Raw genomic sequence first — 119,354 nt, forward strand, 5'->3', positions numbered from 1 at the left:
TGACAGACACACACACAGTCATACACATCATCACCCCAATATCACATTACATCATGCACACACACACACACACACACACACACACACACACACACACACACACACACACACACACACACACACACACACACACACACACACACACACAGGCAGAATAACCAGGCAAAAACAGTAGCCCATGCAATCATTGTATGGGACCCCTGATATAAATTTATAAATACATATATATATGATTATATAGCATCATTTTTACTCAGTGTGCTGTAAATATATCCCCCCCCCCCCCCTCTCTCTCTCTCTCTCTCTCTCTCTCTCTCTCTCTCTCTCTCTCTCTCTCTCTCTCTCTCTCTCTCTCTCTCTCACCCCACTGTCTGATATTGCAGTATATACTCTCTGAGCCTGCCTGGTTTTCTTACATGCGTGGAAATGCAGAGTTGATAAAAAAATATCTGGACTATAGAAAAAAAAAAACATGGTGTTATGAAACTTCAGTAATATTTGTATGAATTACGTTCTCTTCAAGTTTGATTTCTGGTGTTTACTGTTGGTGCAACAGTCTAGTGTCATTTCATCAACCTGGGAAGATTATTATTCTTATTCTTATTATTATTATTATTATGAGGTCCTCAATCTAAATGCATTACATTGATTTGTGCACTGATGTGTCATTGAATGATTCAGGCCCAGTGATTAGCTCACTCACGCCACCTTCAGGAATCAATCTCCTCTGTTCTTCAGAAAAAGCAGGGTAACAAACTACTGCTCTCTTTCTCTATCTCTTTCTCTCTGAATGATCACATTCCCACTCTCTTCCTATCCACAACCCTTTTTTTTTTTTTTGTCTGTTCTGGCCTTTGTCTTCCCCTCCATTTACAGTCATAGAGCTAGATTATTTACAGACTCATTCCATCATTGTCAACCACAAACTAAGGGTGACTTTTGGAGGGAGTTTGGGGTTTTAGTCAGTTACATCATGCAATAAACAGGCAATTCTATTTAATAATAATTAAAAAAAAACTATTGTTTAATTAGAATCTGGCTAATTATAGGTGATGTGTGAAATTTTTAGCATGTTAAATCCTTAATTCTATCTAATCTTAATGTGAATAGACTGTATAAGCCAATCATAGGTTGATTCCCTGTGATGCTATCAAAACATTGCTCTGTTTGTTTGAGCATCCCGATCGGAGACATATATAACTTTGGCTCAACCAATGGCGTGTAGTCTGATTCAGTTTGGTGGCGCAGAAATTACACACTTTACTTTTAAATGTATTGTGCTTAAATTTGTGAATGACTTCTGCTTCGCTATGTATCCAGTTAATTTTTCCCAAATCGGTGCTGATCTGGTAACAGTTTTGATTACAGAAAGTGGCAAGTTGTCATTTCTGTGTCAGCTAGGCCTATTTCTTTTCAATAGATATTTAACTGTGACTTGGGAGTTGAGCATTTTTCAATTCCGTTCCCCTGGACTCTTCCCAATATTTCTTGTCCTAAACATGGCAAATGGTCGAAAATAAAAAAAATTTTAGGCTGAGAACTCAAATTTCTCTCTAAACCTGAGAGAAAAACATCACAATTCAGAATAAAACATGCTTGTTTCAATTCACTTTTATTTGCATAGTACTTTTCAGATCATTTGAATGAAGCTTTACGGAAAATGCACGTTTTAATGATACAATGTAATTTGGCCCCAATGAACAGGGAATCTTGCATTAAATCACTCTAATCTGCCACATATATGAAAGTTCTGAAGTTTATGCATGTTTTTGTTTGTGTGGGATGACAGGGTCATTTGTTAACACACATGTAGGTCACAACTAAGTGGCAACTGACCAATTACAAGCAAAACCCATGCTACACCTTCATACTCCCTCACATACCTCATTAATGACCGCAGACAATGAATTTCTGAGATGAGCAGTTACAATCGACCGCCGCAAGATGGCGATAATGCATTTCGTTCCCCCACACGTCTCTCTCTCTCTCTCTCTCTCTCTCTCTCTCTCTCTCTCTCTCTCTCTCTCTCTCTCTCTCTCTCTCTCTCTCTCTCTGTCCTGTACAAGCAGTAGAACTTCCAGTTAGTGATCAATCAGCTCAGTGCTTAATTTTAAATTAAGTTGTTTACTTTTATTCTGCTGTAGATGTGCATATTGTTGTTTGTAATTTTATGTTCCATTTTTTATCATTTTTTATGACAACTAAATGTCTTAGACTGGAAGGTGTAGGTAGTTTTCCATGACTTTTGTTTTGTTTGATAATCTGCCATTTTTTTATGATTTCATGTGATTAGTGTTGCCTTGAACAGTCTACACACACTCAAGTGAGCACAGATGTCTGTGTTTATGTGCGTGGAAGATTTTCACACTGGACCACCAAACAGATGCAGGAAACACTAAAAGTATTATTACAGTACATTCTGTTAGATTTTTTTTTTAATGATAAGTCTTCCTTTTGAATAAATATTCATATCATGTGGAGCTATTCTGTCATGTATGTTGATTTGTATTATGGCCGATGATGTCATCTGAACGGGACTAAACTCTGAGGTCATCATCATTGTGGGTTCCATTTGTTTGATGTCTGTTTAGACAGTATTTGCTTTTTGTTACAAAAAGAGATCCCTTGTTAACTTCAAAATAAATATACATTTGGGTTAACCTATTTCAGTGCTTATTATTATTATTGAAATGTATTTTAACACTCAAGAATGATAAAAAAAAATGCTATTAGTTAATACTATTTACATGAAAAGTGAAAATGTGCAACTGTTAGGGTTTCTATATCAGAAAACATGCTACATTTATACTTTTATGTAAAAAAAAAAGTATTTTTTTCCCTACAATGTAAGTTAATGGGGTCTATCAACTGTCTGGTTACTGACATTCTTCAAAATATCTTATTTTGTGTTTAATAGAAGAAAGAAATTCATAAAGGTTTGAAACAACTTGAGGGTGAGTAAATGATGACAGAATTTTCATTTTTAAGTGAACTATTCCTTTAAGGGACAACTTTACCTTATTTTATTTTAAAGTCAATTTTTGTATCAGCATATAATTGGTAGCCTATATTTAAAAGTCTTAGCTCTAAAAAAAGAACATTTTCACTTTTACTATATTTTTGTCATACCATGGGGTATGTTGTCACAAAGGCAACCTGCTGTTTAATGACAATAATTTGATGGCTGAAATATTAAATCTATTCAAAAAAAAAACTGTATTTAAAATGAAAACTTACAGTGCAACAATTATGAAAAACAATTCACAAAACAACAACAAAATAGCAAATGTGATACAAAAATCATAGGTGTGGCCATAACACAGGCTAAAACAGATGTGACAACTTGCCCCATCCCGCCACTGTGAAACAAATTATTTGATGTTTTGAGAGCACAGTTCACCTTTTTAGTAAAATGTAATTTCATAATATGGTAATGTTCCTTTGTTAACCCAATTGCTTTAAAAAATATATATAGTATGAAAATTGTCATTTTAATTTGGAGAAGAGAATTCACAAAAATGTCCGAATTAATGAAATCTGTGAATCATGTGTTTGAAATCTACTAGAGAAATCAAATACTTTTGCAACTGGACGACAGTAGTCATTGTGACAACTTGCCCCTGTGACAACAAGCCCCGGTCTCCCCTATACTGTATATTTACGATGACTGGGGCTGTTCATTCTCATCCTGAGACAAATTGCTCCTCCTTAGTGAATAATCTTGGTCGTCTGAATATGAAATTTTATGTCTGCATGGTTGTATATGATCTGCCGAGCTGTGACATTGAGCAGCGTGTAAGGACGACAAACGCAATGAGAGAGAGAGAGAGAGAGAGAGAGAGAGGAGAGAGAGAGAGAGAGAGAGAGAGAGAGAGAGAGAGAGAGAGAGAGAGAGAGAGAGAGAGAGAGAGAGAGAGAGAGAGAGCAGTACCGAGCGAGTCCTCCGGTGATCTCAGAGCGCTGCGTCTCTCCTCCTCAACAATCAAAAACTGAGATTTGCTGAAAGAAAGAGATTTTCCAGCGCACTCCTCCACACATCTCCCTCGCTTCTGCTGAGCTGAGGAGAAGAGAGACGCGCGCTGAATGAACGCAGACCGTCTGCACGCGAATGACATTGTCAGCAGCGGGATTCCAGAGTCCAGTGTGAAGATGAATTGATGGTGTGTTTTCTGAGTGACAGAGGCGCAGATGGGCTTCAGCATGACTTGCCTCTGGATTTTAACTTTGGCCATCAGTGTTCACAGAGGTAAGACACGAGTATCTTCACAAGGGACCAAATGACTCTGTGCAATTCAATTCAATTCAGTGTGTCCGTCTCTCTTGCTCTGTCACACGCTCGCGCGCTTCTGAAGGTGTTTTAACTTTGTTACTATGGTAACGCTATAGGTTAAAAAGCGCTTTGTTGTATGGTCTCGTCTGAAGGTTTTTAAATAGTGGATTTTAAACGGTATCACCCACTGGTGACCTTCTGTGTGTGTAAATTCTAATAATTTTGAATGAGCAAAATTATGTTTTTTAGAGAAATCTAAATTGTATTGACTCAGTAGCTATATTTCCTTTTTTTATTAGCCTACTTACTAATTGCAGGATCATGTTTGTAACACCTCCGATCCGCCGCCGTGCATCTCGCGCTACAGTAGCCTATGTAGTGCAGGGTCTCGTGCCTCCCGTCTTGCTCGCGTGCGCGTGACTGTGCAGTAGAAAACCTTGGGACTCATCACCGGTGACGGGATATTTGACTGGGAAGAAAACACGGCGTGTGCGCGAATTTCAGTGGCTATAGATGAGGTCCGCGGACGAACGTGACTGTAGTGTAAAGTGTAGCAGTGACTGTGAAGTAAAGTCAATGAGAATGAAAAATTGGTCTTCGCTTTGCCGCCAAGAATGCATGGGAATAAATAAATAAATATATAAATACATTAGGCTAACTGAAAATAATGCGATGTATTATACATGCATCTAAATATGTAAGACATGTACACGTTACATAGGCCTAATGTAAGATATGCATGTAATTTTAACAAAATATTTAAACAACGTGTTATTACTAGAAATAAAACATTATTATGAACTAGGCTACCTTAAAATATTTCAATAGTAAACTCTTATTCAATGATATTTATAATATTTGTTATTAGTAGGCTAAATAAATAAAACCAATTATATATATATATGAATTGTTATATAGTTTATGGAGAAAGGGACATTCCCAGAATTCCCTGAATGAACACTTTTGTTTGGATTTTATTTAAAAAGTAATAGTAGCCTAATAAAAACTAATTTGTATATAATTATAAGTTATTTAGGTAACACTTTACAGTAGGGTCCCATTAGTTAATGTTAGTTAATGCATTATTAATTAACAGTGAGCAATGCATTTGTTACATCCATGTTATAAGGGTTACAACTTTTCATTGATAGTTCAGTTTAGCTGAGGTCCATTAAATAATATTACCAGATACAACTTTTGATTTTGATATGGTATTAGTAAATGTTAGAATATGGTAAGATTAATAAACTCGGTTACACTTTATTTTAAGGTTACGCAGTTACATTGTACTTAAGTGAGTACTGAGTAAAATTATGTACTTACTATAGAGTTAGGGTTTGGTTTATGCATAATTAACTGTTATTACATAGTAACGTGTAACTACGTCACCTTAAAATAAAGACACCATAAATTCTTCAGAAGTATTTTTCATTAATAGTTCACATTCACTAATGGAGTTGATGTTAACAAATGAAACCTTATTGTAAAGTGTTACTATTATTTATTACTATTTAAAATTTATTTTATTTTGTTATACATAAATGTTTTTTGCTAATGTTTATAGCATAATTTCAGTGTCGTTTGTTATCCTGTTGTCGTTGTGTGAGTAACACTGTGCTTTCTATGTATTTATCGCCAATTTGCCAATTGATGCCAATTTTGAGAGGCCTTCTATTTCTTTATTATCAGAAGAATAAAAGAACATGTATAATTTGAAGGGAAACTGCTGTTAGACTCATATCATTGGGGTCCCATGAGCTCCAAATGTAAAGACAGCAGATTCAACCTCAACAGAACATTAGAGATAATAACACAGCCATTCTGTGCTTCTTCTTTCAACCGGTGTGTCTGCAAATATCTTTAGGTGTGTAGGTGAAGATCAGAGAGTGTGTTCTCTCAGATCTCATACTTGTTAGCAGATTTTCATGTGAAGATGGTGGTATAGAGAGAGACAGAGAGGTGATGAAAGAAAGAGATTGAGGGAGGTGAGACCTGTTTGCAGGAAGTGTCAGCAACTTTCTCTGATGGAGGGATTCGGAGGAGAGAAAGAGAGAGAGAGTGATGGATTGATTTCGAGTGAGAGCACCAAGTGACACAGACATGTTGTGATGGAGGGATAGCGTGATGGAGAGATAAGGAGACAGGCCCGACTCAATCTGTCAAGGGAAGGAATGCAAAGGGAGGGAAAGAAAAGACGGAGGGAGGACAGAAGAGGAAAATGATGTTATTTTTTAATTAGTCTGCAGTATTATCGTTTAACATTCCTGGTGTGCTCTCAAGAGCCCTTGTGTAAACGCACCGTGACCATGTGACCAGACTGTACAGAAGAAAAATGCTGACCTTTTTAGATCTTTTACATTATTTGTTGGTTTTGATGTTCTTTCCAGTTTGCCTTATTGTCAAAACATTCAAGAAATAAGAGCAGAATGAATTCGTGGCAATAAGTCGCTTGCGAATACATTTTTACATACACTGTCTCTTTGAATTGAATTCAGTAAATTCCATAAGAATGACCATGCTGGGTTTTTATGTTTTATGAAAACTTTCCATAGACATAATGGTTTTTATACAAACGGTATTCTATCCATTACCCCTAAGCCTACCCATCGCAGAAAACTTTCCACATTTTCAGAAAATGACCAATAATTGAGGACTAATAATTTCCCACAAGGACACGGATTTTGGATATTGGCATCTTTGTGGGGAGCCAATAATCCTCATAATTTAGGGTTTATCAGGCCACACGCACACACACACACACGCACGCACGCACGCACACACACACACACACACACACACACACACACACACACACACACACACACACACAACCCTTTTTGTATTCTTTCACTAGGGCAGAATCAGAGTTTATTTGGGCCTATTTATGATTTATATAAATTAATTTGAAATAATTTAGCTTCAGTTTTTTACATTTTATTTTTAGAAGCAGCTGTTTGCATTCCAAGAAACCTCTATATTCCTGTTCATCTACATATATTGAACTCCCTTCAGTTCATCAACACCAGCATTACTTTCATTCACAGATGATTCAAAAAGCATTATAGTTTTATAAACAAACATTGGGACAAACATTTATTTTGCCTATACGTCACATTAGGTAAACTCGGCAATTCTGTGTGCAAAATGAGTTTGAAGGTTTGTTTATAGTTGAGTGCACTGGAATTTGCTGTTATCTGAGTGCAACAGTTCTGAAAGTAAAAAAGCCATTCTAATTTCTCCATAGTGAAATAGATTTTTAACGATAACTTATAAACCTTTAAAGGCAGCCTTACAGTGAGCTACGAAGTTGTTCATTGATATATTTGCTTCTGTTGAAGCCATAGCCCGCATTATTTGAACTTAGTTTTAAAATAATCGTGTTTAACAGCGGAATTTGTGATGAAAAACTACATTACCCATGATGCTGTACAGAAAATTACACCAGAGACTAGCAAAAGATCTTATTAGCTCCACCCACTCCCATGAAGCACTGCAAATAATGTAATCAAACTACTTAAGTATTTGAATATATATGCATATTTTGCAATAAAAAATTAAAATATATTGTTTTTAGGCTATATATAATCAATATTTTTAAACGAGTAGTTTATATTTCTCCATTTTTAATTCGATCATGCTGTTTGCAGTGCTTCATGGGATTCTAGTTCTTTCCCTCACTAAAGCCGTTGAGTACACAGTCTTGTACCTTTCTGTTTTTGTCCAATTTTCGAATACTTTTTTGCTTCAAATTAAAATTTGTGATTCAAAACAAAAATGGCCGGGGCTTATAATGCTTTCACAAATACTTTTTTAAAATCACTGGGGGAAATTAATGGAAAAAATACTTAAGGAAACAACGCCGCTAAAAAAGCGGGCGGGCACCATTCTGGAAATTTAATTTAAAAAAATTAATAAGTGAGGAGTGGAAATGTAGAACTCTAATACCTTTTAATATTAAAATTTCTCCAGAACCGTATACACTTGTGATCGGATTAGCAAAAACGCATCTAATACCAGGTGGAAACAGCAGGACCAATGTTAACTTGCTCTTGTATGCACTGTGCGATTTGTGTTGAGACATAAATGTTTAATGTGACTGATGTAAAATTTCAAAGAATATCAAAAAGGTTCATTAACATTTACTGTAGAAGTTGTGTGAAGTTATCTAGTCAGACTGGCTACTGGTTATTTCAGTCATAACTTTGTACACGTACATTTTTTTCATTCATGCACCAGTGGCATTCCAGTGTGTGAATGTTTTCCTGCAATTTTTTAATAAAGCCATAGATGAACATTTATTTTAGATGACACTTACACCAATGTGAGACAGTAAGAGAAACATTGATGCATTGCAGTTGATATTTTTAGCTATGCAAGTCTGTTTAATTACTTGCGAAACTAGTGAGCATTACATTTATTTGGCAGATGGACCAAGCAGTGTTTACTTATAACAACTACAGTGATGGAATGCCGGCTCCAAATGCCTGGATTTCTATTTATAAAGAGCTGATTGCTTTGCATAGTATATTATTATTAGTGTGCACCATGTTGCTTGACACACTTGCAATAGTTGTTTTATATATAGTCATTTGTGCATGGACTGGTATATACATATACATGTCTAATACAAGACCAGACAGTCGTTAATTTCAGTGCAGAGATGATCATCAGGAAACATCTCATTTAAATGCTTGTGTAGAAGAAATATCAGTCCCAGATCTGTCTGGGCTGGAGATCTCTCCAGTGGGTTACTGGTAGGCAGCAGTAATTTTGTTAGATGAATAACTGGGGCACAGGTGTGAAGACATACGTGCACGTTTGGACAAGAATGAGATTTTGTGGATACAGGAGGAGACTGCGAATACAGGTGTACATGCACACATACTCAAAGGCACACATGAACACACATTTGTCCAGCTATTTTTAAACTGTAACCATGTGAACACCTAGTAGTGGTATTATTCTAAGGGGTTTTGTGATACACAATGATAGCTTCAAAGAATTGTATTTATAAAGACCGGGGCGAATTGTCACAAGTAACTAGGTTTTGTGTCAAACACATACTTTAAAGCTTGTCTGTTGCTGTTTTACAATTTCAGTAAGATTTTTTTTGTTATAGTTAAAGGTATAGTTCACCCAAAAATCAATATTCTGTCAGTAATTACTCACCCGCGTGTTTACATAATTTTCCACTTAATTTACAAAATATTAATCTTTGACGTATTCACGCGTTGACACGTCACACATACGTTGTAGTGCTTTCGTTCATTAAAAAGACCTTCATTTCTGTTACAAAGATGAATGAAAGTCTTACGGGTTTGGAACAAAATGAGGGTGAGTATATGACAGATGTTTCATTTTTAGGTGAACTAACCCTTTAACCTTAAAAAATAAAAACACTGGACTTGAATTTTTATTTTTCAGTTAATGTGTATTTTATTTCAAGTCTTGAAATAAAATACACATTAACTGAAAAATAAAACTTGATAAAAAAACCTTAAACTCATTTTATTTTATTTAGATTTATTTATTTATTTTACTCTTGATGTACTAAAATAACAAAAATTAATAAAATTACAAAAACTTGAACTGAAATTAAAATTAAAATAAAAAACAGAACATACCAAATTAAAACTAATTAAATTAAATTAAATTAAATTAATTATTTTTAAAACTAATATAATATAATATAATATAATATAAACTACATAATATTGTATAAACAATACTAAAATTTATAATTTTGGTAGTACAAAATAATGTGTAAGACAGTACAGTATATTGATCAATATTGATATTCTATTCATGCAGTTTCATGAATATAATTTTTGTGATTCATAATTGTTTAATGGCTTACATTAGGCTACTGCTGTAAAGCCATTAGGTATTTTAAATACAAATATATATTTGGTGACTTTTTGAACTAATATTTACATATTTATTTGTAAGTTAGTGTTAATAACAAGTAGGTTCCCATTGTGACAACATGGGTCACAAAAGGTAAATGTTTTTTTTTTTTTTTAATGAGACTTTCAAAACCAAATTTATTCAAGAAATATTCACCGGAGTAAAAAGTTTTTTATAAAAAATTGTATACAGATTTGTATAAAAAATTACCTCAATAAAAGCGAAAGATACTGTAACTTTGATTTTGATTTTGAGAGCATGTGCTCTCAGTGTGTGCCTTCATGATCCAGAATCCCAACAGTGGCCTCTAAAGCCCGGGACACACCAACACCAAGCCAATGTCAAAGAACTAGGGGCAACGAAAGCAGACTGTTCCCAGCAAACATAGTCAGGTCCCAAAATAGATAAATAGCCCTGGATAAGATGCAGTAGGCATTTTTGAGGAAAAGTACTTCAAGTGTTGTTTCTATATGATTTTTAGGTGCTGAATCCATTTCTGCCGTATAACAAGTTGTAAACATCACTGTTTTGGCATAAACAATAAAAACAAAATGGCTGCCAAAAAAAAAAAAGTTTTAATGCATTTATTGCAGTTTAAACATTAAACATTAGAACTAAAACTATGCATTCTCAGAATATTTAAACATGTAAACAATGAAAAAACAACATTAACATGAAAGGGATAGTTTTTAATGGCTGCTGGAATTATGCCAAGGTACACTGGGAAGCATATATCAGTGGAAATATGCAATTATGCCCAGCCCGAAGGGGGGGACTTGGAATACACATGACCCCAGGGGGCTGCATATTGAGAATCACTGGGGTGTCCAGCTGCAGGTGGAATATTTCAAACCCAGGGGTGGCAAGGTAGCTTGCCGAGGGAAAGACACATGCTCAGAGAGGCTTACAGTGGACTACACACGTGGGGGTTGCCCAGAGGCCGTGTTAGGTGTCGCCCAGCCTGCAGATCTACATATGTCTGTTGGCGAGGCGCCATGCGCTAGAGCCCAAGAGGATGCCACACTCCGGGTGGAGCAGGCCGTCACATCAAGGGGGCATGGTCGACCTTGCTGCTGGTAAGCCAAAGCAATGGTGTCCACTATCCAGTGAGACAACCTTTGCTTGGAGAGAGCCTTTCCCTTCAGCTTCCCACCATGACAGACAAAGAGCTGGTCTGAAGTCCTGAAACAATGCATCCTGTCTATGTAAGTATGGAGGGTGCGTACTGGACAGAGCAGTGCCAAGGCTGGGTATGCGTCCTCCAAGGGCAGCGCTTGCAGGTTCACCACCTGGTCTCGAAAGGGTGTGGTGGGAACCTTGGGCACATATCCAGGCCGGGGTCTCAGGATCACGTAAGAGTTAGCCGGTCCAAATTCCAGGCACGCTTCGTCACCCGAAAATGCCTGCAGGTCCCCTACCCTCTTGATGGAGGCCAATGCAACCAGGAGCACTGTTTTCATTGACAGGAACTTAAGCTCCACTGATTGCAAAGGCTCAAAGGGAGCACTCTGCAGGGCAGTTAAAACCACAGAGAGGTCCAAAGAGGGAACGAGAGGAGGGCGAGGAGGATTCAGTCTCCTCGCTCCTCTCAGGAAACTGATGATCAGGTCGTGCTTTCCAATGCACTTACCATCAACTGCATCATGATGTGTGGCAATGGCGGCACCATACACTTTCAGGGTGGAGGGAGACAACCTTCGCTCCAACCCTTCTTGCAAGAAGGAAAGCACGACACTGATCGGGCCTTTCGTGGGTTCTTTAAGTTTAGAAGAACACCAGTTGACAAAGAGGTTCCACTTCAACGCATAGGCATGTCTCGTGGACGATGCTCTAGTCTAGCGGAAGTGATGGTAGCCACCACCGCTGGTGGTAGGGTACTCAAACCTGCCTCGTCCCATCCAGGAACCACACATGGAGGTTTCAAAGATCGGGACGAGGGTGCCATAGGGTGCCCCGTCCCTGAGAAAGCAGGTTCTTTCTCAGAGGAATTGGCCAGGGAGGTGCTGTCGCGAAGAGTACTAGTTCTTGGAACCAGGTGCGGTTGAGCCAATACGGGGCAACCAAAATTACCTGCTCCTCGTCCTCCCTGATCTTGCGCAAAGTCTACGTAAGAAGGCTCACTGGGGGAAAACGCATACTTGCAGAGGCCCCGCGGCCAGCTGTGCGCCAGTGCATCCGTGCCGAGCGTGCCCTCGGTCAGGGAATAAAACAGGTCGCAGTGGCAAGAGTCGTGGGAGGCAAACAGATCTACCTGTGCGTCCCCGAACTGATCCCAAATCAGATGAACCGACTGGGGATGGAGTCCCCATTCTCCAGCGAGAGGCCGAAACCGAGACATATCAGCTGCACGGTTCAGGTCCTGCAGAAGCAGTGCAGGGTGAGACGTCCAGCCAGCAACTCGAGGCAATTGACATGCCAAAGGCGCTGGGGTCTTGTCCAGGAGCCTGCGGCAGCATGTCCATTGCACATGGCGCCCTAGCCCATTATGGAGGCATCTGTTGATACAACAACATGCCAGGAAACTCGTTCTATGGGCACTCCAGCCCATAGAAAACTGAGGTTCGTCCACGGGGTGAAGGTCTGAAGGCAGTCACTGGGACTCGGAGCGTGCCTTGTTGCCATGCCCACCTCGGGACTTGATCGCGAAGCCAAAGCTGAAGCGGTCTCATATGAAGCAAGACGAGCGACGTTACTGCGGCTGCGGATGCCATATGCCCCAGGAGCCTCTGAAATAGTTTCAGTGGAAACGCACTCTTGCCCTCGAACTGACGAAGGCAAATTAGCAGTGACTGCGCGCGCACGCACATGGCGACCGAGTCGATTTCCATACCGAGAAAAGAGATCCTCTGCACGGAGCAGAGTTTGCTCTTCTCCCAGTTGACCCGAAGGCCCAGACAAGCTAGGTGCCGCAGCACTAGGTCCCTGTGTTCGCAAACCTTGTCTCGAGAGTGAGCTAGGATCAGCCAGTCGTCGAGAGGAACAAGGGCTGCCTCGACAACCTTTGTGAAGACGCGAAGAGACAGGGCTAGCCCGAAAGGGGGAACCGCGCACTGGTATGCCTGCCCCTCGAATTATATATATATATATATATATATATATATATATATATATATATACTGGTATGCCTCATTTGCATATGTAAACATGACATTTCAGAAAACTTGTAATACAAAAAATGTCTGTCTCTATGTAAGTGAAAAACTGGAAAGGTTTTATGGTGATATCTATAACTTAAAATTTTTACCCTATCCACCTGTAGTGTTTTGGCTTTGAATAATGCACCTATTGTTTCAATGACAATTACAAGAAAATGGGACCCTTATTTCAATGTTATACGGTGGATCCTTATTCAGGAGACATTGAACTTTCTAAAAATGTGGTATAACAACTTTTCCTCAAAAATGCCTACAGGGTTACACAATCTTGAAGATTCGGACCTGACTAACATTGGTCCGACGGCAACGTCGTGTCCCTGGCCAAAAATAGTCGCGGTATGACGGCATAAATCGGTAAAAATATGTAACACAGAACATTTCCTAAAAATGCATTCAGATACATGTGTGCATGTCTACAGTTATCTGAGGTTGCATGTATAATTGTTATTTTGACTTTTAGCTACGTGTAGTTCAATATATACCATGTTGTGTTTCGGGTGAGAGAGGACGTCACCATGGCGACGTCTTTTACACGTGCATTTATAGTCCATCATGACCCTCTATGAAATCAATTGTGATAAAGCTGTGCTTAATCCTTGCGTGGTTAATACTGCAATAATTAATTACATTTTTTATTAAATTAAAGTTTTAATAAGTTTTGTGAATACGTCCACTGACGTCCTTTACACGTCTATAGTATCGGGTGAGAGGACGTCACCTGGCGACGTCTTTTACACGTGCATTTATAGTCCATCATGACCCTCCATCATGGAATCCTTGTGAAATATGCAAAAGCTGTGCTTAATCCTTGCATGGTTAATACTGCAAAAATTAATTTAATTGCCCAAGTAGTTTTTAAGAGGTGTGAAGACGTCCACTGACGTCCTTTACACGTCAAGGCTGTGAATACACGTCCACTGACGTCCTTTACACATCTAGTCAAGCAAGACAGAAAAAAAAACCCCCAGGAATTATCTTTATGAAATACACGAATTGTATACAAAGTAAATATATTTACTTTATCTTGTTTAAATAAATTATAATCTCACAGTTCCCAGTGTGGTTAAGTGAATGCAAAGCCTCTGCATTTTAGTCATTATTTCAACCTGATACGTTGTGTTTTTTTTTTTTGTTTTTTTTTTTATGGAATGTATGCATGTAAAACAGAAATATATCTGGTCACCATTTATGTCTGAGTTGGATGTAATTGCCAAAACTGTGCTGCCAAGATGTAACAAAAGATCTCCCGACATTACCAAATCCCGCGATAGGTTAGATTATCTCACGAGATGTTAACGCGTTTTCCCCATAGACTCAGTCACTCCGGAACACTGAAGTTTGAACAACCACGAAGAGAGGAGGAATTGAGGCCCATATTATTAAAAATCTACTGTTGGGTACGTACATTTTGTATTATTAGATTCACGTGCTAGAGTTTTACTTGTTTGACATGAATGAACCGAAAGAAATGATGCCCACATTGTCAACTGAAATTGGCTAACGTTAACTGAGTTTGGCTAAAATTAGCTAGTAGGCTAAAAGTTGCTTTGAACTTATACAACGGTACCATAGTATAAAGTATGTTTAATGATACAGTCAAAGTTATTACTGTAAATTATTAATGTAGCCTTTTGAGAGTTTCTTTCAGAAAGTAAATTATCTGAAGTAGAATGAAATGTTTAGCTGGATTTGAACATGTATGTTTTCAGTAACTGCTTTAAAAATATTTTGTAATTTTAGAATTGCTAAACATGTCTATTCAGGGGACATCACAGCCCACCTGTCTTTATCAGAAATGTCCTGTTCACTTTCTCACTGTTACACACCTAGTTAAGGGTCTTTCTCAAGGGCACCACAGTGGTATTGAAGAGGCAGGGGAGAAATGCTGTTTTGAATTTAGCTGAAGACCATACAAATATTTTGAAAATAAGTGCATGTCATTTACCTCAAATTTTTAATTTTCATTTATTTTAAAAAGAAATATATTCTCTTCCCTTAGATGCTGTGAAGAGGTGGAGCCCACATGCTACAGACACTGAAATTGATGCAGCAATGGCAGAACACCTGAAACACACTCCAGGAAGAGCTGGGGGTGGTGGATACAAAAATGAGCCAAACAATGTGTTTAAGGGATAGTTCACCCAAAAATGAAAATTGTCATCATTTACTCAACCTCATGTTTCAAACCTGTATACCTTTCTATGCTAAACACAAAGATGTTTAGAAGAATGTTTGTAACCAAGCAGATGTCGCTTCCCATTAATAATCATTTTTTCTCCAACAATGGTAGTCAGTGGATGCTCTATTTGCTTGGTTACAAACATTCTTCAAAATATCTTCTTTTGTGTTCAGCAGAAGAAAGAAACTCATACAGGTTTGGAATTTGGTGAGTAAATTACATAACTTTCATTTTTGGGTGAACTATCTTTATATAATAATTCAGTATTTTGCAATTGGTATTTTAGTTTGGTTAACAAATCGAGAGCTTAGAATTATAAGGTTCTATCTCCGTTTATTGTAGTTTATTGAGCATCAAAGTTTTTAAACTCGGTTTATGTTTTGTGAGATGGAACCTTTTATTTTATTAATAACTACTAACAATTTTTTTTTTTTTTTTTTTTACAAAAATAACACCACACAGGCATTAATAAACACCTAATGGATCAGATTGTCAAAAACTCAATTTCAACCAAAAGTGGAGATAGAACCTTATAATTCTAAGCTCACGAAATGTTAAACATTGAAAAAAAATAAAGAGAAATTTTGGCTGTTCAATATCAATAAAATGTTGTGCTTAATCAGAACATGCTTCTTTTTTGCTTATGTTTACAAATAGAGTGTTATTGTTTTTGATGTCCACGTGATTAAAACATTTATTGACGTTCAGGTCTGACTGGACCAATTTTGGACCTTTTTAGAACCTTTGTCAAGATGTGTAGGCTAAACCTCAAGACTTGATTGTCTTTCACGATGTTACACAATAGGTGTGTGATTATTTTATATGCAGGCTTATATATACACTTAAATTATGCAGCAACACATTTAAACACATATGACGACGCATTTAGACGTCCAGGGACGCGCAGAAGAGACGTGGAATTCACGGCCAGAAGAGACGTGGAATTCACGGCCAGAAATGACGTCGGTTCAACTTCCATTTTGGAACTATTTTTCAACCATGACGGGACGTCTCGGACGGACGTCTTTTCAACGGTCATTAAACGTCCAAATGTTTGCTGGGTTGCCTCGCGTCGGCTGCGTCTCGGCCAAAAAGCTGCGCTTGAACACACCAAAGGGACTACAGGCGGCTGTCAACTAGCATGTGCGTTCTGTGCCAGTGTGTATGTAAATAACTGTCTATATCAGCAGTATCAATAGTCTGTTTTCGTCATTCAAAAAGGGAAACTGAAACTAGGACTGCAGACATACAAACAATACAGCGCTTGCTTATCATTTTTTAAATCAATCACGCCGATCCAGTCGGCTCACATTGTTATGAAAATATTAGATAGGCTCAGATAAGATGATGTAAAATTATAACAGCCTGCTGTCTGTGCCGTCCTGACTTCTTTGCTCGCTTTCTTCAGTTTCGCTTTTTTTCTCGTGCACTGACTTGTTCACTAAACTGAACAGCCAATCAGAGTTATCTCTCTCACTGAAGGCCCGATGCCGATTCAACATACTAAATCGGCTCAAAAAAACATGATGGCGTCCGACTAGAGCCAAAAACTAAGCCGACCGACGTCAAAAATGGCTCGACATTGCCCGACTGCCAACCGTCAGCTTGGTGTGTCAAGTCAAGTCAACTTTATTTATATAGCGCCTTTCACAATACAGATTGTATCAAAGGTGTGTCTCGGCCTTAACAGCTAATTGGTCTTAATTGATATTATAGATATGCATGAACTTAACTGAATGAGAATGGAAACAATGTTAGTGCTAGATCTGAGAGAGATGGACTCAGTATTCATTGGTTTCTATAAATATTCATTGTATTATTTTGTCTATGGTGTGCTATATTGATGATGTCATTACTAATGCATTGTTGTTAGTATGTGAATGTACGTGCGAGAGCACTGCAGTTATCAGCAAGGAAGAGCGGGAGGCATGAAGGGGGAATTTTTTTCTTTTTTGCGCTGTCTCTTTTTTAAGTAAATCTGTTACTATAGCAACCCTAGAAGCAGAGGCAGAGAGGGAGGGAGAAGGGGTGAACTGGGGGAGTGCGAGAGACCTGGTAACCATAGCAACTCACAAAGGGAATGGCAGAAACTTACAGAAATATATGATATGTTATAGGTTGGGAGGGAGAGGAAGGGAAAAAAGAGAGCAAACGAGGTGAGAACGATCTCAGAGAGGGACAAGAGCTAAGTGGACGGAACAAAGTACCTCAGCCAATCAGACACTCACCCTCGTCACCATTGCCCAATCAGAGAGCCGCAGGAACACAAAGCACCTTTCATGCACAAGACTGCGGACTGTAGTAAAACATGACACACGGAGAATGAATGTACATAGGATTTTGCAGAAACAGCAATACTCACCAAAAATGAATGAAGTAGTAATACAGAAGCGGTATAAATGTGCTCACTTCACATGCACATGCTTTAACATAATACAAATATTAAATTATTAGACATAAGGCAATAAGAGAAGAAATATACGAAAGATATTTTGATGCTCAGGTAAAACTTATATTTACATAGGAATTTCACATGTTTATAAAACAACAGTTTTTAGGTTTTGCTTCCAGTAGGTTTACTGCTCGCCTTAAGGTGATCTTTGACATGGTTTCATGCATTTGACATTTGCCATTGACATGTTTAAATGGATCCTGGCAATCCAGTTCTACATGAAATAGCAAGCCAATATATATGTGCTTCCTTTGTTCTAGTTCTGCTCATTGTTCTTTTAAATGTATGATAACAATCATATCAATCTCCCCCAGTGGAACCATGTTGAGGCCAAATGTAGGCCTTTGTAAAATGACATTTTTACATCATTATCATCATCATTATGAGTACCATAATGAAATTAATGAGAAAACAATTGAAAAAACAACCTAATACTGTTTCTCAATACCAAGTATTCTGATGAGCCAAATTTCATAGAAAAAGGATTTTTAGCAGTAGCATCATTCTTTATTTTCACTAATTCAGTTTTATACTGTTATCTAGAGTTGCACGATTAAACATAAACATTTGCGATCTCTATTCAAACACCCATGCAATCTCATTCCTAAATGACAACGATTCGACTGTGTCTATTAAACCTTTGACAAAATCACATCGCCATTGAGAGCAGTTATCAAGTATAGATATGAAACAGCTTCACGAACAGTCTTTTCAGTCTTCCAAATATTCATATTGTCACAGTAGTACTGGGATAAAAGTTTATAGTTTGGATTGTTAAAAACTTTTGGGATTTTTTCTAAATGTCGACAAAAAACTATTGCAAAATGACAGCGTTTCAATTAACCAATGTTATGCGACTAAAAGGTAATTTTTTCTTCTCGCGATAAGTAAAGTCATTCCAAAAATCATGGCGACAGATGGTGGTAGGTTTATGTACTATATCTCAGCCACCGCACTGGCCATTATTATTAATCGAAGGAGGCGTATGTGTGTTATCCAATCATTAATGGTAATGAAAGACCCTTATACTTGGAGCGGCTGGTGTTTCTGGGCGTTTCTCACTCATATCTGCTTCGAGGTCTTGATTATGGCATTATGGTCTTTTATGAATTTAATAAAGAACTCTGTCTTGTATTCTGTCCAACAAAATGCGTCATCTACGTCAGGTGACCTGTAAATGCGCAAAAACTGTTTCCATTGCAGTTTTGCAAAATATTTATTTTTCGAATTGCCTGAAAAACCACCTCATCCCGAGCAGTTCTCAGAGAATCTCCCCCAAGAAGAAGCAAGGCCGGAGGATCTCAGACAAATTCCATTGAGAATCCCACTAACTAAAAGAATACAACAGTTTTTATAGAATAAGGAGGTATGGCAAAAATGTCATACTGGATTACATAATTTCCCCACAATTTACCTGTTACCAGGTAAAGCAAACTTTGTTTTAATGATTACTTCATTGTTAATCACAAGGTTCAAATTTAGTCATCTGTCTAGTTTCAATTCCCAAACTTGTTATTTTTACACTCACACAACCAAAGTCAAAGGGGTATGGCAAAAATACAACATCCAAAAGCACAGGACAGAACGTTTTAGTACATTGTGTTTCAAAGTGTTATCATGTTAGGCCTAAAAAGAGAAGTAACGTTAGATGTTAGAAACATGGTTAGTTTAAAGGGGTCATATAATGGTACATGCACTTTTACTAGTTGATTGTACTGAAATGTGTGTTGGCAGTGCCTGTACACAATCATCATAAAATGATAAAAATCCATCCAGTGTTTTTTTTTTTAATCTTCTTATATGTTTCCCCCCATCTCAAATCAAGCCGTTCGATTTTGTGACGTCACAAAATCGACGCCCCTCCCACGATTGTTGATTGACAGCAGTGTTTCAACACAGACCCGCCCTCGCTCGTGAGCGAGCTGTCAATCATAGTCCGCGCGGACCAGCGTGGTCATTTTGATGTTCCTAAATCCGTACAGCTGAAGACACAGTGACTGAGTTTGTTTTCGAAGGGAATATTCCCCACGATCAACAGCAATGCTTTCATGTTTGCACAAATCATTTCACACACCAGACTGCTTTACAAACGAGGGTTAGTATAACGCTGGTTTTGCTAAGAAGCTGCTCCTGAAAAAAGGATCAGTACCAACTATTCGTGTTCCTGTTACACCTCCAGAAGAAGAAGTGAGTGTAACGTTTTATTAACCTTTATATTAATATTTATATTAATCTTTGCAAATCGCTAGCACGCTTCACGACGAATGCATCTAAGGTTTACACTCAGGGTACATTACGGCATGTTTTCTATGTACGACGTTCTCAATATAATTCATAATCCCACGTTTATAATGAACAACGCGTTATGGTTATTGTGTTACAAACGGTGTACGCACAGAACAGAGGGGCGGGGTGAGCAAAGCTCATTATCATTTAAAGACACATGCACTAAACCGGCGTGCTGAAAACAGAGCTGTTTTTGACCACGTAAAATGAGTGTTTTCTTACAATACTAATGAGAATTTTTAATTAAAGTGTATTACAAACTTTTAATTTAGACCCTAAAGAATTATATTAGCTTATACAAAAATGGCATTATATGACCCCTTTAATATACAGTTACTATTTTACTATTTTATACTATTTTATCTAACCTATTAAAAATCTACCACAGTTTCCCCTCTCTGGTCGTAATCCACGACCAATTCCGGGATTTTTAATTCTTCTAATGAATTTGTCTTTATAGTTTAAATGTAACATGTTTGGGTCTTGGTCTAAAATTGTTCTTGGTCTAGGTTTTAACTTTGTACCCCCTGCATAATTTGTTTTAATTCATGCTCTGGGCTTCATTAAAACATTAATATCTTAATAAGTTGGAAAGTTGGTTATACTATAAAGCTCTTCAACTTAATAATAATCCAGAAATTAAATATGTTTCCCAAAATCAATCTCCTTTTGAAAGTTTTTCTTTTGCTATTTTAGCAAATGGAAACACCTAAAATATATTTAATTTAGTCATTCATTCATCGCTATAGAAGTTTACCCAATTATCTATTCGGACCTAGTCCGGCAAAGTAATTTATCATCCATACTCTTATTAGAGAACAACTATTGCCACTATAAATTTTTTTTTTTAGGATCTATGATGTCTGCATTAGGATTTTAAAACCCTCCAGTTTCTTCAAAAATAGTCCCTATATTATTTATTATTTTTACAGTAATGTACCTAGTCAGTGTCCCTATACTCTACAGAATTAAGAGATTTTCCTCTTCTCAATTTACGTGTACCTGAAACATTTTCAAATGATGCAGTATTTGTTCAAATCGGTATAGTTTGATTGAAGCAAATAAAACATCAATAAACATCACACAGAATTAATTATTATGCTAAGCTTAAACCATTAGTTCGCCCACATCTTCCTCCAGGTGTGTTGATCATCTCGTTGCCCCATGGACGTTCCATCTTCACCAGGGTGACTCTTTGCGAACCGTCGCAATGGGCTTTCCCTCGCTGGCAAGGAAGGTACGTTACTAGCACATCCTTAATCCCCCACTTTATACTTCGCATTGGCGTTGGCGTTGGTGTGTTGTGTGTAGTTTAAGGTGAGATGCTTGGATGGCGGAGTCACACTCTTGCTGATAGTTGCAAGATTTTTCCTCAGAACACAACCGCACTCCACTAGACCTTGTTTGTGGAGTGAACCACAAGAACAACCTGTGAATGGAGACCTTAAGTATTTTTGTTAGTGACACATCATTTAACTCATCTGCTTGTCTGGCCGGTCATCCTTTTTTGATGAGACCTGTGAAATTTCATGTTAAACAGTAACAAGACAATATTTTATACATTTGGAACAGAATCAGTTCTGTTCGATGAAATCCATCATGACATCCGGCAAAAGGAAAAAGTTAAATATGGAGTGGACAGGGCAAGCTTGCTTGCTCTCTGCCTTCCCAAAGTTATACGCTGCGCAGGTGTGGCACTGTTTCTTTCTGCCACAACAATAACCCAGCTCAGGATAGTTAGCCAAAATCATCCATGGCCGTTATTTTATTGGGTATATTTTACCCTCTGGGATATTTTACCCTGTGGGCCCACTTAATAAATTTAGATACAGCTGTTTTGATTGACATAATTTATTTGTCTTAGAACACCATTTTTTACACACTCACTTTCACACACCAGAGATTCAGAGGTTCATACATTCTTGTCTGCCTTAGCAGTTTATGAACTGAATGGGGAATATATATATTAGGTGTGGAATACCACCAAATCTGAACGGTAACAACTTTTACGACGACAGAAACTACTGAACGTAGACACACTGTGGCATTCCCCTTGCGACAGTGTCTAAACGTTAGGACATCAATTTTCAATTGTCCGTTCAATTGAAGTTCAAGTTGAACTTCAGGCTGATACATTAGATCGTCAGGCTGTGATGGCACTCTCCTCGGTCTGGCTTTTGATCCGTCCTGCCACAAAATGTCATAATGCATGGCAAAATTGTCTTTAGTAAAAGTCTCAAGTGAATTGTCACCTTTGCACTGTCTCAGTCTCCCCATGCTGACCCCTCTCAGAAGTGTTAACTTCCTCTTTCAGGAGGGCGGCTGCAGGCCCCACTTCCTCTTTTGTTTTTCTGCAGTCATCCCACATTGTCAAGGTAGCTGTCTGAAATCTTGAACACTCAGAGAACCGCAAAAATCAAATTAAACAGCTTCATTTCCAAAAGTCTCTTCTGGTTATCAACACAGCAGTTCTTCATTTTATTAAAAAGCTTTCTCCTTCATTGTGGAAAAAAGCAAGCTTTCTTCATTGCAAAGACGCAGGAAAAAGGAGGAAAATTCCTTATAATACAGTATAATGTAAATGAAAATAATTATTTGTCTTTTCTTTTTTACAAGAAACCTAAATAAAATGACTCTAAGATGCCTGTTATGTACTTGTTCAAATCACAACTTCTATTTTAAAATCGGTCACCCAATCTCATTCTCATACTATGCACAATGCACAAAAATTAACATAAACCATTGACTCTTAGAATCTCTACAATGGATCAGTTTTTCACACTGTCTCCCACAAGGGAAAACGGGATACAAATTCTAGACACCTTCAGATAGAAAGTATAATATTTAAACACGTGCAGTTAATATCTTATTATTTATTCATCACTTACTATTTATTCATCACTTTAAGAGCACCTATTGCTCGGTTTTATATATCTCTTATAAGCATCAGTAGCCACGAGTTGCATTGGTGTGACGTCATCTCCCCTCTTCGATTGATTGGCTAGAGGAGTAGCTGTCAATCTAGAATAGTGGACCAATGGTGACACTTAAGCACGCCCCCATTTACATGAAACTCGAACTGCAACATTTGGGAAAGCAAGCGCAGAACATAAAAAGAAGAACGAAGAGAAAAACAGCACAAGTGTACAAAAGAGTAAAATATGAGCAGAAAATGCAAGAGAGCACAAAGTACAGAGTAATAAAACCAAGGAAAACACTTTTTAAGAAAGCATGACCATAAGTTTAAGTTTTGTGCAAAATAACTTTTAATGAGTTTAAAGTTTTTATTCATGCTTGTTATTTCTTGATTTACGCTTATTATATTTTGATCCGTGACCACGTTGTTTGCTATTCTGATCATTTTGGATTATTTTTTTCAGTTTGTGCAATATATTTTTACATGTGTTTTTAAATTTTTGATTCACGCTTATTATTTTTTGATCCGTCGCTGCAATACTTTAGGCGGGATATTGATCCCATAGATTTGTTCAAAAAACACTGATTCATCCAGTAATTAAATGAGTGAGTCATTGAATCATTCATTTAAATAAATTAAAAATCAAATTAAGCATTTTAAATAGCCTGCAGCAATTAACATTTTGTCAGAACCTCTAGTAAATTACGTTATTTTATTTAGTTGTCTGTTCAGAATCGTGGGAGAATTGTGATCTCTGTTTGAAAGAAAAAAGTGATGCTCCCTTTATCCAGAAATGTTATCTAAATTAATATTATTATTATTATTATTATTATATTTTATTATCTAGCTGCTAAGTGACCTTTACGTGTGACATTGGCATTCCAGAGTCTGAAAAAAATATCCATTGTATTAAACCTTTCACACAATGCTTGATGTATAAAGCCGATGCATAAATTCTTTCAATTTCATTACTCAATCTGAGCTGAACGAGTTCTCAAGAATACAGAGGTTTGCTTGAATAAGTTTAATATCTGTTTACATATTTATAATATAAAGGTGTTGTCTTTTAATTGTGTAACTGTGTAATAAGCAATGTTGTTTTATTCTGTTTATTCCCAAATTATTTCATTAATTATATCCAATTGGTTTGAGATGTCAGCATTGAAGGGTATTTGTTTTTGCTTCTAGAAGACAGTCTATTGGTTAGTTAGTCATCTAAAGTGATTTGCAGAAAATGTATTGCAGGGACAGTTCCTCCCACAGCAGCTCGGGGTTAAGTTTGTATCTCAAGGGCAGAATAGATAGAGCAGGATTAATCACTGTAATCGTGTCTCAGTGTTTGGATCATCTCTATTTGTAACTGAACTTGCAACCTTTAGGGCAGAGGTCCAGATCCATTGGCATTAGGCTGAAGGATTCCCAGAATTCTTCAAATGACAGAGAAGGAATACACAGCCCAAACTTATAAAATCAGTACATTGTTCTCACAACAGCCTCGCAATCATAGGAAGCCGAGGGGTTTTGTGCTTATGAAGTCAGCAATTGGTTTTGGGAGTGATTTCTGATGGTGCTGCAATCTCCTCCTCTGTTCTTTTTCTAACTGGCATTGTTAGTAAACTTACATTTGTTTGGCAGACTCTTTTATCACTTTTATCCAAATATATATATAGTAGTGGCCAAAAGTGATATCCAGTCTCGGACAATTTACATCTTCACCCTTAATTTAAATATTATTAAAAATGTGTTATAGATTTTGTAAGCATATTCACTCTTAAAAATAAAGGTTCCAAAAGGGGGATTTCAGCAGTGCCATAGAAGAACTATTTTTGGTTCCCCAAAGAACCTTTCAATGAATGGTTCTTAAAAGTGCCATTTCTTTCTTAGTGTGAAGAACATAAAAAATCTAAAGAACCTTTTTCCACTATAAAGATCCTTTTGTGGAATGGAAAGGTTCCATGCATGCTAAATGTTCTTAAAGGGGTCATTCGATACAAAATTCACTTTTATATGGTGTTTGCATATAAATGTGTCTTTGCAGTGTGTGGACACAACCACCATACAATGAGAAAAATCCATTAACTCCTTTTTTTTTTATCCTCAAAAAGCCTAAACACTCTCAATAATCAAGCCGTTTGGATTTTCTGAGCATTTTCTGCTCATGCTCCGCCCACTGACGGACTGTCCCATATTAGCATATTTCTGTCCTTAGCCATTTGTATAGACCTTATGCGCCAGAGAAACAAGCGTGCAGCCATCTTTAGAATATTGTTTTTGAACTTCCGGTTTTGCAGTCGTTCTTTATATTTCTATTGCATCATTGTCGAAGAATAATTAGCTAGTGAAATGGATTTACTTATTGTAGAGTTAACGAAAGTTATCACGAGCATTGTAATGTTTAAAGCAGATGTCTTAACAAATGTCAGTAGACCGGGAAGATTTTAAAATGGGCAGTTAATTCATAAATAAGTAAGATCGCTGTGGAAATACAAACCAGAAGACAAAAGACAACAAGCGTAGCGCTGAAAAGGGGTGGGGCTACATAAGGTCTGTACTGCCCACCAAGGCAGGTTGCCACGGCAGCACTTTATGTGTCTTGTGTCAACATGCCCCATGGAAGAGAGGGGTGCGGGTGAGCAGTTGCTCATTATCATTTAAAGAGACATGCACCAAAACAGGTAGCTGTGAACAGAGCTGTTTTTGAGGAGGTAAAAAGGGTGTTGTTTTACACAACCATTGAGAAATTTTAACCAAAGTATGTTAAAAACTTTACATGAAGACCCTAAAGAATCATACCAACTTGTGGAAAATGGGCATCCGATGACCCCTATAATGGAATCATCAATGCCAATAAATATTCTTCAGAGTGTTGTGTAGTTGTGCTTTGTGTCAATTGTTTTATAATGCAATGAAACATTAGACTGGGTAAACCCAGCCTGATCTGCCGGCGATTTGATTTCACCCTGCAGCTCAGGCTGGAAACCTGTACATTCTACTATCCTGCTTCCGTTACAAATTTGCGGGGACCAATCACAAACTGGCTTATCCACCTGGCGCGCTATTGGCGGGTTTAATCCAATCCAATTCCTTTAACCTCTCGACGATTCTCAATGGCTTCTTTAGTTTAGCAAACAAATCACTCGAGTGAGTGGTAAATAAAAAAAATAAAAAAATCGCTCTATGCCATTGCTGCTTCTTCAAACCGCTGATCAATGCTCCAAACCAACACGTTTGTTGACACGTTTCCTGGCTGGAGTTTTTGCTGCAAAGTACGTCACCTGGATCATTGGTCTGATTGGTTGAAGGACTATCCAATTGCGTACAGAGTCATGTGAACTATGCCCGTTGATCATGCCTCTTGTGCAGTAGAAAATACAGAGCAATACAGACTCCCCAGACTAATGTTCAATCTTAAAAGATTGAGCTTGGTCTGGTGATAGCCAGACTAATGAAACATGCCAAATTGTGGGGACGTAATTTTTGGCCAGGCTGTCAACAAAGAAATTATGAAGAACCAACAAAATATTAATAACTGATTATATTTTAGTCAATGTATGCTTTTTCCTTATTTATTTTTTTGTCAGATAAATACCTTTACCGAGTTTTTTATTCCCTCAAATTTTAAATATTTATAAAATATTTCCCTCATATTTTGATGATTTCTCTACTGTATATATATATATATATATATATATATATATATATATATATATATATATATATATTATATTCATTCAGATCACTCGTTCTTGTGACAACAAAATATATTTTTATTATAAATTAAAACCTATACTAACATTTATACATTTATTTCATACTAAATATAGTACAAATCTATTAACATATTTAGTGACATATTGCTTTAGACTTTATTTGTAGTACTTCTTTATGCACATTTCTTAATATTAAAGTGCCCCTATTATGGATTTTTGAAAATGACCTTTCATGAGTAACATAGCTCTAAAAGAATGAAAACATCCTGCAAAGTTTTAAATCTGAAAGTACACCGTATATAAAAGTTATTGTCTTTCAAAAGAAAGAGTCAACTCTTGAGTCAATGAAATGAATCGTTTTTCAAACGAGTCATAAGCCGCTTCGTTGTGACGTCAAGACAAAAAATTAGCATAATGACCGCCCACTTATTGCGCGGGAAAACTTGAACTTCAAACCGGCAGCCGATTCCTGTGGATACTGGATAGCATCATTTCGAGAAGATGCTGAGCTCTATAATGTGAAGATAAAGCCAGTTTTTTTCACTGCCTAAGGACGAGCATGTGAAGAATCAGTGGTTAAAATTCATCTTTACCACGATACCACAGCAGTATAATCCTAAACTTTTGCTGTGTTCCCTTTATTTTACTGACGACTGCTTCTCTAATCTCAGAGTTCAGTAAAGGATTCGCAAACCGCTCATGAAAGATGGTGTTCAAAATACTTAGTTTTGAGTTTTATATTGTGTAGGTCTCCTGCTAACTGTTTAACTCACAATTATTACTGTCTTACTGAAATACTTCTGCTGATTAGTTGTGGGCTACTATTACCTAAAACTGTGTCTATTAATGAAGATTTTCTGTCGTTCTCACTACTTTGAGGAAAGATTAAGCATGGAGTAAGATTTGTTTTACCAACGTTTATCTAACATCAGTCATTCACGCTAGAGCTCGGTTAATGTATGCACTGTTATTGATACAGTTTCCACATGTTCACCGCAATAAATTAGAAAAATACTCAGTAAATAAGTAAAGTACAAGTAAAATAATCGGTTTGTTTGATGGACCTGCACTTGTTAATGCTGATGCAGTTGCAACATCTCATAATGTACCTCAAACTGAGTAGTGTATAACTGAGAAACTTCCTGCTCTAGTCGTCCTTGCGATGGAGGTTTGGATGGAATAACTATTTCTTCCAGTGTTTCTTCATCGGACTCGCGCTCAGATTGATATGGTAAAATCAACATCATTGTTCGTTACTGTGTTTAGTTTACGGTGTAAGCACGGAAGTGAATTAAAATGCAATTCATCGACTGGCCGGTTGAGGCTGGATGCATAAGTGAGTCAAATCTGTATCTCCCTCCATGTTAATATGCCCAACTTTACAGCAGAAAAAAATATGTTTACAGCCTGGTGCAAAAAGTGGTTTTGGTCTATATAGCTAATTTTGACCTTCATGACAACTGTGAGGGTGGTAAATTTTTTTCAAACTCAGTTTAAATTATATTAAGCCTTAAAATTCTGCATAATTAAGGGCCTGGCCACTTGAGTGACAGGTGGATTACCGCTGATGTCACTACTAGCCGTTCGTCTGCTGTCTGTTAGCCGTCGCGTCACCTCAGCTAATTCCAGCTGCTGAACTTGCCATTTCTGCTGTGTTTATACTTTTTATTATTTGATACAATTTAATGCCGTTGGATTCCGTCGTTGTTGAGTATCGAGAGAACAACCAGTGCTGCTTTTCCGTTGTTTTCCTCTGTGAACATGCACTCATGGATGTCTGACAATTTCATTGCTTTTTGGAGTTTTCAGATTTAAAAACATCTATAGATATAGAGGCTACACTCGTTCTGCGGTACCGTTGCGTTACAGATAGACTATATATGCTTTATTTAACTTTTTAGTGTTAAATAAAAAGTACCGTCAAATGAAATCCTGCAGGTGTCACACACCCTTGAATGGGCGCGGATTTCTAGTGCATTTACTTGAACTTCTTATAACTTTAACTATTGGCTTTACTTCTTCAAGTCAGCTGTCATTTTAGCGCGATGCCAGTAGCATATAGCATTAGCTCCTTAGCTTGAGCAAACTCGATCATGTCAAGATCAACTCCACCCACGTCCCGCCTCTTTGCCCAATTTCGTTTATCCGGGAGTGACGCACGGAGACGCACTGCCAAGATGGCGACGACCGACTCCGCCCACTTTAGGCTTCAAAAACATTCTTCAGAAACCTTCGGGTGACGTCAAGGACACTACGTCCATATTTTTTTTACAGCCCATGCTCATGACATTCAGAGCTGACATTGTTATAGCAATGGGCGGTTTTGTTTTCGACACACGCGCTGCACGCGGTAGACCAATCACAACAGACTGAGCTGTCTGGCCAATCAGAGCAGAGCTGCTCGCGGAAAGGAGCGATTTAGAGAGAGTGATTCATCTGACGAGTCATTTGAGAATAATTGAAAATGTGGTGATGTACAAATGTATATTATGAGAAAATGAAACAGTTTTTTTACCTTTAATGCATGTAAACCTGTTGTAGGAGACAACATTAGGATTTTTTTTAAATAGCATAATAGGGGCACTTTAAGCCTAAAATGTGTTTTAATATCACTATTAGTAAGGATAGTGAACACTGTTTAATATCAGTCTTTTAATGCTAAATATTTAAAGTGTACCAGAAGTATTCTTGCAATAGTTCCACTTTAGCACAATCAAATATATGTAAATATATATTTTAGTTGGACCTCAGAATCACTTCCGGATAACTAAAGTGCTTTAAAGCAGTAGTTCACCTAAAAAATGAAAATTCTGTCATTAATAACTCACCCTCATGGCGTTCCAAACCTGTAAGACTTTCCTTCTTCTTTGGAACAAAAATTAAGATATTTTTTATGAAATCTGAGATATTTATGTCCCTCCATTGACAGTCTAAGCAACTACCACTTTGATGCTTTAAAAAGTTCCTAAAGAGATCATAAAACGAATCCATATGAATTGAGCGGTTTAGTCCAAATTTTCTGAAGAGACATGATCGCTTTATATGATGAACAGATTGAATTTAGGCTTTTATTCAAATATAAACATTGATCAGCGAACATAATCAGAAGTTCTACTGTGCGTGCTTGACGCATGAGAATGAACCTCATTTCTTGCAGAAGCTCAAACGTGGTGAGTAATTTATGACAGAATTTTCATTTTTGGGTGAATATCCCTTTAAGTACAAAATTTAGCAGACTTTAAGTATATCAATTTAGTCTACCAAAAGTACAATTGCAGGGTATATTTATGTTAAGTACATATGTAAATGTATTTGTAGTATACTTAGATTTCAAATACATTTTGGGTATATTTATTTTTCACTGGGGATGATATTTGATTTTATCTAATCAGCAGAAATAGATTGTTGATAAATTCCTTTTTGTTCAGATACACACACACATGTTCTGTCCCTCTGCAGTTCTACAAGTTCACATGCAGCGCACACACATGCACATGCACTCAATCACTGCTCTTTTTTATGCGCACACATACACATACACACATTAGATTTGCAAATGGAAGCAGCTCTGCTTGAATGAGTGGGTGCAGTGGAGAACCGAGAGGAAGGGAACGAGAGAAAGGGAGAGAAGATAACGAGAGATGTGATTTCCCTCTTCCTTAATGTGTCTTTTGTGTTTTTTAGCCTGTCTGTCTCTCTCAGGATACCCTCTTCTTTAGTTACCATGGTGACGGCATGCTTCCCCCCCCCCCTTCTGTCTGTCTACCTCCTTACCCCGCTTTCACGCTCACTCGTTTCTCTGTTACCATGGCGATGGCTCTCCCCATCATGATACCTGTTCATTCTTTCTTTGCTTTCAGAATCTCTTTGTATTTTCTGCTTGATTCTGAGAGGATGCATCCATCCATCCATCTGTGTGTTGCTATACTTTTAATGGTTTGTCGTTTGTGTTTCTCTTTGAATTAATTTGCTGATTCTCAATATCGCTGATTCTCCCTAAACACCATCACTGGAGACAGTCTGCAGAGGGTGGGCTGCAACCAGCACGCATATAAAGAGAGCATTTTTGGGGGTAATTTTCGCAGACGACAGTTGTTGCTATGGCGACAGAACTTTAGGATTTGGATGGAAGCGGTAGAGGGAAGAATGTGGGAGAATGGATGGAAACAGTGTAAGAGATAACTGGATGTATGGAGAGAGAGAGAGAGAGAGAGAGAAAGAGGAGGGCGTGCTGGATTTTCGGGAGACGACCCTCTGCATGTTCTAGTTTTTCGGTGGTGCGCTGGCGAGCCGAATATGTCACACTGCAGATGCTCTCTTTGTCATTCGAATATGTCCATTTGAATTTAAATTTGTAGGGGGAGGGGGAAAAGAATCTTGAATAGGACTGTGTCCAAAAAAGCCCACCCAAAAAATAGAATTAACAAAAATTCTAAACATTAGTGGTCATTGCCTGTACTGGATTGGCCGCCGTGGTGCTAGGGTGGTTGCCAGGGTATTGCTATCTGGTTGCTAAGGTGTTCTGAGTGTTTTTTTGGATGTGTGAATAAAAGCCTAAATTCAATCTGTTCATCATAAAAAGCGACTGTGTCTCTTTAGAAAATTTGGACTAAACTGCTGAAATCATATGGATTAGTTTTATGATCACTTTATGATTTTGAAGCGTCAAGCGTATTAGTAGTAATCTGGACGTACTACATCCGCCATTTTGTCATTATCATGTGACTTACCAGCGTCAATTACATCGCTTCACTGTCATTCATAAAACCTCTCCCGTGGCCTCATGGGATAGAAAAGTGTCCATTCTCACCAGAAGAAGTAGGTCATCCGGGTACTTTTTGTCTACTCTTTTACTTTGAATTCAGACATACTTCTTTTGTCACATTCAGTTTTTTGCCAACTATATACTGTAGTAGGGAAGTGTGCCATTTCGGATGCAGTCAGAGTGTCCAAACCTTAAGGTGACACAGCAAAGATTCCCTTTCAACTTGATAAAATCTGAGAATGTGAGGCAGAAAAAATGAGTGAGATACGTCTAAATGAGAAATGACATGACAGTACAGTGCATAAATTAATCCCTTTCTGTGTTTTCGTTGCACCGAGGTGACTGATGCTGAAAGCAAACATTTTCTCAAATTTTTAATTAGGAGACCAAAAGAGAGGTACTGTAGGGAGGAGAATGAGTTGAGAGGCATGAGGTGAGATGGAAACTGAGCAAGAGAAGGAAAGAGAGGGGGAGGTAAAGGAAATGCTTCACATTCTTTCAGTGCCGAGAAAGAGAAAGTGTGTGTGTGAGTGAGATGATCGAATGGAAAAAGGAAACGGACAGTTGGGATGAGCTGGAAAACGAGAGGAGAGATGAATAAAGGAAAAAAGTTCACATACCAGAAAGAAAGATGCCTGTGGAAAATAGGAGCAGAGGAACCATACAGGGAAGGAAAGTAAATATGATAGACGGGGTGCCTCATGTGTCCTGCAACCTATGGAGATGACCTTTGACCTTTCTAACAGCCTGTTGACACAAAGAGGTCAGTATGTCGAGGCCTCAAGAAACTAAACAAACATCAAGCGTAGCGTCAGTTCTGGCAGGTCACGTTAGTCAAGCTCGCATCAGCTGACTCTCAGCTGATCCACATCTACCTATAGGAATACAACGTCCATCACTGTATAAATATATAAGCTCCTTCAGTATTATCAGCAGCTATCACATTTCTCAGAAGCGAATTACCCTCCTCCATCCCCAGCTCCTCCTCTCGTCAGTCAGGATTTGGGCATTCTGATCCCCCTTGAATCAGAATAAATTCTCGAATTATGCTGTACTTTAAAACCTTGAATTAATGATATCTGCAATACATTCATGTTGGTTCTGTTCTGTTTACCCTAAGGGGGGTTATCGCTGCTCTCCCTGCTCTTATCCATGCTCTTATCCATGCTAGGCTGCATGGATGCGCAGGGAGTTCTTGTCCAGAACAGAACCATACCGCCAATCCAAACTTTATGCTAATTGTCAATCGTATTTGACGATAGTGTTCCTGACAGAAATGCATTATGACGTTCACAGAACACTCTCTTACTTCTCTCTTGCCTCTCTTGCAGCGCTCATTATACTCCTCACACTCACTCTTCTGCACTGCAACAGCTCAAAGTGGAGTAACAGCATCATTTCATCATAATTTTAGTTTTTTAAATGTCTGACTTCATTAGTGGTATGTACACACATATCTGAGAGGAGATGTTGATGTTTCAGCCGCATTTCTCTGGGGTTAAATCTCTCTCTCATCCGCTCCTCTGAGCATCAGTTTACTTGAGATTCCTGGGACGGGAGGGATGTGTGAAATGAAATATTAATGAAATGAAGGGCGTTTGGCGAATCTTTTACGCCGTCCTGTTTCTGTGCCACTGCTAATGTCGAGGGTCACCAGATCCCCCTGAGGCCCCGTAGTACACTGAGTGACATTTGAGTGGTTTTGCTGAATGTCCCGAAGCATGTTACCCCTGTACCCAACATGCTGCTGTTTACAGAAGAACATTTTGTGGTGTGTGTTTGTGTACTGGGGATGGTTGTTTTTGGTTGGATTTCAGTTTGGATTTTTTATGATTTGGTATAGCGCAAAGAGCACTACCTTTATAATTAATATCACACTTAATCACACTAATTCTATTTTCTAATAATCTACTATTTAGGATGGATGTTGGTACGCAGCAAGTCTCTTTCATTCCTGAATGAATCGTTGGAGCAAATGACTCATTCATAAACACAGTCAGTTGTCGCCATCTACTGGCAAAACGAACCAGCAGAAATCTGCGAAATCTCTCAAGTACAAATGAATTAGCCAAATATTTAATAAGAATGCAATGGTTGATCGGGATGTGTAGAACTATTTTAAGTAGGCCTACATTAAAATTATTCTTCCACTTCGAGAACAGATAATGCTGCATATGGTGGAAAAATAGAGATAGGGGAAGACAGAAAAAATGTAGTCTGGGATTTAGAAGGAAAAGCATATGAATGGACAGAGTGAATGATGGAGATAGAGGAGGAGTAATCCAAATAAATGCAAAACAAGAAAATGAAGGACGAGCAAAAGAGGAGTAAGGTGAAAAAAAAATATGATATTTGAAGAGTGGGATGAAATCAGAAGGGGAGAAGGATTGAAAATAGGCTTTCTGTGAAAAACAAAAATTGAAATTTCATCTGTTTGCTTCTCTCCTTTGTTCCACTTAAATTTCCCTCAGGAAATTGGATAGAGAGAAATTGGGATAGAGAGAAATTGGAGATCTTTATTCACTTGTTTCCTAAAGAGATAAAAAAAAAACAGAATTCCAGGAAATTAAATATGCCTACACATGTAGGCTACCCACCTACTGAGATATAAAATGAAAAAAATAAATAAATAAAAAATAAATTGATTTTATTGAATATTTAATTTTCATATATTGAGCAAATTATGGTTTTAATTAATTTTAGACAAATACTATTGCTTGTGCTTATGAGGTGTTACTGTGTTACTGTAGTGTTACTATAGGCTATTACTGCCAAGGAAGACAGTAACACCACAGACAAATTAGCACAAATCCACACTTTTCTAAAATGCCATATTGATAGTTTCAAGATCACGGGACAAATAAACCTTTTTTATTTTCTTTTTCTTTTATAATATATATATAGTTATATATAGTATATATACTGTATATATACTGTATATATATATATATATATATATATATATATATATATATATATATGTGTCCATTCATATGCTTTTATATATATTGTAATTAATAAATAAAGTGTGCACATTAAATAACAAAACATTTTTTGGTAAAGATAAATAAATAAAGTGTGTATGTTAAATAACATATACCATCACAATATAACCACTTTATTTGTTATATTGTGTTGTATTGTTGCAATTACATCCCAGGATATTATATTGTCAATACCTAGGATACATGTATGGTGGGAACATTCAGATTTTGTTAAAAAAAATGGTCAATTAAAGATGTATTTTAAACAAAGGTTTAACTTTTAACAGTTTACAGTTTGTTTTCATCATACAAATGCAAACACTTTATGATTTATTAGTATTTAAAGTTTATTTTTGTTGGTTGCAAAGCAGGGACACCACGTCATCGAGAATGACCCTATAAAAACACTGAACTTCTGGCAGCAAACAAGGGCAGGCTGTTTTTATCTGTGGGGAAGAGAGTAAAGAAACTGATTGTGGAAAAATTAAAGTGGGAGTCGATTTAAATATATATACAGTGCAATGCATAAGTGAATACACCCATGCTAAAGTTGACTATAAAGAGGAATAAAAAATCATATTTTGGAAATTGAACTTAATTCCTTAATTAAAAAAATTAGGAAAAATCCAACCTTTAAGGACAACAATTTTCTTTGTGAATGAATAATGTATCGTAAATAAATAAATGTTCTTCCTTAAAATACAGGGTGCATAAGTGAGTACACCCCTATGTTAAATTCCCATAGAGGCAGGCAGATTTTTATTTTTAAGTATTTTTTTTATTTTTTTTTTAGGATACTATGCATCCTGATAAAGTTCCCTTGGCCTTTGGAATTAAAATAGCCCCACATCATCACATAGCCTTCACCATACCTAGAGATTGGCATGGTTTTATTTCAGTTAGCCTAAAAGCTAGTTTGATTTGCATTGAGAGATGATCTTATGGAAAGTACTCCATGCCAATCTAGGTATGGTGAAGGCTATGTGATGATGTGGGGCTATTTTAATTCCAAAGGCCAAGGGAACTTTATCAGGATGCATAGTATCCTAAAATTAAAAAAAAAAATAATAATAATTAAAAATAAAAATCTGCCTGCCTCTATGGGAATTTAACATAGGGGTGTACTCACTTATGCACCATGTATTTTAAGGAAGAACATTTATTTATTTACGATACATTATTCATTCACAAAGAAAATTGTTGTCCTTAAAGGTTGGATTTTTCCTAATTTTTTTAATTAAGGCATTAAGTTCAATTTCCAAAATATGATTTTTTATTCCTCTTTTTAGTCAACTTTAGCATGGGTGTATTCACTTATGCATTGCACTGTATATATTTATATTTCGATTAATTGGAAGAGTCGACTCCAAAACTTTACTCCAAAATGTTGATTCCACTCACAGAAGAGCCTGCCCTCGTCTACTAGTTGTGAGGATTTCAATTCATCCCAGTGATTCAAATCTTGTGATAACTCTTTCTGTAAGTCACATAATTACACCTGCAGGTGGCGACAAGTGAATCTTTGAATCATTCACTCAGTAGCACAGGTTGTTGAAATAAAAAAAGTCCTTTAAGACCACAACAACACAACAGCACTAGTAGCTAGCTAGCTAAGCGATCACAATAATATGGCTAGTCTTGACTGAAAGCATCTTGTGTCTTTGACAGAAGAGCACCATTAAAGGCAATGAATGAGGTAAATACAGTTTATTATTCATAAAAAAAAACATCTCCATCTCAGTTGTCAGTGGCTACACAGTCACTTCGAAGATAAGTGGTGTGTGTGTGTGTAAAGTACAATTAATATTTACTTTTATTTATTAAAGAAAACAGGAAAGGTTATATTGTCAATAAAAATAGTGTAATTTATAATTTACTGTTTATAAGATCTTGTGGTATGCTGACTTAAAATTGAGAAAATGAGTTTGGAATCCAGTTTTAGAATAGACTCCGAAGCTTGAATCAAAGTCAAAGTCGACAGTGACTTAAAGAATAGTTTATTTCAGAATGAAAATCTGTCATCATTTACTCACCCTCAAGTTGTTTCAAACCTAGGGTTGCCAACCGTTCCGTATAATACGGAATCGTTCCGTATTTGACACATAAAAGTCTTGTTCCGTATTGAACTGATACGGAACGCACTTTTTTTTTTTTTTTTTTTTTGAATAGAGAATGCCCTTTTAATTGGTCGTTTCAGTCATTGTGAGTCACGTATCGTAGCAACGATGACGTCAAGTGACAACAGCGGGAAATGTAAAAAATGACTTCCTCCGAGCAGCCGGCGAAAAAGAAAAGAGCACAAAAATATAAAATTGAATGGGAAAATGACTACCCGTGGCTGGAATGCGTGAGGGACAATGAATACACGGCCGAGCGATGTCACGGTTCCTTGTCCGTCAGACGTCTCCAGCTGATATAGTAGGCTATGTAATTTTAAAACTCAAATTAGTTCATGAGAAAGTGATTATATTAAAAAGAGATAGTACAGGTTTAGCCTAACATTGTAAAGAAATAAAAAAAAGTACACATGGAAAAAATAGCTGCACAATGTGCTTAGTCTGGAGGTTTATTTATTTCTGTGAGATTTTCCATGTGCATACATACAGGTGTTGTATTGCTTGAATGCAGTATTTGAGTGCAATATTTTAGATTTTCTTTATTAGCTTTTTTATTTATGTTTTTATATTATTGTTTTGCACTGGAAAGAAAGTTAACTATAATGGAAGTATAATTATTTAAATATATTTGCACTACACCTCCTTAAAATGTTGTCTAATTAAATTAAAAATATATTTTTTTGCACTGGAAAGAACATTCTAGAAGTCTAATTCTATTGAATAAGTTTGCACAAGGCTACAGAAGTTTTGAATGTTAGATGTTGTATTTGTTTAAGTTAAAAATAAAATGTATTATAAACTAAACAAATCCATGGTTCATTGTTGGCAAAATGATCATGATAGGCTTTATATTTCACATCTAACTTATGTGGTTCAGTCTTGTATATTGATTAGGCCTACTTTGCTATTCTATAGGCCTATAAGTTGTATTATAATATGCTACAATGTATTAAATATATTTATCTAAATATATCAATTAGTTTCCACAATATTCACCAGAAGTCATCACTTCAGGAGTTTTTTTTTTTTTTATTCCTTGGGGGGCGTGTCCGGGGGCGTGTCACGGGGGCGTGTCCCCCCTTCCTTATTTTCATTTCAGAGAGTTGGCAACCCTATTCAAACCTGTATGAATTTCTTTTTTTGCTGAACACAGAGTAAGATATTTTGAAGAATGTCATTAACCAGACAGTTGACTTCCATACAGTCTGCTTCCATAGTAGTAAAAAAAGTCAATGGGGTCTATCAACTGTCTGGTTATCGACATTCTTCAAACTATTTTCTTTTGTGTTCAGCAGAAGAAAGAAATTCATACAGGTTTGAAACAACTTGAGGGTGAGTAAATGACAGAATTTTCATTTTGAAGTGAACTATTCCTTTAAATTAAGAGTGATGTAAATGTTGTGGTACCTGAGTCCGACCTAGACATATTAGTACTCACACACAAATGCTCATGGACATCACACTATACACACACCCACACAAAATACAGTTTTTATTTGTCTGTAAAATTAGAGCAAGACTTGCCCCGAGGAAAGATGTGGACAGATGAATGTTCCGTCTGAGACCATTTGACTAAAAGTCATGTATTCTTGCTTACCTCTCTCGGCACATAATTAAAAGGCTGTTTCTGTGCGAGTGCTACAGGGTACATTATTGTCATTCTCAGTTTATCTCTCTCTCTCCATGACGTTTTGCATTTGGCTCTGCTGCTTTTGTAAGTGCTTAAAATTTGGCAGCACCACTTCAGGGATTTTGTTCTTATACTGTAGCATCTGGAAATACTTCAGAGTTTTCAAAGAAACACACACACACAGAGACGAATCAGTCTATGAATCAGAGATCAGATGTTGTGTCTTTGTTCTGAGGACACTTTTGCATCACTAATGACTAGTTAACCCAGTGAAGCTGCTTTCAGAGTTCTGATACACAGGCCAGTGTCATTAAGCGATGTCATAAGCAGCTGTGCCGCAAAGACATGACGTCATGTCTCCTGCTGTCCAATCGCAATGCACAGACAGTTACAAAAAGGGAAGGCTGGCTTTATGACAGAAACTCGACGTCCAGAGACCTTGACTTTTCGTATGACTTTCTTTCACCAAATTCAACTGAATTAAAAAAAGAGCAGCCACTACATTCTTCATTACCCAGACAGCAACATAGTGTCGGCCCAGATCCGGCCCACATCTGGTACACGTGGATTCCACACGTACCACCAGATGTGGGCCGGATCTGGCCCGACATTATGTCTGGGTATTTGTCCTATTGTGTTCCACAGAAAAAAGTCAGTCAGGTTTGGAGCAAATCAGGATGAGTAAATGACTATCCATTTTGGTGTGACCTATTCCTTTATGTGTGATGAAGAGTTTTGTTTTACGGCTTTAAATGTAATCCTCTGGAGGTACACCCTTTCTTTTCCCCCCTCCCTTTATTAACGAGGTTTGCCTTAATTAGCAAATTGGACTGTTACCAATAATCCTGGAGGAGTGTCGTGCGCCTGAGGAGAAAAAGAGGCAGGAAGAGAGAGAGAGGGCGACTGAATTTTTCAGAATTATCTTTTTGCGATGATGTAATGGTGAAATATTACAGAAAGACATTCATTAACGCAATTTTTCAGAGTCAGAAATTAATTAGGGTTTGGGGCAAAAATGTCCCTGATATTTAAAATGCATGGGGAAATGCTCTTGTGATGAACTCCTCAAATTTGTTTAATCTGTCATGTATCATTTTAATGTACACTACTTTTCAAAAGTTTGGGGTCAGTAAATTTGTTTGTTTGTTTTGTTGCAAGAAAGATTAATTTTGTTTAAAAGAGACAGCAAATATTTCTATTTTAAATAAATGCTGTTCTTTTGAATTTTCTATTCACCAAAGAATCCTAAAAAAATGTATCAAGGTTTCCACCAAAATATTAAGCCGCACAACTGTTGATAATAAATGTTTCTTGAGCACCAAATCATCATTTTAGAATGATTTCTGAAGGATCATGTGACATTGAAGTAATTCATCTTTACCACAACAGGAATAAATTACATTTGAAAATATATTACAATAGAAAACATATTTCACAATATTGTTGTTTTGAAAAGTAGTGTATTTTTGCCTAATGTTTATGTATGCCAAATGCAAAGTTGTCTAAATGTCTAGGCTTGTCTGGTTTAGTATGGGTTATTCAACAATGTATGGCATTCCAAGAATATATATATACAGTGCCATTTTTTTTACTTTCTGACAATGCAATATATGCACATAGAACCTAATTTCTGTGTCTCTCTTTGTCTGTCAGTATTTAGCGGCCCGCGGTTTTCTCAGGAGCCGGCGGATCAGTCTGTGGTGGTCGGGGAGAGAGTGGTTCTGTCCTGCGTGGTGTTTAACTACACTGGCATTGTACAGTGGACAAAAGACGGGCTCGCTCTTGGCATCGGAGAAGATCTGAGGGGTGAGAACACACGCACTCACACACACCAGATCATGCGTCATGCACCTTTTTTGAGGGGGAATGATTAACAATATGAGCTCTAGGTGAAATATCATGAGACCGAAGAGTGGGAAAATTTTACTTTTAGTGTCAGACGGGATAGTTTAGTGATACAGTTTTGGTTGAGCACGGGGAAATGGGTTCAAATTAATAAACCAAGCTATCTGACAGCTATTGATCACTATTCATTTTAGTTGTATGTAAAAGAGGTTCCACAAAAGAAGGGTCATACTAGTTTGGAGCGACACAAGGGTGGGTACGATGACTAGATTTTTAATATAAAGCAAATGACTGATCAAATTTAGACATGTGGATTTTAAAATAGAGGAGGCACACTAATTGTATAGCAGTCTTTTTACTGCTTAAAGAAAATTTTGGAGTCACTTTTAAACATAATATATATATATAAAAAAAGAGAATGACACATTACAAAAATCCATCCTTCTGTCCGAGCATGTTTGGCCATTTAGTCAAGCTGATACCTATATGTCCAACTTCTGTGTGGGGGTCTTTCTTAATTTTAAATTTGTAGCTGCTGCTTTCAAATGGTACCTTGGTAAATTTGTTGAAGATCAAATATTCAATATATCTACTATCCATTATAGTAGATCCACTAGATTATCAGTGGGAGCGGTTCAAACTTATATCACGTATAAGTTACATCTCTGCGATGATTGATTGATGAAAGTCACATACTCGATGGTGATTGGCTAATTTTTTTACCAACGGATGACAAAAGTCTCTGGCTATGGATTTGCCTCCCCCTCCCCTTCTCGATCCCCTCAGACTCGCCTTAGCACAGTTTTCCGACAGATTCGAGGAAGAGCAGCGGTTGTTCCGACTTCAGTGATATTTTATGGTGTTACAATGATGAAATTACAAACAAGAATAAATTCACATTATCAGACATGAAATAAATAACTGAGAATTTTATTAACATTAAATCGTCCTTCTCCCATTTTCCACCTCATAATTTTAGGTAGGCTGTGCCTCCCCTGACAAGCCGCCACATTTCGGCTGCAGTGTTTTAGACAAACACCCTTTTTACCCTACATGAATTGTGCAACCCTAATCTTCAAAGATACAATGTTTTTTATTTTTGGAAATTGCACTTAAAATCCACTTGACAGCGGCAAGGCATGTGCCCCGCTCTCAGTTTGAATGGACATGCTACAGTTCTGACACTAACCCCTGTACATACAACATATATGTAACATACAGAACCACACAAGTATTGCATAAAAGCAAGATACATATTTTTTTCTTTTATTGTCCAGACATTGCCATTTTGTTTCTTTGTCCTCTGTCTCGCCTTGCTCTCTTTCCCTTTTTTTGGACATGTTGATCTTTTGTCCGCGCTCTAATCACAGACACATACACATATAGATGTGCAAACACGCGCACAGGTTAAGTGTCTGCTTGCTGATTGGTTGAGCTAAAGGATGATGTAATCGTTGCCAATACTTTTGTCCTCCTGGTATCCAGATCGATGATGTCATAATGTGTGTGCCAGAGAGAGTGTGCAGTTAGAATGCCAATGTGTTGGAGTGCTGCCCTCTGGTGACAAACACATGTCCTACAAGCCAACACATAATCACACTGATTGGCTAAACTGGCTGTATAATATTTGTTTTAAAATTCAAAGATCGCTGGAGCTTTCAATGCATTTACAAAGAATATGTATAGTCGTTTGAGATTAATTATTTCTATGGGGGGGAAATACATGAAATAGAGACATTCATGCTTTCAAGACAAAATAAATATACCCTATATTGGACTGTATATTCAAGCTATGCTGGGACATTTGCAGCACAGTCTTATCTGCATCTAAAACGATAAATGCATAAAACAAATATATGGCAGTTTATTGTGTTAAAGTGTATAGTTGTGTGTTTCAGCATGGCCACGGTATCGTGTTTTACGTATCCTGGATGTTGGGCAGTATAATCTGGAGATCACGTCAGCAGACCTGACCGATGACTCGCTGTACGAGTGTCAGGCCACTGAAGCCGCTCTGAGGTCCAGAAGAGCTAAACTCACTGTTCTGAGTGAGTACACGGAATATGTTGAGAATAGGATACTACCATTTTTTTAATTTATTTTTTACAATGTACAATATGATAAGTATGCACCTTTTTTTGCTTGAAATTCCTATGCATTTCAGTATACACCTGCATACTGTGTGGAATACTGTATCCCACAATGCAATGCACTCAACATGACTTTCCATTTTCAGTGTGATGAATGAACCTAAATCTCTTTTGTCAAGCATTATTTGGTCGAACTGCACTTTTATACAAAACTCGATACAAAAGTCAGTCATTATTATTTTTGAGATTTCTGCTGAATTTTTAATGAGGTCATGTGACAACGTGTTAATACCGTTTACTGTTCTACTGTTTAAATTATTCATTGTTACATATACTTAATTTTTTATTTAAAAAAAGTATGCAGTATACAGTATGCACAGTGCCTTATACACTAGTTTCCAGTCCGAGCCACCGATACACAGGAAGTCTCTTTCTAAAGAATACATTCTGTTTTCTTTATTTAGCTTTTGTAGGGACACTAATAGCAGCTCAAGAGATGCTGATCTACTGCCTCGGAGCAATTTAATTATCTACATTCTCTCTCTCTCTCTCTCTCTTTTTATTTATGTGAAGCTTTTCTGCCATGATATACAATAGGTGTACATTGCCATTACACAGACATTATTGAAAAATCAAACCACTTTAGTTACATTACTACAAACACAAGTGAAACAATGCAGTAATAAACGTTCCATACATACATTACCATTCAAAGGTTTGGGGTCGGTAAGATTTTTTAAATGTTGTTGAAGGAATATTATAATATGCTGCTTAATATATATATTTTTTAAATTGTGATAATAATTTTTTTTAGGATTCTTTGTTGAATAGAAAGTTCAAAAGAACAGCATTTATTTAGACTAGACTATAACTTTTTTTCAATTTAATGCATCTTTTCTGAATGAAAGTTTTTTTTTGTTTATATACAATACTTATTGACCCCAAACTTTTGGACAGCAGTGTATAAAACACAATATTAATAGAGAATAAATATATATTTTATCCAATTGGAATATCATATACATCATTATTTATAAATGTTATCTGTGTGCACAGTGTAAGTCACTTTCAGTGTATTATCTGTGTGTCTGTGTAGTCCCCCCTGAAGGTCCTGTTATCGAAGGCTCTCCAGAGATCCTGTTGACGGCAGGAAGCTCATATAACCTCACCTGTGTGTCTCGAGGAGCAAAGCCACTGTCAACAATAGAATGGTACAAAGAAGGGATCATAGTGGAGGGAGCCCATACCAGCACTGTGAGTGAAGACACAAACAAATATGGCACGATGATCAGATACATATGAGAACATACAGTCATTTATCTATCTATCTATCTATCTATCTATCTATCTATCTATCTATCTATCTATCTATCTATCTATCTATCTATCTATCTATCTATCTATCTATCTATCTATCTATCTATCTATCTATCTATCTATCCATCTATCTATCAGGAGGTGTTAGCTGACAGGAAGCGGGTGACCACAAAGAGTTTTCTAGAGATCCAGCCAGTGGACACAGACACAGGGCGAAATTTCACCTGTGTGGCCTCAAACCTTGCCGCCCCTCTGGGGAAGAGAGCCACTATCACTCTCAACGTCCATCGTAAGTGTTTGTGCTTGCATACATCTATTTTGCTGTACTAGCATATTGTATATCCACAAAAAGAGCCGTGATGACCTCTCACTCTCTCTCCAGATCCTCCTACAGTCATTCTGTCAATAGAGCCTCGATCGGTTCTAGAAGGAGAGCGAGTTACATTTACCTGCCAGGCCACTGCCAACCCTCCTATTATGGGCTATAGGTTAGTGTGTGTAGTGTGGGTGTGTATGCTGATCTCAGTGATGTGCTCTACTTGTTTTATATGTGTGATGGAGTCAGGGCCTAAAATTGACACTCGCCAAGCTCCAAATGCTAAAATCTGTGTCGGTGAGTATATAAAGCGGTGTTAATCGCCAGTTGGCCGGTAATATTTTTATGACATCTGGTAATGCAATGTTGTGAGAAGATGAACGTGAACAAACGTGAACAAACGTGAACGACGCTCTGGATAGTTGAAATATTCAAGCGTAAGAAGACGTGAAAGGAAACTCAGTTTGTTACTCGCTGTGTGGGAAGTTTTATGTGCGCATATACTGAATTGAACTCTCTTTCACATCTTCTTGCGCTTGAAAATGCGCTTATTGACTCGTAAACGTAGTCAGTTATGTCTTAAGTAAACATAAACAGTTGAGAAAGAAAATGCATGTGTATCAGTATATTGGATCCGTGTAGCTCTTAAAGTGACAGCAGCCTAATATAAACTATTATAATATATAATATACATTATAATATATAATATTTTATATAGTCCTTAATCTTAATCAAACAACAAAAGAAAGAAAAATCACTCACTGCTCTTGACTGAATACATGTTTTTTATGTTTAATTTATACAGTGAATACTATGCAATGCTATTTTACATTTGATTACTTTGTTATTGTGAATTTTCACTGGTATCTATAACTTGGTGTCATAACTACCTGTTTTTGCATAAACAGCTTCATGACTGATAAAAAAAATAATGTATATAAATATAATAAGTCACGTGGCAAAAAGTTAAGTTTAGGCCCTGGTTGGAGTGTTATTTTAGTTTCATTGAGATACTATAGTTTTTAATAATGTTTTTTTAATATATATATTTTCAAGTTTAGTTTAATTGTAGTTAATGTTTTAGTAATTTTGTTGTGTGTTTGTTATTTTTATTAGTATATAGGCAATATTTTAATATTTTGTATTTCTTTTAAATATTTAATTTATTTCAAATAATTCAAATGTTTTAATTTTAGTTTTAGTTAACTATAATAACCCTGGTGTGTTGTAGGTGGGCTAAAGGGGGTGTGATTTTGGACGGAGCAAGAGAAAGTGTGTTTGAGACGACAGCAGATCACTCATTCTTCACTGAGCCTGTGTCCTGCCTGGTCTTTAATGCAGTGGGCAGCACTAACGTCAGTATATTGGTGGACGTTCACTGTGAGTATCTATCTACCACGTCTATTTATGGGTTTATACTAGACTGTGTGTGTTTGCCAGTGCTTAACTGTGCAAATTATGTTTTTATTTCAGGCACTTAGTTGTATTTTTCAGTGTGCTCTGATTTGGCATATCCATATAGAAAACACAACTTCCATATCCACACATTGGGAAATGTGTTTCTTAAAAGCAGAATGAACTTATTCTGATGCCATTGTGCATAATTTCAATTAGGGGTATTATATTTAAGGACATTTTAGTAACTTTTATTTCATGGTTTTGTTTTTCAGTTCAAGTTAGATTTTTTGTTTGCTTTAGTGGTCCATACATATATAATTATTGTAACTTTATGTTTTTTTTATTTTTTATTTATTGTTGTAGTTAATAACTTCATTTTCTCTCTTGTAGTTGGTCCAATTTTGGTGGTGGAGCCGAGGCCTGTAACAGTGGACGTCGACTCTGATGTTTCACTCAACTGTAAATGGTCAGGAAATCCTCCACTCACCCTCACATGGACCAAGAAGGGCTCCAGTATGGTGAGTGCACACAGGATCCTACAGGGTGCACTCACCTTTTACATTTATTTTGTATTTTTTTGGCTAATAAAATGTCTGTACCATAAGCCATCACTTGTAAATAGGCACAAACAACAAAAGTGTTGTATAGATAATTCTTAACATTGTCTATCTTTCTTTATTCCACTTTTTGTTGTTTAGGTTCTCAGCAATAGTAATCAGTTATTTCTGAAGTCTGTGAGTCAGGCGGATGCAGGACAGTATGTGTGTAAAGCCATCGTCCCCAGAATCGGCGTCGGCGAGACAGAGGTCACTCTTACAGTCAATGGTCAGTAACACACAAAATTACTTCATTGCAAATATTCACATGAGTGAACCTGCCATTCAAAAATATTTCCACAGTTGTTCGATGGACTTTATATTATACTAGATAACATAATTTTTTAAAACTATGCTTGCACAAGACTGCTAAAATCATTAGATGACTCTCCTGTGTTGTGATGTGGTTGGCTGTCCAGGTCCTCCAATCATCTCGAGTGAGCCAGTCCAGTATGCCGTGAGAGGAGAGAAGGGGGAAATAAAGTGCTACATAGCCAGCACCCCTCCGCCGGACAAAATCGTGAGTTGAAGGAACAATGCATTATGATATTTTATATCAGGTAAAAGGAGAAACATTATGAATGAAACTTATTTGACACTTGAACAGTTGCTATATCAACATCCTAATGAAGAGAATATGCTTAAATAATGTATAGTTGTCAGTACACTAGTAGACTAGTCGATTGCAAAATTTCCATTTAAACGGTAAGGAAATTAGTTGTTGCGCACATCCCTAGCATACAGACTTACATTTTGAGGTAATCATTCCTCATAGTCACACAGCCTGTTTTATCAAGTTTATTAAAGTGTGAGATTTTAACCTGTGCTAGCACACATATCCAACAAACCAGTGATTATCCCTCCACATGCCATAAAACTGACCGCTGTATTATAGGTTATTCCTGACTGTCTAAAGACAGCATGTGTGGCATGCTCTGATTTACAGCAACAATTTCACCCTCAGACAGTGTGCAAAATGCATGTGAAATCAAATTATAAAGAAGTTTTCCATAAATAAGCTTTAAAGGAGCTTTAAAGTTGAGGTGGGTCTAATTCTTCCTTTCTTAGGTGTAGGAAATTCTGGTTATGCGTCACTAACATAATTTCTCTGGGCTTTCAATGTTGTTTCTTGGCACTAATGGCACAGAAATGACATACAGCAGTTTTAAGTATATATACTGCCCCTCTTAATGTGTCTCTTACTGTACTTGTTTTATTCATCCTTCTTTTATCGTCTTTACACTATACTTGATTGAATACTGAGAGAGAAAGAGAGAGCAATAACAAAGGAAGCGTGAAAAATAGAGGTCAAGAAGATATCAACTGAGACATGAAAGATGAGGTGGGCTGACGGGGAGGGGGGAGAAAAAGAGTGACGGCGCTGAACAAAGTCCTGTACCTTTCAGTGTCGATTATCACCGGAAGACGACGCGACATGACAGACAAATGAGTGAGCTTTTAACAATCTCAGCACTTTACTCAACGCTCTGCCTCTTTTCCTCTTTCCTTCTCTCTCTCTCTCCCTCGCTCTCTCGCTCTTTGCCTTCCACCTGTCCTCTAGTCACCCTCCTCCTCTTTTTAATTTCCTTCATCCACCTTTCGAGTCACTCTTTTTCCTTTCTCTATTTTAACAGGCTTCGGTGGCACAATAAATACTGCTGTGCCAAATAAGTAAAATAAGTTATATAAGAATAGTGTAAATGCAGTAAACAAGTAGAATTAGCAAATAAAAAAAGGAGCATGGTGTATAAAAAATAATTAAAATAAAGATAAGAAAAAAATGTTATAGTATTAAAATAATAAACGAATAAAGCAAATATTAACAAATAATACAAGTTAAATATTTTATTTTGCAAATGATAAAATAAATCATAACAGCAAAATAGGGGGAACAAATTCTAGTATTAAAAAAAACAATGAATAACAAATAAAATAAAACAAAAGTCAAGCAAGCTATTAAAGGGGATAACAATGAAATGAAAAATATATTTGCCCATAATAGTGCTGCTGTGCATAAGTTTAGTGACTTCATTCTGAAGTCATCTACCGCTCTCTCTCTCTCTCTCTCTCTCTCTCTCTCGCTCTCTCTCTCTCTCTCTCTCTCTCTCTCTCTCTCTCTCTCTCTCTCTCTCTCTCTGGATAATGTGACATGACACACCAGGACTGGCCTTAATGTGAAGACGGTACTTATGAAATAATGAATAATGGAATGAATGAGGAAAGAAGGTGGAGGAGAGGAAAGGCGAGCAGGCCATATGCTTTTGTTCCTCATCTTCTCGTCCTTCCTGTTGCCCCCCCGCTCTCGCTCCCTCTGCTGTCGTTTTGAGAGGGACATTAGCGCTGTGAATATTTGATGGAGTGTTGTTCATTTTGTATGAACTATCTGCTCTCCCACAGTTCAGAGCAAAATAGTAAAAGATCTGAACCCCTGCCTGTGTGTGCATGTTTTTTTATGCATTTTTAAAAATTGTATGACATTCTCATGTCACTGTTTACTCATGTGTATGTGTGTGTGTGAATGCATGAATGTTTTTTCTGCAGGTTTGGGCCTGGAAGGAGAATGTGTGGGAAAAAGAGAGAGGGACGCTGTTGGAGAGGTACACAGTGGAGCAGAGCAGACCTGCATCACAAGGGGGCGCCGTTCTGTCCACGCTCACCATCAATAATGTCATGGAGTCAGACTTCCAGTCCACTTACAACTGCACGGCATGGAACGCCTTTGGACCTGGAACCATGATCATCACCCTAGAGGAGACAGGTCAGAAAAAACACTTTGACCTGTTATTGACCTGTCTCAATCTCTCTCTCTGTCAGATATAGTGTCTGTAGGTACTGTATAATGTCTACCTCTCTTTCTCTCTCTCTCTCAGATGTAGCATCCATAGGTATAATACCTCTCTTTCTGTCTCTCTCTCTCTGTCTCTTTCTCTCTCTCTCTCTCACACACACACACACACACACGCACGCACGCGCAAAGAGATATATATTGTCTGTTGGTATCTTTCTTTCAGTTATATAAGTTATGTAGATATACTATCTGTCACTTTCTCAGATATAGTGTCTGTAGGTGTCCTTCTCTCAAATACATAATGGCTGTGCTGTAGATATAATACCTGTTTCTGTCAGATAAAGTGACTGTAGGTGTCTATCTCTCAGATATAGAGTATATGGCCTATAGACATATTACCTGTCTCTAAAATATAGTGTCTGTAGGTGTATTTTTTTCAGATATATAAGGCCTGTAAGCATAATTACCATCTCTCTCTTTAATATAGTGTATTTAGGTGTCTTTCTCTCAGTTATAATGCCTATACATATAATTTACATTTACATTGAATCATTTAGCAGAAACTTTTATCCAAAGCGACTTACAAATGAAGAGAGCAATAGAAGCAATCAAACTAACAATCGGGCAACAATATGCAAATGTCATGACCAGCCTCAGCTAGACCAGCGCAGCACACGTAGCAAGGATTTTTTTAAGTTAAGTGTTAGTATTAATGAGTCAAATGTTGGCGAAAGAGATGCGTCTTTAGTAGATTCTTGAATATGGCTACGGACTCAGCAGCTCGGGTTGAGTTAGGTAGATCATTCCACCAGCAGGGACCAGTCGAGGTGAAGGTCTGTGAAAGTGATTTTGTGCCTCTTTGAGATGGCACCACAAGGCACCGTTCACTTGCAGAACGCAAGCTTCTGGGATGGCTCGTAAGTCTGAAGTAATGAGTTTAGGTGTAGGGGTGCAGAGACAGTGGTTGTTCTGAAGGCAAGCGTCAGTGCCTTGAATTTGATGCGAGCGGCAATTGGCAATCAGTGCAATTTTATGAGGAGAGGTGTGACGTGCGCTCTCTTCGGCTTGTTAAAGATCATTCTTGCTGCAGCATTCTGGATCAGTTGCAGAGGTTTGACAGTGCATACTGGAAGGCCTGCCAAGAAAGCATTACAATAGTCCACTAAGTCCAGTCTGGATAGAACAAGCGCTTGAACAAGAAGTTGAGTAGCATGCTCCGATAGGAAGGGCCTGATCCTCCTAATGCTGAAAAAGGCAAATCTCCAGAACCGGCAGTTCAAGCAATGTAGTCTGTGAAGTTCAACTGATCATCAATCACAACTCTAAGGTTCCTGGCTGTCCTGAATGGAGTAATGGTTGATGAACCCAGCTGAATGGAGAAGTTGTGATGGAGTTCTGGGCTGGCCGGAACCACAAACAGCTCTATCTTTGTAAGATTGAGTTGGTGGTCCTTCATTCAGCAAGAAATGTCTGTCAGGCATGCTGAGATGTGAGCATCTACCTTCAGATCCTGAAATGGATGGAATGAGAGGTAGAGTTGTGTGTCATCAGCGTAGCAGTGATAGTAAAAGACATGTCTCTGAATGACAGATCCTAGTGGTGACATGTAGATGGAGAAGAGAAGTGGTCCAAGCACCGAGCCTTGATGCACCCCAGTAGTTAGACATTATAATACCTGTATATAAATAATAATATTAAAATATAATACCTGTCAGATATATCATCTGTAGATATTATGACTGTTTCTTTCTCATATAGAATCTGTAGCTATTTTCCTGTCTCTCTCTCAGAAATAGTGGCAGTAGATATTATATCTGTCTTTGCTTCTCTGTATAGCATCTGTAGGTTATAGAAGTGTCCGTGTTTAAAACATGTCTCACTCTCTCTCTCAGGTATACTGTCTGTATGTTTTATACCTGTCTCTCTCTCTCAGATATAGTGCCTGTAGGTGTGATAGCAGGTGGATCTGTTGGATCTTCCATTTTGCTTCTGCTCCTCCTGTTTGCTCTGATATTCTATCTGTATCGACAACGCAAAGGCAGTGAGTACACTGTGTATATGTATGTTGCTCTGTGTGTGTGCATCTGTGTTTCACGTTCATTTATTTGTGATGAAGTTGTCCAATTTATCATTGGGCTTCAGATTCCAAGAAAAAAAAAAATCTGCTTCTGCATAAAAAGGCAGTGCTCTGGAAATCAAATTAGTGGATGATGCTTGATTGTAGTTTGGAGCCCCCGTGTGGCTAGAAGACAGAAAAGAAAAAAGCCTGTGAAAAACATGTCTGGGTCATATTTCACTCTGAAATCGAGAGGAAAATATGATAAATTATATTTTTAAATAACAATAAGTTATATTTATTTATTGTTTTCAAAAATAAGTCTATTTTTAGGACCATACATTTTTTTATTGAGGCATTTTCTTTGCATTATAAATTATTGTCATGACAATTAAATAATGCACACACTTCCCTCACCAGTTGTGTGAAATGAAAAAGTTATATATTTGAATTGGGAAGTATTTATATTCATATGCATTTATGTTTACGAACATAGTTTATAAACTTCTTTGTCCAACAAACTTTTAAGTTTGCAATTCTCATTGATGACGATTCTCGTTATCTCGTTAATCTATTCTCATAGATTAAACTATGCTGATTTTAAACAAATAAATTATTTTGCCCAAAAACGAGAATCATCATCAATGAGAATTGCAAACTCAAAAGTCAAACATCTAGAAACATTTCAGTATTGACCATTTGACAAAAGTGAACATTTTCAACAGGCTTTAATAGATTCACCATTTACTTAAAAATGTTTTATGTATTTTGTTTTTTAATTGAAACTTTTACATCAGCTACTATCAAATACAAAATATCTTTTTTAATGAGATGTGATAAAGATTTATGTGCCCTACCTTTTATAGAACAGACTGCTAACACAAAGGTTGTAGGTTCAGTCTGAGGTAACAATAAAATGACTGAGACATTGATATGGTGTGAGGCATTGTGTCAGTGATCTGTTATGTTTCCAGGTCGTCGTGGAGTCACGCTGAAGCCAGACATTAAGGTGGAAACGGTCAACAAGGAAACGCACAGTCTTGAGGAAGAGGCCGCCAGCGCTACCACAGCCACTCGAATGGTAAAGGCTATGTATTCTGTGAGTATCTATAGCATAAACTAGACTGTCAGGCTGTCTAATTTAACATCGTTTAGACTAAGTCTGACCTACTATTTTGTTACTATAAAGTATAATCAAATAAAGACTTCTAAAATGTTTCTAAAAAAGAAAAGTAATTGAGGGCAATAGGTTTGGTTAGTTCACATCGATGTTGCAAACGTAACATCGTTATGTTTTATCCTAACAATAGAGAAGCATGACGAGACATTTTGTCAGGCAATTGTGCTGGTTAGCCCCGCCCATAGTTAAATCTCATTGGCCGGAAATCCTGCTTCACATACACAACTGTTCAAAAGTTTGGGATTGGTAGTATCTTCAGTCTCTTCAGGCTGCATTTATTTGATAAAAATTAAGTAAAAACAGTGATATTGTGATTTTCTATCTTTTTTTTTACAATTTAAAATAACCGTTTTCTATTTTAATATATTTTAGAATGTAATGTATTCCTGCGATGGCAAAGCTGAATTTTCAGCATCATTACTCCAGTCTTCAGTGTCACATGATCCTTCAGAAATCATTCTAATATGATGACTCAAAATGTATTATTATTATCAATGTTGAAAATGGTTGTGCTGCTTAATATTCTTCTGGAAACTGATACATTTAGTCAGGATTCTTTGATTAATATAAAGTTCAAAAGAACAGCATTTATCTGAAATAGAAATCTTTTGTAACATTATAAGTGTTTTATTATAAATTGATCAATTTAATGCATTTTTGCTGAATGAAAGTATTCATTTCTATTTAAAAAAAATCGTACTGACCTCAAACTTTTGAATGGTAGCAGCATATGAAATATCAAATATGTTGCAATTGTTTTTTCAGACGACCTTTCAGTCTGTTCAAATCCAACTATTAAAGTGCATGTAAACGTACTGGTGAGTTTAGGAGGCGCTATAGGAAGATCTCTATAGAGTAACGACAGCCTCTTTTAGAGCTTTGTAAAGTGTCAGGTCTGTTGGGCCATTTCTGCTTAATTTTATCCACAACTGTAAAAGAGAAAATGACTGATGGTGAAAGACTTTCTTGCCATCACAAACTAAAGAACATCTGTTCTTCACCAACTCTGATAAAGCTGATATCCTGTTTTCCTCCCTCTCTCTCTCCTTCTCTTCCTCCCTCTCTCCGTGTGTGTGTTTTGTCGTTTGATGGTTTAGTTTCTTCCCTCTGTCTCCCTCTCTCCCTCCACCCAGCCCTTCAAAGATGACATGGACCTGAAGCAAGACCTCCAGAGCGACACGCAGGAACCCAAGGTGGAGGAGTATGAGCCCAAGGTAAGAAACAGAGCAGGTGCTACAGCTACACTTAAAGGTGAAGTGTGCAATATTTTTTTAATTCCAGTTTACTGTTTATTGTGCCAGTTTAATATGCAAAGACAATGTGAAGTAGGTTGATTGGCACTATCAAAGCTCTCAAATATCACTGTTTAAGCAGCCCAACACAGCAATATTGGCTCAACCAATACTGTGAGATTAGGGCAGGGCTATCTTTTTTCCTGACCAATAGCAAATGAGGTGAGTTTTCTTGAAAGGTGTCGTTATTTTTCCAATTCCGTTTACTGATGGTAGTGGTGCAGAATTAACACACTTTACCTTTACTGTTAAACACACACAGAGGAAGTATTTTAGCTTCTGTCCAACATTTTTTACCGGACAAGAAACTATTTTTGTATTATATTCCAATGGATACACTACAGCTCAAAGGTTGGGTGTTAATACAATTTTTTTAGTAATGGTAGTGTCTAGATATATAGAGGTTTCCACACACCTATACAGTGTATATAAACCAGACACATACCCTAACTAGTGCATCACAGTGAAATATTATATGTTTGTCATTTCAGGATCCCACTAATGGCTATTACAATGTTCGAGCTACTACGACACATGATGAGGTCCGTTCCTCTACCCGTTCCCTGCTGTACCAGGAATTCCGGCCACCGAATCCCGCTTCGGTTTCGGCAGCAGCCGCCGGCCCAGTGGCCAACATTCACCCCGCGCCCCCGGGCCGCTACGAGCCCCGCCCCACTTCCCGAATGGCTCACAACACATACGCCCATTTTAACACCATAGCCAGGGCGTCACAAATCCAAGCCCCACCCAACCCAGTCTCCAAAACTACAGACTATTCTGGAGACCGTGGCCTGCTGGAATCAACCAATCCGTTGGCTTTTGACAGCTACGCTTATTCAACGACACCTCAATACAGGTTAGGCTTTGCTCCGCCTTTGGAGGCAGGACCAGCCTATGAAATGTATCCTACAGGACAGGGGGCGGGGACGAGCCAAGACGCTAACGTGGGAAAATACCCCAGCTCCGCCCAATTTCCATATTCAACCCCGCCCACAGAATACTCTCAGAGACACACGCAAAGAATGCAGACTCATGTGTGAAACAAACACGCTTTTCCCCACAAAAAAGCACTTCCTTTGACGCAAATACATGGTACACACTCTCATTTTTACACAGTCTTACAGTCCAAAACTCTCTCTCCAAGATAACTATATGCAAACACACACACACACACTGCGTTTTCTACCTTTACAACAACATGATTGAGAAAAAAGTGCCAAATTACTGAATGACTGCAGCATAAGAGGAAAACACAAGAGGTCACAGTATTGAGCGGAGAGAAAGCATGTCAACTGTATCATCTTTCCCTCTTCTTTCCAAAATGTCTTTGAAGAGGGGTTGATGCGGCCAAAGCAATCCTCTAAAATCTCAACTGATGTCCACACCATAACGAGACACTGCAAAGCAGCCATTGGACGTTTTTTTCCATGTGAATCAGTATTGGCTGTTTTTTTTTGTTTTTTAAAGAATAGCCAATAAAAGGCTGGAGGGCCCCAGACGCCATCAGCTATTGGGTGGAAAGCCCAGTGAAAGCCTGATCGCTATGCATTGTAGTTGACAATGGACTCATTTAGATCTGTCCCACCACTCAACCTAATAAAATATAATGTGTAATAAATTATGGGAGTTGTGGGTATGCTCACACTGATTGTAAAATCTGCAATGTGATATCGCAGAACAAGTCACTAAGTTGAAGAATACCGCAGGTGTCATCAATCGCTTGTGTAATAACTCACCACTGCTCACACTGCCCGAGCTCCTCGTAGGAATAGCTGTCCGCTGCCAGTTTGAACTCTTCTGATAGGACGGAGACGTGAGTATCTGGGTAAACGCCACCAGTGCTTTTAACTCTGAAAGCTCGAGTTTATGTAACATTTTAGGATTTTTTAAACAAATGGATGCTACTCACAGAGTGTCAAAGTGAGCTTACAGACTCTTCTCTGAACACACGCTCTGCCTCCTTCCAAGAAAACCTCACGAGTATTTGAAGCTTTGTGTTTCTATATGTGTGTGTGAGAGAGTGTGTTTGCTCGTGTGATGTGAAGGAAAAAACTGAATGTGATGAATCTCTTTCTCTGAAGTGTCCGTGTATTTGTCCTTCACACTTTCAAAGTAGAGTAGAGTGCTTTTTCATATTTGTATCTGAACTAAATTGCATTTGAAAGCGCTTTTATAGTATTTTTCTAAGATGGTGGCAAGGGGTCAGAGATTGAATGGCTTTTGGTATAAGCAATGTAAAGGAGAATTTTTTTTTTTTTTTTTTTTTTACGTTTATGATCATGATTTGTACATTTTTCTAAATTCTGGAAAGGGATATTGAATCAGATCATCAGAGCAAAGTTTAAAATAATATTAAAATTGAAGAAATTTTGTCATTCAAATCCTGAGTTTCTGTAAAATCTTTTTTTATGCAAAATAAAGGGCTTTTATTATGTGAGCTCAAAAACCATGGCAACTTTTGCTCTGCAGAAAGGCTCAGTTTGAGCAGAATGTTTAAATCTGGCTTGATTTAGGCTAAATTTACAAGACTTGACCCTTGGACTATATTAAACATTTTTGAACGTTCAAAATATGCAATGATCAATACAGTTCAGTCCAACCAATTAGAAACTCTAATCAGTTTTGTCAGAAATAAAGTATATATTTTACAGTGAGCTGGTCTGTAAGTTTGCAGGTGCACAGTTATGAAATGGATTTACATTAACCATGTTAGGTCTCTTGGTAATTTTGAGGCTTATTTGGCACCTTTATGTATGAGAAGAAGATGAATTTGATGATCAAATTCACATAGCGATGGAAAGGGAATGAATGTGCAATATTGTGTTTAAAGCGTGTGAATATGAGAGCATGTTTCAGTGTGACTCTTGAGATCCATTTCCTCATGCTCCTGTTAAAAAAAAAACTGTACTTCATATTGTTTATTATTAACTCTATTTTTCATTTGTATGTTTTATTCATCTTTTGAAAATGTAAAAGAAAAAAGAAAAATGACCCATATGTTTTCCCACAGCAACTTTTTGACTTTTTTTTTTTTTTAATTGTATGTGGTTATTTTTCCACAGTAATATCAAATAAAAACATTTCGTAGTAACTCATGTTGTCATAGTAACAGCATCATACATGTTAAAACAAGTGTATTACATCAACAGGCAAAAATACAGTGGGGACAAAAAAAAGGAGATTACGATGTAATTTAAATCTGGATATACAGTTAAAAATTTGGAAAACAGAAACTTATAACATGTACATCTATAAAAATGTACAGTATAATAAGAGCGGAGCTGCTCTTTACGCCTCAAACTCACTCAGCATTACTGTGGTGAAGGTCCACTGGGTCCAGACTCCAGATCCTCTACTAGATAAGGCTCGTTCTTCTTCAGCAGTTTGTAGAATTCTGCTTTTACAGAATCTCCTCCAGAGTCGAGAGCATCCAACAATAGTCTCATTTTCTCCACTGGTTCTGCAGTTTTAATCTTTTTCCACGTTTCACCAGTAATCATCTTTTTGCTCTCCAAACTGTCAGCAATCGCCATCACCGATGAAACTCTCTGAATGAGTTCATCTTTGTGTGTGTTCACAAATTCAGTTTCTGATTAAAACAAAATATGATTTAAGTTAGTCTTCAGAAGAGTGTACAATATGTGTGAGACTAATACAGGAATAAACATGTAATTGAAATGTTCAGTATTAAAATCAGACCTGGGATCCTTCTGTGTTCAGGAGGTTCTACACCTTTACTTGGTTCTGATAATAATAATAAAAAAAAAAAGACATTTAAGATCACTGAGAAATCTGTTATCACAATCTTTTGAGGTCTCATTCCTTGCAGGGAATGAACCACTATCCTGAGGACCAGCCTTAAAGGGATATAGCTCACCCAAATATGAAAATTACACATCCTCATGTCGTTCCAAACCTGTAAGACTTTCGATATTCTTGCTGAAATCTGACAGATTTCTGTCCCTCCATAGAGAGCAACGCAACGACCACTGAGTCGGACTGTCATCACAAACTAGATCAGATTGCAATTTTTCAAAGATCAGTTCTCATCAGCAGCATTGTAATGTAACATTTTAAACAACACTGGTTCTGTGTTCTCGTTTTTAACTTAATTCACCATTTACCAATGGTCTTGTATAATTATTAATTAAGTACTATTATGGTTTTGAAGATGGAATTTCAATTTTGTTGAGGACACCCCAAACGTAGTCCAATCTCAGTGAAATTTGTTTTTTATTTCTCATGAAGGGGAGATAACTGGGTGGGTGAGAGCAGACAATTTCAAAAATAAGGACCATGCTAATTTTAATGCTTCAAAAAGTTCGGGAAAAAATTGCTATTGAAAAACTAATCCATATGAATTGAGCGGTTTATTCAAAATTTTCTGATGAGACACAATTGGTTTATGAACATATTTAATTTAGGGTAAAATATCTTCATTTGTGTTCTGAAGAGGAACAAATGTTACGGGTTTGGAACGACATGAGGGTGAGCGATAACATATTTTCTATTTTTGGGGTGAACTAACCCTTTAAAGGTGGGGTAAGCGGTATTTCAAAAACATTGAGAATGTTAATATTTGAAATCAACCCAAACAAACACACCCCTCTCTTCAATGCTCTGCCTCCAAATCTCAGCTTCCAATCCTAACCGCCCTGCTCCGAGTCGGTCTCTAACCCAGATTCCTGGCATGAGAAGCGCGTGCACTAACAATGACGTTAAACACCGCATTCACTAACAACAGTCGTCACAAGCTGGCCTCCGTTACGCATGCAATCCAAGAGTGGATGTCTGTTTATCATAGCAGATGCTTCACGAAAAATAAAGCGCAGATGATGAACGAGTGACAAGGAAGCGCAAAAAATGTAACGACAGTACACAATAGTAATTACAAAGAATTTGTTGTTAGTTGCCAACAGCACAGCAGCTCCAGACAAACAATGAGCTGAATCAAAGCCTCCGTGTCTGTTTTCAGGCCTTTTCCGCTTAGCTCTCTCCAGCACTGGAAAGCTTTTTTAATTTTAACGCGGGTCCTAAAGTTCTTGCCCAGTCATAACCCTTCCTCTCATTGTTTTCTTCTGAGCTTTTCTCTTTTATATTGTGTCAAATCTCTATTTCTGCAGTCTTACTTCAAATCTCCCTCTTGCTCATTTTCTCTCCTCAACTCCTCACTCCCTAATGCTGATTGGCTACACATGTTTGTTTTTATTTGTTCATGTGTCAGTCCAACTAACTTTCAAACAGCGTTTTTCAAATACAGCTTATCCCACTTTAAGCTTTATCTACTAGGCCACAAAACGTCTCCGGTTACTATCGTAACCTCGGTTCCCTGAGAGGCGGGAACGAGACATTACGTCAGCGTGACGTATATGGGAACTCCTCCCTTCTCCACTTTTGCTGAAGTCTTATGGGCTAACGCCAGCTGGGGCATGCAAATACTGACAGGTTCGCGGGCAGTATGAAATGCATGGGCGCGGCAATTACGTCAGAATATCTATCTATATAAAATAAATATCTTTATATATTATATTTATAACTTATGATATTTTTGCCATATCGCCCACCCCTACCTCAGGTGCAACTTCAACGATGACAGCGTGAAGAAAGATATTCTGACGTAATTGCCGCGCCCATGCATTTTATTCTGCCCGCGAACCTGTCAGTATTTGCATGCTTCACGTCAATTGGCCAGCTGCCCCCAGCTGGCGTTAGCCCATAAGACTTCAGCAAAAGTGGAGAAAAGAGGAGTTTCCATATACGTCACGCTGACGTAATGTTGAAGTTACCACCTCGAAAGGGAACACAAAGATGAACAAAGTCTATTGTTCGGACTGTTCATGCAAATGAACCTGTTAAAAACTATTCACCAACAGTTCTTCAAAATAGAAATGGTTATTCTAGTTTTAATAGTTGTATTTATTTTAAATGTTCAAGTGTAATGCTGTCACTCTTAATTATACTTCTTTTTTTTCACCTGATAAATGCTGCTGATCACAAAATAAACTAGGCTATACGTTTAGAGATATATTTGTTCCCTTAAAAAGCTTGAGGACATACTGTAGAAATGACATTTCTCACAGAGGAGTGTCTATCGATCAACTTAAAATCTCTCCCAAACTATATCAAATCACTTACTCCTACACAAGCTTTTAACAACAGAATTGCATGACTTCTGTACCTGTAAGAAAGATTCGCCGTCTGTTCCATACTTCCTTCCCACCTTCTAAAATACCCAGTCTAACCTCCTTAATGTTGACATCCAGAAAAACTTCAAATGTGGGATGATAGTTTGGGCCAAAATTACACTCGAATATTTCAGTCTGAAAACAAGAACACCAATATGAAGACAACATTATAAGGTGGTTAGTTCTCACTCTCACTTCTGTAATTTAAAGGCCTTAAAATAAAATTGTCAAAAGGTGTTTGTTTTGCATTTAATATTAATGGTCCACATTGCTAGAGTTTAATAATCCACAATTAGGATAATGAACTATATGGAATAATTGCTTATTCTGATCCTTATAATTAACATATTTAACTTTTTATTAAATATTGATGCAAGGGTATCTTTAAAGGAGAGAAGATAAAAAGTTGATTAACAATTTTGAAAAACTGTGGTGACCAGTCTGAGAACTATCTACATATGTATTTCACTTATTTATATAAAGGAATTCATATAATAAATTTTGATTAAAAAAAGTAATTGGACATGTTATACATCAACTACCCCAAAACATTATTACACGCTGAAATTCAGTTGGAATTCAAATGTTATTCAATAAATATTGTTACCATTGGCTGCACTTCACATTCCTCTGGCTGACAACACAGACTGTATTTTTGGTAAGGAATCAGGTGACATCTTGAACTTGTCTCAATGTATTTTTTATCCCAGTGCCTGCTCTGGACCTTGAGGAAAGAGGGCGAGGAGAGAGAGAGACAAAACACAAAAAGGGGTGAATTTACTTTAACATTTCTGCTACTTTTACACAATATTTTCAGTACAAACCTGCATCATATTCAAATCACCAAATGCACTATAGTTCAACAAGGAACTAACTAAATATATACAATGAATTGACATCACCACGGAAAGCAATAATAATAATAATGTCAATATTCAAAAGCAGTAATTATGCATATACACAAATATGTTCAATGTGTGTTTTATTTCATAATACTCTTTTAAATGGAAAGTGCATAAAAAAACAAGGCAACAATACGTTCAAATACCTCTGATACTGGAACATCCTCTGGAAGCAAGTGGATATTGAGTTTTTTCCTTTCAAGAGTTAGATTTCGAAGGAAGAGCAAAACCTGGCCTCTAATTGGGATGCCAAATATACTTTTTATCCAGAGAAGGCCAAAATTGCTGAGTTCTCTGATGTCAATCATCAAATGAGTTTCTGTCACTTTGAGTGGCTGTATTATTTCTACATTACCACCAACGAAATGTGCCACAGCCAAACCATCCTTATTTTCCTCTGCAAAATACATTTAAAAATGTTGTTATTTGGTAAAATAAAGGTATTGTTTCCTAATTATACAGTAAAAGCACTTTGTGTAGAATGTTGGTCAATGCAATCATCAAGATCTCTCATCTCACTCCTTGCTAAATATTTACATACATATCCTCAATAGATGCAGTTTCAAGTTATCTGATGTGTAAATTATCAGTTACTGTTACATAAATTCTTAACAGTCAACAACTGTGAAACATTAATATTTAGTATGTAGAAATACACATACCAGAAAATATTTCACAGTGTGGAAAGCGCAGTTGTGAGATTGAACCGTGAAAACAGTCAATGTTGTACAAGGGTCCGGCTGGCTGCATCTGACCCAAACCATCTAACACACGAGGATCCCATGAGACAGTTTTATACCGCACCTCTCCTTCACCCTCCATCACAAAAACAAGGCTGGTCAGACTGCAACGAAACTGACCAGCATGTGGACACACAAACCTGGAGGACATAATATTAATTTTATTTTTAAACTTTATAAAGTCAAAACAGTATGCTTACATTCTAACAATGTCCAAAAATAAGATGAGTGTTCAATACCTGTATGTATTCTTGTGTTTGTCCTCATCATCTCCCTGAAGTAGTTCAGGTGTGAACACTTCTGCATCTTCTGAGGACTGAAATAAAGAAAAGTATAAAGAGTATATTTATCCTCTAAAATGTCATGTTACAGTATGTAAAATATTAAATGTAAACATTCTGAATAATGGGATTATAAAATAGTGTAATTAAATGAAATACCGTACCATTGTTTTAGTAGAATGTTTTAGAGCTTCAAAATATCACATATCACATAAATATCACATAAATATCACATAAATATCACAAACAAAAAATAATAACTGTTATAACAAGAAAAACTCTTCAGCTTCTACTCACTAATAGTGCAAAAGATGGTTCAGCTTCAAATGACCCAGAATCTGAACTCTCTCCTGAACTCTCTCCTGAACTCTCTCCTGAACTCTCTCCTTCTGTCAGACAAAACACAATTCAAACACTTTAACACCATTAAGATAAAATAAAAACAATCAAGCATTTGTCTGAAATAACTGGGGTTATTCAAAAACTTTTTGCACACAATACAGATTTTTTTTCCAGATACAGCCATTTATAAGTAGACTCATATGTTAGCCTACATAAAACATTTATAAGCAAAGAAAATCAGATCAGATTTTATGAAATTACTGTTAGGAACATTACTGTGTAACTCAAAACTACATATTACTTTGAGATTATATTGTGTTTTCTGACTCCTAAAATTAACATATCCCAAAGCACCAAGTAAGAGTAAAAGAGGGATTTGTTAAATAAAACAAATTAATTAAATCAAGATAAATAAAACTGAGTTACTCGCAACTTGGCCAATAACTTTAATAAGAACTAAAATATGAATTGCTTATAGCAGAGCAGACTCAGTCAGACTCAAATAAAATCAACTAAAGAAAGCATCCGTCATCATTTGTGGGTTTTCTAATCATGTATACAACAGTGAACGCTTTACTATCAGATGTATTGACTGTTGTCAGTTCTCTAGATTATTTGGTTTATTCTCAGGAATATGAGTTATAATGAGGTACATAATGAAGGCACAGATCAAGCTCTCTGGCAGGAGTCTTGATTATTAAAAAAACAACGATTTGCTTACTTCTGCTCTCACTCTTTTCTTTCTTCATCTTCAGCTTCTCCACTGTCAATCTCTTCTCATCTGGCTTGATCAACACTGAATTTCCCCAGCTAAGGAGAATAACATTAAACACACATGATGGCTGCAAAATTATATTTTTCTGTATGTCTTCAGAACATAACCTCCATAATGAACTGAAAGAAAACGCTAAAAAAGTCTAATATTTAACTCTTACACAGTCAGTGTCCAATCAATCTGCTTCAATGATTCCTTCAGGGACTTCTCTAAAATGAATCCAGCTTTGGGATTTATCCTGAAAAAGATTTTAAAAATGAACAACATTAATTCTTCAACTATAAATGCTTCTGGATTATTGTGCTCAATGGCTGCTGGGGAAAACCTAGTTATTATGATAATTAGTATGAGTAATCAAATTGAAAACAAACTATTAAGATATTTTTGTAATTTTCACAATAGTAATAAGAAAACGACATAAAACCTTTGTGAATGCTCAGATACTGCAGTTACCTGAGTTCAGTCAGGCTGGGATAGGCCTGGATGATGGACGGGATTTCAGGGGCAAATGTGCGACTCAGACGTGAACCATCCAGACAGAGTTTCTTCAAATCAGAAAGTGATTTCAGGAAAACAAACAGTTCCTTATACGTAAAACCCCTAAACAACACAAAACCCAGATGAAGTAGTAAATGTGACATGCTGGTTCTCAGGCTCAAAGCTTAGATATACATGCTTTTATTTTTTAAGAATCAAAATAAAAAATAAGTTAATCTAATAAACAGCTAATAATCTACCAACTGATAATGATGTAAGATCTTTAACAGGAAAGTTTACTCAAAAATGAATGAGATTTACTCTCATCATTTACTCACCCTCATTTCACTGCAAACCCATAAGACTTTCATTTACCTCTGAAACAAATATGTCGAACAAAGTCTTATAGCTTTGCAACAAGACAAGGGTGAGTAAATAATAATTTCTGGGTGCACTAATAATTTAAATATATTTTTTATATTAAATGGCAGCCATTCTTAAGAGGGTTTATCTGAAAAAGAAAGAATGAAGCTTCCACTCACAAATGTCGATAACTGTACAACTGTACAACAGAGTTGATGGTGGAAACCACTGAGCTTGGACAGGTTAGAGTCAATGATGTGATCACTGATCTGCTAAAAGACAACCTAAAGCATTCACAGATATAAACATCAGTATAGGTTTATAATAATCATCAGATGGTAGGATGAGACTGCAATTTTGTGTGTGAAAAGTGATGAGTGTCATACGTGATGTCTTCATCTCTGACTGACACAGTGATCTCTGGGAAAAATCCACTTTCATGGGTTTCAGGCTTTTTTATACTGGCAAAATTGAATGAGTGTATTTCATTATTAGACATGACATAAACTTTATTACTGAACAACTGAATATGGCAAGGAGTACAATTGTAATCTAAAAAGAATTATACATTACTTGAGTTTATGCAGATTCTTCCCTTTACCAGCAGCTGAGATCAAACCATCAACATCGTCTGAAATGTGATCCATCATCAACCTTTGAAAGTAAAAAAAAGACAGTATATCAGATTTGATCTGGCTTGTGTGTGTTTGCAGTGTTTCAGACAAAAGTATGGGAGCATTTTTAGACAGCGACAACAAATTTGCCTAGAATTATTTTTTTACATTTTAGAATTTTTAGACTCAGCATTTTCTCTCACTCTGGTCTGCTTCAGAAAAGTGATTCTCAGTGACTGTGGAGTAAGAAGTGTGTGGTAAAAATCAAAACAATATCACACAATAATGACTGCTGTAATACTGAATATCAGATTACACTCGAGGCTGAATCACAGCTGTGCTCATATTCAGCACTACAGCACTCTTGCTTGTGTGATATTGCATAAGTATTGAAACATACAATTTACATTTAGAGCTCCAAGAGAAGTGAATGTATTGAAATTGCTGTAAATAAAATGTAAATGCTGTAAAATGTCATGTGTTGATGACGTGTCAGAAAAGGCACAAAGTTTCGCTCACCACAGCTCTTTACAGCGGTACAGTTCAGGCTGAAGCATCTTCAGATCATCAGATGTTACATGGAGTTTCAGGTTTCTGATGTGTTCACAGCACTGTAAACAGTTCTTCAACACCCAACAGTCTGTCCTTTTCAGTGGAATATTTGACAGATCTATCACAATTAAACCTTCCAAAACTTTCCCAACGAAGCTTTTCTCATGGAGCTCATAGAGACAATGGAGAATGAACAGCATGTGTTCATTTTGAAATCTCTGTGAGCACTGATTGATCCATTCCTTAATCTGGGATTCTGTGTTGATAGAGACGGCCATGTTGTGCTTTTCAAAGAATGAAGGGATCCACTCTTTCTTACAGAGACCACAGAGGAACAGAATCACAGGCTGCAGCCACTCTGAATGTCTAACTTCTACATCTGTCATTGAAAAGTCTCTATCAGACCAACAGGACAGAGCCCATCCTCTCTCTACAGTGTGAAGCAGCTCTCTCACTTTCCTCTGGGACTCTTCTTCATCCAGAAGGACATAGTACAGAGCGGTGAAAAACTCCTGAAAGCTGAGATGCATAAATTTGAACATCGTCTCCTGGCGGATTCTTCTCTTAATGAGGAACTTGCACAGGAATGGATTGCCATCAGAGTCTGAAACCGTTTCATTCACACTTTTCTCATCAAACAAGACCTGATGTTCCAGCATCCCTCTCTCTGCCAGCTGACCCAGGCTCCTCAGCAGGGTCGGGCCGGACTGACTCAAACCCTGGCAGTGATGCTCCAGTAGAGTGGACACAAAGTCAGTGTAGATGGAGGTGGTGGTTTCCAGTCCACTTGTTACATTTGCACCAACTCTGAACATCTCACTGATGATCCAGCAGATCACAGGTGTGGAACAGGCAGTGAGGAGGGTTTCATTCGCTCTCACACAGTCAAACTCTTTCCTGAAGAACTTCTGGAAGTACCCGTCCACCTGACTTGCAGAAAAACCCATGATCTCAGAGAAACGCTGTTGTCCTTTCAGCATCTTGTTCACAGTGTTCTTAGACCTGGTGGTGACCAGCAGTGCGGATTCAGGGATGAGGTACCTTCTCATTAGGCCACAAAGAATGACCTCAGGTGGGGCTTTCTGAAGCGGATCAGTGTTTGCTGGCATGTCATAAATGTCCTGTGTGAGTTTCAGCTCATCAATTCCATCAATGATGAAAAGCACCTTCATTGGTGACTGTAACATCTGTGAGATCTGATCTGATGTTAAACTGCAGCTGTAGCTCAAGAGCTCAATTAAGTTCATCTCCTCAGAAATACACATCAGCTCTTCACACCTCAGATAGAAAACTAGATCAAAACGTCTAGAGTATAACCCTTCAGATGCCCAGTCCAACATGATCTTCTGTGCTACGAAGGATTTGCCACTGTCAGAGTCGCCTTGGAGAATGACATTCACTGGATAATGGAACTGGAAACTACCACCCATAACCCGCAAACAACCCAAAATATCATCCACACTGATGATCTTAAAGATGTCATTTTCATTTTTCTGAATGATCACGGGTTCACTATAGAGGGCAGGAAATGATTCTTTTTGACCAGATAGGAATCTCCACTCATTCTCATACTTCTGTATGAGTGACAGCTTATACTGATGTACAGTCTCCTGAGATCCTGAAGGAAAACCTGTTGATTAACAAACAAAATGTAAGAGCAAATACAGTAACACTCAAACCACTTACTATTGCATTCTAACTACTGTTTTTCAAAAAAAAATTGTAAAATCATTAAAATACAATTATTAAAGGAGCCGTATGTAAGATTGTGGCCAAAACTGGTACTGCAATCACTGTATCCCCTCCCCCTCCCCCCTGACTCGAGGTTGCCAGATAGGCTGCAGGATCCAGCAGGAATGTAGGCTACAGTTTGTAGCTGCAGCTGTGGTAACTAGAGCAGAGCTGGCAATCCGGATGCTGAAACACAACTAACTTCGTGATTGGTAGATAGGTGGAGGGTGGAGCATCAGGCCAAAACACAAGATGACAACATCAACATCAGTTGAGGGCTGCAACTTCACTTTTTAAATGACAATATCCTGGCCGTACTACTGTTGTCAGTGATATAAGTATTTGAAATGAACATGATTTCTTAATGTCTAGTGACATATCAGGGCCATTTTTATGATTAATTGAAATTAATTTCTTACATACAGCTCCTTTAATAATAAACCAAAAACTATAAAATTGTGTGTTTTAGTGAGATTCTCTAATTTCTAAAGAATGCTGTCAGTAACGTAGATCACCAAGCTCTATATGCTATATGGGTTCAGTGTCACTGTATAAACTGACAACTCATAATCCAAATTATACCATTAACTGAAGACATACTGGAGCATATTTTCTCATATTCTCAGAATATTTTTTGGATGAATATCTGAACATGCAATATTTCAAAAGAAGGAACAGAGCCTCTGCTTTTAAAAAACAAAAAACATAAAACATTTTATTCTACCTTGAATGTAGGTATGTTTTATAAAAAATAAAAATAAAAACATTTTAAAATGTGTTACTCAAAACACATTATATATAGCTTATATTCTGTTTTCTGGCTCCTAAAATTATCATACCCCCCAAAAAATCCAATAAAAGAGTGAAAATGTGATTTGTTAAATAAAATAAATAAATTCAAAGGAAAAAAATGAATCAAAGTAAATAAAACTGAGTTACTCGCCACTTGGCCAATAACGTTATTAAGAACTAAAATATGAATTGCTTATAGCAGAGCAGACTCAGTCAGGCTCAAATAAAATCAACTAAAGAAAGCATCCGTCATCATTTGTGGCTCTTCTAATCATGTATACAACAGTGAACGCTTTACTATCAGATGTTTGACTGTTGTCAGTTCTCTAGATTATTTGGTTTATTCTCAGGAATATGAGTTATAATGAGGTACATAATGAAGGCACAGATCAAGCTCTATGGCAGGAGTCTTGATTATAAAAATATATATATTTGCTTACTTCTGCTCTCACTCTTTTCTTTCTTCATGTTCAGCTTCTCCACTGTGAATCTCTTCTCATCTGGCTTGATCAACACTGATTTTCCCCAGCTAATGAGAATAACAGTGTAGATGACACTCATGATGACTGCACAATTATTGTATGTCTAACATAACCTACATAATGAACTGAAAGAAATGGCTAAATAAAGTCTAATATTTAACTCTTACACAGTCAGGGTCCAATCAATCTTCTTCAATGATTCCTTCAGGGACTTCTCTAAAGTGAATCCAGCTTTGGGATTTATCCTGAAAAAGATTTTAAAAATGAACTACATTAATTCTTCAACTATAAATGCTTCTGGATTATTGTGCTCAATGGCTGCTGGGGAAAACCTAGTTATTATGATAATTAGTATGAATAATCGAATGGAAAACAAACTATTAAGACATTTTTGTAATTTTCACAATAGTAATAAGAAAACATCATAAAACCTTTATGAATGCTCAGATACTGCAGTTACCTGAGTTCAGTCAGGCTGGGACAGGCCTGGATGATGGACGGGATTTCAGGGGCAAACTTTTCAATCAGACGTGAACCATCCAGACAGAGTTTCTTCAAACCAGAAAGTGATTTCAGGAACGCCAACAGTTCCTCAAACTTAAAAAACCTAAACAACACAAAACCCAGATGAAGTAGTAAATGTGACATGCTGGTTCTCAGGCTCAAAGCTTAGATATACATGCTTTTATTTTTTATGAATCAAAATAAAAAATAAATTAATCTAATAAACAGCTAATAAATCTACCAACTGATCATGATGTAAGATCTTTAACAGGATAGTTTACTCAAAAATGAATGAGATTTACTCTCATCATTTACTCACCCTCATTTCACTGCAAACCCATAAGACTTTCATTTACCTCTGAAACACAAATTTGTCGAACAAAGTCTTATAGCTTTGCAACAACACAAGGGTGAGTAAATAATAATTTCTGGGTGCACTAATAATTTAAATATATTTTTTGTAAGTAAATGGCAGCCATTCTTAAGGGGGTTTATCTGAAAAAGAAAGAATGAAGCTTCCACTCACAAATGTCGATAACTGTACAACTGTACAACAGAGTTGATGGTGGAAACCACTGAGCTTGGACAGGTTAGAGTCAATGATGTGATCACTGATCTGCTAAAAGAAAACCTGAAGCATTCACAGATATAAACATCAGCATAGGTTTATAATAATCATCAGGTGGTAGGATGAGACTGCAATTTTGTGTGTGAAAAGTGATAAGAGTTTCATACGTGATGTCTTCATCTCTGACTGACACAGGGATCTGTGTCTCTGGGAAAAATCTACTTTCATGGGTTTCAGGCTTCTGTATACTGGCAATATTTAATGAGTGTATTTCATTATTAGTTATTATATAAACTTGATTAAATATACAGAATAAATGAATATGGCAATGAGTAAAATTTTATTCTAATTTAAATAATACAGTACTTGAGTTTATGCAGAATCTTCCCTTTACCAGCAGCTGAGATCAAACCAACAACATCGTCTGAAATGTGATCCATCATCAACCTTTGAAAGTTAAAAGAAGACAGATCAGATTTGATCTGACAATATATCAGATTTTGATCTGGCTTGTGTGTGTTTGCAGTGTTTCAGACAAATGTAGGGGAGCATTTTTAGACAGCGACAACAAATTTGCCTAGAATTATTTTTTTACATTTTAGAATTTTTAGACTCAGCATTTTCTCTCACTCTGGTCTGCTTCAGAAAAGTGATTCTCAGTGACTGTGGAGTAAGCAGTGTGTGGTAAAAATCAAAACAATATCACACAATAATGACTGCTGTAATACTGAATATCAGATTACACTCGAGGCTGAATCACAGCTGTGCTCATATTCAGCACTACAGCACTCTTGCTTGTGTGATATTGCATATGTATTGAAACAGATCAAATTTACATTTAGAGCTCCAAGAGAAGTGAATGTTTTGAAATTGCTGTAAATAAAATGCAAATGCTGTAAAATGTCATGTGTTGATGACGTGTCAGAAAAGGCACAAAGTTTCGCTCACCACAGCTCTTTACAGCGGTACAGTTCAGGCTGAAGCATCTTCAGATCATCAGATGTTACATGGAGTTTCAGGTTTCTGATGTGTTCACAGCACTGTAAACAATACTTCAACACCCAACAGTCTGTCCTTTTCAGTGGAATATTTGACAGATTTATCAAAATCAAACCTTCCAAAACTTTCCCAATGAAGCTTTTCTCATGGAGCTCATAGAGACAATGGAGAATGTACAACATGTGTTCATTTTGATATCTCTGTGAGCATTGATTGATCCATTCCTTAATCTGGGATTCTGTGTTGATAGAGACGGCCATGTTGTGCTTTTCAAAGAATGAAGGGATCCATTCTTTCTTACAGAGACCACAGAGGAACAGAATCACAGGCTGCAGCCACTCTGAATGTCTAACTTCTGCATCTGTCATTGAAAAGTCTCTATCAGACCAACAGGACAGAGCCCATCCTCTCTCTACAGTGTGAAGCAGCTCTCTCACTTTCCTCTGGGACTCTTCTTCATCCAGAAGGACATAGTACAGAGCGGTGAAAAACTCCTGAAAGCTGAGATGCATAAATTTGACCATCGTCTCCTGATGGATTCTTCTCTTAATGAGGAACTTGCACAGGAATGGATTGCCATCAGGGTCTGAAACCGTTTCATTCACACTTTTCTCATCAAACAAGACCTGATGTTCCAGCATCCCTCTCTCTGCCAGCTGACCCAGACTCCTCAGCAGGGTCGGGCCGGACTGACTCAAACCCTGGCAGTGATGCTCCAGTAGAGTGGACACAAAGTCAGCGTAGATGGAGGTGGTGGTTTCCAGTCCACTTGTTACATTTGCACCAACTCTGAACATCTCACTGATGATCCGGCAGATAACTGGTTTGGAACAGGCAGTGAGGAGGGTTTCATTTGCTCTCACACAGTCAAACTCTTTCCTGAAGAACTTCTGGAAGTACCCGTCCACCTGACTTGCAGAAAACCCCATGATCTCAGAGAAACACCATTGTCCTTTCAGCATCTTGTTCACAGTGTTCTTAGACCTGGTGGTGACCAGCAGTGTGGACTCAGAGATGAGGTACCTTCTCATTAGGTCACAAAGAATGACCTCAGGTGGGGCTTTCTGAAGCGGATCAGTGTTTGCTGGCATGTCATAAATGTCCTGTGTGAGTCTCAGCTCATCAAATCCATCAATGATGAAAAGCACCTTCTCTGATGACTGCTGTAACATCTGTGAGATCTGATCTGATGTTAAACTGCAGCTGTAGCTCAAGAGCTCAATTAAGTTCATCTCCTCAGAAATACACATCAGCTCTTCACACCTCAGATAGAAAACTAGACCAAAATGTCTAGAGTAAAACCTTTCAGATGCCCAGTCCAACATGATCTTCTGTGCCATTAAGGATTTGCCACTGCCAGAGTCGCCTTGGAGAATAACGGTCATTAAACCGCCAGACTGAAATAACTTATCCACGCTGATGTTTTCAAAGCTGCCTTTTTTCTTCTTCTGAATGGTCAGTGGCAATGACTCTTCTTTACCAGACAGGAAGCTCCATTCACTCTCATACTTCTGTATGATTGACAGCTTATATTGATGTAAAGTCCTTTGAGATTCTAAAAGAAAACCAGTTGATTAAATAACAAAATGTAATATCATACAGTAATCAACTTTCAATCAACAGAGAACAACTTACTATTGCACTATACCTACTGTTTAAACAAAATATTGTAAAATCATTAAAATATTATTATTAAAACAAACCAATAAATGTGTTTTGATGAGTTTCTCTAAACTCTAAAGAGTGCTGTCAATGATAATAAGCTGTACCACTTACTGAAAACATACATCTCTCCCAATACACAACAGTCACTAATGTGAACAAAGCCTTTTGGGTGTTCAGTGTTCTTCAATTGGTCATCCAAAAGTACTATTTTTTTTTTTCCCAATCGGAGCAGTGTTCTAATTTGTAAATTGAAATATAGGCCTACCTTCGGACTCAAACAGGCTGCTTGGAGTTGGACAGTAGGGACTATCCTGCAGGAAAACCAGTTCATTAAATGAGCTTGAGATTGATTAAAAGCTTGTCACATGTAATCAACAGAAAATAACAAAAGATTACATTATACTTACTAATAAAATATTGTAAATTTATTAAATTAGATTTCCATTTATAGAATATGAACTCAAAGGTGTTATTTTTAAATATACAGTGCCCTCCACAATTAATGGCACCCCTGGTAAATATGATCAAAACTGGCTGTAAAAAATAAATCTGCACGTTTATCCTTTTGATCTTTCATTCAAAAAATTTGCAAAATTCTAAACTTTCATTGAAGTAAAAGAATTGAAAGTGGGGGGAAATCACATTATGAAATAAATGTTTTTCTCCAAATCACGTTGGCCACAATTATTGGCACCCCTAGAAATATTTACAAGTAAAATATCTCTGAAGTATATTCCCATTAATATTTACCTTTTTTAGCACACCAGGGTGACTAGGAACATGAAACTGTTCAGCTATGACTTCGTGTTTCACAGGAGTTTAAATATGAGGAAACACAAAGGCCAAATCCCCTTAATCATCCATCACAATGAGTAAAACCACAGAATATAGTTCTGATGCGCAGCAAAAGATTATTGAGCTTCACAAAATAGAAAGTGGCTGTAAGACAATAGCTAAAGAATTGAAAATCCCCATTTTGACCATCAGGGCAATAATTAAGAAGTTCCAATCAACTAAAGATCTTACGAATCTGCCAGGAAGAGGATGTGTGTCTACTATGAAGGTAAAACAGTAGCAAAACTCGAGAGCTTGCTAATTTGAATGTGAGAACTTGTAAAATTAATATTTGTATTTGTAAGTTGAAATTTATACTTGCAGCTCTGATGTGAAAAGCTGCATCTATCGATTTGCACACACAGACAATACTCAGAACACCTGTGTTTTGAATTCGAAGTTGCAGATTAATAGTTACAAATGTGTAAAGTGTCATTTACATAAACAAAATGACAGGCACAATTGTGTACTACACATTTATCTTTGTGCTTTAGTTCAGTTTCGTTGTACAACCACAAGTCGGCACTCACAACCTCTCATATCTGGCAGTACAACTTCAAATCCTAGCGCTTTGACTTTTGCTACTCTTTTTGCGATATGCCTGTAGCAAAACTCACTCGTGCACTTGTAAATGCAGACTTGCGAGAGCAGAGTCGGGGGCGGGGCTGGGGTCGGAATGAAGTCATTTTATTGGTCGATGCCTCACCAATGAACAGAATATGAACGCAACGCGTTTAATTGAGACAGTGGTATTAAAAGACCAAACAGGAAACACCATAAAGCATAGCCTATACAGAAAAAAATTGAGCACAGAATATGAACGCAACGCGTTTAATTGTACGTTTTCCTCGAAACCCAAGAAAACGCTTAATGAGGCTTAATGGACCAACAGTTATAAAATAAAAATTAAAAACAATAAAAAAAACACATAATTTGTTACTTTATTAATAAAACACTAGGCAGCAAGTTTATTTGCACTGAACACACATTTGCTTATATATATATATATATATATATATATATATATATATATATATATATATATATATATATATATATATATATAAATAAATGAAGAGTTCAGATGCTCATATATTTAAATTCAATAATTTCACTTAAATGGCAGTGAAGATTACCTATTAATTATCATTTAAGTGAAATTACTGAACTTAAATATACAAGCTTGATAAAAATGATCATTCTATAAGAAAATTTCAAATGGCATTTAGAGGCTTTTGCATCTGAACTCTTCATATATATATATATATATATATATATATATATATATATATATATATAGCCTATATATATATATATATATACATATATATATATGTGTGTGTGTGTGTGTGTGTGTGTGTGTGCCAATTCCATTGCAATATGAAAATGCACCTAAATTATCTGATAAGAATGTAAAATGTATACCTTAATATGCAATGTAAGTCGCTTTGGAAAAATGTAAATGTTTTAAATATTCACCCTAGCCTAACTGTTGGACACACAAAACTCTTTTACAGTCTATATGGTATATATACCATATATAGGGCATATATATATATGGCATACGTCATATGTTTTACGACATATTCTGTGCTCATCTGCTTTTCTGTAGTATGCATTAGTATTGTGTCTACTGAGTTTGATAATTTCGTTTATTTATTTTAATATCAGTCTAATGCATTAAGCCATGTTAGTGTTTCAGTGCACGCGGGTTTCGTGACATCATCGAACTCCCATTTCATTGGCTAGGTGCCAACCAATAAAACGGCTCCTTTGACCCCCCCTTCTCCCGCCCCCCTTTCCCTCTCACCGCCTCTGAGTTTTAAGTGCACAAGTTAGTTTTGCACCTGATATGTCGCGAAAAGAGTAGCAAAAGTCAAGGCGCGAAATTTGAAATTGCAGTGACAGATTTGAGAAGCTGCAAGTGCTTAATTGAGGAAGTACCGCGAATGTGAACGTAAGATTAAACGCAAAATATATATTACAAGTTTGTGTCTGTCGTTGTATTTCTGTGAATGGCATTTTACACATTTGTGTCTACTTGTCTGCAGCTTCAGATTCAGAATACAGGTTTGTGACTATTGTTTGCGAGTGCAAATTTCAACATTCAACTTCAGATTTTTATTTTACAGGTTTTCACATTGGAGCTGTGAGTGTAAATGTTCATGTACAAGTACGAATATTTATTGTACAAGTTCTCAAATTCACATTTACATGCTCTCGAGTTTTGCTACTGTTTTACCTTCATAGTCTACACTGTCTTAATGCACGGCGAGGAGGAAAGTTTGAGTGGCCAAAGACTCTTCAAGGATCACAGATGGAGAATTGCAGAGATTAGTTGAGTCTTGGGGTCAGAAAGCCAAAAAAATAAAATAAAAAAAACCCTACATCCCCACACGTTGTTTGGGAGGGTTTCAAGAAAAATCCTCCTCGCTCATCCAAAAACAAACTCCAGCTAATTTAATTGTCAGACATGACTGGATCTTCAAACGGCACAGGGTTCTGTGGTCAGATGAGACTAAAAAAATAGCTTTTTGCCAGCAAACACGCTAGATGGGTTTGGTGCACACAAGGATAAAAAGTACCCCATGTGTACAATTTAATATAGCATTGGATCTTTAATGTTGTGGGCATATTTTTCTGCTGGAGGTCCTGGACTTCTTATTCAGATACATGGCATCGTGGATTCTATCAAATATCAACAGATAAAAAATCAAAACCTGACGCCTTCTGCTAGAAATCTTATAATGGGCCGTGGTTGGATCTTCTATCAGGACAACGATCCAAAACAAACATCAAAATCAACACAAAAAATTGTTGCGGAGCACAAAATGAAGCTTCTGCCATGTCCATCCCAGTCCCCTGACCTGATGAGTGGGCTGAACTGAAGAGAAGAAGCACAAACATGGATCTGGGAATCTGAAGGATCTGGAGAGATTCTGTATGGATGAATGGTCTCTGATCTCTTGTCAGGTGTTCTCCAAACTCATCAGGCATTATAGGAGAAGACTCAGAGCTGGTATCTTGTCAAAAGGAGATTGCAAAAAGTATTTAATAAAAGGGTGCCAATAATTGTGGCCAACGTGTTTTGGAGAAAAACATTTATTTCATAATGTGATTTCCCCCCCACATTCAATTCTTTTACTTAAAGCTCCAATATGTAGGGATTTTGTAATAAAATTTCCAAAAATAACTTGCACAGTGTGATATATTTCCTCCAGTTATGTACTTACAATATCTCAAAAGTCTCCAAAGATTTTTTATTTCAGAGAAATTCCGATTTTAAATAACTGGCCGTCCCGGAAAAGAAATGTCGCGCCTCAGTGACGCAATGTCCGCTCTCTCTATCCTTCTTTCCGGTGTGGACCATGTGATAGGATATTCCACCACACCGGATTTTTTTTTTTTTTTTTTTTTTTACAACTTTATTGAGGTTTTTTTCTTATCACAATAAACAATAAAGACATCTGACAAAGAATAAAAAAAGGAATAAAATAAAAAATATGACCCACATCACCGGAATATCGCATGGTAAAATGCGGAAGTGGTGGTTAAAGCGTTATAGCCATAGACTGTATGGTTATAGCTGTTATGGATCACGAACTCTTTGGCGAGTATTGAAGTGCCAACAAAACGAAAGCGTCCATATTCGGATACACGCGGAGTCACGGACTGTGTGACAAACGGAGGAATAAAACCCGGATAAATATCGGCAGGCGTTTTCGAGATGGAGAGAGCTGCGCGTCTGGACTTGTCAGAGACTCTCTCGCGAGTGTATTGAGACAGGTAAGACATGCAACTGTCAATAATAGCACTTATAAACAAAGTTATATTGCTCTTTGTACTTTGGTAAGGCTTTTTATCACGTGTGGTGACCGAGATTATGGCAGTACAATTACAATCGGAGATGATGTTAAAAAAAATATTTAGTCATTACTTGCAAATGTTCGTTCAAATTTACTTTTAGATATTGGTTTGAACACGTTAAACAACACGGCATTAACCATAAAAAACGTAAAACTGCACAACATTAACCAAACAAATCATTTGACAAATAGCTGTATGTTGTAACGGGATAGCCTAATATAGCATAACATTTCACGTCCCTTGCAGTTCATTAATTATGATGACATAAAATAATACGATAAGACATACAGGTAATACAAAAACGAATAAATTACCTCATCCGTGATCATGATTCATTAATTCCATTTAGATATATCGCTAGATGGTGAAAACGCATTATAAACCACATCTCCCATCGTCACCTCCTTCATAGCGTCATCAAGCTTCGCCTTTGTTATTGTTGGAAACTGCGCCCTCTTGTGGTCAAATACCAAAGTCACATACTGGAGCTTTAAATGAAAGGTTAGAATTTTGCACATTTTTTTGAATGAAAGATCAAAAGGATAAACAATGCAGATTTATTTTTTACAGCCGGTTTTGATCATATTTACCAGGGGTGTCATTAATTGTGGAGGGCACTGTATATTAAATAAACTATATCACTTTTTGTTTAGTCAACTCAAGATTTAAACTATAAACTCTAAAACATGTTGTCAATAGATCACAGGCTCCTCTGGTATATATGAGTTCGGTGTCACTGTATAAACTCACATTTCAAATTTATACAACTACTTGAAAAATCACTTGGAAAATTCTCTTCCCATACTATTTATTAGTACATTTTTGCTTTTAAATTATTATTCTAAAATCTTTTTGCAGACTGGTAGGTGAATTATGGAATTAAAACACATGAAATCAGATTTTATGAACATGTTAAGCAGATAAAGTACAAGAACTGTACAGTGTTAAATGACCTTTCTTCCATTTCCAAACTGTAGTGATGAAAACACATGATGTGAAATCGGAAGTACAGTGATGTGAAATACAAACATATTAGGTCATAGAGATGAAGTGGCATTTCACAGATATTAACAGATAGAATGCCTTATAATGAAATAATTTAACTGTAATAATTTAATAATAACTGAAGTGCCTAAAATTTTATTTGGGATTACCAGTTAACAAAATCATGTAATTGGTCTAAATGGAACCTAAGCAATTAAGGATGAAGCCAACATCTGAAAAAATATTCCACATGAGGAACATGACCTCTGAAACAATGAGCATGCAGAAAAGAGGGGGCCAAGCATAACACACAACACAACACAAAACATAAAAAGTCATTTTTTTGTTGCGCCTTTCGACACAGATTATCCACATGCACCTCACATGAAAGTTTATCATCAATAAGCAACCCTAAGTATTTGTATGAAGCAACCTATCTAATCGGCTCGTTGTTAATCATGATTGATGAATGGTTCCCTAAAAATCATTTCCTCTGTTTTTCTAACATTATTTACAAGACTGTGTTCTTAACTCTGTGTAACAAAGTTAGCAGAGTTAAAAGTAGAGCTCAAATCAAAAAAGAACAACCTAGCTTAAGCCTTAGGATCCTCTAGAATCTAGATGTTTTAAAGCATGATGCACCACAGTAAGGATAGTGTCATCAGTGCTCCTGTTGATTTGGTAGGCAAACTGATAAGGATCAAGATGGTCCTAACTATGATCCTCTCCAAACACTTCATCACAACGCAGGTTAAGGCGACGGGGCAATAGTCGTTATACTCTTGAGGACTAGGTCTTTTTTGAACTGGTATAATAATTGATTTTTTCCAGATATATGGAATAATATGTAAATCATTAGACCTCTGAAAAATGTCCATGCAGGGACATGGTTTTCAAAATAAAAGCAGAAAGTAGACTTTAACAAAACCCTAAAACCTGCAAGGAATGGTTCCAAAGAAAAGAAAGTGGATTGCCGAGTCAAAGTCCAGGGACCTGATATATAAGCGTATGCAAATTTCCACACACATATCGGGATTTATAAAAAATAAACTCGGCATATATAGCCTATGTGCGCACTGTACGGACACTCTAGACCGTGGATACTTACTCTTTTACTGGAGTGGGCAAAGTAATGAAGTAAACAGATTGATTTAAACTTTTTTACATCTGATATACACATTTCATATATACATATTCCACTCTCATTAATGGAGTACTGAAATTTTGTGAAATCATTATCGCAAAGTTATATTTTAATAATGTATTCATATTTTTATATGAAGTTAAATATAAATATTTGTAGTAGATACGCTGCTTTTGAACACCTTTTCTGTGGAATGCTATTTTAATGTTTTAACTACAGCGAGGATTGCTTGGCGCATGATAATTCCGCTTTAAATTGTGTTCTAAATAGCAGAACCGGTGTTCAAAAAAATATATTTTCACGCGAATAATGATCAATAATGCGCACTTACTCCGTCTAAGCAGATGGCTTGGCAATATAGACCGTATAATTACAGACACTGAAGGACTCGCTCGCTGATCACATGGTCCATTTTGAATAAGTCTGATGAAAGTAGGCTTTAAAAACTCTGCTGCATGCAGGTGTTGGTGTCAGGCACAGATAGATAGTGCCTAGCATAATGATAACCAGTTTAGGGGTCTTCCCAATATTATAAAAAATACTATTGTATTTGAAGGATAGAATTAGAAGAAAACAGTTTTATTTTTAAAATGTTGTCAGTGACAGTGACGTGCTGATTCAGACAATTATTTACACTGCAAAAAAATTAGGTCTATCTGTTTCCATAAAAAATATATAAACCTGCTACCTGTAGATAAGTATATATGTGTATACCTTATAGGCAAAATTGCATAAATCTGATTTGCTTAAAGCAATTAAAAATAGCCTACTATTTGGCCAGTGAAAAATATTGAGAATTACTCTCTGAAATGTATTTGATTTATTTTTTTGGATAATAAGACAAGAATACTGCATGATTTTTAGTAATGTAATGTGACAGCACATAGTCCTAATTTGATATTTTCCTAATGTCTTGTGTTAAACATGTTATCACATGGATGGAAATATGCATTGAAATCAAATGCAAATGATGTTATGCATAGCAAAAAGAGGCGTTATAAGTTCCATATATGGTTATTTCGGAGGAGATGCATGTACGCACATCTTCCACTGACTGAGTTTTATAAAGGTCATTTTGAGCAGGTTCTGGCGCAAAATCTAGCTTTTCTGTGTAGGCCTACGTATACTTTTAGTATGAAATCTACGGAAGGTTTTAAACATAAGGCCCCAGATCTCAATCCAACTGAACTGCTGTGGCAGGACTTTCAGGTGGGCCATACATTTAAGAAACTCTACAATATCACAATTAAAAAGATTCTGTATGAAATAATGGGCCAAAAATGTCTCCAAGCTGATTTAAAGGGATAGTTCAGGCAAAAATGATATTTAACCAATGATTTTCTCACCCTCAAGCCGTTCGAGATGCATATGTCAATCTTTTTTCAGACGAACACATTTTCAGTTATTTTAGAAAATGTCTTGGATCTTTCAGTGGTTATAGTGTGAAGTTATGGGGTCCACCTCCTTCAAGTCCCAAAATGTGCATGCATCCTTCACAGGGTAATCCGTGCGGTTTTGTCGTAAAAATATACATATTTAAAACTTTATAAACGAAAATAACTGGCTTCCGGTAGCGGTCGACGCGCGTTCATGGAGATGGATGCTGGCGTATGACGTAGAACATAGGGTAGGAAGCGTCGTGACGTAGAACGAAGGTGACAGCGCAGCCAGAGAGCAGAGCAGAACAAAACTCTACGTTCGTTCTACGTCACGACGCTTCCTACGCTACGTCATACGCCAGCATCCATCTCCGTGAACGCGCATCGACCGTTACCGGAAGCCAGTTATTTTCGTTTATAAAGTTTTAAATATGTATATTTTTACTACAAAACCGCACAGATTACCCTCAGAAGGCCTTCGTTTATCCCCCTGGAGCCGGATGGATTACTTTTGTGAAGCATGCATGCACATTTTGGGACTTAAAGGAGGTGGACCCCATAACTTCACACTATAACCACTGAAAGATCCAAGACATTTTCTAAAATAAATGAAAATGTGTTCGTCTGAAAAAAGATTGACATATGCATCTCAAACGGCTTGAGGGTGAGTAAATCATGGGTTAAATATCATTTTTGGCCGAACTATCCCTTTAAGAGACTGTCAGACAACTTTATAAAATGTCAAAAAGGGGAAATACAAGTAGAAGTTTACTTTTTTCAACAGAAGACAAATTTATGTTGATTAAAAGATTTCAGATTTTTATAGTTATTTGTTAAATTATAATCACTTTTTTCCCATCAGTACTGTCCAAATAAATTTCCAGTATCGATATCCCCACATTTGTGACAGTTGCGGTTTCAAAAAACAGAGATACACACAAAACGCTGGTTAAAAATGAAGAGACCTTATGGCCTCAGTGTATATGTCATTACACCAAACATACAACAAAAAATCCCTTTTTACTTACATCAGAGGGGTCCATGGCTGACATCAATCCGGATCGCCGACCTAGAAAACAATTAAAGTTCATGTCAGATGGACTAAGGATGAATTATAAAGCAGTATGAAGACAATCTATTATGGGTTTAGTAGAAAGTCTGAAATGAGCTTAAAGGAATAGTTCACCAAAAAATAAAAATTCTGTCATTTACTCTATTATGATATATATCTATACTACTGATATGATTTAATATATCTATTATGGTCAATTATCTTTCTGAAACAGAAGCACATGCTTTCCTCTATGGGATATTATCATATTTACGTGAATTGTCTTACAGTTGTGTAATGTAAATATTCCATCCATACCCTCTTAAATTTACCCATTAAGATTGGTCTCCTATAGTATTTTGCCTTAAAGGGCTCATCATCTGATTCTAAATCTGAATCTGAATCTGACCACAGCATGATATTTTCTGAGAAAAAGGATTTATAAGACACACTCAGGTCAGCTGGACTGAGAACAGCATTGAAAAGTGTCAAGCTACAGCAAATTCAGCATTTGAGTTCAATTCAATCAAGTTGAGTAGGATATCAAGTGTCATTGTGGGGCCTATAAATGAAAACAGCTGGCCAATTGATGCAAAATATGCAAATACTGACAAGCCCGCTGGCAGTATAAATTGCATGTGCGCGACAATTACGTCAAAATCTCTTTCTTCACGCTTAAATCGAAGTGTGCTACTCGATCATATTTAACTACTTCGACGAAGAGGGGGACCCCGTTTTTCCCGGACGTCCACGAACATGTGGTTAGATCGTGGGCTGCTCCCCAGTCGGCGCGCACCCACTCTGCCACTCAAGCCATGTTTGCACACGTCGACGAGGCGGAAGCCCACGGTTACGTGCGCATGCCCCCCATCAAGAAGACAGTCGCCACCCACCGGTGCTTGTCGACTTCTGCACTGGGTTCGGACCGTAGCTTGCCGTCCAAGCCATGTAGATTCACGGCCCACCAGGCTGATAAAGCCTACGGAGCAGCGGGAGAGGCAGTCTCAGCTCTCCATACCATGGCTATCTTGCAGGTGTTCCAGGCGAAGCTGCTTAAGTCCCTGGATGGCGTCGCCTCTGTAGACGCTAACGTCATCCGGGATCTTCGCTCGGCAACAGACCTCGTGCCAGCGGCCACCAAACGGAGCACGCAGGCTGTTGGCCGCTCCATGGGATTCCTGGTGGTCCTTCACAGGCACCTGGGAAGGGAAGGTCAACATGTCCCCCTCTACATCCAAGCCGTCTTCCTGACGGAGTGGGCAAGAGGGAGAAAGAGCGCGAGGGAGGACCCGCCCCCAAGCGCCGTGCTCTCATGCATCAAGTCCCTCATGTTCCATCGTGCGACAAATGCATGTCAGTTGTGAATGTTGTTTATTCTGTTCAAATAAAAACAAAATGTATCCTAGGGCTGCACGATATTGGAAAAAAATTACATTGCGATATTTTTTTCCCAATGATATATATTGCGAGCCATCAATCCAGGCTAAAGTCAATAATTACCATTCCATGATATTCATAATTTCACTAATAAGCAAGCTTCATTACAAGTGACAAAAAGGTCACTTATTATTTTATTCCAAAATTAGAACATATTTCTGTAAGAATTCGGTGAATGTTCTATGCAATCCAACGTGGCGGCGATCTCAACAGATGTTTGTTTGTTTGTTCATTAGGCTATAATTAAAAAAAATAAGTAAAAAAAATCGTATTCTCTCTCGATACTGACTCGCGATCGCAGTAGTGAACGTGCTGGAGAGAAATGCACATTTCATATGGATTACAGTTTTATTTTGTTTTGAATGGTTCTGTTTAAAAGTAGAGATTTCTGTAGATAATAGATATATTTCTTTTTTTTTTTTTGGTGTGTGAGGCGAGTAAGCTACCTTATAGCCTACACTGAGTTTCGGTTCATGGATGTTTGATAGCTCAGGCGCTGGCGCCTCCGTGTTGTGATTAGCGTCCGCTATATTTACTTTTTATTTATTAAATCCAGGAAATTGGATAATGAAACACTGATTAAAATTAAGATACAATTAATACAAAACGAAATTCGCTTTAAAGAAAGGCTTTGTGCTTTCTGTTTGAGGTCTCTGTGAAAGTTTTAAAGCAGTCTTTTAGTGCCGCTTTCAGAGCGGTCGCGTCCGTAATGGAGAACTCTCACGTAACATTGTTTTTTCCTCATAAATACAAACACGAAAAATAAAAGACAACCATCCACAACTTTATAACACTCCAGGCAAAGTACCTCTTTTTGGTCAACATCCTCCTTTTTGTAGCTGAAATAGTCCCAAATAGCTGATTTTGACTTTTACTTTTTGGTACGAAATCATAATTTTTTTGCAGCGCATCCTCTTCGTCGCCCATTTTAAGCTATAGGATTGGCAGTGAATGTTGGCTGTGAGCGGTGAGCAGCGGCACAGTGAACCAATCACTGTGCAGGAACGCAGAACGTGCAAATGTCACCGCAGCAACAAGCCATACAACAAACTCGTGTTTACTGTGTGCTACCGTTCTCTTAATAATACACCATGAGTGCTACTACCCTTCACATCGCATGTTCCGGCGATGCGACTATCGCTCATGCGCACATCGCGATGTCGATGTTAAAACAGAATATCGTTCAGCCCTAATGTATCCCTTCACAAAGAGAGCTTTTTCTTCCTCTTGTACCTCACACTGTGTCACACGCCCTGCCTCAGAACAGCGCAGAGTCACAGTTGGTAACTATAATGGCATCTCGTGGGCGCGAGACTGCCAACACCACATGCAGCCCGCCGCGAGCCACACTCCCGCCGCCAGAGCTATCAGCCTTGCGGGAGTGGGGCTCCGGCCTAAGCACTGCACCGGTAGCGGCTATAACCGCAGAATTAGCGGGCCCACTGAGTCACTTTCTGGACGAGTGGGAAACTATTCAGGGCATTTAACCATGGGTGCTAGGCATAATTCGGCACGGGTATTCGCTTCAGTTCAGACGCAGACCACCCCGCTTCAATGGCGTAGTCCTGTCATTAACTTTGCCCCAAAACGCTCCCGTTCTGAGACAGGTAGTTCAAAGTTTGCTCGAGAAAGGAGCGATAGATCTGGTCCCCCCGAACGAGCGGGAGACCGGGTTCTACAGCTTTGTAGTACCAAAAAAAAGGGGGGGGGGGGTCTCTGTCCGATTCTGGACCTGAAATCCATCAACCGAGCGCTTCACAAGTGCGCGTTCAGAATGACAACTCTGAAGCAAATCCTGGCACAGGTTCGCCCCGGGGATTGGTTCCCTTCGGTGGATCTAAAAGACGCGTACTTTCATATCCAAATAGTGCCGCGCCACAGGCGCTTTCTGAGATTTGCGTTCGAGGGCACAGCTTATCAGTACTCAGTACTCCCGTTCAGATTGGCTCTAGCCCCCCGCACCTTTTCGAAGTGTGTAAACGCGGCGCTTTCTCCCCTCAGATCGAGCGGGATGCGCATCCTAAACTATCTGGACGACTGGCTGATTCTAGCCCACTCGAGGGAGGTGCTAATCGGTCATGTGGAAGCGTTGCTTTGCCACCTGGATACGCTGGGACTGCGCGTAAACAAGCAGAAAAGCATGTTCACACCGAGTCAGACTGCAACCAAGTCAGACTGATGGCAGCAGCCTCATCAGTGTGTCATCTAGGTCTGCTACATATGCAACCACTACAGTTCTGGCTGAAAACTCGAGTCCCTCCGAGGGCGTGGTCTTCCGGCCACAAGCGGAGTTATTCAGCTCAGGAGTCTCTATGGGCATCGTGACGCAACGCACCACGGTCTTGACGGATGCGTCAACCTCAGGTTGGGGAGCAGTATGCATGGGCATGCCTGTCTCAGGTCTGTGGTCAGAGCCACAGAGGAAGTGGCATATAAACCGCCTAAAATTGAAGGCGGTGTCCCTAGCCCTCGAAGCCTTTCGGCCGCAGTTGGAACAGCAACATCTACTGATTCGGACCGACAACACGTCTGTGGTCTCGTACATAAATCGCCAAGGCGGCGTGCACTCGAGAGCCCTATTCAAGCAGGCGGTGAGTCTCCTGCTGTGGGCAGTCCGGCACTTTCTCTCCGTAAGAGCAACGCACTTTCCCGGTGTCTTGAACTGCGGGGCGGATATGCTATCGAGGAACGGGATTCCTCAAGGAGAGTGAAGGCTTCACCCTGGTTCGGTACAAATGATTTGGGACCAATTCGGGAGGGCAGAAGTCTGTTCGCCACGAGCGAGAACACACACTGTCAGGCGTTCTTCTCGCTGTCTCGCTCCCCTCTGGCGGGGGACACTCTGGACGCGCTGGACGAAAGCCAGGCTTTACGCCTTCCCTCCGGTGAAGATTCTGCCTACGGTGTTATGCAAAATCAGGGAAGAGAAAGCGTCTGTGATCCTCGTAGCTCCGAACTGGCCGAACCAGCCCTGGTTCGTGGACATGAGAGAATTATTGGTGGGCTCCCCATGGGAAATTCCTCTCAGGAGGGACTTATTGTCTCAGGCGAATGGCACAATATGGCACCCCAGCCCCGGGCTGTGGAACCTTCATGTGTGGCCACTGCGGGGGCCTCTGAAAGGGCGGGACACTCTGCATCAGCGAGTGCTAAGAACTATATATCTGAGACGCGCGCCCCGTCTACTAGGCATTTAAACGCTTTCAAATGGGGGAGTTTTCTCTAAATGGTGCCAGTATGTCCGTATCGACCCGGGGAGCTGTTCCGTGTCGGATATTCTGCGCTTCCTTCAGCACAGGATGGATAACAGGAGTTTGCCATCCACACTGAAGGTGTATGTGGCCGCTATTGCTGCGTTTCATTCCCCGGTCGACGGACAGTCGATCGGTAACCACACTTTGGTGATCAGTTTTCTCAAGGGAGCCAGGAGATTATGCCCTTTACGGCCGCCTTCTGTACCGCAGTGAGATTTAGCCCTGGTTTTGAGGGCTCTGTCTCTCCCACAGGTTTTTCCCATGTGTAGCCCAGTAGTAACCTTATTGGACAGAATGTGTTGTGCTTTGCAACTGTCACCGCTATGCTGTTGACACTGTATTAAACCCTTTCTATTGCGTTGTGTCTGCCCTGAGCATTCAGTGCAGCCTTCCCCTATTTCATTGCTTGGGATATGCAATTTTGACACAACACATTTTTAACACGTGGGCCGTTATAACCAGGGGCGGCACCAGATATATATATATATTTTTTTACATGTGCTGAGGGGGTGCTAGATATATTATATATAAATACTTTTAATAAATTATCAAAAATTGGCCACTTAATATTCAATTATTTTAATGATCACAATTAAAGTATTAATTTTATTAAATTGAACAACATTCAGCATTCAATCAAATATTATTAAAGATTTATTATTATTAATACTGTTATTTCAACACAATATCTCGTTATTTCGACATCATATGTCAAGTCAAGTCAAGTGTATTTGTATAGCACTTTTCACAATACAGATTGTCTCAAAGCAGCTTCACAGTATTAAATTAAAATAATACAACAAGGTTTGTTTAAAATTAAATACCCCCAAAATATCCCCAACTGAGCAAGCCAAAGGCAACAGTGGCAAGGAACCGAAAAACTCCATCAGGTGACCTAAAGGAGAAAAAAAACCTTGGGAGAACCCAGGCTCAGTCGGGGGCCAGTTCTCCTCTGGCGTTTATGAACTAGAGACCGGATTTAACTGTAAGATTAAAAATATTATATAAATTTCTAATATTGAGATACAGCCTTGGTCAGAAGTAATCAAAAATACTAGGCAAAACTGAATTACAGATATCTGCAATGACGTCATTGAAAATGACATTCAACTCGTCACACATCTTAAATGACAATTGCAGATATCTGTAATTCAGTTTTGACTAGGCAGAATGAAAGTTAAAGATATCTCAAACGTCATTATGACTAGTGCAAATTATTGTGCATGACGTTGCTCTATTTTACATATCCATTTCCCCTCCCCACCATAATCAAAGAAAAAGTGGGTTAATTTCCTTATTTCTATGAATGGAAGAAGAAAGAAGCAGTCATGGCGTTGGCTGTAATCGAAAAAAAAAACAGAAAATGTTTTTTATATACAAAAAAAATAAAATAATTTTTACAATGCTATGTTTATGTTCATGCTTAAAAGGTTGTTGTCGCCGTAAGATTTATGCGTGAAAAAGATTCACACTAATTCACTTTAATAAAGATGCTTACATGCATGCTATTCTTGAAAGTACAATAACATTAACTTCCTTAGATGAGAAACAAAGTTCTTAGTTCAGATTAGTTCTTATTTTTAATTTTATTTTTTCAGTTTGAAACAGCATGAAAAAAGACAATTAAAAACTCTGGTTGCTCCGACATGGTGCTAATCAGTGCTAATTAAAGTTAACAGTTAACAGGTGCTATGTGATTTGATGATTTGAACAACACGCTCTGCTCCCGCCTAAAGTGTGATGCATGCATACAGATATCTGCAACATCATTTGGCCTAGTCAAAACTCTAATTCAAGATATCGATACTTGGTTACTCACGTAACCTCGGTTCTCTCTAGAGAGGGAACGAGTATTGCGTAAGGAACTTACGCTACGGGAAAAGTCATCTTTTCTCGAGATACTGAAGCCAAAAAATTATCCTTAATTTTCCATAATTTGTCAACGCAGTGCAGCAGGCGGCACAGCAGAGCTAGAGCAGGCAATACTGCGTGCTCATTGGCTGCCGCGCGGCAACTGCTTAAGCCTACCAGTGAGCCCCGCGTGACGTCACGCCCAATCAGGGCGCGCGCGCCCTCGCGCGTCACAGCCCGCCAGAAGGGGCGGCGTCAGAGCGTATAAAAACAGGGCTCGGAGGCTTAATTCTCTGGTTTCTGTCGAATGAAGCGACATGAGCTCGAGGCGCAAGCACGGCAGGGAACGCAATACTCGTTCCCTCTCTAGAGAGAACCGAGGTTACGTGAGTAACCAAGTATCGTTCTCTTACGAGAGGTTCTCTCGTATTGCGTAAGGAACTTACGCTACGGGAACCCTTTGTCAATGCCGTGCGCGCCATGCATCCACACACACTCCAGGGGGGGGGGGACCCGGGGAGTGAAGAGTGGGGAGAGAGGTGGCCAGCAATGCGGGCCAACACATGTACATAAGCACCCATAGGGAGAAACAGAGCGGCGCAGCCGGTCTATATATATATAAGAGCTTTCCCTGAAAGTGCGGCTCGACCAGAAGAGTCAAATCTAATATCCAGCCTGCAAATGAGCAGGGCATGCACATGATTTAGACTGCAAGAAGTTTAGCCTGCAAGGCGGGAACTTCCAGGTTATAAAACCTAACAAATGTAGACGGGGAGGCCCAGCCCGCTGCCGTACAAATGTCATAAATGGAAATCCCACTGGACCATGCCCACGATGAGGCAACGCCTCTGGTGGAATGAGCCCGTATGCCCAGAGGGCACTGCAGGTCTTTGGACGCGTATGCTGTCGCGATAGCGTCCACTATCCATCTGGATAACGTCTGTTTCGAGGCGGCGAGACCCTTGGTGCGCCCACCAAACGAAACAAAGAGCTGCTCTGAGAGCCTGAAGGCTGCAGAGCGCGTAATATAAAGCCTTAACGCCCTAACAGGGCAAAGGAGGTTATTATCAACCTCGCTGGCTGCCGGCGGCAGGGCTGAGAGGGAGATAACCTGTGCTCTGAAAGGAGTACCCAACACTTTAGGGACATAGCCATGTCTGGGTTTGAGAATGACTAACGAGTCGTTAGGTCCAAACTCGAGACACGACGCGCTAACTGATAGCGCATGTAAGTCACCCATGCGTTTTACTGAGGCGAGGGCCAGCAGAAAAACGGTTTTGAAAGTGAGGTATTTGAGACCCACAGAGTCTAGCGGCTCGAAGGGAAAAGCTTTAAGGGCCTCCAGGACCAAAGACAGATCCCATATCGGAACCGAAGGTGGCCGCGGAGGGTTCAGCCTCCTGGCGCCTCGCAGGAAACGGGTAACGAGTTCGTTTCTTCCAAGTGCGCGGCCGCGCGCCGAGTCGGCGAACGCAGCAATCGCCGCAACATATACCTTGAGCGTGGAGGGGGACCTGCCCGCGTCCAAGAGCTCTTGGAGGAAGTTCAGAACCTGTGGAACCCCACAGGACTGAGAGTTCAAACTCTTCCCTGCACACCATTTATTAAACACTGACCATTTAGACGCATAGAGCCGCCTCGTCGAGGGGGCTCTGGACTGCGAGATCGTGTTAACTACCCCTTCTGGCAAATCAACGAATATTCGTTGATTACCCACGCATGCAGAGACCAGTGCTCTGGATGGGGATGCAGAATTGACCCCCGGGCTTGAGAGAGAAGGTCTCTCCTCACCGGAATCGGCCACGGGGCTGTGTCTGACATGTTTACCAGCTCCGGGAACCAGGGTTGGTTCTCCCAGTGCGGGGCTATGAGGAGCACTGTGCAGCGCGTTTCCCTGATCTTCGCTAATACCTGAGGCAGCATTGAGATCGGGGGGAAAGCGTACAATGGGACACTGGGCCAAGCCTGGGCCAGCGCGTCCTCGCTCTTCGAAAAGAACCCTTTGCACTGAGCGTTCTCGCTTGTGGCGAAAAGGTCCAATTTCGCTTCGCCGAAGCGGAGCCACAACGTCTGTATCGTCTGGCTGTGTAACGCCCATTCCCCTGGGGGAACATTGTCCCTGGACAGTTTGTCCGGGCCGTCGTTCAGGTGCCCGGGCACGTGCGCGGCTCTCAGCGAGCGCAGCGAGCCCTGAGCCCAAACCAAAAGGCGTTCTGTTAGAGCGCGCAGGGCTCTGGATCTGAGTCCGCCCTGGCGGTTCACGTAGGACACCACTGACATGTTGTCTGAGCGAACTAGCACGTGGTGTCCCCGCAGATATGGGAGAAAATGCTTCAAAGCTTTCTCGACCGCTAACATCTCCAGACAGTTTATGTGGAGGTTCCGCTCTGGGCCCGACCAGGGGCCGCAGATCGGTCTGCCCTCGTAAAGCGCTCCCCAACCCATGTTGGACGCGTCTGTCGAGACCACTTTGCGGTGTGAGATGGCTCCCATTGTCACTCCCTGACGGTACCATTCGGGCGCTAGCCAGGGCTGCAGGGCTGAGACACAGACCTGAGTTACGCTGACTCGAGCACTGCCCGAAACCCACGCTCCGCGGGGTACTTTCGATTTCAGCCAGCATTGTAGCGGGCGCATTCGAAGTAAACCCAGCCGTAGGACCGCTGCGGCTGATGCCTTATGGCCTAACAGCCTTTGGAAACGTTTCAGAGGGAGGTATCTGCCCTTTTGGACGGATGCGGCGAGGTGTCGAACACAGCGCGCGCGCTGTTCTGACAGCCTGGCAGTCATCGCCACTGAGTCCAGTTCTATTCCTAGGAAGGAAATAGACTGACTGGGGATAAGTGAGCTCTTGTCCCAGTTCACCGAAAGACCCAAGCTTTCCAGATGACTGAGTAGCGCTATCTTGTGAGAGATAAGTTCCTCTTTTGACTGCGCTAGAATGAGCCAATCGTCCAGATAGTTCAGGATTCGCATGCCCCGTTTTCTCTGGGGAGCGAGAGCTGAATCCATGCACTTCGTAAATGTGCGAGGTGCCAGGGACAGGCCGAACGGCAGGACGGTATATTGATACACCTGGCCGTCGAAGGCGAATCTCAAGAATGGCCTGTGACGGGGTATAATCTGGATTTGAAAATACGCGTCTTTCAGATCGAGAGATATAAACCAGTCCCTCGGGCGAATTAGCGCGAGGATCTGCCTGGTCGTAAGCATTTTGAACGGCCGCTTCATGAGGGTTCTGTTCAAATGTCTCAGATCTAATATGGGTCTGAGCCCGCCGTCCTTCTTGGGCACGAGGAAATAACGGCTGTAAAAGCCTGCCTCGGTCAGAGAAGGAGGAACTCTCTCTATCGCCTTTTTTCGCAGCAGCTTTGCTATCTCTGCATGCAGCAGATGGGCTGCTTCTGCGTTCACTTTCGTTTCGGTCCGGGCTAGAAAGCGCGGAGGCCGACGACTGAACTGTAGCGAATAGCCCTGTATTACCGTGTCCAGCACCCATGTCGACACACCCGGGATAGCTTTCCATACATTCGCACTCATAGCTAGGGGTCGAATGGCCTCTGAGTCCCGCCCGTCGCATAGCGCGGGACGAGGAGTCTGCAGTGGCGGGCGCGCGCTGCGCGCTGAGACAGTGCTGCGAGACGGGGACTCGCTGATAGCAGTGACCGGCCGAATTGCGCTGGGAGAGTGCGCGTGAGTGTTTACAGCAGAGTGTGAACGCGGGGGAGCGGGCACAGGACTCTTTATTAAAACACGGCCGGTGGCGGTGGCGATATCTGAACCCTGAATGCGTGAGACAGAGCGAGCAGTGTGTGGTTGTGAGCACTCGTGAGCGGGCACATTTTCTACACTTATCACTCGCGGCGAGAGCGCGCTTTATGCGAGTGTGCTCTGTAAAGTACACAGGGGGGTTTGTGCTTGTGTGTAGAAATGAACACTGGGTTGTGGGCATATTTACTACACTCATAACACTGTCGGCATGAGCCGAATGGCCAGATATTATGCTCATATTGTGATTTATCTGGGTCGCCGTAAAAACGGCGTTTGAGTGCAGGCGAGTGAGTCGACAGACTGGCTCGTTGGCTGCTGAAAACACTACTGCAGTAGCCTTTTTTAAGGGGACTGGCAGAGGAAGACAGATGGATTTTGACGGCGGTCCGGCCGCAGCGGGACCCGGCCGTCTTTTCCTCCCGGCGAGTGCTAGGAGGACTTCGCAGGCTCGGACTTCAGCGAGACTCGAGGCCGAGGCCCTCGCGGGGGCGGCGGTCTGCGCTGGCTGGTTGAGCGGGACCTAGGGCGGCCGCGCTGGCGCTGCTGTGTGGTCGGAGGGCGGGAAGAGCGCTGGGCAGAGCTGCGTGCGGGAGGCTCTGTGTTAGAGCGGCCCGCAGCGGAGCTCGAGCGGCGAGGCAGGAAGAGGCTCATAGCCTGTGATGCCTTCTGCACCTCCGTAAACCGGTCCACGAGGCCACTCACTGCTGGTCCGAAGAGGCCGGTGGGGGAGAGCGGGGCGTTAAGGAAGACGGACCGCTCTGCTTCTCCCATATCGGCTAGCGTCAGCCACAGGTGGCGCTCTGTGACGGTGAGCGAGGCCATTGAGCGACCGATAGCTTGTGCAGCTACCTTGGTAGCGCGGAGAGAGAGATCTGTCGCGCTGCGCAGGTCGGTCAAGGTGGACTTGTCGGGGCCCCTCTCGTCCAGCTGGCGGAGGAGGTCGGCCTGAAGGACCTGAAGGACCGCCATTGTGTGCAGGGCTGAAGCGGCCTGTCCGTTAGCCGAGAAGGCGCGGTGGACGAACGCCGAAGTAGTCCTGCAGGCCTTGGACGGGAGGGCAGACTTTGAGCGCCATCTCGCGGATGGGGGGCAAAGGTGCGCTGCGACCGCCTGTTCGACCGGAGGGATGTCGTTGTATCCCTTCTCCGTGGCTCCGTCCACTCGGGAGAGAGCAGCTGAGGCTGAAGAGCGGAGCCTGGCCGAAACTGGAGCGTTCCACGCTTTGGAGAGTTCCTCGTGGAGCTCGGGCAGAAAAGGCGCTGGTCTGGACGCTGTAGACTGGCGGCGGTTGGGCAGGAAGCATCCATCGAGCCTGTTCGGTGGAGGCACCGCAGGCGGGGACCACTCGAGGCCTAAGCGCTCGACTGCCGTCGTGAGGAGGCGGAGAAGCTCCGCGTCCACACCGGTGTGGGTCCTGCCAGATTCTCTCGAAGACGAGGCAGAGCGGAGTGAACCGGACCACTCTTCGCTGTCTGACGCCAGAAGAGAGCAGCTGTCCAGAAGCGCGTCCACTTCCGCTTCATCCTCAGAGGCGACGGCATCGCGGGCCGTAGCCGGCGGCTGCGCGTCGGGAAGCGGGGGAGGCGAGGGAGAGAGCGAGGCTCGCGGGAGGTGCTCCGGCGAGGGCCTGGCTCGAATCTCCGGCTCCGGTGGTCTCTGCGAGCGGCGTTTCTTCTTACGCGGCCCGGAGACAGTTGGAGCGGGTTCTGCATTGAACAAGGCGAGTCGAGCCCGCAGGGTCGACATCGGCAGTTCCTCGCAGATTTCGCAGCCGCCCGAAGACAAGGCAGCGGCTGCATGGTCACGTCCCAGGCAGAGAGCGCAGACCACGTGGCAGTCTCTGTCACTGAGCGGAGAGCGGCATGAACCGCATGAAACTCGAGGCATTTTGCAACAAACGCCTTGCTCTTTTAGTGAGTGCTGTAAGAAAAACACACACACAACAAGCGAGAAAGGATATATCGCCGGATAGCTGAGCTGGCATGGCAGGCTGAAGGCGGCGAGAATCGACCGGCTTCCTCAGGCTGTCCTAAGCTGGCTCGTTGCTGGATTCGACGGCGACGGCTTCTCTCAGAGTGCAGCCATGCGAAGAGCTTCGCTGAAGAGACAGATATCAGAGAATTAAGCCTCCGAGCCCTGTTTTTATACGCTCTGACGCCGCCCCTTCTGGCGGGCTGTGACGCGCGAGGGCGCGCGCGCCCTGATTGGGCGTGACGTCACGCGGGGCTCACTGGTAGGCTTAAGCAGTTGCCGCGCGGCAGCCAATGAGCACGCAGTATTGCCTGCTCTAGCTCTGCTGTGCCGCCTGCTGCACTGCGTTGACAAATTATGGAAAATTAAGGATAATTTTTTGGCTTCAGTATCTCGAGAAAAGATGACTTTTCCCGTAGCGTAAGTTCCTTACGCAATACGAGAGAACCTCTCGTAAGAGAACTGTAATTACATTTTGACTAGGCAGAATAAAAGTTACAGATATCTCAAATTTCAGATATCTCTAATCAAACTTAATTTCAAGATATCTTTAACTTGATAATAGATATCTACAATTAAATTATGACTATCCCTAACTCCAGTTTGAGATATCTACAACGCCATTTTGACTAGACATAACTCTAGTTACAGATATCTACAACGTAATTTCGCCTAGTCAAAACTTAATTTAAGATATCTGAAAAGGAACATGTAGATATCTTGAATTGAGGTGAATTAAAGATATCTTGAACTGGAGTTATGACTAGTCAGAATCTAATTGAAGATATCTCAAACTAGAATTACAGATATCTACAATTCAGTTACAGATATCCGTAATTCACATAGTGGATATCTGCAACTGAATTGTAGATATCTCTAATGATAAACCCCATTCAAATGAATGGCAAAAGTGATGTCATTTGTCCTAGGAAGAATGTCTTTGTGGATATCTGAAATGACAATTATGGATAGGAAGAATGTAGTTGCGGATATCTGAAATGTTCTTTTTGACTAGGCAAAACTGAATTAAAGATATCTGCAACACATATCCAGTCTAGCTTTTAAATGTTAAAATGGCTTGCCATAGCTCTCTGCCCCGCTTAAAATCATTGGCAACGCGATTTACACTAATCGCGTGAGTGTTGCAACTCTCATATTTTATGTAACGGCTCTGGTTAACATAACAACCATTCGGTGGTATGGATCGAATATGCTAGCCTTGTCCCTAAGACACCTTCCCTGTCCCTGGCCATTTTTGCATGCAGAGCCCGCGAGGTCATTAACAAAGATTTTTCTTATATTGTGCTGCAGTAGCCCTAGTAGCCTACACGTATTTTTATTTTATTTTAAATCTCATACGATGCACAATGCAAGTTCAAACGTCAGTTAAAATGTAACCAACTTTCTTGTGCCGGGCGGGGCGATATAAATTCGGAGGAGGAAGCATCAAAATATTTCACATTTAAGTTAACTTGTCTGCTTACCGTCAGGGATCTTCAACTTAACGAGATGCCTCTGAATTATCAGGAACTTCGAGAAATCACGTTAGAAAATCTTCTCTTTCGTTCGATTCAGTCATGCTGCAAGGAGGAAATAATCTATCAGATATAGCCTACAGACATTTTTATTTTCGTCGTCACATTGAGGAAGTAGGCTAGGCTACTATAAAAACGTCATTTGGCTGTAGTCTGCATAGGCTACTAGCTCCTTCTGTAAAATATTCACATTTGTAGGCTATTATCTATTATTGTCCTATAATATAGGTTACAAGTAGGCCTAGCCTATATCTTTTTGGACAAAATGCCCATGTTATTTTGTTTGAAAAAAAAATGGTACAGATTACAGAAAAAGTGTGATTTTCTTTCTTTTTTTCAAATTCATATTTATTATTTCTTCATGTTTTAATGGAAATGGTGATAGCTTTCTTTCAGGATTGTTCAATTAATAGAAGAAAAAAAACAGCATCTATAGAAATCTAATTGAATGTGTAGAAAAGTTGAATAAAAGAAATTTCTTATCCAAATGGAAAAATCCTCAAACTTCAACAGTTAGAACCTGTCCCAAATGGCACACTTCATTTTATGCACTTTCGGTCTTATGGACTTACAATGGATGAGTGCCGCGTGCGCGTGTCCTTTATGAAGGAATTATGGCTTTATGGCTGGAATTCGGCGGACATGGCAAGTGGCAACCCTGTCTAACTCAATCTCGAGAGCTGTTCCATTTTGTTTATAATTAAGTTTATTTTTATCTGTTAAAGATGTAAAAACTCAAAAGAAAAATATGACCCATGTGCTTTTTCCTCACGACAACTGTTTTATTATTGTATGTGGTTATTTTTTCACAGTATTATCAAATAAAAACTTTCATAGTGACTCATATTTTCATACATTAACAGCATCATTAGCCACTTCACTGTCGGGCCAGGGCTAACCCGGACAGGGCCAATAGCCTTTCACCTTGAGCCACAAGGCCAAAATCAAGCTGTGCCACTCTAAAACCACTCTTAACGCCTCTTTGAAGCAAACGTCACACAAGCCCACCATTTCACCAGCGAGGGGAAAATTAAAACTAACTAGATCGCAAAACAACATGACTTCGCCCCAGCCTCCGCAGAGGTCTGTGTACGCCACTGCTCTTATGTTATATGCGATTAATGGATTTGACAGCACTAATTTAAATACATCTTTGAGTTCATACCTGTTAGCCTTTTGTGAGCAGGAGGGTCTGCATCTTTACCTGATGTTATTAAGAAATAAAGAAATTTGAACACTGAAAAATCTGCATAAATACAACTTTAATACATATTAACAATAGCAGTTAATGGCATTCAGTATTATGTATCAACAATAGCATTCAGTATTATGAATGAATAAATACTTCACAAATCATATTGAGTTTAGTACAATGGTTTAGATAACATTATAACATGGGTTAAATCTACTGATCACCTAGTAAGTGTCCAACTTAATACTTTTATAAAGCATTGTTGATTAAACTGAAACATATTGGAGTAGGATTTACTTGGAAAAAGATAGGAAACAATCGCTAGTAAACTTCCCAAATAATTACAAAGAATCAGCAAGTAACATTGAATTCAATATGAAACATATTCCAGTAAAAAAACTGAAATAGTATTTACTTGTAAACCATATGTCAATAATCTGTTTTATTTAGAACATTAAAAAATCTTTTTTACAGTGTTGACTGAAAGATTCAATCTTTCATATCATTTTAATTTTGTAACGAAAGCTACAATGTGTTAAAAAGAGTTACAATACTAGCAACATCTATCACGCTTGTCATTCGTTACCTGTGAGAAGGATTCGTCGAACCCACACTTCCTTTCCTTCAGTTTTATCAGAAAGACTCAGCTTGACCTCATCAAAGTTGACATTCACAAACGCTTCAAATGTGGGATGATAGTTTGGACCAAAATTACACTCAAACATCTCACTCTGAAAAAAGAACAGCAATATGAAGACGAGAAACTAAATTACTAAAATCACAGAAAAAAATACTGAAAAATGGTTCCTTCCAATATCTTTAGAAAAGTGTCCTCACATAATTACTAAATAGTGTAAATAGTCCTCTCACTTAAGAGATTTACACCACAGTCATCTCAAGTATGTATTTTATATGTTCAAAAGTAATGTGAGTAATGTGTGTGTGCCTCTCATTAGGGGAATATGATACGGATCAGAGTGTAATAGAAGGCACATTTCCACAGAAATACATTTTTTTATTAGTATTATGTAATCATTTGCTTTCATTTAATTTTTTCAAAAAAAAAAAAAAAAAAAAAGATACCTCTGACAGTGGAACATTCAATGGGAGCAAATATTTCACAGTGTGGAAGGTGCAGTCTCAAGATTGAACCGTGAAAACAGTCAATGTTGTACAAGGGTCCGGCTGGCTGCATCTGACCCAAACCATCTAACACACGAGGATCCCATGAGACAGTTTTATACAGCACCTCTCCTTCACCCTCCATCACAAACACAAGGCTGGTCAGACTGCAACGAAACTGACCAGCATGTGGACACACAAACCTGGAGGACATAATATTCATTTTATTTACTTTATAAAGTCAAAACAGTATGCTTACATTCTAACAATGTCCAAAAATAAGATGAGTGTTCAATACCTGTATGTATTCTTGTGTTTGTCCTCATCATCTCCCTGAAGTAGTTCAGGTGTGAACACTTCTGCATCTTCTGAGGACTGAAATAAAGAAAAGTATAAAGAGTATATTTATCCTCTAAAATGTCATGTTACAGTATGTAAAATATTAAATGTAAACATTCTGAATAATGGGATTACAAAATAGTGTAATTAAATGAAATACCGTACCACTGTTTTTAGATTCAGATTCAAAGTTATTCATTCACACATAAATATCACAAAAAAAAAAAAATAATTGTTATAACAAGAAAGACTCTTCAGCTTCTACTCACTGATTGTGCTGAAGATGATTCAGGTTTTGATGAGGAGCAAGACCCAGAATCTGAACTCTCTCCTGTCAGACAAAACACAATTCAAACACTTTAACACCATTAAGAACAAGTGAAACCATCAAGCATTTGTCCGAAATAACGGGTTATTCAAAAACTTTTTGCACACAATAATTTTTTTTTTTCAGATACACCCATTTACTGTATGTTGCAATTGTTTTTTTTTTCAGGCGACCTTTCAGTCTGACTGAAATCCAACTATTAAAGTGCATGTAAATGTACTGGTGAGTTTAGGAGGCGCTATAGAAAGAATCTCTATAGAGTAACGACAGCCTCTTTTAGAGCTTTGTAAAGTGTCAGGTCTGTTGGGCCATTTCTGCTTAATTTTATCCACAACTGTAAAAGAGAAAATGACTGATGGTGAAAGACTTTCTTGCCATCACAAACTAAAGAACATCTGTTCTTCACCAACTCTGATAAAGCTGATATCCTGTTTTCCTCCCTCTCTCTCTCCTTCTCTTCCTCCCTCTCTCCGTGTGTGTGTTTTGTCGTTTGATGGTTTAGTTTCTTCCCTCTGTCTCCCTCTCTCCCTCCACCCAGCCCTTCAAAGATGACATGGACCTGAAGCAAGACCTCCAGAGCGACACGCAGGAACCCAAGGTGGAGGAGTATGAGCCCAAGGTAAGAAACAGAGCAGGTGCTACAGCTACACTTAAAGGTGAAGTGTGCAATATTTTTTTAAATTCCAGTTTACTGTGTATTGTGTCAGTTTAAAATGCAAAGACAATGTGAAGTAGGTTGATTGCCTCTAAAATTGTAAATACTGTGGCGCTATCAAAGCTCTCAAATATCACTGTTTAAGCAGCCCAACACAGCAATATTGGCACAGCCAATACTGTGAGATTAGGGCGGGACTATCTTTTTGCCTGACCAATAGCAAATGTTTTCTTGAAAAGTGTTGTTATTTTTCCAATTCCGTTTACTGATGGTAGTGGTGCAGAAATAACACACTTTACCTTTAATGTTAAACACACACAGAGGGAGTATTTTAGCTTCTGTCCAACATTTTTTACCAGACAAGAAACTATTTTTGTATTATATTCCAATGGATACACTACTGCTCAAAGGTTGGGTGTTAATACAATTTTTTTAGTAATGGTAGTGTCTAGATATATAGAGGTTTCCACACACCTATAAAGTGTATATAAACCAGACGCATACCCTAATTAGTGCATCACAGTGAAATATTATGTTTGTCATTTCAGGATCCCACTAATGGCTATTACAATGTTCGAGCTACTACGACACATGATGAGGTCCGTTCCTCTACCCGTTCCCTGCTGTACCAGGAATTCCGGCCACCGAATCCCGCTTCAGTTTCGGCAGCAGCCACCGGCCCAGTGGCCAACATTCACCCCGCGCCCTCGGGCCGCTACGAGCCCCGCCCCACTTCCCGAATGGCTCACAACACATACGCCCATTTTAACACCATAGCCAGGGCGTCACAAATCCAAGCCCCGCCCAACCCAGTCTCCAAAACTACAGACTATTCTGGAGACCGTGGCCTGCTGGAATCAACCAATCCGTTGGCTTTTGACAGCTATGCTTATTCAACGACACCTCAATACAGGTTAGGCTTTGCTCCGCCTTTGGAGGCAGGACCAGCCTATGAAATGTATCCTACAGGACAGGGGGCGGGGACGAGCCAAGACGCTAATGTGGGAAAATACCCCAGCTCCGCCCAATTTCCATATTCAACCCCGCCCACAGAATACTCTCAAAGACACACGCAAAGAATGCAGACTCGTGTGTGAAACAAACACGCTTTTCCCCACAAAAAAGCACTTCCTTTGACGCAAATACATGGTACACTCTCATTTTTACACAGTCTTACAATCCAAAACTCTCTCTCCAAGATAACTATATGCAAACACACACACACTGCGTTACAACATGATTGAGAAAAAAGTGCCAAATTACTAAATGACTGCAGCATAAGAGGAAAACACAGTATTGAGCGGAGAGAAAGCATGTCAACTATCATCTTTCCCTCTTCTTTCCAAAATTTTCTTTCCAAAGCAGCCATTGGACGTTTTTTTCCATGTGAATCAGTATTGGCTGTTTTTTTTTTTTTTTATTAAAAGAATAGCCAATAAAAGGCTGGAGGGCCCCAGAAGCCTTCAACTATTGGGTGGAAAGCCCAGTGAAAGCCTGATCGCTATGCAACTCTGAAAGCTCGAGTTTATGTAACATTTTAGGATTTTTTAAACAAATGGATGCTACTCAGAGTGTCAAAGTGAGCTTACAGACTCTTCTCTGAACACACGCTCTGCCTCCTTCCAAGAAAACCTCACGAGTATTTGACGCTTTGTGTTTCTATATGTGTGTGAGAGAGTCTGTTTGCTCATGTGATGTGAAGGAAAAAACTGAATGTGATGAATCTCTTTCTCTGAAGTGTCCGTGTATTTGTCCGTCACACTTTCAAAGTAGAGTAGAGTGCTTTTTCATATTTAACTAAATTGCATTTGAAAGCGCTTTTATAGTATTTTTCTAAGATGGTGGCAACTTCTGGCAAGGGGTCAGAGATTGAATGGTTTTTGGTATTAAGCAATGTAAACGAGAAAATTGTTTTAATTTTTTTTATGATCATGATTTTTACATTTGTTTAAATTCTGGAAAGGGATATTGAATCAGATCATCAGAGCAATGTTTAAAATAGTGTTAAAATTTAGGAGATTTTGGCATTCAAATCCTGAGTTTCTGTAAAATCTTTTTTTATGCAAAATAAAGGGCTTTTATTATGTAATCTCAAAAACCATGGCAACTTTTGCTCTGCAGAAAGGCTCAGTGTGGGCAGAATATTTTGAATCTGGCTTGATTTAGGCTTACTCTAATTAAATTTACAAGACTTGACCCTTGATCTATATTAACCCTCTGGGCTTCTTTGTAAAATAGTCACACTTAGCTTCCTCCCACCCGAAAACGGGCGAAGCCTTAAAATTTTACTTTACTTTTTCCCAGGATAACCAATCAAATATATTTTTGTTCTATAATGTTTTCTGATTATTATTTAGAATTTTAAGAATTTTTTATGATACTTTGCATTAATTATATAATTTTTACGATCTATTTTTTTCCATTAGAATTAATATATATATATATATTTATTTTATTTATTTTATTTTATTTTTCAATAAATGCAACATTTCACATCAAAATAGAGTGCAGGCCTAAAAAAAAAAATTTTTCAAGTGAGAAGAGCGCCATCTAGTGGCTTCAAAATGTATTAATTTGTGTAATGTCCTATAACCGCCTATAGGCGGCCTATAGGTTTTTTATTTATTTATTTGATTTATTCCCATTCGGAAAGAAAAAAAAATTATTACTAAGCAACCACTGAATGGAACAACACAAATTATATATCATTTTAAAGCTTAGGATCTCAGCTTTTTAATGCATCTAATTATCATTTATTAACTCCCAACGAGTGCTGAATAATCCCTCTAAAACCGAGTGTACCGCCAGCAGGCGCCACCTAGCTGCGAAAATATTCTTTACCATATTCTTAAAAAATCTTGCCTTGATTAACACAAAGTTGATGTCATTTGAAAGCTTAGAGTCTGAACTTTACAGTGAATGTATCCACTTTGAAAAACTCTTAAGTATTGCTGAGTTATTTGCTGATAAATAGAATTTCTTTTTTTTCATAATCTATAAAATAATGTACTGCAATGTGTCAAAAACATCATACAGCTCATGAAACATTCTCAGATAATTGAAAATGGCACTTCATTTTTTACAGCATATTATTACAATTAAAATGAGCCCAAAATTAACATAATCTATTGCTTTTATGACAAGATATTCTTCATGGAGAAAAAATTGCCCATGAGGGGGTGTCAAAGACTGTACAAAAAGGCCATCTCTTTTCCAAATGCTGTAACTTTTGATTCCTTTATCCAAAAATTATTATTTTTTTATCCAGATGCAGCTAACATGTAGGGGGACTTCACTAAAAAAGAATTTTCCTCCTACCTTATTTCCTTCCTGAGTTATTCCATGACAAATAAGAAAGATATGCAAAATCATAATAAAAATGATATATATATTGTCTTTTATCCGCTATTTCTTGGCAGGACAATGTCCAAATTTAATGTAATTTATATTTTCAAAAAATTTAAAAAGAGTTCTTTCAAACGATACCTACCTTTTGACTCTCCTTGCAATAGTTTTGGAGTTATTATGATTATATAATTTTTATATAGTTTGGGGCAAAATTTGCTGTTTCTGTGATGATAATGAATGAGATAGGAAGCAAAAGCAGTGTGAACACATATATTTATTGACGACAAATATGGTGAACACAAACTCCGTGAAGACAATGATGTTATCTCTCGGCTGGGTGGCGCAGTGGCTTGATGGCTGGTGATGACGTGGCGTGAATCTCCCATGATGAATACAATCCAGTGACGATCAACGGCGAAATAGACAATCCAACATGAACAAGACCAAGACAAACCAACAAGACAGTCCAACATCCGGATCAACTATCAGACAAGGAAGGAGAGAATGAGGTGAGTATATGTAGCTGACGGTAATGTGAGACACCTGGTGCGGGGACTGATTAGCAGCTGATTCCAATGAGCATGATGTAACCACATGAAAGACACCAAATCACAGGACCTGAGAACACAGCCGATCCATGCACCGTGACAGTACCCCCTCTCTTAGGAACGTCCCCTGACGTTCCCAGCCTCCTGTACCTGTTGATTGAAATCATCAATAAGAGAGTGATCCAATATATCTCTAGCAGGAACCCAACTTCTCTCCTCCGGACCGTAACCTTCCCAGTCCACCAAGTACCGGAATCCGCGTCCCCTCCGTCTAGAGTCCAGAATACGATTGACCGAATAGGTTGGTTCCCCGTCTACGAGCCGCGGCGGTGGGGGAACCGGGGCAGGCGGATTAATACGAGCAAAAAATACAGGTTTAATTTTTGATACATGGAACACGGGATGAATCCTCCTGTACGCTGGAGGAAGATTGAGGCGGACTGCCACCGGACTAATGATCTTGGTGACAGAAAACGGGCCAATAAATTTGGGAGCAAGTTTATTAGCAACGGATCGGAGAGGAATGTTCTTGGTAGAAAGCCACACTTTGGAACCAACGACGTATACGGGAGGCCTCGACCGGTGGCGATCGGCTTTGGCTTTGGTGCGCGCTCCCACCTGGACCAGAGTCTCACGGGCTCTGGTCCATGTGCGACGGCACCTCTGGACGAAGGCGTGAGCGGAGGAGACCGCGACTTCGGATTCCAGACTGGGAAAAATAGGTGGTTGGTACCCTATACTACATTCAAATGGGGACAGGCCCGTGGCAGACACTGGTAAGGAATTGTGTGCGTACTCCACCATCGACAGCTGCTGACACCAGGAGGAAGGATTTCGAGCGACCATACATCGTAGTGTTCTCTCCAAATCTTGGTTGGCTCTCTCAGTTTGCCCATTGCTTTGAGGATGGAACCCCGAAGAGAGACTAACAGTGGCCTCCAGAAGTTTACAAAACTCTCGCCAAAATTTGGACACAAACTGGGGTCCTCTGTCAGAGACCAGGTCTATCGGGAGGCCATGTAACTGAAAGACGTGATCAATGACTGTTACCGCTGTCTCCTTGGCTGAAGGTAATTTGGGCAAGGGGATGAAATGAACCGCCTTCGAGAACCGGTCCACCACGGTCAAAACTACCGTGTTACCCAGAGAGGGTGGGAGGGCGGTGACAAAATCTAGCGCAATGTGGGACCAGGGTCTCGAAGGGATTGGCAGCGGTTGTAGGAGCCCATCTGGGGGTCTGTTAGAAGTCTTACCAGTGGCACAAACTGAGCAAGCCAAAACAAAACTGCGAACATCACGAGCCATGAGTGGCCACCAAAATCTTTGCTTGACCAAATGTAAGGTGCGACTTACCCCTGGATGACATGCCACATTGGAACAATGACCCCATTGGATAACTTCGGACCGAAGACTTTCTGGCACAAACAAACGGTTAGGTGGGCAACCGGCCGGAGGCGTTACCCCATGTAAGGCTGTCTTAACCTTCGATTCGACCTCCCAACTGAGAGTAGAAACAATAAGTGTCTCAGAAAAAATACTCTCGGGAGTGGACGGGCGATCGGAGCGGTCAAAAATTCGAGATAAAGAATCGGGTTTGATGTTTTTGGAACCCGGGCGGTACGAAAGTGTAAAATCAAACACTTAGCCCACCTAGCCTGCCTAGAGTTTAGTCTTTTGGCAGTTCTGATGTATTCTAGATTCTTATGATCGGTCCAAACCATGAAGGGTACCCCTGACCCCTCCAACCAATGACGCCATTCCTCCAATGCCAGCTTGACTGCCAACAGCTCTCTGTTACCAATATCGTAATTTGACTCTGCTGGCGACAAACGATGAGAGAAAAACGCGCAGGGATGCATCTTGTCGTCCGAGGGTGAGCGCTGTGAAAGCACCGCACCTACCCCCACCTCTGACGCGTCGACCTCTACCACGAACTGACGTGACGGATCAGGGGTAACAAGGATGGGGGCCGAAACAAAGCGGCGTTTGAGGTTGGCAAACGCAGCTTCCGCTGCGTCTGACCACCTGAACGCCGTTCTGGGAGAGGTCAAGGCAGTCAGAGGCGCGGCTAGTTGGCTGTAATTGCGAATAAAACGCCGGTAAAAATTGGCGAACCCCAGAAACCTTTGTAGGGCCTTACGGGAATCTGGACTTGGCCAATCTACCACAGCCTTGATCTTCTCGGGATCCATGCACATACCCTCGGCCGACACGATGTACCCTAGAAAAGGAACAGACTGTGCATGAAAGTCGCATTTCTCCGCCTTGACAAAAAGCCCATTCTCTAGCAGCCTCTGAAGCACTCGTCTGACGTGTTGAACATGTTCCTGGAGAGAAGAAGAAAAAATCAATATGTCGTCCAGGTAGACATATATGAACTGATCGACCATATCTCTCAACACATCATTAACGAGTGCCTGAAAGACACCTGGGGAGTTGGACAAGCCGAAGGGCATGACCAAGTACTCAAAGTGCCCCCTGGGGGTATTAAAGGCAGTCTTCCATTCATCTCCCCTCCTGATGCGAACCAAATGATAAGCGTTTCTTAAGTCCAATTTAGTGAAGATCGATGCTCCCTGCAACCTCTCGAAGGCTGAAGATATCAATGGCAAAGGATAAGTATTCTTTATCGTGATATTATTCAGCCCTCGGTAATCAATACAAGGTCGCAGAGATCCATCTTTCTTCCCCACAAAAAAGAACCCCGCCCCCGCTGGAGAAGAGGAGGATCGAATGAACCCGGCTGCTAGAGAATCAGAAATGTATTTCTCCATAGCCTCTCTCTCAGGAATAGAAAGTGAGTATAACTTGCCCTTAGGCGGAGACGTACCTGGCAGTAATTCTATAGCACAGTCATAGGGACGATGAGGAGGGAGAGAAGCAGCCCGAGACTTACTGAACACTTCCTTCAGGTCGAGGTACTCCGCGGGCACGTTACACAGATCCGCCGCCTTCTCCTGCAACACAGACTCAGATACAGACGGACAGGCAGACACAAGACAAGACTCATGACATTTAATGCTCCACTCAGACACCGATTTCAGCTGCCAATCAATCCGGAGGTTGTGTTTGATGAGCCAGGGATGTCCTAAGACCACGGGTGCGTGGGGTGAGTCCAGGATGTAAAAGGAGATGCTCTCACGGTGGTTACCAGATACCGTGAGAGTGATGGGTTCCGTGATGGTGGTGATGGTGGGAAGCGTCTGACCATTGAGTGCGTGGACTGCAATAGAACTGGTGAGTGGGAGGAGGGGAACATGATTTTGATGCGCAAAAGTAGAATCCATAAAGTTACCTTCAGCCCCTGAATCCAAAAGTGCAGTGCAGTGCAGGTCCAGACGATGCCATCTAAGCCTGACCGGGAGGAGCGTGGAGGTAGATCTGAACGAGGACTTGATAGCGGAGATCCCACCCGACAGTAGCCCCTTCGTTACTGCCGGGCTGGCCCTTTTACCGGGCAGCTAAAGGCGAAATGTCCCGCCGCCCCGCAGTACAGGCAAAGGCCGTGAGATCTCCGCCTCTCCCTCTCCTCCCGAGTCAACCGAGCTCGACCCACCTGCATGGGCTCGTGATCCTGGAATGGGCCGACCGCGTCGTTGCCACTGGCTTGAACTGGAGGTCCCTCCCCAGGGGGAAACCGAGCGGTTAAACACCGCCGGTTCGGGAGAGTCGAGCGTCTACCCGTAGTGCCAGATCGATGAGGCCGTTGAGATCAGCGGGTAGATCCAGGGCGTAGATCTCACGTTGGACGCGGTCAGCCAGCCCATGCAGGAACATGTCCCACTGCGCCTCCTCGTTCCATCGGCACTCCGCCGCCAGGGTGCGAAACTCGATAGAAAAGTCTGAGACGGATCTCTCCACCTGTTTGAGATCCGTCAAACGCCGCGCGGCCTCTCTTCCATTGGCCGCGCGGTCAAACACCCGCTTCATCTCGGCGGAGAGCGCCGAGAACGAGGCACAACAAGGATCTTGGTTCTCCCATACCGCCGTGCCCCACAGTGCCGCCTTCCCCGTTAACAGTGTGAGCGCGAACGCCACTTTGCTTACCTCACTGGTAAACGTGCGAGGTTGCAATGAAAAGTGCATGGAGCATCTAGTGAGGAAAGCCCGGCAGAAGTTTGGCTCACCGCTGTAAAGCTCTGGTGGGGGAAGGCGGGGTTCGGGTGACTGGGCAGCCCCGGATGGTTCCTGATGGGCGGGCGGCATGGGTGGTGGGGTTGGCGCAGTGGGTTGTTGCCAGTTCTGCATCAGTAGTCCTTATGGGGGGGACATGTGTCAAAATGATTTACGACTTTGACCTTTGACCTTTTGGCAGGTTGAACTTCCGGCGACCTTTATGATTGACAGGTTGAACTTCCGGAATGCGGTCATGGGATTAACCTATTGACCCTGCTAGCCTATCGATCATGTTGTATGACAGTTAGTTTTGAACTATGACCTATGTAGGACTAAATCATAATTTTGACGGCTAGTTTTAATTATATTAACAGAACAGATGTTTTTTGCCGTTTGTTTGAACTTTGTCCCCGTTATATATGTGTGCGTGGTGATTGTGCCTGCGCCCCCACCGCAGTGAAAGTGAGAAGCGTATGTCACACAAAATAATCTCATCCTTTAAAATAAAACATACATTGAAACCAATTATTTTAGAGAGTTGAAAAGTATGTCCATACCATGGATGTCCACAAAAATAATTAACCTAAAGTTGAAAAACATACCTTTAAAAGCGTTTAAAAGCTTACTAAAACCAATTATTTTAGTTTTAGCTACAAAATAAAATCGTCTTACATAAAACATACTGCTCTTTAATATCCTTTATATAATTTATATAATATAAATTATATAACAATTATCATGCTAAAGTTCTTTTTAAAAGTGTAAAATATATAATCTAAATCAATTTAAGGTTGAAAAAACATTTAGTTATTTCACATTCCTATGTAAAACATCCTATCCTTTATATAAATTCTATATTAATTATCATGCTAAAAGTTGTTTTTAAGTCTATAATATAAAAGCTTACTAAAACCGATAGTTTTAGCTGAATAAAATTGTCTTACCTTATTTTAGAAAGTTGAAGTATACCATTGATGTCCACAAAAAATGCAATGTATGAATGGATTCAAAATTATTTTACACAACTGAATTCACATAGTCATTCCTGAATGACCTCACACTCTCAAAACATAAGGAGCGCGCTTCTAATGTATGTGTGTCAAAAAGTAAAACACACGTGTCTGTGTGTGTGTGTGTGTGTGTGTGTGTGTGTGTGTGTGTGTGTGTGTGTGTGTGTGTGTGTCTGTCTATGCACGCGCCCCTATTCCTGTGAGCTCTGACATCTGAAACACGGTGAAGTCTATATCAGACTAACAAGTTGAAAACATGCCTTTAAAAGTATAATATAAATATCTTATTGATCCAATTATTTTAGTTTTAGATGAATAAAAGAATACAAAATAAAAAGCTTGCTAAAAATAAAAATCATCTTACATGTTAGAGGTAAAGTATACCACGGATGTCCATAAAAATGCAATGTATGAAACGGAGTCGCAGGTCCCTCCTGCCTTCACATTCCTGAACAGTATATATAAATGGGGTCAGTTATTTCATATATGTCACATTCAGTTATTTCACATTCATATGTAAAACATTCTGTTCTTTTTAAAAGTATATAAATGTTAATAATATACAATAATATCTTACTAAAATAATTAAAGTTGAAAAAAGATTCTATCATTTAAAAGTGTTTAAATGAAATCTTGCAAATTAAACTAAAGTTGAAAAACATACTGTTCTTTAAAAGCATTTAAAAAGCTTACTAAAACCAATTGTTTTAGTTTTAGATAAAAATTACATAAAACATTCTATCCTTTATATTCTATCATTTATATAATATAAATGATATAATCTAAAACAATTAAACTAAGGTTGAAAAACATTCTATCCTTTAAAAGTATATAATTAAATGCTTATGCAATATATCTTACTAAAAATAAAAATAATCTTACATGTTAGAGAGAGAGAGTTAAAGTATGTCCTACCATGGATGTCCACAAAAATGCAATGTATGAATGGGTTCAAAATTGTTTTACACAACTGAATTCATCTAGTCATTCCTGAATGACCTCACACTGTCTCAAAACATAGCGCGTCTAATGTATGTGTGTCAAAAAGTAAAGGAGCCGTGCGCGTTTCTGTGTGTGCGTGTGCGTGTGTGTGCGTGTGCGTGTGCGTGTGCGTGTGCGTGTGCGTGTGTGTGTGTGTGTGTGTGTGTGTGTCTGTGCGCGCCCCTTCACATGTGAGCTCTGACCCCTCTCCTTCGCATATTAGAGCACGGTGAAAGTGAGGAAGGGGTTTCCTAATACTAACAAAAGTTGAAAAACATACTGTTCCTTAAAAGTGTATAAATAAAATGGTTATAAAAATATACTGAAACCAATTATTTTAGATGAATAAATAAAATTCATCTGACATGTTTAGAGAGTTACAACTCTTGAACTTACAAGTTCAAGAAGCTCTTAAAGACATAAATCACAGAGTGGTTCTCTCTCACACCAGCGTGAGAGGAGAGCACAGTCCTAGGGTTTATTCAGCGATCAGAATGAGACATTGTGTTAGGGCTAAATTTATTTCAAAGTGTAAATGATATCTTTATAAAATGTTTTTAAATTAAATTCAATACATTATTAAAAGTCTTAATAAAAAAGTCTCTCAAACAGAGGACCTCGCTCGTGTCTGTCAGCAGGCCGACGGGGGCGCGCGTGTGTCTGTGTGTCTATGCTGCATTCTGACACTGAGGTAACAGTGACACTGTGAAGTGTATCTCACACTAACTAAAGTTAAAAAACATTCTGTTCTTTATAAGTATATAAAAAATATCTGCTGAAACCAATTGTTTTAGTTTTAGATAAAAATTACATAAAATATTATATTCTTTATATTCTATCCTTTTATATAATTTATATAATATAAATTATATAATCTAAAATAATATAATATAATACAAAATAACAGAGTGGTTCTCTGTTAAACAATGTCTGTTCAAAAACTGTACTTGGTCGTCTTAAATCTCATTTATACGAAAAAGATTCAACCAGCATTTTTTTGTCCATGTGGGGGTTTCAACTTTTATGGTGGGGCTTTCCATAGCTATCCCGCACACCTAAACACGACCATCACAGAAAACTACATTTTCAAAATGAAATAAATAATTTAATAAAATGTAAACAAAGTTTTAGCTAAATAAAAACCCCTTACATTTCCAGAGAGGCGAAGTAGTTCTTTATGCAATGATAAAAACGATCCAAAAAAGCAAATAGTTTAAGTTGTCCTATAACAGCCCCAGGCCCTTCAGAGATAAACTACAGTGTGAACTGAAGCTTCAGGATATAGGGCGACAGACCAGATGAGTCTCGGGGGGAGTCTCTCTGCATTCCAGACTACATCCAGAGTTTACACTAATTTCATTTAAAAGTTTAAATCAAATCTTTAAAATCATATCTTCTTAGAATATTTATGTATTATTGTTACTAAGCAGCGTCTGTCCAAAAACTTGAGATATTAGATCTTTTGTCCATACAACATGAAACATGTTGTCAAAGTTTGTCACAATGTTTTTAAGAAATCCTAGGACTTTACATTGCTCTTATTTAGACAAAGTTGTATCATTTGGAAAATCAAAGTAAAAATGACACATCGTATAAGATCATTTTTACTCGTATCTTCCGAACTAGGGTGAAACCCTTTACTGAGAATATACCACTGGCCATCTACTCAAAATATATGTAGAAGTTTCAAACATTTGTTGATGGTGGCCGTATGAACAGACGTTGGGGAGAGCTATAGCAGGAAGCATGCCCTTTGACCTCCTCGATTTTGGAGGCTTTTTTGTTAAAGATTTCTCCCATCTACTCGCTTTTTCAACTTTGGTAAATGTGTCAAGAATCTATGACAACGTGTCTTCCGGTAGCGCTTCATCGAGTTTAATTGTACATGATCTACCGTTATGATGTACTTGTTACATGTTCTACCGTACATGTTCTACCGTTCTATATAATGATTTACACAACCGAGCAATAGGCCGTAACTTTGACTTACCCGTCGAGAAGAAAGTAGATTCCTAGATAAAAGCTATCCCGATATTTATTTACATACCGATAAATTAAATTTGAATTTAGTTAAAACTTCTCCTGTGGCTCGGCATAACTATGATCCAGCATTATATTGTACCGTGCAGTGCAGCCTTTCAAATGTGGCGGGGGCAGTATCAACGCCTCCCATATGGTCTAGCGGTTAGGATTCCTGGTTTTCATCCAGGCTGCCCGGGTTCGACTCCCGGTATTGGAAGACAATTTTTTTACATTGCCAACAAAATGCAAGTTATTCAAGTTCATCAATAATCATTTTTAGTCTTAGAGGCCTACACGAACTGCAGAAACATGCAGTTTCTTGAAGATTCGGTACCGAATCATTTTCACAAATACAATTATATTGAATTCAGAAAATTTCACTATGGAATACTTTATCATAATTTCAATTTAGTACGTCATCATTTCAACTTTTCATCTCATAATTATGACGCATAGTCATAATTTCAACGTTTTAAGTCATCATTTCGACTTTTTGTCAATTACGCCTTTTTAATGTTTTAAAGTCATAATTTGGTTGTTGACTATAGTAGTGTTGCACCTGCATGCCCACTAACTCGCTTGTGAGAGTCAGAGTGTGTAAAGTAAACTCTCATTAGTGTTAGTAGAGTATTAGTGGACTGGTAGGGTTAGAATAAGTAATATTAGAATAAAATATCTGTTGGGGAGCATCGCGATAAAGAGTTCATGTTTAATGACAACATACCATTTTTCAACCGAGCGAATCTGCGCATGAGAGGCCTTCTTCAACTTTTTAATTCAGAATTACAATGACGCCTTTTTAATGTAATACTTAAAAAGTTTTTTAGTCATAATTTGGTTGTTGACTATAGTAGTGTTGATGATGAAACGTGCTAGTGCTTTTTGTACCTCATAGTGTTTCAAGATGGCGGAAGCCTCCTTGGACTTACCCGCCCCATGTAAATAAAAGATAAGAAATGATCTGATTTTAAGAAAGATCATTTTACACCCATGAGGACATATTTATGAATAAAGACAATGATTTTAGCTAATAAAATACCATTTTTCAATGTACACATGAGAGGCCTTCAGAAGTCAGAACTTCAGGGGTAGGTCCGTTGGCGAAAACACTGCATGTGTAAGGTAGTTTTCCAGATTTTCACCCAAAATCAAATAATGTATGACACTTTTCAAAGTTAGAATAACCTGTTGTGTTCTGACACAAGGCCATTAACCGGTTCTTTTTGTTTTATAAATGTACTTTGCTTATTTCTAAATTTCAACCTGATAAATATGAATTCACGATTAAACAAGATAATTTTTAAGAAAAAACATTTTTAAGAAAAATAAACCATGATAATGTTTAGTTTAATATTATTGAAAATAATTGTTAAATAAAAGGGCTATTGTTCTTGGCCTCATCAAAGTTCACATAGTTTTCACCGTACCGACTCTGAAACAAGACTTTAAAAGATTTTGTAATCTTTTAAAAGAACCGGCTTTTAAAAGACTTTAAAAGCCGGTTGCGATTGTAATGTTTTTTCTTTATCTCTTTATATATCTCTTTGTTCATATACGACGGTATTCACATGAATTGGCTTGATTTGAGTCTTGATTTGATACGAGAGACATTTATTATATTATACCGTAAATAGCGCTAGAATGTATGTTTTAATATTTTAATTATATCTCTGGTTCTATGTTTTTAAAGACAAGGACGCCTCTTTCTATAAGCGACCCTCAAAATCTGTGCATACAACAAAATTACTTTTGTTTGAAGAAAAACTCAGCGGCTGCTATTGAAGCTCGTTGGTATAACGACGTATTATATATATATATATATATAGTCGAGGTATAACGACTGGTATAACACCCCTGAATTCGGTAATGATATCACATTTTAATTTCAACTAATTTTAAAGGTCTATGAACTTAAAGCCTGCGCAAAATTATTCTTAAAAAACATTAACTTGTTTAAAATTAACTAAATGTTTGTAAATCCAAAAAATGTTGTTACTGGATCGAGTGAAAATAATAAACTTCTCCTTTGTGTTTATTCATCAAGTTAAATCCAAATGATAGGAAAACTTTATGATAGGAAAGTACGGACGGCGTCTTTGACCAATCCTCTACATATGGGGCACTTGCGCAGAGAAGGCGCACATTCTTTGCACACAACTAGGTGACCACAGGGGATGAAGACAATGTTCACTTCCTTATCCATGCAAACTTTGCATGTGCGCTCCTCCTGAAGTCTTCTTAACTGTTCCTCCATAGGCAAGTCTGAAAGATCTTGACTCGGGGATGCAGCTTCATTTGTCCGGGCCGTCAGGCCACACTCAAATTCCATCTCTAAAGCAGACTCCACCACCGCATCTTCTGAACGGTCTTCTCCAGGACCCACAGCTGGATCAACACATTCTCTCGTGTCTCCATGAGTCAATAGCCGCTCAAATAGTCTTGGAAATCTTGCTTGAATCTGATGAACAAACTCTTGGCCCTTTTCTTGCAGCAGGTATTGACATCTTGGAAACCACTTGGCATGTTCTACCCATGGATCATCACCAGACTCCCAACATCTGAGTCCACCATCGCATCAAAAGCACTTCACGTCATCATTACGACCAACATAGTAAAAACCAGCCTTAGCCAATTGGTCTGGTCGAACAGTTATTCTTGAGGGCCAGTTGACAAATGTGAGCGACCTTTCTTCACACCGTTGCATTGCCGATACATTGAAAAGGCTAGATAAAGGTACATTATCTGCACGGTCACCTCGAACGAAGGGGCAGTTGGGGTAATGCCTCTGGTGCTCTGATACTACACGATCTCCCGGTTCCCAGTTGCTAAGCTGGCCTCCACAACTGAAACAAGACACTCTGTCGCCCTGGCCAAGGTAGTAGAAACCAGCTTTGGCAAGCTCGGCCGGACTTACTGGTGCAAGAGTCCAATTCTGAAAGGTGTCAAGGCGTTCCTGTTCCCGACGCATGCCAGGATTGTGACAAGCCGGAGGTTGCTGGTGAGACATATCCATGTTTAAGTAAACTCCTCCGTTTGGCCTGAAACGGATGCCGTGGTGGTGGAAAGCTCTCAGTTGCGAAGCGGGGAAAAGGGTGAAGACATAAAAATGTGACCACAGGGCGTGTCCACTCAAGCCCTTCTCTCTGCCGGACTAGTGTCTAGTCATCCATGGCAGAACACATCATCTTATTAAAAAATGTAATGAGAACAAGAACAACACCACAAAATGTCCTTTCTTCTGTTCTGGGCAAAATAGTTGTATCATTTGATATGATACAACTGTATTGCCGCCTCGGGAATATGGTAATTAGAAAACAAATACTGAAATATTCTAAATATTATTAGCTCAGACATTTTTTTACCAGAATTTTATTTCAACATTATACTTTCATACATTGAAGTAAAACGACAATAACGACATTTACAGATGGTCTAACCAGAATAGAAAATCTCTGCAGGCTATCATGTTTTGCTCCAGGCTATAGTTGACCAGACTTTCAACTAATTCACCAACGTCAGTTTTTGCATTTTTTGACACCAGTGACACACAGAGATCCGTTACGAATGTCCATATAGCGAGTATTTCAATGATTTCGAATTCGGCACTACATTCACGCAACACATCCAAAACTTTTCTGAGGATTATGCCGTTCGGCTCTTTGCCGTCAAAAAACATGGGCGTTACATCAGGCCATGGCTTTGTCAAGCCTCTTACGTCATCCATTTCATTTTTGAGATTTGTCACACGTTTGGTGTCCTGCGCACAATCTTTTTTCATATCACACGCAGCGTCGATGATCCTGTGCATCAAGCCAACCATTTGGCCTCCTATGCTTGTTTACATCACTTCGCAGATGCTTGCGAAGATGGATACGGCACAGTTTCCTATATTAAGATGCAGAATAGTGCAAACGAGGTACATGTGGCTTTCTTGCTGGGCAAAGCCAGAGTTACACCACTAAAACCGGTGACCATACCTCGTTTGGAGCTTACAGCGGCTGTCCTGGCTGTCAAAGTTGACGTCATGCTAAAGAGGGAGCTGCAACTTTCATTGGAAGATTCGGTCTTCTGGACTGACAGCATGACTGTCCTTAATTACATCAAGAATGAAGACAAACGGTTTCATACATTCGTTGGTAATAGGGTGTCGTACATAAGAGACAGAACACAACCTCAACAGTGGAGATACGTGCCCACTAAAGAAAATCCAGCAGATGATGCATCTCGTGGTTTGAAAGCAAAAGATTTTCTGAGTAATAAGCGATGGATTGATGGTCCCAGTTTTCTCTTGAAGCCGAGTGAGACACACTTTCCAACAAGTGATCTGATATCAACTGATGACCCAGAGATTAAAGGGTTAAAAGTCAATGCTATGGTTGTACAGAATGGACAGAATGCCACAAGTCAACTTATTCATTTCTTCTCAGAATGGAAACGTCTGAAAGTTGCAGTCGCTTGGTACTTGAAACTGCAGAAACTTCTGATGGAGCTGAGACGTAAGCGAAAGGAGTTATCTTTGGGGCAGATTGACAGTGTCGCGGTGGATGTAAAGTTACAGGAATTTAAAGCGTCTCTGGGCAGACAAAGTTTGACACTGGAGGATCTTTCTATGGCTGAGCATGGCATAATTCGTTTCAGTCAACAGGAACAATTCCAAGAGGAAATTGCTGAACTCAAGGGTAGAAATGTTGGTGTTAAAAGAAACAGTAATGTTTATAGTCTGGATCCTGTATTGTGTGATGGACTGTTGCTAGTGGGAGGAAGACTTGGTAAGTCAGCTATGCCGATCGAAATGAAACATCCCATCTTGCTATCTAAAGATCAGCATGTGTCTCATCTCATACTTCGAGATATTCATGAAGAGTTGGGGCATAGTGGCAGAAATCAGATGCTTTCCAAGCTCTGGTTCAAGTATTGGATTACAAACGCCAACTCTGTTGCAAGAAAGATAATTTCCAAGTGTGTCATCTGTAGACGTTATAAAAGGAAGTTGGGTGAACAGAAGATGGCAGACCTTCCAGTGGAAAGGATCACCCCTGACCTGCCACCTTTTACTAACGTTGGAGTGGATTTTTTCGGGCCTATTGAAGTAAAAAGGGGACGAAGTAAAGTGAAGCGCTATGGAGTGATTTTTACTTGTATGGCAAGTAGAGCTGTCCATTTGGAAATGGCATACTCCCTAGATACAGACTCATGTATTAATGCCTTACGCAGATTTGTCTGTCGTCGTGGACAGGTCATTCACATGAGGTCTGATAATGGGACAAATTTCATCGGAGCCGAGCGGGAGTTGAAGGAGGCACTTACTGCATTAAACAATGAAAGGGTTCAAAGGGCCTTACTGCAGAAGGGAGTTCAATGGAGCTTCAATCCTCCTACAGGCTCTCATTTCGGTGGAGTATGGGAGCGCATAATTCGAATGGTGAGACAAATTCTTTGTGCAGTCCTTCGGCAACAAACATTGGATGACGAGGCCCTGCAGACTGTCTTGTGTGAAGCCGAAGCTATTTTGAACGATCGACCGATCTCTAAACTATCCAACGATCCTAGCGACTTGGAAGCCCTCACGCCCAATCACATCCTGCTTATGAGAGGAAATCCTGCGTTACCGCCTGGGTTGTTTGAAAGATCTGATATGTATGCCAAAAAGAGATGGAGACAGGTGCAATATATTTCCAATCTCTTTTGGAAACGATGGGTACAGGAATACTTACCCTTGTTGCAAAAGCGACAAAAGTGGAACAAAGAACGAAGAAGTTTTTCCCCTGGAGACATTGTGATTATTGCTGATTCTACTGCACCACGTGGTTCATGGCTACTTGGAAAAGTCGTGGAGACCTTCCTTGACAAAAAGGGCTTGGTACGTTCAGTAAAAGTTCAAACTAAAAGCAATATCTTAGAACGTCCAATTAGCAAGCTTAGCCTTTTATTAGAAGTAGACTAAAATAGGGCATTCAACAAGTGTTTTTCGTCATACATTTCATACATTGGTATAAAACTTTAATTGGTATGTATGGCTCCATTTTGTATGAATTTGTAATTGTTATGCCAATATGTCATATTCAATTAAGGGGCCGGTGTGTAGGAGCCATTTTTTGGGGCAATAATGTTTTTGTCCACTGGGTGGTGCTGTGTATAAGTAGATCCCCTGAGCAACAGGTGTGTGCGTTGGTGATTAGGAAGCACACAGTTTTTGACCGCACGACAGAGTAGCTTGTAAGTTGGATCTTAGTTGTATGCGGTCCATAAGGTATGGCTTTGGGTGTACACGTGAACAAGGAAAAGCCACAGGAAGTTTACGATCATGTTTAATGGAGCAAAAGTTATAAAGAGACATTTTTTATGCATCTACATCCGTCTGCATGGACTCCGTTTGTACGCGTTCTAAACTTGCAAACTCCTATCATCAACGGCAATGGCATAGGAGAGCCGGCACAAACTTTAATTATTTTAGTAAGATATTATTGTATATTATTAACATTTATATACTTTTAAAAAGAACAGAATGTTTTACATATGAATGTGAAATAACTGAATGTGACATATATGAAATAACTGACCCCATTTATATATACTGTTCAGGAATGTGAAGGCAGGAGGGACCTGCGACTCCGTTTCATACATTGCATTTTTATGGACATCCGTGGTATACTTTACCTCTAACATGTAAGATGATTTTTATTTTTAGCAAGCTTTTTATTTTGTATTCTTTTATTCATCTAAAACTAAAATAATTGGATCAATAAGATATTTATATTATACTTTTAAAGGCATGTTTTCAACTTGTTAGTCTGATATAGACTTCACCGTGTTTCAGATGTCAGAGCTCACAGGAATAGGGGCACGTGCATAGACAGAGACACACACACACACACACACACACACACACACACACACACACACACACACACACACACACACACACACACACACACACACACACACACGTGTGTTTTACTTTTTGACACACATACATTAGAAGCGCGCTCCTTATGTTTTGAGAGTGTGAGGTCATTCAGGAATGACTATGTGAATTCAGTTGTGTAAAATAATTTTGAATCCATTCATACATTGCATTTTTTGTGGACATCAATGGTATACTTCAACTTTCTAAAATAAGGTAAGACAATTTTATTCAGCTAAAACTATCGGTTTTAGTAAGCTTTTATATTATAGACTTAAAAACAACTTTTAGCATGATAATTAATATAGAATTTATATAAAGGATAGGATGTTTTACATAGGAATGTGAAATAACTAAATGTTTTTTCAACCTTAAATTGATTTAGATTATATATTTTACACTTTTAAAAAGAACTTTAGCATGATAATTGTTATATAATTTATATTATATAAATTATATAAAGGATATTAAAGAGCAGTATGTTTTATGTAAGACGATTTTATTTTGTAGCTAAAACTAAAATAATTGGTTTTAGTAAGCTTTTAAACGCTTTTAAAGGTATGTTTTTCAACTTTAGGTTAATTATTTTTGTGGACATCAATGGTATGGACATACTTTTCAACTCTCTAAAATAATTGGTTTCAATGTATGTTTTATTTTAAAGGCTGAGATTATTTTGTGTGACATACCCCAGCAAACATTGGTCCGACGGCAACGTCGTGTCCCTGGCCAAAAATAGTCGCGGTATGACGGCATAAATCGGTAAAAATATGTAACACAGAACATTTCCTAAAAATGCATTCAAATACATGTGTGCATGTCTACAGTTATCTGGTTGCATGTATAATTGTTATTTTGACTTTTAGCTACGTGTAGTTCAATATATACCATGTTGTGTTTCGGGTGAGAGAGGACGTCACCATGGCGACGTCTTTTACACGTGCATTTATAGTCCATCATGACCCTCTATGACAGGGATAGGCAACTCCGGTCCTGGAGGGCCACTGTCCTGCAGAGTTTAGCTCCAACCCTAATTAAACACACCTGAACAAGGCAATCAGTGTTTTCAGGATTACTAAATAGATACAGGCAGGTGAGCTTTTATCAGGGCTGAAGCTAAACTCTGCAGGACAGTGGCCCTCCAGGACCGGAGTTGTCTATCCCTGCTCTATGAAATCAATTGTGATAAAGCTGTGCTTAATCCTTGCGTGGTTAATACTGCAATAATTAATTAAATTTTTTATTAAATTAAAGTTTTAATAAGTTGTGTGAATACGTCCACTGACGTCCTCGGCGTCGTCTTTTACACGTGCATTTATAGTCCATCATGACCCTCCATCATGGAATCCTTGTGAAATATGCAAAAGCTGTGCTTAATCCTTGCATGGTTAATACTGCAAAAATTAATTTAATTGCCCAAGTAGTTTTTAAGAGGTTGTGAAGACGTCCACTGACGTCCTTTACACGTCAAGGCTGTGAATACACGTCCACTGACGTCCTTTACACATCTAGTCAAGCAAGACAGAAAAAAAAAACCCAGGAATTATCTTTATGAAATACACGAATTGTATACAAAGTAAATATATTTACTTTATCTTGTTTAAATAAATTATAATCACACAGTTCCCAGTGTGGTTAAGTGAATGCAAAGCCTCTGCATTTTAGTCATTATTTCAACCTGTAGCCTACCTGATACGTTGTTTTTTTTTTGTTTTTTTTTTGTTTTTTTATGGAATGTATGCATGTAAAACAGAAATATATCTGGTCACCATTTATGTCTGAGTTGGATGTAATTGCCAAAACTGTGCTGCCAAGATGTAACAAAAGATCTCCCGACATTACCAAATCCCGCGATAGGTTAGATTATCTCACGAGATGTTAACGCGTTTTCCCCATAGACTCACTCCGGAACACTGAAGTTTGAATAACCACGAAGAGAGGAGGAATTGAGGCCCATATTGTTAGAAATCTACTGTTGGGTACGTACATTTTGTATTATTAGATTCACGTGCTAGAGTTTTACTTGTTTGACATGAATGAACCGAAAGAAATGATGCCCACATTGTCAACTGAAATTGGCTAACTGAGTTTGGCTAAAATTAGCTAGTAGGCTAAAAGTTGCTTTGAACTTATACAACGGTATACCATAGTATAAAGTATGTTTAATGATACAGTCAAAGTTATTACTGTAAATTATTAATGTAGCCTTTTGAGAGTTTCTTTCAGAAAGTAAATTATCTGAAGTAGAATGAAATGTTTAGCTGGATTTGAACATGTATGTTTTCAGTAACTGCTTTAAAATTTTTGTAATTTTAGAATTGCTAAACATGTCTATTCAGGGGACATCACAGCCCACCTGTCTTTATCAGAAATGTCCTGTTCACTTTCTCACTGTTACACACCTAGTTAAGGGTCTTTCTCAAGGGCACCACAGTGGTATTGAAGAGGCAGGGGAAAAATGCTGTTTTGAATTTAGCTGAAGACCATAC

General features: G+C 39.0%; 3 protein-coding genes across 8 annotated transcripts; 1 reads left to right on the plus strand and 2 right to left on the minus strand.

Moving 5' to 3' along the window:
• The first annotated feature begins 3,954 nt into the window (after positions 1 to 3,954).
• On the plus strand, positions 3,955 to 56,339 carry kirrel1b (kirre like nephrin family adhesion molecule 1b). Of its 2 annotated transcripts, none has more exons than XM_081374262.1 (15): positions 3,955 to 4,246; positions 40,026 to 40,178; positions 42,116 to 42,265; positions 43,404 to 43,561; positions 43,763 to 43,913; positions 44,007 to 44,112; positions 45,172 to 45,320; positions 45,729 to 45,856; positions 46,037 to 46,163; positions 46,354 to 46,454; positions 48,476 to 48,692; positions 50,656 to 50,763; positions 51,753 to 51,877; positions 53,092 to 53,172; positions 53,742 to 56,339. In XM_081374262.1, the coding sequence occupies exons 1-15, from the start codon at positions 4,189 to 4,191 to the stop codon at positions 54,288 to 54,290; spliced, it is 2,361 nt and encodes a 786-aa protein (XP_081230388.1). In that variant the 5' UTR covers positions 3,955 to 4,188; the 3' UTR covers positions 54,291 to 56,339. The 2 variants fall into 2 exon arrangements, with proteins under 2 accessions (XP_081230388.1, XP_081230387.1); XM_081374261.1 differs by having other exon boundaries at positions 53,056 to 53,172; positions 53,742 to 56,338.
• On the minus strand, positions 49,181 to 94,405 carry LOC308695939 (NACHT, LRR and PYD domains-containing protein 1 homolog). 5 transcript variants are annotated; one of them, XR_014030767.1, is made up of 27 exons: positions 81,375 to 81,505; positions 80,459 to 80,499; positions 71,488 to 71,533; positions 69,507 to 71,112; positions 68,925 to 69,005; positions 68,726 to 68,806; positions 68,517 to 68,621; positions 67,947 to 68,093; positions 67,654 to 67,731; positions 67,445 to 67,533; positions 64,449 to 66,111; positions 63,889 to 63,969; positions 63,702 to 63,776; positions 63,495 to 63,599; positions 62,929 to 63,075; positions 62,636 to 62,713; positions 62,422 to 62,510; positions 61,656 to 61,747; positions 61,317 to 61,393; positions 61,000 to 61,217; positions 60,484 to 60,734; positions 60,043 to 60,159; positions 59,429 to 59,570; positions 56,950 to 56,994; positions 56,556 to 56,839; positions 50,639 to 50,964; positions 49,181 to 50,397 (listed from the first exon to the last, which is right to left on the minus strand). XR_014030767.1 is itself a non-coding variant. In XM_081374212.1 (26 exons), the coding sequence occupies exons 1-25, from the start codon at positions 81,427 to 81,429 to the stop codon at positions 56,562 to 56,564; spliced, it is 5,787 nt and encodes a 1,928-aa protein (XP_081230338.1). In that variant the 5' UTR covers positions 81,430 to 81,505; the 3' UTR covers positions 50,181 to 50,232; positions 56,556 to 56,561. The 5 variants fall into 5 exon arrangements, 4 of the variants coding, with proteins under 4 accessions (XP_081230338.1, XP_081230339.1, XP_081230340.1 ...); XM_081374212.1 differs by lacking the exon at positions 50,639 to 50,964 and having other exon boundaries at positions 50,181 to 50,232; XM_081374213.1 differs by lacking the exons at positions 49,181 to 50,397; positions 50,639 to 50,964; positions 81,375 to 81,505 and adding an exon at positions 94,250 to 94,405 and having other exon boundaries at positions 55,518 to 56,839.
• A 17,624-nt stretch (positions 94,406 to 112,029) lies between these two features.
• Positions 112,030 to 112,974, minus strand: LOC308696716 (putative inhibitor of apoptosis; the record flags this gene model as incomplete). The annotated part of the gene is made up of 2 exons (XM_081375608.1): positions 112,030 to 112,519; positions 112,658 to 112,974. The coding sequence occupies 2 exons, from the start codon at positions 112,972 to 112,974 to the stop codon at positions 112,030 to 112,032; spliced, it is 807 nt and encodes a 268-aa protein (XP_081231734.1).
• Between the last annotated feature and the right edge of the window lie 6,380 nt (positions 112,975 to 119,354).

This window comes from Scardinius erythrophthalmus (assembly GCF_964197995.2).
Source record: "Scardinius erythrophthalmus genome assembly, chromosome: 9".
Classification (NCBI taxonomy): Eukaryota; Metazoa; Chordata; class Actinopteri; order Cypriniformes; family Leuciscidae; genus Scardinius; species Scardinius erythrophthalmus.

Excerpts from the sequence above, each read along its gene's own strand:
- kirrel1b (XM_081374261.1), top strand. The coding sequence starts at position 4,189 with ATGGGCTTCAGCATGACTTGCCTCTGGATTTTAACTTTGGCCATCAGT. Across the intron at positions 45,321-45,728 it reads TATATTGGTGGACGTTCACT|TTGGTCCAATTTTGGTGGTG; the intron begins GTGAGTATCTAT and ends TCTCTCTTGTAG. Across the intron at positions 48,693-50,655 it reads CATCACCCTAGAGGAGACAG|ATATAGTGCCTGTAGGTGTG; the intron begins GTCAGAAAAAAC and ends TCTCTCTCTCAG.
- LOC308695939 (XM_081374212.1), bottom strand. The coding sequence starts at position 81,429 with ATGGCTTGGACGGCAAGCTACGGTCCGAACCCAGTGCAGAAGTCGACA. Across the intron at positions 63,777-63,888 it reads AAGAATCTGCATAAACTCAA|TATAAAAAAGCCTGAAACCC; the intron begins GTAATGTATAAT and ends CAATTTTGCCAG. Across the intron at positions 62,511-62,635 it reads ATTGATTGGACACTGACTGT|CTGGGGAAATTCAGTGTTGA; the intron begins GTAAGAGTTAAA and ends TATTCTCCTTAG.